This window comes from Stenella coeruleoalba, assembly GCF_951394435.1.
Source record: "Stenella coeruleoalba genome assembly, chromosome: 7".
In the NCBI taxonomy this organism is placed as follows: Eukaryota; Metazoa; Chordata; class Mammalia; order Artiodactyla; family Delphinidae; genus Stenella; species Stenella coeruleoalba.
The window spans coordinates 76,588,258-76,732,436 of record NC_137153.1 but is presented as its reverse complement, the minus strand read 5'-3'; the positions used below and the strand labels follow the sequence as shown (position 1 = coordinate 76,732,436).

General features: G+C 37.5%; 2 protein-coding genes across 3 annotated transcripts; both read right to left on the bottom strand.

Moving 5' to 3' along the window:
- Positions 1-30,067: 30,067 nt before the first annotated feature.
- Positions 30,068-47,859, bottom strand: ANXA1 (annexin A1). Of its 2 annotated transcripts, none has more exons than XM_079926963.1 (13): positions 47,711-47,859; positions 40,970-41,046; positions 40,767-40,875; positions 40,156-40,250; positions 39,197-39,310; positions 38,691-38,781; positions 37,031-37,110; positions 36,783-36,839; positions 35,126-35,219; positions 34,162-34,257; positions 32,974-33,032; positions 31,444-31,566; positions 30,068-30,417 (listed from the first exon to the last, which is right to left on the bottom strand). In XM_079926963.1, exons 2-13 carry the CDS (start codon positions 41,033-41,035, stop codon positions 30,361-30,363), a joined length of 1,041 nt encoding a protein of 346 aa, XP_079783089.1. In that variant the 5' UTR covers positions 41,036-41,046; positions 47,711-47,859; the 3' UTR covers positions 30,068-30,360. The 2 variants fall into 2 exon arrangements, with proteins under 2 accessions (XP_079783089.1, XP_079783090.1); XM_079926964.1 differs by having other exon boundaries at positions 40,970-41,048; positions 47,714-47,839.
- A 14,527-nt stretch (positions 47,860-62,386) lies between these two features.
- Positions 62,387-142,786, bottom strand: LOC307188706 (cytochrome P450 1A4-like; the record flags this gene model as incomplete). Its single annotated transcript, XM_079926190.1, is given in 20 exon segments — positions 62,387-62,852; positions 70,514-70,596; positions 77,605-77,663; positions 80,396-80,524; positions 92,922-93,016; positions 99,779-99,984; positions 108,781-108,822; positions 110,356-110,457; positions 118,991-119,092; positions 120,301-120,388; positions 128,359-128,568; positions 128,571-128,641; positions 131,447-131,533; positions 134,532-134,652; positions 134,745-134,834; positions 139,770-139,893; positions 141,430-141,575; positions 141,886-142,149; positions 142,152-142,262; positions 142,477-142,786. Coding segments are annotated over 12 exon segments (1,632 nt in total). The 3' UTR covers positions 62,387-62,852; positions 70,514-70,596; positions 77,605-77,663; positions 80,396-80,524; positions 92,922-93,016; positions 99,779-99,984; positions 108,781-108,822; positions 110,356-110,457; positions 118,991-119,082.
- Between the last annotated feature and the right edge of the window lie 1,393 nt (positions 142,787-144,179).

The window sequence follows — 144,179 nt, the reverse complement described above, 5'->3', positions numbered from 1 at the left end:
GTAATGACTGGTGGAGAAGCACGCAGCTTCCATTCACTTCTAACAGGCTGCCAGATGAAATCATACCTCGTTTCAAGCAATCATAGATTGAATAATATCAGTACTTTACTTTAAAATACGCACACACACCCACCACCACCATAAAATAATATCCTAAATTACAATAAAATAGAAATCTAATCAGAAAGGAGAAGGAACCTTTAGAGCAAATTGTGAAATGACCCTCAAATTAAGCATCTTATAAGGTTAAACAAAGCAGGATATGTTGGGGACCTGAGGGCAACCTCATTCTCATTCAAGTTTGCTGTCAATCGCAATTCTTAAAATGCCAGAACCTGAGAGACATAACATCAATAAAAAAATGTTGTAGTGATATTAAAAACAGGACAATCCTCTTACCACTTTCTCTAGACCAGTACAACTTCTCACCTCTCAATATGGATCAGTTGGGGTGTGGGTGTGTTTTACGTATATGTGAATAGACTACCCAATCTAGCTCCTACCACCCGTTCCCTCACAATAACATAGTTGCCAGCATCTCAGATCTCAGCACACTGGACTTAAATAATATACTAATTGCCTCGCCACATCATTTTGCCAACTGATAGGAAAAAACCCCATCAGTAAGCAGCTGATTGTTTTTATTATTCCTCTGTCTGTGCTGTGTGACTGCAGTATGGTACAGCCATGAATTCATGAGATGCTGTCACCTCTTTCTTCCTCCGTTTTCTGTACTTAGGACTAAAATGGATTTGGCTATTTGTCCTAATTTGAGTCTATATTGCCAGTGCCCTTCCTGAAGATAAAGTTCCTTCTGCTCTCTGTTCCCTCCTTCTGAAGAATTCCATGCAAGTTTGAGACAATACTTTCTCAGTCCCAGAAATATACATCTTATCTAGTTCCCCAATTTAAGGCAGTTTTATAATTATGTATGCATGGATGTACAAGTGAATGTACAGATATATGTCTCAGTTTGGGTTCCTCCAGAACCTTGAAATAAGGATTGAGCACAAATAGTTGGTTTGGAACATTATCCCAGGAAATATTAGTGAAGGAGGGCAGTCATAGGTTGTGTTAATTCTCCTTTCACTTTGCAAGAGGGCAGACCTGGCTCCAACTATCAAAAACCTGCTGGGCAAAGACAAGCAGAGTGTGGCATGTAGAAGTCAGAACTCTATGCATTACATGGTAAAGCCCTGAGGAATATAACCGGGCACCAGCAGCATTTGCTTCCGGATAGATATAACCCCCAAATGGGATAATAATATAGAACACACATGTCAGGGTGCTGTTAGGATAAAATCAACACATATGTATAGACCACTAGGGTCTGTGTGTGATAACTATTCAATAGGCATGTTAAGCCTATGATTATGATTATGATATTATTTTATCAATTTGTCATGTCTTCATTTTTAGTCCGTTAGTTATAATTCATCTCTGTGCTTTTTTATATATTTCTTGCCTATTCCAGAAGTTATTTTAATGACTTACAATTATAAATTGTAAAAAATTTTAAATGTGACAAATAGAGAGATACAGTTGGAAATATAGACTGGAGCAATGAATGGGACTAAAAACACATATCACAGTGACCGACACATTTGCCATGACAGATATATTACATATATAAGCATATAGATATTTCCTTATAAGCCATTTAAAAGACAAAATCAGCAAGATTGCAAGCCAGAGCTAGTTTCTTATTAAATCTGAGCAAAGAGGCCAAGAAAGGATTGAGAATCTCTTCTGAAGTCAAGGGGGCTGGTTCAAGGTCCAAAGGTAACATAAGGAAAATATTGGCCACATAATCCATAAAAGTTGTATTCTTTTACCAGAGACATAGAACACATCAACATTTGATATGTTTGCCATTTATACAGAAATGCAGTGTGTGGATAGTCATGTGACATGTGTCCTGCTTCTGAAATCCCAAATAACTTTAGTCTGACGAAGGTAGGTCTGTTCTAATAGACTCATACAACCCATAGATGTTACCCATGGAAAAACTGCTCTCATCAGGTCACACACAAATATTAAAAGAAGAGGTAGTTAGTGGTTCTCAAACTTTCTTGGTTCATGACACTGTTAATGTTTCATAATACTTCTTTGGCACCGAGACCAGAATTAATACTACACAGTTCCATGTATTAAGTAGTTAGCTCCAAGCAATTGAAAAAGTAGTTATGGTTTTAACAATGTAGTGATCATTTAAAAATACACATAAATTGGGCTTCCCTGGTGGCGCAGTGGTTGAGAGTCCGCCTGCCGATGCAGGGGACACGAGTTCGTGCCCCGGTCTGGGAGGATCCCACATGCCGCGGAGCGGCTGAGCCCGTGAGCCATGGCCGCTGAGCCTGTGTGTCCAGAGCCTGTGCTCCGCAATGGGAAAGGCCACAACCGTGAGAGGCCTGCGTACCACAAAAAAAAAAAAAAAAAAAAAAAAAAATACACATAAATTTAAATAAAAAATAATATTTTTATTTATCTCTTACCTAATACTTATAATGGAATCTACTTTCTGTTGGACACTGCATGCTAACCCTATTTGCAAATTCCAATCTTGCATTCCTTCAGCTAAGAATAATCTCTGGCTTCGGAGCCCGTGTTTCTTACCTGTGATGGCAAGTGAGAAGTCCCAGGGAATCAGCGTCCCACAAGTGCATTCCCAACCACCCAGTGGTAAGAGTTGGTGTATAAATACTCCAGTTCCCTTAGCTATGAAGGGGCGTAACTCTGAGGTGTTTGTTCTAGTCTGTCTCCCTGAATTCCCTTAGGGCATTAAGCTTCAAGTTACCTACAGTGGGAGTTTGCATGATAATGTACCCTTTTAATGGCTGCCTTCCCTTCTGTTTTTCTAGTGTTTCCTGGAATCACCTCCTAATCAATACCCTTCTATACTCAAACCCTTCCTCGGGGTCTTTTCCTGGAGGAAATCAAACTAACATGAATTAATGACTCATCAGCCTTACACCACGTGCTAACAATTCTTTCCTTATAAAGTTTCTCACTTCTTTCCTTTGCTTTTTATCACAGATGTTAACCTGAAGTGTTATGTATATGACAGGCACAGTTAATCATTATATTCTCACAGTGCCTAATCCCACCAATATTCACTCAACTGAAATACATCAAGCACCCATGTTTTATATACTGTGCTCAGTGCTGGAAATACCAATATAAATAAACATAAATAGGACATACAATTCCTGCCTTCAAAAGTTTATAGTCTCCGGAGAAGAAAAACTTATGAACTGATGACTACTAATATTAAGTAAATGCTTGAAAACCCTTAATAAATAGTTCCTGAATACTTGAATAGACATCCTTCATGTCCCCATAATTTTCTTTATTTTAACTGTTGTCTTCTTCTTTATCTCTTCATACAGCATTGTCAGAAAAGAGTAAAAGCAGTGGGTATAGGTCATAAAGTCACATGTTAGGAAAATCCCCCTTTTTTGTTTCTGCAGTCAATGTAGGGTCTATTTGGTCCATTTGTTTAGACTAATGCATTGTGAGACCAAGATTATAAATCTCACTTTGGGCAGACATATGGAAAAGAAATCATGAAATAATTAACACCAATCCATCACCACTGCTAAAGAAGCAGCTTAAAAATCACTCATGGTGGGATGATAGCATCATGCTTATTAGTAAAGGAGACTGAGTCATGAAAAAATCACGTGGAAATCTTCCCCCTTTCCCAAATTATCTCCACTCATTAATAATAAAGGTCCCTTGGGAAAGTCCTCTTCAGTGATCAGAGATCAGTAAAGTGCTACCTAGGTCCATATACATTAAGTTGAGCAGTCCTTTGCCAGATTACCCATGATTCCTCATATGGAATTAAGTTAAACATCTAGCTAGCTAGCTAGACATAAAGATATATATTGAAGGATATTATGAATTCTTAATTCCTTGCTCCCCATCAACAACAAAGATAAAATAAAATGACTTTAAAATAATTAGGAGTGGGCTTCCCTGGTGGCGCAGCAGTTGAGAGTCCACCTGCCGATGCAGGGGACGCGGGTTTGTGCCCCGGTCCGGGAAGATCCCACATGCCGCGGAGCGGCTGGGCCCGTGAGCCATGGCCACTGAGCCTGCGCGTCCGGAGCCTGTGCTCCGCAACGGGAGAGGCCACAACAGTGAAAAAAAATAAAAATAATAATAAAAAATAATAATAATTAGGAGTTATTTTCAATTTAGCTATATTTTCACCAAAGGTCTAGATAGGTCTTGTTAGGGGAGTAGAAGGAAAATAAATATACTATTACATACAATATCATAAGGGAAGTTATATAGTGACCATGATCTCAACTAGTGATCACAATTTGAAGCCATCGAATATCAGGAGTTGGTAAAAGAGAGCAAAGAGGCTGCCGCAATGAGGGCTTGAAAGGAAGGCCATACTTCCCTTGAACAATGTAATACTCTGTTGGTCTGATACAGCCTGCAATTTATGCCCTGGAATTAGGCATTGAAGGAAGGGAGACTTGAAACTCAACTCAGAGGTTTCTCGAATGAATCATTGATAAGGAGATACTGTGTTTATATGGTTGTGGTTGCCATGTTGCTATGGCTGCCCTGTCTAAACAAGGGACAAGGTAAACAGGAAGCTTTTCATTGCCCTTCCATCTCCTTCAGCTTCAGACAGCAAGGAAATTGAGTTATCTACACCCATGAAAGCTTTCACACAGACACATACACAGCACACACACACAGAGGCAAGAACATTTTAAACCCCTATAGTACCTATGTCCCTGACACTTTTCAAAGGCTGTCACTGGTTAAATACCACAGATTAACAAGTGGAGATGAAATTTGTATTACATCATATTCAATAACTATGCATCATTGCCAAGGACAAAAGGACAGGAATCTTTTTAGAAAAATACACTTTAATTTTTTTCTTAATTATTTGTAATGACCTTTTAGAAAATAGTAGTAAATTAACTGTCCCTTTCACCTCTTTGTTAGAATCAATATCCCAAACTCAGAAACACTACACATCTTACATTTTGTAGTATCTTCTGGTAGTACTTCTAAAAGGAAAGAGGTTTCGGGTTTTCTGTGTTTGTATAATTTGGGGGATTTTAAATGGGTGCATTGAAGCAGGGAGAATAAATAATAGGTTTAGCAAACCCTCCCTATTTTGAACTAACTAAAAGGGAACGTCCTGAATTAATGACTATATTGAAGTCAATGCTATCTTTTTCCCTCCTGAGTATGTTCAGTACCTCACACTAGGCTAATAAAATGTTGCCTAGAAGCAGTCATTAGAGAAACTACTTTATTAAATAAGAATGTAAATAAGGATAAGTCACAATTTGTAGTGTATCGATTGTTTTAAGGGAATATTCCGAAGTACAATTTACATAAACCAATTAAAGGCAACCCTAACAAACTAGTTTACATGATAAAATCAATCCATGGGCTCTTATAACTAGAGAACTAATAGTCCAAGTGTTGTTAGACATTTACATAGCAAGCCTAATACAAATGTTTCATTTCAATAAACACTATTCATCTACAATCTTGGTATTACACCCATTTTACTTATATTGGCCAAAGAAAAGGAGCACTGACAATTCTCCATACACAGATATATACATATACCCATCCTTTGTTGATATTTAGCACAGGAGAAATAAAAACCTCATGCATATTTTGCTCTTGTTATCTAGGGCCTATAAGAATACCATAAAGGGTGAAAAGTAGAACATCTAGGGAAAAAACCTAACATACTGATCACAAATAAATGGCCCCTCTGGAAACAAAACAAAGATAAATAACAAAAATAGTCTTTTATCTCCCAGGGAATAATTTAAAATACATTTTTAAGATGTAAAAATCATGATATCAAAGACCAAACCAAAAAAAAAAAAAAAGAAAAAACTGTTGCAATTGATAGTTATGGTCAAATGCTGATGAATCAATTCAAGGTAAAGTAGAAATGAGAAGACAATTAAGACAGCATCTTTAAAAACACGATTCTACTAATCACACTAGGAGGCCAGACAACAGGCAAATGCCAAGAAATACGGGTCTGATGTCTGCTCTTTCCCGGACATTTGTGTTCAAGAGTAATGTAATTTTTTAAATGTGAGAGATAACAGTGCCTAGTCAAAGAAAACAATACATTTTAGGTGTGTAAGGAAGACTTTTCCTTGATAGACAAGGATAGCAAACACTGTTACTGGACTGATTCAGGATAACTTACCACCAATTCTATAAAAAAGATAATTTTTAAAATCATACAAAAATATATAGTTCTTTATTTTAGTTTCAGCCAATCTCTATTCTCAGTTATCAATAAGGAAAACACATGAATTATTTTTGTCATTAGAAAACACTTAAATTTCCTCCACTGCTCCTTTTACTGTTTTTTTTTTTTTTTTTTTTTTTCCGGCGGTACGCGGGCCTCTCACTGTTGTGGCCTCTCCCGTTGCGGAGCACACGCTCCGGACGCGCAGGCTCAGCGGCCATGGCTCACGGGCTCAGCCGCTCCGCGGCATGTGGGATCCTCCCAGACCGGGGCACGAACTCGTGTCCCCTGCATCGGCAGGCGGACTCTCAACCACTGCGCCACCAGGGAAGTCCCCCTTTACTGTTTTAATTGGAATTTCAGAGGATCGTATGCAGCCTCCAAGCCAACATCAAAGATGCAAGAGGTGAAATGATTTGCTCGTCTCATAAATATTTGGCAACAGGGCTTCAACTAGAATTAGCTATCTTGATTGTATCTCTAAGAGAACTTAGTGGAGTGCATGTTTCTTTGGTGCAGAGATAGAACAACAGCTGACAGAGACAATAGCAGCTCATGTTTCCTTCTTCTCACCAATGTCACAGAATCATCAAGAGTTAAGTATCCTGACACAAACCACATTACAACAATCAGCTGCCCAACATGATGGGTCTTCTACTAAAATGGAGAGAGTCTGAAGAGAGTACATCTTGAGCCTTTCAGAGTAGTTAGTCCTTGGCTTCTCTGCTAGGATGGTAAAGGAGAGTCAGGCTTCATTAATGTCAACTCTGATAAAATTGCTGGGGACATGGGGACTTCAACTGTAGAGAAGTGGAGTAAGTCTACCAATTCTTTTCAAACCAACATCTAACAAAAACCAACATCTAATTTCTGAAAATATCACATATGGCATGTATCAACCTATGACGTGGCCAATAACAACAGATATAAATTTAACTTGGGAAATTAGATATGAAAGGCATACTAACTCATTAATAATGTGCATTATTCAACTCTAGAGACAATACATGAGTAATTAGGCATGACACAGTCAGTGGACAGTTTCGACCACCAGTGCTGTCATGATCAGGGGTGCAATGCAGGAATTTACCGTGGGGGAGATGGAGGTGTACCTTTTGAGTTGCTGGGGATGTGTTTGGCAAAGGTTTTCCAAGAGACTTGATAGTGAGAGGAGCCGCCTTGCCTACATGTCAAGATTACACAGGAATTAGGAGGCTGTAGCAGGGAAGAAATAGAGCTTTATTACTGTTGAGAGATATATTTTCATTGGAAGGGAAGTCAACAGTGGATAAATAATATTGTTTAAGAAGTAATAATGTTGTCACCTACTAGAACTGGTTATCATCCGTGGGCAATGCCCAGCACTGGGTAACATAGAGAGAATGATAGAAATGACAATTATAGTCCTTCCATCAAGAAACTTACAGGGCTTCCCTGGTGGCGCAGTGGTTGAGAGTCCACCTGCCGATGCAGGGGACACGGGTTCGTGCCCTGGTCCGGGAAGATCCCACGTGCTGCAGAGCGGCTGGGCCCGTGAGCCATGGCCGTTGAGCCTGCGGGTCCGGAGCCTGTGCTCCGCAACGGGAGACGCCACAACAGTGAGAGGCCCACGTACTGCCAAAAAAAAAAAAAAAAAGAAAAAAGAAACTTACATTAGACACTCTTATATTAGAGATATCTGCAAACTAAAAGAGACGATAAGAATGCATAGCAGTATGCATAAGATACAGTTACCAAAAAATGTGCTGAAGATAATTATTGTTTAAAAAGGAAGTTTAGCATTCATAAGAGACAAGTCAAGAAAGGCTATAAGGAATTAAAATAAGAGCGGGCCAATTGAATTTCAAAGTGAAAAAGGAAAGACATGCATGCAAGGAGTGAGGTAAAAGTAGGTGTAGGTAGTAATGATCACACTCTTTCAGGAGGATGTTGAGTAAACAGATTGGACTGAAGCATTGGATTCTAGATTGTGGACTTCTTGACTGTCATGCTGAAAATGACATTATGTTCTAGAACAGTGGTATACGATAGAACTTTCTGTGATGAGAGACATGCTTTATATTGGTGCCGTCTGATGTTGTAGGAGTATGTGGCTATAGAACACTTGAAATGTGGCTAGTGTAACTGAGAAATGGAATCTTAATTTTATTTAATTTTAATTAATTAAAATTTAAATTTAAGTGGCCACATGAGGCTAGTGGTGTCAGTGTTAAACAGCACAGCTCTAGAGAGTAGGGAATCACTGCAGGTTTTAATGTAGGTTTTAAGCAGGGAATGACAAGATAAATATATTTTAGGCAGATTAATTTGGCAGCAGTGTTTAGGAAAGTCAGGGGAAGAATTAGTAGTTCTTCTGAGATTGCACTAAATTTATAAATCAATCTGGGAGAATTGACATCTTTAAAATATGTCTTTCAATCATGAACATGATGTATTCTTCCATTTATTTCGGTTTTTCAATTTCTAAATGTCTCTTAACAGGTTTTATAAACTTATGGGAACACAGTGCATAATAACAAGTGTGGAAACGACTCAAATGTTCATCAAAATATAATATGTGAGTAAAATATAACGTAATAGTCTACTGCAATAAAAATTAAAGAGCTATAGCTATATGCCACATTATGAATAATATTAGATAAATGAAGAGACAAAATGATATATATAGTATTACTCCATTCAAAAAGGGCACACTAACAGGCAAAGCAAAATATTATTTATATGCATAATAAAATCATAGAGAAAAACAAAGAAATGATCTACTATAAAAGTCAGAATAATGATTTCTTTGACATGGAAGGGATGCAGTTGCAACATAGGGAATCTCTAGGGTTATTATTAAACCGGTTATTTCTCAATCAAGGTGGTTTGTGTAATAGGGCAGTTGCATTGTATACATTTAGAGATAAGTAAAGACATAGTAGCCATACAGATGAAGTTATTATTTACAACAAAAACAAACGTTGCTCAAATGCTTTGCTGTTACTATCCACAAATTTTCTAGTTTTCTTTAATTTTATTACTTATACTGACATCAAAGCTATAAATACCTTGTTTATGCATTAAAAATCATAGAGTTAAAAAAATTTTGCTGCATATTGATTATAATTTGTCCCACTTGACAGTCTTCCATTGTCCTATTTCACACTTGTATAAGTTCATATTGATGATGAATCTACTCTTATTGACTGGTATTAAAACTTCCAATAGTGATAAGATTCTGAAATCTGCTGAGCTGGCTGAGGCAAAAATAATGATAATCACAGAATACTTGACTATTAATTTTTTTAAAAATTCACTTCTCCCCTTCAAAACAAAACAAAACAAAATTAAGCCTTCAAAATAAGTATACATATTAAAAAATAAATAGAATGTTGATTTGAGTCAGTGTCCAGAGTTCCCTGTATTTTATAAATTTCTAAAGGATATAATCCACATGAAACTAACATTGGCATATGTCACCTGGATGGTTTAGGAAACAGTATAGCAAATGAAAGAGAGATTAAGATTTTTAAGGGTTATAGAATTTGAATACAATAATCTCAGGGGTAGAGGATTTAGAAGAGAAATCTTGCTTGCACTCGCTGAAATTTTCCTCTATTTGTTATTTAGTCACTTGCTGATTCCTTTAATAGCTTTTCAGTGGAAGAATTAAAAGAGAAGACTAGAGGATTGTTAGGGGAGTGACCAGAATGAGGGGGTGGGGTAGCTGCAGCGTCTTGGGAGAGAGGAGAGGATTCTGAAGAGGTGGGAAGAGAGTTATTAGACCCAACTATGGAAAGAAAATAAAAACATTCTGAATCCCGGAGGCCCGAGCAAAGGAAACCTTGGGGAGATTTTCTGGACCTGAAAAGGGATAGGGGCTGAGAAGCAAAGGCCGGGTGCAATTTCCTGACATGGAGGAAAATTGCAATAAGAGCCCACAAAACAATTAATCCTGAATGCTGAGAAATAGGTACACCAGAGGACTTGTCTTTGCTTTATTCTAGATTCTAGATGTGAGTTCATGGTCAGCAAAAGCATCTTTCTCCTCAGCCAGTAACAGCACACAGCTAACATATTTAACTCTTCTGTTTATATAGCTATAAATAGTTACATATATCTTTATATAGTTTCAAAAAACCTTACCTTTATTTCAAATGATGTTTTCACAAGAATCCACATTGTCTCCTGATTAACTCCTCTGCCACCATTAAGAAAAAAAAGTTATACCTATGAAGACTTCATGGTGTAAAATTTAAGTGGTGTGAAAAGAAAGTGGTGTAGATCGGCCCCTTTTGAAAGCTTCTCTCTCTCCTTTTTTTTTTTTTGCCTTCATTAATGGGTTTAACATCATTAAATTGCAAAAGGCAGGACAGAAAGGTGATGTTTTGACAAAATGAGCTCGGTTGTTTGGAAGCGGCCCCTGAAGCAGTAGCTCTGAACTGGGGGCCTTGTGGATTTCTTCATAATGCAGAGAAAACTTCATGATATATTTAAATCCTTTTCCGCAAACATTTCCCTGATTTGTTGCCAAGCTGTCACTGAATTTAGTAATCCAGACAGATTACCAGAGGTTCTATTTTTAGGGTCCTTCTGTTACTGCGGCAGTTGCAGCTGATCGGATTACAGCTACATCCTACCCATGTAAAATGCATTGATGCTACAAGAGAAACCTGCACTCCACTCCCGTAATTACAATTACGGCTCATTGCTGGTTATTTCTCTGAGTTTATTTTGTAGCTGCATTGTGGCCAATCCATTATCAACTCATGAGATGGTGTGTTTTCTTTTAGTTTTGTTCTGTGCCTTTCAATACTAGCTTACTATTGTGTGTATGTGTGTTTTGTGGGGGGAGGGTGGGTGATGGAAAATGCATGCTGTGGGTCACAGAGGACATGTATAATTTCTGATTCTGAGGGCAGGAAAATGTGTAACGCAGACATTACTCTCTCCTATAGATGACAATATCTCCATCTAGTGGTCAAAATGAGCTTAACCATCATATTATCTTCATTGTCAGAGGAGGAAAGAGGCAAATTTGCCTCAGAAAGTGATTTGTATTTTACCTTTACCTAGAATATAAAATTTTTATTAAGAAGAATAGATGTTCATTAAGCCAAATTGGACCACTTCCTGCAGTCTTTGCAAGGGAAAAATAATTCCATTTACTTCAGGGAAAGTTTGGCCTCCAGAAACGACTCTCAATATCCAGGTGTACAAAGTTGTCAATAATCTCTTTCATGACTTTTTACAAGGCTTTGGAAGGGAGACGGTTACAAAGTGTAATGAAATAACAAGTTGAATTAATGTCACATGGAGTCTTGTATTTGGTCTAATAAGTAAGTTATCCAACAAATTTCTCATCTCCCCATATAACTATCTTTTATTAATTTCATAATATTTACACTCCAGTGAATTACTGTATATTATAAATATATAAGCAAGTAAATTACATTATTTTCTTGGAGGCATAAATGCTAAAGAAGAATGTTAAGATTTTCCCGTTCTGTAAGTTATTGCAACCTCAATTAAAAATCTCTTGTAATATAAAGTCAATAATTTAAGGCTGTCTTTTACAAATGTTCTTGATTATGTTATTGTTATTCACTTTTGCAATCTCAGGATTGCTTTTAATTAATCTTCCAACTCCTATGAAGTTACACAGCTTTTAGTAACAAATTCATTTACTTAAGTATAGTCCTCAGAGAACCAAGATGGTGAAGACGGCCGCTGAGCTTGCAGCAGAGCTCCACCAGGTGGCAGCACTCGTGTGGACATGTTTCAAATCCTGGTCTTTGTACTCAAATTCCCCTTTTTCGTGTGCCACAGGAAGTTGATCTCTCTAGAAATACTGAGTAGGGTAACCCAATGCAAAACCGTCAGATCTTTCAAGTCAGAATGCCAATTGATTTGTGTAAAATTGAGGATATTCCTTTCCTGAGTCTGTAATATCAGAGTACACAGATCAGAGACAGTTATGAAAATAAATACAAATACATGGGCATGTACATATGTCTGTTTTCTAGTTCTGTGTGCTGAGCAGCCATAAAAACAATCACTCCAGTAGCTATGCACATCTAGTGACCAGATCTTGGTTCCTAAAATCATTCTCCTTAAAAAGAAACGAGAAATGGAGAAATGAGTGATTCCAGAGCTCATTTAGGGAAGTGTAAGATGAGCCTAGAGCATATTTTTTAACCAGAAAATATGGAAGTTCTCAGATAATGATAAGGACATGTCAAAATGACAGAGTCCAGACTGAAGAGGCTCCCATGGTCCAACATCAGACAATATGTACATCAAAATAAATTATAGTATTAATAGATTATAAGAAATCAAGGTTATGAATGTCAAAGATAAACTGAGGAACTCTTCCAGAGCAAAGAAAACTAAAGAGACAGGACAACTAAACACAACGTGTGATTCTAGGTTGCACCTTGGACCAGATATTGGGTGTTGGGGGGAGGATGGCTATAAAAGACATTAGTGGGACAATTGCAAAATATAAAATAGGTCTGAAGATTAGACAGGAATATTGAATGTTAATTTCCTGATTTTGATACTTATGGTTTTGTGAGAAAATATTCTTGTTTTCAGGAAACATATGCTGAGATATTTAGTGGTAAAGCCTAAAAGTTGCTTTCAAATGAATCAGAAAAAAGTGTGTGTGTGTGTGTGTGTGTGTAAAGAGAGAGGACAGAAATGAGGTAAAATGTTATAACTGTGGGGACTGAGTAAAGTGTATATGTAAATTATTTGTACTATCCTTACAACTTTTCTATAAGTCTGACATTTTTCAAAATAAAGCAATTAAAAAATTTAGTGTCTAGAAAAATAATATTAACACAGTTCCTGGCACATAAAATCTTCATAAGTGTCAAGCTTAGAATTCATTATTTCCATAGAACACTGTGAATTAATCATGCAGTATGATGAAATAAAGTAATATGTCCCTGTCATTCAACATTTAATAATTCACAAGGTGAAAAATAAAGTATCCATATATTATGTTTAAGTTAGAGGAGATACTTCTAAATGATGCTTACAGACTGTTAGTTTAAAAAACTGAAATGAGGGCAGTATTTTTCCTTCCTTCCTTATGATCTCCCTGAAATAATAGTAAATATACACAAGAAGAATAAATCACAGTGGTAAAAGAAAGAAAAGATGTCATCAACCAGCCACATAAAATGTTGCATTTCTGTAATACAGAAAACTGGTAAAATCCTATTGATGGATATATTAGAATAGAGAAAACGACTCAAAACATGTGCAGGGGAAACCTGAAAAAAGATAGGAACAATTTCTAATGAATCCCAAAGTGGCCAAGCTCAGCATTATCAAAAATGGGGAATGTAGGGGTGCAGAATTTGTCAGAGGAATTAGTAAAAGGCTGAGTATAGAATGGCTGAGCCTCTGTATGGTCGTGCTATAAACCCCCAAACAATGGCACAAAAGGAAAAGGTAATCTTGTGGATACCCTCTTGGGTGCAAATGAGTGAGAATGTCAACCATAGGGGAGAAGGCCAAGAGATTGCAGAGTTGTTGCCAGTTAACACCTCTTGGCCAACCCTGGGGCCATATACCTCTAGGCTTTTTGTTATGAGCAGAAAATAAATTCTTAATTTTTTAAGCCATAATACATCAGGCTTTCTTTTATCTGGAGCCAAAAACATGCCAAAATTTATCCAACATTTAAATGTGCCAATGTAATCATTAGAAAAACTCACAATAATAATATATGTAATTGACAAGCATTTGAGGGAGTAGGTGGGGCTGGGAAGATGGAGTAAGAAAGATATCTTCATGTTTCGCAGGAGATGTTAACAGATACTTTCTAAAGTTTATAAATTAAGAAATAGATGTATAGGTTTGTAATACAAATTACTGAGTTAAAACATATTAAAAGATAAATATTCAAATGGATTTACCCATAGAAAGTGGCGCATTCTCAAACAATAGAACAAATTAGGAGAAAAGACTTGACTCAAATGCCATCGTTTCAAATAAAAGCAAACAAAATTTTATATGTTAAGAATATGAGATGAGAGAAGATACCATATAAGGTGATATATCATTTTCTTGATTTAATAATGTAAGGTCGGATCTTAACAAATGGCACCGCAAAACAGAGGAAAGCTTCAAGTGAGGTTTATTAGGGAGCGCTCCCGGGCGACGTTCACTGGTCCGAGAGAAAGGGGCCAGAGAAGTCGCACCCGGGCGAGGGTTGGGCAAGATTTTATAGGGGAAGAAGGGAAAGGGGTGTGGCGAATCTGAGAGGGCGCAGGGTATTCCTTATTTGGTGGTCTTTTCGTGTATCCTGGGGGACTGTTAGTCCCGCCCCTCGAAAGGGGAGAAGGCTGGGCCGGGTGCAAAGCCCCCAGGTCAGTTTCTGGAACTGGGTGGTCTGGAGAGTTTCGGTCTGATGCAACCTGTGAATCTGATTGTGTTCCCCTGCCTCGGGCCAGTTGGCCTTACATCCCGACATCTTTGGTGTAATGGGGCGGGGCGGCGTTCTGATCTCTGGCTACTTCATGCAGAATGGGGGCGTTGAAAGGGGAGTCGGGCGACCAGAGGTACGAGGCTTAGGGGAGACCAGTGGGGGGTTCTGTAGGAAGCAAGGTGTAAGGACCGAGGAGCATTTGGTTTGTGGCCACCCGAGAGACTTCCTCCATGCGCCTGCGAAGGAACCTAAGAAAACAGGGAGCAAGCATGCTACGAAGAGGGTGCGGTCCGGGTTTGAAAGAGGGGTGTCAAAGAGACCCTCTCTCGGCGGGCTGAGGGCCTCTACGACTTGGGGTCAGGAGTGGGAAGGGGAGGTCCCGGTATCGGAGATAGGCAAGAGGGAGGCCGGGTTTAGGCGGGGGGAGAGGTCGAGGGAGATAGCAGGGTTTTCAAAGAACAGTAGGTGGAACTCCTGGATGCGGGAGGGAACCAGGAGGGAGAGAGACTTGTGGCCTAGGAGGTCGACCAGCCGGTGGGAGGAAAACATGGTTAGCGGGTGGGCCAGAGTCAGTTTGAGTGTTTGTTTGGTCAGTTCGGCTGCCGCTGCTAGGGCCCGAAGGCATGGTTGCCATCCCCGAATGGTTGGGTCTAGCTGTTTGGAGATGTAAGCCACGGGGCGGTAGGAAGGCCCTACAGGCTAGGCAAGGAGTCCCGTGGCTATTCCGGCCCGTTCATCCACAAAAAGGTGAAAAGGTTGGTTTGGGTTGGGCAGAGAAAGCGGAGAAGATATCAGAGCGTTACGGAGGCTGAGAAAGGCCTGTCAAACGGCGGAAGGAGAGGTGAGAGGTACTTGAGGGGTTTCTTTAGCGGCTAGATATAAGGGTTTAGCGAGGAGAGCAAAGTTAGGGATCCAGACTACTGGGTGGAGAGGAATTATGGCCTCATTGATTAGTCGGAGGTCCTGGACCAGGCGATAATCCCCAGAGGCCTTGGGGACAGGCAGGATGGGGGTGTTGCAGGGAAAGTCAGTGGGGATAAGGAGTCCCTGGTTTAGGAGTCTGGTGATAATAGGTTGTAGGCCCGTAAGGTGAGTCTCAGAGATGGGAAATTGGGGCCTTGATGGAAATTTGGAGGGGTCCTTTAGGCGGATGAGAACGGGGGAATGGTGTGTTGCTATTATGTGCTTAGAAGTATTCCGGACTTGGGGATTGATTGGGTTCGGTGTGATTGGAAGAGGGGGATAGGAGGGGGAGGGTTCTAGAGACAGGCCGAGAAGAGGAAGCAGGAGTTGGGAGGAGGGGACCTTAGGGTCAAGTCTAACCAGCTGGAGGGAGGCCCCTAAGTGGAAAAGGACATCTCGGCCTAGCAAGGGAACTGGGCAGGATGGTATGAGTAAGAAGGAATGAGTAAAAGGGAGTCTTTCGATATGACACGGGAGTGGAGCGGTCTGGAGTGGGAAGGATGGTTTGCCATCAATACCCATGACCGAGATCTGGGAAGGAGAAACTGGCCCGGAATAAGTAGGCAGGACCGAATAGGTAGCCCCCGTGTCCACCAGAAATGAGATGGACTTACCCGCTACCTGTAGCGTTACCCTGGGCTTGGCGAGGGTGATGGGGGTCTTCGAGTCCGGGCGCCGTCAGTCGTCAGCCAGTCCCAGCAGTTCGAGTGGTAATGCTGTTGGGTCGGCCTGCCCCCGCGTGGAGACGCTGAGGGAGGGCCAGTCGTAGGGCAGTCACTCTTCCAGTGGCCCGTTAGCCCGCAGCTGGGACAAGGCTTAGAAGGAGGTCGGGGATTGGGACATTGGCGAGCCCAGTGGCCTTCTTTTCCGCATTTGAAGCAGGCCCCCGGCGGGGTTGCATTTTGCGGACCCCGTGGCTGCTGTGATCCATGGGAGATGGCCGGCCTTAGGGCGGCTACAAGAGCTTGGGTTTGGAGGGCCACCTTCTGGTGCATCCGAGCCTGTCGGCTGGATTCTGCCAAATCCTCACGGCCATTGTAGACTTTAAAGGCCATCTTTACCAGATCTCGAATAGGGGTTTGAGGGCCGTCTTCTGCCCGTTTTAATTTCTTTCGGATGTCCGGGGCTTATTGGGTAATAAAATGGGTGGCTAAGACCGTTGCCCCTGCTGGGGTGTCGGGATCCAGCCGGGTGTAGAGAGTTAAGGCCTCTGTAAGGCGATTGAGAAAGATAGCTGGATTTTCGTTAGGTTCTTGGGTTATCTCTTTTAGTTTTTCAAAATTGACTACCTTATGAGCGGCGGCCTGCATGCCAGCCAGGCGGCATTGGATCATGAAGTCGCGTTTACGGCGGCCATCTTGGCCATCCTGATAAGTCCAGCCTGGATCGGTGCCAGGTACGGCAGTCCCTCCGACAGGCATGGAGTTGTCAGTAAGGTGAACCTGATCTGCAAGGTTTCGGGCAGCAGTTTGAATTCTTTCCCTCTCGTCGGGGGTCAGAGTAGAAGATAGGACTAATCCTTCCGCTCCCGCTACCTCCCTCAGAGGGCAGAGGAGATTTGGATCTTGGGAGTCGTGAGGGCGTGTAAGCAAGGGGCGTGGGTGGAGAAACCGTTGAGGGAGGCGGGGGAGCGGTGGGAGGGGCCGGAGCGGGTTCGGGAGGAGGAGGGACCTCTTCACGGTAGGGTGGAGGTTGGAGGGGAGTTCTGAAGGGGGGAGTGGTAAGAGATTCGGGAGGGTCGGTTAGTGGGGAGGAATCCAAGGGGATTGAGGTTTTGGATGGAGGAGATGTTTGTTTGGCAAGGAGGATTTGAGAGGTAGAACGATTGACGCAAAGGGAGGGGAGGGAGCGCAAATACCAAAAAACCTGGACATAGGGGACCTCAGACCATTTGCCCGTCCTGCGGCAGTAATTATCTAGATCACGGAGGATGTTAAAATCGAAAGTCCCTTCAGGAAAATAGCGAGGGCTGTAAAATTGGCTAAGAGACACCCCAGGGGCGTCTTCGGATCTGGTTTCGATTGTGAGGTTCCCATGACCCCCACTCTGTCCCTGAGTGAATGGAGAGGGAGAGAGGCGTCCCTGGTCTCAGTCTCCAATTCACGGCAGGTCGGAGGGCGGTCAGGCGATGGGACGTCTCCACAGTTGCCCGAGGCCCGGAGAGAGGACGGAGGAGTCTCTGACGCGGCCGCGATTAAGGACAGGGAGTCCGGTGGGCAGGGACTCTGGGGGTCGGAGGGAACGAGGGGGACTTACCCCGCTTTCTGCCGGATCCGGTGGATGAGTAGAGGTCCCCTGGTTGTCTCCTGGGGGAGGCGAGGAGCGGCCCGTGCGGTAACCCGCGGGGCTTGGTACCCCTCCCGGGTTTCAGCACCAAATGTAAGGTCGGATCTTAACAAGCGGCACCGCGAAACAGAGGAAAGCTTCAAGTGAGCTTTATTAGAGAGCGCTTCCGGGCGAGGTTCACTGGTCCAAGAGAAAGGGGCCAGAGAAGTTGCACCTGGGCGAGGGGGTTGGGCAAGATTTTATAGGGGAATAAGGGAAAGGGGTGTGGTGAATGTGGGAGGGCGCAGGGTATTCCTTATTTGGTGGTCTTTTCATGTATCCTGGGGGACCGTTAGTCCCGCCCCTCGAAAGGCGGTAAGGCTGGGCCGGGTGCAAAGTCCCCAGGTCAGTTTCTGGAACTGGGTGGTCCCGAATGTCTCCAGGTCAGTTTCTGGAACTGGGTGGTCCGGAGAGTTTCGGTCTGATGCAACCTGTGAATCTGATTGTGTCCCCTTGCCTCGGCCAGTTGGCCTTACAAATAACATGTGAATATTTATTTGTATAAGTTAAAAAGTACGTAAGTACGTACAATGATTATTTCCCATGTGTCTGTTTTGCAATTTTTTTCTCAAGAATGGACAAAAGAAAGTGAAAATATTTTTTTTTCCCCTCTGCACAGTTGAGAAAGAATAAAATGTTCACAGTGTAAGGAAAATAATTTACTCAGTCTTTGAGAATCGATTTTAAAGATCCCTGGAAAGAAGTAATTGAATGATTATCTGATTTCATATGCTGTCAATGGGTGCTTTTTTCTTCTCCCTCACATTTCCATTTTCAGTACTCTCTTTTCATTACTTCTCATTGTGTCAGGTACATACCCTCCGTTTGATGCTAATGGTCTTAAACATCTGAAAATCTTCCTTTAGAGTGTGACCTGACTTTAGGCAATCTACAGTAAATCCAAGAGTCCATTGACACAGCACCGAGAACAAGAAGCAAAGAGTATTTAAAAGCAACATCATTCATCCAAGGAACAGGAATGCTTTCTGCCAGCCTTCCGTTTTCAGATTACTAAATTCTAAATGGAGTTATTCATTCTTATGTGACAGTTTATGATGTTAATAGCCAGCAAAGTGCTTCTGCGAGTAAACATCACTGTTTTCTCTTGTGTGTTTGTTTCCTCCCTAGTAATAAGCATTGGCAGCAATCAGTGCCCTCACTACGTTTCTATTTGTTACCAGCACTGATGACTCTGGCAAAAGGTTGCTGTACCTTATCCCTTCTCTTGCAGACCCATTCACTTCTTTATCAGGACTAAAATTCACTTTCAGGTTGAAAGTGTGGAACTTTAGTTCCCCAGGGAACATCCAAGTGTTCAACAGGTCACTAGATGTGCAAGAGTAGATCTCTGGAGAATCAATCCCTAACACGTTAGACTTAAAGTTCATCAAAATACGAGTGAAGGATAAAAACATACATGTGGATGACATCGTGTGACCATTAGTGAGCCAAGTATACCACCTTGGGTAATACCAATGCTGCAGACTGAATGTTTGTGTCCCCCTCCCCCCGCCAAATTCCTACATCGAAAAGTAATCCCCACGGTGATGATATTAAGAGGTGGGGCCTTTGGGATGTGCTTAGGTTGTAAGGGCAGAGCCTTCATGAATGTGATTTAGTGTTCTTATAAAAGAGACCCCAGAGAGACCCTTTGCGCCTTCTGCCATGTGAGGTTACAGCAAAAAAGAGGACCTTAAAGGAACTAAGAAGAAGGTTCTCACCAGACACTAAATCTAGACTTCCCACTTCCAGAACTGTGAAAGATAAATTACTGTTGTGTATATAACCCTCCTAGTCTATGGTGTTTTGTTATAGAGGCCCAAGGGACTAGGACAACCAATAGCACTTAAAGAGTAGGCAGAGGGCTTCCCTGGTGGCGCAGTGGTTGAGAGTCCGCCTGCTGATGCTGAGAGTCCGCCGCCTGACACGGGTTCGTGCCCCGGTCCGGGAAGATCCCACATGCCGCGGAGCGGCTGGTCCCGTGAGCCATGGCCGCTGGGCCTGCGCGTCCGGAACCTGTGCTCCACAACGGGAGAGGCCACAACAGTGAGAGGCCCGCGTACCGCAAAAAAAAAAAAAAAAAAAAAAAGAGTAGGCAGAGGAAGAGGAACCCATGGAAGAGGAGGGATGGACAGAGAACCAGAAGGGACCAGAGGATTGAAGTCATGGGAGGAGGGGAAAGCATACAAGAGCGTGTCAAATGCAGCAAAGGAGCCCAGGAAAATAAGGACTAAAAATGGTTATTGTATTTATTGACAAAGTCACTGCTGGTGGGCCAGGGTCATTTCAGCAGAGTACTGAGGAATAAATGAGCAGGAAGCAGCACTACCAGCCGCCCAGGTGAACTCTTCTATGTAGTCTGGACAAGAAGGATTTATGTGATTTTTAAAAATTTCCACTCTATTAATCAAGTGCCATGTACAACTGACTTAGGGAAAATGGATAAGTTAGCTTTCTAACCCTTTACTTCAAATAAAAATATCAAACGTAATATACAAAATCACTACTGCTTCCCTGGTACACATATAGCTTTTTCCCACCGTTGATAATTCTTTTATATTCTTTGAAAAGTGATTTTCCATATTTTCCATGCCTGCAGCTTATGTCTCCTGGCTAGACTATAAATCCTGTGGAGAAATAGAACATGCTTTCTAGTTCTTTTACTTTTTTTTTTTAACAGCTCTTTGTATATACAATCGGAGGGAAGTTTATAAAGTTGATCACTAGATGGCGGAAAAGATCAAAAGTTGAATGAAACCGGGGCAGAAAACTTCCAAGAGTAATAATTTTGAAATAAATTATGAATTTGCACATTTGAAATCAATTTAAAAGTTATATTGCCAAATACAATAGCTAATACATATCTGAAAAAGTATGCTGACATACTCTCTGTGCTTAAAAAGAGGGTTATCTTCGGGAAAACAATAGAATTATTGAAACCAAATTATTAAAAAACAGAACCTAGTAATGACATGCCTGTTTGTATGACAACTACGCCTCTACAACTCCCCAGAGACAAACTTACAAGCTTTTTACATTATATGAGAATCACGTCTAAAATATTAAAGCACAATTCTGTGCCTTCTGTCAGAAAACATGCATTCCCCAACGAGTAATTTCTTCATTTAGTATTTCAGCATTCTTCATTCCAATATTTTCTTCATTTTTCAGGAAAAATTGGAAAATACAAAAAATACAAAATAATATTAGGATGAAGCACAATAATTCTCACTATATTTAATTGCACTTTTGAAAAAAAATTAAAATAATTTCACAGTTCCTAATTTTTGTGCCAGCGTTTTATTTTAGAAAAGGTATAGAGACTTCCCTGGTGGTCCAGTGGTTAAGACTCCTCGCTTCCACTGCAGGGGGCATGGGTTCAACTCCTGGTTGGGGAAACAAGATCTTGCATGTCGGGTGGCATGGCCACAAAAAATAAATAAATAAAAAAGGTATGGTATTTGTTGCTATCTTTAAGCATAATTATCATTTTGCTTCTTTGCTTAATGTGAAGAGTTATGATAAAAACATTTTAGTTATATAGCCTTTGCCCTTGAAACAGCACCATTTTTGTCCTTTGATCAGAGATCAAGGGAGCCTTGACAACTACATGGACAGATTCACCTCCAAGAAAGATCACACAAGTAGAATGGTTTAGTGAATTGCCCAATGGATCAGAAAGGTCTCCTCTCAGCTCTGTTTTGATGTCATTTTTCACTAAACAGTCCCTGCAATGAGTCACCTATGACTTAATTAGAGTGGGTGGCTTATGCTTATGGTGGCACCAGGTGCCAGGGACATATACTGGACCAGACACTATTTTTGTTTTTATTTTGTTTTAAGATAAAAGAGTCTTGACTCTTTTAAGTGAAGGTAGGAAAGAATCAATAAAGGGAAAGATTTAAAATACAAATAAACAAAAATCAGCCTCATGAAGTATAAATGCTTACCCACTGGGTACAAGAGGAAACAATGGGTTAACTGTATCCATAAAAAAAAAAAAAAAAAAAAAAAAAAAAACTTTACTGATTTTGCTGCAGGGTTCTTTTAAACAGGCAGTCGAATTTGTGATTTTATATAAAAGTGGGGGTTTTGTGGTTTGATTTTTTTTTTTTTTTAGAAAAAGATACGAAACTCACTCCAAACATAAATTAATATTTACTTGTACATTTTAAAAGAAAATCTTAGAAAAACTATCATACATGACTAGGTCATAAATTTCATGTGTCCTAGCTTACATGTAGAGCAGACGTACAAACCTCTTATTTTGTCTTTGGTTAATTGGGTCTTTCTCCCATGCTCTCAAAGAGTGGAAGAAAAAATTAATTTTGAGCCCTATCGTGTTTAAAATCCAATAATAACTGTGCCTCTACGAACATATGGCTAGTATGTCACATCCTAAGTTAACCTCCAATGTCAAGTTCCACCCGGGTAGGCAAGAGATATGAACCAGCAAACAGAAGGGCCAGGAGACACTGAGCCAGAGACCTCAATCCTTCCCTCGACAATGAAACCCTTCCCCATGGTACACTCCAAAAATTCTTAGAGAGTAGCCAAGGGAAGAAGAAGTGGAAGAGAAACTAAGAAAATATGCTCTTTTTTCTAGACAGAGGAAGATCTAAAAATAGATTATTAAATCAGAGCAAAATTCACACCAGATGGCACTAAAAGTTCATTTTTTTCTTCCTTAAACTGAGTATGAAGGTTTTTGAAGAAGAATAGATTTATTTTTAGACAACATAAAAGAGTTACATTCAGGGTTGGCTTCACGGATACACAACCTGTGCAGTCACATAGGGCCCTGCTCAGAAGACCCTACATTTGGTTCAATGGTCTGCTCTCAGTGTCTTGAAATTCTTAATAATTTTTGACAAGGACTCTTACATTTTCATTTTGCCATGTAGCCATGCTTGGTTATATTTTCTCTGCTCCTTCATATTATGATGCAACTTTAATTTTTTTTATCCCACTAGAGACAAACCAATAAGGATTTTTTCTTTCTTTTATTTGAAAATTAATGGAAAACTTGGTTTTTCTAGGACTATATAGAGAAGTCTTACGTGTGCTTTTCTGATGTTTTTCTTCTATGGTAATACATTTAGAAAGACTAAAGTAGAGATCTGAATATGGAGAATTAAAAAAAATGGTATACATGCTAGATACACCAGGATAAACATATTTAAAGTATAAAAGTTGAGACATTTGAAATTAATAGTTGGTTTGCATGCTGACAACACAAAATTTCCAGTGGTCACGATCTTCATGAAAATGGAACAGCAATAATTGCTTCCACTCAGAAGCAAGAGACTTGAAGTTTATTTCCGTTAGATTAGCCAAAACGAAACAGACTTCTTTCCAGATGGGCTCTTTGGTAGATGACTCAGCTTGGGACTAAGCCTGAATTTCTATGGACTCCTGTGGTGGGCCCAAAAAAAAGAAGAAAAGAAAAACTCCACCCACACAGTGAAATTTTTTTTTTTTTTTTTTTTTGCGGTACACGGACCTCTCACTGTTGTGGCCTCTCCCGTTGCGGAGCACAGGCTCCGGACGCGCAGGCTCAGTGGCCATGGCTCACGGGCCCAGCCGCCGCTCCGCGGCATGTGGGATCTTCCCGGACAGGGGCACGAACCTGTGTCCCCTGCATCGGCAGGCGGACTCTCAACCATTGCGCCACCAGGGAAGCCCCACAGTGAAATTCTTGATGTACAGATATGTTCAAGCCGTTTTCCTTTCTTTTCCTTTCCTTTCTCTCATACTAAGTCTTTTCCTTCTACTCCTGCTCCGTTTTCACAGGTATTTTTCCTCCTTTTACCTTGGACCCATTTGTAGTTCCATAGTCACAGAAAAAGAGAGGCAATAAATAAGCCTTCCATTGCTTGAAAGGCTGACACTATTGAACTTAATAATCTACAGTGAGGCGAGAATATAATCCATAACTTAGTTCACTCCATGCAAGAAATCTCATTTCATTTCTCTTTGCAATAGCTAGCTAGAAATGATCTGATATTTCTGATAGGATAGAGCATTTTATAATGCATTCTCATATTAAAGGAAGCTTTCTGTGGCAGAAATGCATGGTAAGCCCCTCATAGTAGCAGCAGCTACTGTGTATTAATATTTATTGGGTTACGTGGGCGCGATGCTGATTATCTCGTTTAGTTTTTATCACAACCATCAATATTCTCATTTTACAGATGAGCAAACTGAGACACAGGGAAGGTAGGAAACTTAGCCAGGCCTCACAGTCAGTGAGTGGTAGGGCTAGATTTGAATCAAGAAGCCTGATTAATTCTGAGTTATGATTGTGAAGACACTGACCTCCTGTGAATCAGTCTTCAGAGCCAAAAAAGCAAACAGTGATTATAATTGCAAAAGGATGCATTGTTTATACATCAAAGCTAAAGAAAGGATTTGGAAGGTGGGTCACTTTGGCTATTGAGTCAATATCCCAAGTTTCTACCACTGAAACTAAAGAAAGGTTCATTTCCACATGACTGCATTTTAGGTTTCCAGACACTGAAAAGGCATTTCTTTTCGTGTATTTCTGGCTCGGCCTGAAGCAGGTACACAAACCTCAGTACAAGGATATCTTTTCAGGCCATTCAATTTTTAAAAGTCATTTCAGTTTGGAGCTAAGAATTAGCTTAATCCTACTTTAATCACAACAAGATCTGTATCATACATAGCAAAAGAAATGGATGAAAAATAAACACCATTCAATCATATTGACTGTTTGGCCTATCATTACCAATCACTTTAGTATTTGAAAGCATTGATTTTTTTTCCACTTTCTCTTAGGTGGTTTAATGGTAGCTGTCCCTCCAATTTCTTATGTACCTATTAAGTGTCAGTCACTTTAACTCCATTACGTCTAATCCATATAGCAATTCTGTGAGGCAGGAAGTAGCAGCAGCAGTATTAGTAGTAGCAGTACTTTTTTTTAACCGATGAAAAACTATAGCTTAGAAAAAGTAATTACTATTCTCAGGGTCACTTAATAAGTGGTAGAAATTTGATTAGAATTCGGATCCTTCTGGCTCCAAAGTCATTACCCTCTGTACCACTCTGCTGTCATATTATAATAAACCCTTAGCAAATATCCACAAATATCTTTTCTTGTCTCTCTTCTTTGCTAGTACTATTCCATGACTTTCACAAAGGAAAAAAAATCATTATTAATCTTTTGAACTATGAGGTAGTATGCCAATAAATTGAACATGCCTTGTAAACACCCCACAAAAATGTTTCCCAAAGTGGTTATCTATTTCTTGTATTAAAATAATCAGAACAGGAGAATCATGACTTTCTTTTTTAAAGCAATGACAACTTGTGAATCTGCATAGCCACTCCGTGGAGGAATTTTGCAAATGATGTTACATGGAATGCAATGACATGCTATTGTCCTACATGTGGCATATTTTCTTTCCCCAAAATGGCTGTCACAATATCTCTATTCTTCCCCCAAATCATCTGGGACCTTGCCACTTCCCCTTTTAAGAGATGAAGTGTAATTACTCTTCACTTGAATCTGAGCAGGCTTGTGACTCCTTGTAACCAAAATAATGTGGCAGGAGTAACGTGTGACTTCTGAGGCTAGGTTGTAGAAGATGTTGTAGCTTCTGCCTTGGTAGCTGGAACACTTTTGTTGGAGCCCTGAGCTGCCGTGTCAGTCGGCTTACTTTTCTAAGGATACCATGCTGTAAGGAAACTCAATCTAGTCTACTTGGAGAAGCTCTGAGATAAAGAGAGAGATGCCTGGCTAGCCCTCAGTTTTCCAGTTCCAGCTGACTACAACTGCAAGAGTTTCCTCTAGCCAGAACTGCCTAGCTAGGAAGAGAGAGGTTTGAAGGTAATTCCCTGCAGAGGTCTTCGTGAGAGCAGAGTAGTGGTCTCCTGATTAGGGTGTAGGAATACTAAGAAGGTTGCTGTACATTTTCCCTCCTGCTTTTCATCCCATCGTGGTTCCCAATTTTCTTGCCTATTTCTAAACCTGGACTCCCAGCCTGTTACCCATTCTCAGTCCCTTACTCCAACACACTCATCCTTTTATAAATTCCTCTTTCATAGGTTAGCCAATTATTTTATCTTGCTTTCAACCAAAGACCTAACTGATACTCCTATCATTCAAGCTCATTGGAGGCCTATTGCTTTATATTATCACATATACACATAATCATCCAGTTTTGTTTCTAAGCAAAAGAATTACTTTAGGGAACCTATGTGGTTCCCAAACATGATGAGCCTAGACATGATGTCTGGATCTCTAGTAGCCATTTTGAGACCATGAGATAACCAACATAAGGAACATTCCAAATGATCACAGGATTTCCTGGTATCATTCAGTCTCTGGCCCAATGCCAGCAGCAGTCATCTCCTGGATTTCTTGTGAAAAAAAATTCTGTTTATTTAGCCATTATTAGTCATCTTCTCTGTTAATTACAGAGGATCACAAAATTAATTGATACATACATAGAAACTATCCCTGTACATTCCATATGAGGCATATAGAAGAAGAGAGAAAGAAAAGAAGAGAGAAAGAACCGCAAAAAAACAAAACAAAACAAACAAAAATTGATGAACCAATATTGACACCTTATTATTATCTAAAATCTATACTTAGGGTTCACTCTTTGTATGATAGAGCTCTATAGGTTTGACAAATGCATAATGCGTGTTTCCACCATTACAGTATTATACTCAATAGTTTTTGTTTGTTTGTTTGTTTTTGCGGTAGGCGGGTCTCTCACTGTTGTGGCCTCTCCCGTTGCGGAGCACAGGCTCCGGACGCGCAGGCTCAGCGGCCACGGCTCACGGGCCCAGCCACTCCTTGGCATGTGGGATCTTCCCGGACCGGGGCACGAACCCGTGTCCCCTGCATCGGCAGGCGGACTCTCAACCACTGTGCCGCCAGGGAAGCCCCCTATACTCAATAGTTTAATTAACCTGAAAACGTCCTGTGCTTCACCTATTCATCTCTCCCTCCTTCTCCCTAACCTTTGACAACCACTCATCTTTTTAATATCTTCATAGTTTTGCCTTTTCCAGAACATCATATAGTTGGAATCATACAGCCAGTTTTCAGATTGTCTTCTTTCATTCAGCAATATGTGGTTAAGATTAATACATACCTTTTCCTCCATGTCTTGATAGCTCTTTTCTTTTTATGGCTGAATAATATTCCACTGTGTATATGCTAGTTATCCATTAATCTTTTGAAAGACATCTTAGTTGCATCCAAATTTTGTAAAGTATGAATAAAGCTGCTATAAGCATTTGTGCGCAAGTTTTTGTGCAGACATAACTTTTCAACTCATTTGGGTAAATACCTAGCGGTGTGATTGCTAAATTGTATAAGACTATCTTTAGCTTGTAAGAAACTGCCAAACTGTCTTCCAAAATGGCTGTACTATTTTGCATTCTTTTTTTTTTTTTGCGGTATGCGGGCCTCTCCCGTTGCGGAGCACAGGCTCCGGAAGGCAGACTCAGCGGCCATGGCTCACGGGCCCAGCCGCTCCACGGTACGTGGGATCTTCCCGGACCGGGGCACGAACCCGTGTCCCCTGCATCGGCAGGCAGACTCTCAACCACTGCGCCACCAGGGAAGCCCTATTTTGCATTCTTATGAGCAATGAATGAGATTTTTCTGTTACTCCACTTGGAATGGATTTTGGCCATTCAAATAAATGTGTAGTGGTATTTCATTATTTTAATTTTCCATTCACTAATGACATATGATGCTGAGTGTCTTTTCATATGCTTATTTAGCATCTGTGTATCTTCTCTGGTGAAGTGCCTGTTGAGATCTTTTGCTCATTTTTAAATTAGGCTGTTTTCTTATGTTGAGTTTTAAGAGTTCTTTTGTGTGTTGTGGAGAGCAGTCTTTTATCAGATACTGTTTTTTCAAAGATTTTCTCCCAGTCTGTGGCTTGTTTTCTCATTTTCTTAACAGTATCTTTTACAGAGCAGAAGTTTTTAATTTTAATGAAGTCTAATCCATTTTTTCTTTCATGGATCATAGAGAGCTATATATTTTTATCTTCTAAAATGTTTTTTTATATCTCTACTTACTACATACTCTCCTATTCAAGTGTGTATCCACTTACCTATTCTAGAGCCTAGAATTTAGTCAGGAGCCTCTCAAGTAGTTTTGACAAAATAATTAGGCTAGCTAGCACCTTTGGAAAGTATCATCATACAGAGTCCTAGCTGGAAATGGCTGGCACACCAAGCTGGGAGTTTTGTGATAGTTTTAAATAAGGGACTATTTACAGAGGTGGGAGAAGGTTAAAGGAACCAACATGGAATGTTGCAGCACCCAAGGGTCAGCACCAGCAGGAATTCCAGGACCCAAGTGACAAGAAAGCAAAGTGTTGAGAGCTTGGCCAACCAAAAGATGTTATAATTGTAGAAGAACACACATTAATAAATCTGTGTAGAATCAGGGAGGAGAGCAGAAGGATATCTCCTCCTGATCTCCCATCTTCTACCAGCTCCCCCAAAGGGCTAAATTCAGCCAGAAGTCAGAAGGTAAGAGAGCCTGCAGGGTAAAGTGTTCAGAAGTCATCTTCCAGAGGACAGCAGAAAAGAGCAGATAATGGACAGGGATGGTTAAGATAGGCAAAGAAGAATAACTAGGTGAGGCAGTTTCTTTAAAATTAATTTGGAAGAGGAAGAGTGTGTATGCAGTCTTAACTGGCAGAAATATTTGTACCACCTTGACCTTGTTTAGAACAGTGATAACAAACATACCTGGATAAATCCATCCTGTCTCAATGAACCAGTCTCAGGTTCCCTCTCAGGTACTTCTCCTTCTCAATCCAGCACACAAGGAAGGTGTCATGTATAATAACAAAAGAACTAAAAAAATCAGTGCTGTAATAAGCAGCATATCTCAGTTTGGCCAGCCTCAGTTTGGCTAATACGTTATGGGCCAAGTCATCATGGTTGTTCCATAAGATGCGTGGGACAGGTGTCCATGGAGGAAAGTGAAGGACAGTAATTAAGGAAAATAAAGCTACAGTCAGGTGAATGAAGGTGAGAATAGTCAGAAATTCAAATACCCAACTCAATTCTTTTGGGAATGGATAAATTAAATTACCACCTATGTGGTAAGAATACTCTGAGAGGAAAATAACTGATTTTTTTTTTTTTTACGAATGTGCAAAAGCAATTTAATGGAAGAAAAACTACCTTTTCAACAAACGGTATGAGAGCAACTGGATAGTCATAAGCAAAAAAAAAAAAAAAAAATTTTGACCAAGGTATGATCTCACACTTTACATAAAAATTAATTCAAAATGGATCACAAACTGAAATGTAAAATGGAAAACTATAAAACTTTTAGGAAAGACAGAAGAAAATCTTCAGGACCAAAGGTTAGGCAAAGAGTCTGTAGATGTGACACCAAAAGCAAAATCAATGAAAGGAAAAATTGAAAAATAGAATCTCATTAAAACTTGAAATGTTTCCTCTGAGAAAGTCTTTCTCTATTAAGAAGATAAGAATACAAGCTATAGACTGAGAAAATATTTGCAAACCACATATTTGACAAAGGACTAATATGTAGAATACATAAGGAATTCTCAAAAGTCAACAATAAAAAATAAACAATGCCAAAATACAAAATAGTGACAATATCAAATGCTAGTGAGATTGTGGAGAGGAGAAACTAGATTACTCATACATTTATGATGGGAAAGTAAAATGGTACAGCCACTCTGGAAAGCAGTTTGATCGTCTCTTAGAAAGTATGCAACTACCATTTTTTAAAAAGTGAGGAATTTTTATTGCTGTTGCTATTTCATCTTTATACTGGTTCATGAAATATAGCAGAATATCCAATTGTTACAATGCTGATGCAATAAATCCATTATTATACAAAGATACTCTCTCAATAATCTGTACCCAAATGGTAAAATGTATGAAGTTCATTTTCTAACTCTGTGAATACTTTATGTTGTTTAATATGTAAAATCTATTTCATTAGAGGATTATAATTTAGAATTCAGGCTCCTGTCCCTTGATATCAAATTAAACAACTGCATTACACACAAAGGAAAATCAGAATAGAAGAACCAATGACACACCAATTGTCCTGTAAAACCATTTTAATTTCTGTGACATAAACATCTTTCTCAAGCAATGTTACTAGAACAACCTCTTTATGGGGTTTTATAGTTTGGAGTAAATATATTTTTAAAAAACTTATCTCTATTATATAGAATTGAAATAAAAAATGATTTATAGGCTATACTTTTTAGGAAGGAGTTACTAGACTATATTCCTGTTGAAGAAACTTTCCTATTTAAATCTATGATATGGAATGGAAAGATATGGTTAATAAGTCTTCTGATCAAAAAGCTTGAGATCATCAAAGGAATGTTTAGTCTCCTGCACAGAGAGACACCAGGATTTTTTCATAATCTCCCTTGGTTTCATCCTGTTGATAAAAAATAAAGTATACTTAATGCTACCTGAAACCATAATCAATAGAAGGTATTTTTAAATTGTAGAATAATTACTGTATTAGACTTAACAGTTGTAGAACGTACATCACAGTACATCTATTTTCTAGGATCTTGGATAAGAATATCACTTATTTAATTAAATAATATAATTCATATAGCAGATAACTGATATTTTAATTATTATATGAAAAGCAATGGCTTTCAAAATTCAGATTGCAAACTTCTCTGAATTGATCATGTTATATATTAGAGCCATTATTTTCCAAGAATGAAATATCACACAGAATTAAGTATAACACAATATAATTTCATATCACCTCTGGCTTGCTCAACCAGAGTGAAAGTTATAAGCCCATGATATTCTCACTTTTTCTTGGTAGATTTTAGTTATCCAATATAAATGCCAAATTGAATTTAAACAGTCACTTATCTTTCATTAAGTTCAAAACCCCTTGACTTGTCTTTTTTTACTTCTTAACTTGAACATGTATTTTATATATTTCACATATGACAAAATTAAGGAAAAAGTTAGAATAAAATGTTTCAAATCCTCTGATCAGTATTCATTGATCATAAATCATTATATAAATCATAATATCTCTCTACTAAAATATTTTGATTGCTAAATGTATGTATGGGAAACTGTTTCCATGACTATTGAAAAATTTGCAGAGTCTTTCATTATAGAACTCACTAGTAGATTTTACCAGTGATAGTTCAGCTTACTTTAAATTATGTATCTTTTTTTAAAATTTTTATATTTTGGCTGTACCACATGGCATGCAGGATCTTAGTTCCCTGACCAGGGATCGAACCCGCACCCCCTGCAGAAGTGCGGAGTCTTAGCCACTGGACCGCCAGGGAAGTCCCTGTATCTTAATATAACAAATAAATCTTACATGCGAAATTTACAGATACAATAAGTCAGCCTTTCTCTTTGAAGAAGCTGCAAAAGTATTGTCATTTGTGGGGTTAGCATTATGAAAATCACAACATACCAGGATGGCTTGGCAGAGAGAGATGCCATACAACTTCTGATAGCATGCTTTGATGTCATTCATGTCGATTTCAGAACGGGAAACCATAATCCTGATCAGTGTCTTATGACGAGTTCCAATACCCTGTCCAAAACAAATGATGGTAAGTGTCCCTCATGTTCAGAGCATACTCTTAATAAGGGAGGATGTGGGTTTGAATGTGAAGCTCTTTTGCTCACCTGTATAGTTTCTATGGAGAAACTATCACCACATTAAAATACACACACACACTTTACACAAGTGGTAATAAAATGACACAAACCAAACTGTGATATCTGCAGCATATATACGAGCTTTCATAACCTCCTAATTGGTCTTCTACCACCCAGTCTTTCCTCTGTCTAAACTATTCAATAATTACAAATGAAGTAAACTTTCTAAATTATAAATCTAATCTTCCCATTCATCTATTTAAAACCCTTCAATGGCCTTCTGCTGCTTTTAGGATGAAAACCAATCATTTTATCTGGGCTTACCATGCCCTGCCTAATTCTACAACTTCTTCCACCATGCACCATCACTCTAATTATGTTTACTATCCTGAAAGAGACATGATATCTCCTCCTCCTGGACCAGTCTTGCTTTATCCCTTCATCTCATCCACTTCTGCTCTCCTCTGGCTATTTCCTTTTCAAATACCAGGTCTTAGTTTAGCTGACAGCAAGGCTACATTGATTTCCAAAGTCTGGGGCACAGGCCCCTCTTCTGCTCTTTTACAATACCAGGTTTTCATTGTTACCCATCTAATTACCTCACTAGATAACAGCAGGCATGGGGTCACAGACTGTACTGCCTACTACTGATACCTAGTAGCACAATGCCTATCACTTCATAGGGACTCTTTCCTATTAATTGAATAGTTAGATCGCTCTCCGAAGACTTCCTTATTTTGGAGTGGCAAAGGAAAAAAAAAGACAATTTCATAACTTGTCACAATACAAGCATGGAGGTGACATCCTATATAATAAGATGCATGCTAAATGATAAAGTGAAGTGATTAAGGTATCTCAAATACATCTTAATAACACCTTCCACTTCAGTGATCTTAGAACAAAATTTAAAAATCTTAGAATGACATATAAAGCAATGGCATGGAAGACAGAATAATAAAAAAGATAAATGAAGCTTAGAAAGGGGGAGATTGTGCAACTTACAACCTTAGCAGAAGTAGGTTACTAAAATCATACATTAAATGAGGAAGTATATCACCCTTCCTCTGCCAACTGAAGTTTTATTTAAATCATGAGTAATCTACAAATTACATTCAAGCTCACCTTACTATCTTACCTATAAAAGAACATAAAAAATCTAACAGAGAATTTTATTCTAATAAGGAAGTATATTACCTCTTGCATTGGATGGAAAAGTAATTCTTTTTAATGGAAAGATCTCAAAATAAGTGTAATTTTCAAACAATATGAGGTTTTCTGTTCTTCTTTCCATACACCATAATTTTTTTTCCCTAAGCCAATCACATATGTTTAAAGTTACCTTCATGGCCTGATGAAGCTTCTCAGCAAAGAACATTGATTTGCTTGTGGCACACTTCACTGCAAGAGAGGTATATTTTAGTTGACATATTTACCACCAAAAAAAGAAAGACGCATGTGACAGAAGCAAGAATACAGAGTTTTGCAAGTAAGATTCTATTCTCCATCCCTGTTCCTTACCCCTCCTACCAATATGGGATATTTGGCTTATAAGAAGCTATTCTCTAGATGGTGACTTTGAATATTCTGTCCTCTGACAACATCACTTTTTTCCTATTATCTTAAATCTACCCAATAGCAACTTCAGTATTTCATGCTATCCTGAGTATACTCTTCATGGAAACAGGGAAGCTAGTAGGTGTTAAAGGTCATGCTGGCATGGAAGAAATAGTTCTGCATGTTGTAATAAGAAAAAAATTTTAAGTGGAACAAGACAGTCTTAAAATATAAGGCAGCTGCCAAATATAAAATACTAACAGATGTGTCAGTTGGTATGATTCTCTACCTTGACACTCAAAGTGTGGTCTATGGACCAAAAGAATTGGCATCAACTAAGAGCTTGTTAGAAATGCAGAATCCAGGCCCCACCCCAGACCTACTGAATTAGAATCTGCATTTTAACAATCTTCCCAAGGGATTCATATGCACATTAATGTTTGAGAAGCACTGCTTTAAAATGCAGGTTTCCAAACCTTGACTGGTCATCTGAATAAAATGGGAAACCTTTAAAATCCTTTTCTCCTGAAGACCTTTTCAGAAGCCACCAGGGACCTACTGAATCAAATCCTTTGGACTTGCCCAAGATTACTCAGTTAGCAAGTGACAGACCAGAATGTGGATCTGCATTTATTTAATTCCAAATCCTATGCTCTTAATGACCATTTTGAATTTCCTTTGTGCCATGCCCGGCCTGGTGTATTGCATGGTAGTATAAGTAAGGTGCTCAGTAAGTACTGTCCACCTGCCCATCTTTCTAAAAAAGGAAATAATATCTGTTACTACTAACAAGGCCATTGTATAACATTAGCTAAATATTTATTGCCGTTATCTTACATGTTGCCTCTATTTGAAATATAAATTACATCTGAGTTTTTGTTTTGTTTTGTTATATTTTATTTTGTAAATTATGGGACAGCATTGACAATGCAATTTCAAGTTAGAAAACTCTTCCCCCTCCAGGACTACATACCAATAACTGTGAGGCATTTCTCGATGTCACCTTTCAGCTCCAGGTCCAGAACTTTGTTCATGTCATGCTTACTGAACTTGGAGTACTTCTGAAACACTGAATATTAAATTTAAACTAAGAGATGTACAAAACATCCTATTCTTTAGCAAACTTGAGCAAAATCAGGGCAACTGAGTCAAAGTATTCCTTAGGAGGACTGAACTTCAAAAAACACATTTTAAAGCTAATTATTCAACGGAGCATATTTTGGATACTTCATCTTCTCTGAGGAATGTAACTTCCATGGCTATTTTGGTGCCTCTGTATATTTTGGGGAAATTTTTGCAAATGTTGACATTTATTAGAAGTGGCATGTGATTGACATCCATAACACTACATCAGAGACAAGTGCCATAACAAATGGATCTTTCCTTATATAAAGATCTGTGTAGTAGATTTCTCTTAATTGTAACATTAGAAATCGGAGTGCTGTTATAAAAATAATAAACTTTAGGTAATCGTCATGACCTTCCCTTCGCCTTGACTTCCAGAAGTCAAGAGGTAAATCCTGTGATCAAAGGCAAGAACTCTTTTTTTGGTTTTTGTTTCTGCAGCATCTAGATACTCTTTTCTTCACTCAGCCATGAGTGAAGTTGTTGTTTTTCTTCATTGTACTTTCATTTGTTCTGTTGTATGTGTATATGTTGTCAGACCTATTCCAAATATTTTAGGGAAAGGAAATAGCAAAAATAACAAACTAATGTTCTACATGCCAAAGTCATAAAATGTGTTTCAAATACTATAAAATGGTGGTGGTACAAAGCTGGACAAATGCACAAATAGCAAGAAGGGGTCAGGAACACTGCATCCATTTGGTATCAGAGTGACAATGATTAAGATTTCTCTCTTTTCTTTCTCTTATTTGCCCTAAAAACCCCCTGCATCTTCTATAAACAATCGCAGGAAACATTTGTTTTATTCTTACCTCTGCGAAGATGGCAAGTGCTTCTGGTGGTAAGAATGGTGGTGAACACATTAACATCTGTCCCTTTTCTTTTTTCTCCTGCTTCATATAAGGCCTGTCAAGAAACACAAAAATAAATACTTGACTATCTGCTAACTTGCTATCTGCACAAGAATGTTAGATCTCTTCAAAGATTCTGGAGGCAGCAGCTGCTTTGTGTCCAATACAATCAGAGTAGGCAATGCTAAGATTATAAGTTCCTTAAAGATGGAAACCCTATTTTGTCAAGTATTTTCCACAGTATCTCTCAAGGTGCCTTGCGAACCCTAGAGACTGAATATATGTTTGCAGAATAAATGTTTGTTAAATAAAATTGCTTTAAGATTGCACTCTGTATCAAGGCAACTCCAAGGAACTAATTTTTAATTTTACTTTTAATTGTTCAAAGTAGTTTTCAGCAAATGGTACTGGTAAGTCAATAATTCAACCATTACCTAGATCTTGAATTTTGATGTTAGAATTTCTGTATTCAAATTCTGACTGTGCCACTTCATAGCTCTGCAATCTTAGATAAATAGTTTCACCTTATTAAACTACAGATTTTCCTCTTTTGCAAATGAAAAAGATAGTCCCTGCCTTATTGTCACAAACATGCTCTATTAACTTTGAAATGTTAATTACCATCCTCTTCCTGGGTCACACTAATCCATGTAGCTGCCATAAATATACATCTAAGAGCCCTGATAGCCTTAAAATGGAAAGCAAATTCAGAAATATCACAAGCAAATAAGAGTAATTTCTTACTATGGGCAACTATTCAAATGCTAACTTTGGTTCTTTGGTATGACTGCACAATTTCTATTAAAATGGTCAAATTTCCAACGGGCATAAGAAGTTATTCTGGACTTTCCAAGCAAAGATCTGATATATATGCATTCATTCAACAAAAGTTAATAAATGCTTATTATGTGCAGGATAATGTACTGGTACAGTGAGTGGAGGTGATCAAATAAGTTTCCATTCTTACTAATTCACTGTGATGAATTTGTAGAGAATACTATCTCATGAGGAAGGCATATGTAAATAATAGCTGTCTTTTTTTTTTTTTAACAAAAATTCCAGGCCCTAAAATGACACAGTTTTTCTAATGTTGCCAATGGATTGATGTATAAATAAAAAGCAACCTCGCTGAAACTATATATAACAATATGCTTGAAAGTATATAAATGTTATAATTTTTATAATTTTAATGTCATTACAATAATACTTTTACAATATAAACTTACACCTCTAAACCAATGTTCACTGTTAAAAGAATATTAGATGTGCTTATTCTTTCCACTTTACTTTCTTATACCTGGTAAAATGAAAATTCTGTTTTCTCAACAAAACAATTCTTGGGAATAACAAATCAAATTCTCCTTGTTCTCTCTCATTCCTCTCCAGCTTCATGAATAGTGCAATCTACTGAAAACATAAAGACAACATTTCCTCTCTTTGATCGCTTGAATGCAGGAAGGTAGGCATCATTCAGGGAATGGACATTAGGTACTATTGTCCTTTTGGAGGATTTCAGACTTGCTTTCACGTGGAGGCCCTCAAGTGGTACCTCACCTCAGGTAGGACCTATTTGAAGAAGGAAAGTGGATTCTAGGAGTATTTGTGTGTACTTGCTTACCCTGGCATCCGTATCAGCCAAGTCATCATCCACGGCAAGATCCTCACATCGTTCACCCTGAAAAATATCCCATTCTTTTGTAAGTGGTTTTCTAGCATGTAATCACATGATTTACTTAATTCCCTTAAAATCAGATGAGTAATATTCTTTGTGGGAAAAGGAATGAATTGCTCATTTCTAGAGAGATGAAATCTAAGATTTTACTTTTCATAAAAGAAGAGGCATTTCCTGAACTATCTGAGTTATACCTTAGCAAGAGAAAGCAAAGCCTTCCGATACTCTCCAGATGTGTCTGAGGTGATGTCTTTAGCCAGATCTCTCTTCAGTTCTGAGAAATAAGAAAAGTATATTTTGTATTAAACTAGTGATAAGTAATGGTGATAATAATAATACCTGACATCTCTATATTGGCTCACAATTTGCAATGCCAAGTGTTCAATGACTTTTGGGACACATTTCAAATATTATCATTTTTTAATAAAAATAGAGGAATCAGAGCAAGCAAAATTTTTGATCATCAAATTTATTGCCTATAAGGCAACTAAAACAATTTGGATAATACTGTGAAAAGCTATAGCCCTAAAGCTTTTGCTAACGAGAATAAATTGCATAGGTGTACATTATTAAATAACCAATTCTGAAATAAAACATACCAGAATTTAAGCAATGAGATGAATAGAACAGTTATTTAAAAGAATAAACCAGAGGAACTTGCTTGAACACAGAGTATTTATTTACTTAAAAAATATCTTATACGTAATATATTTTAGTTATGCGTGTATATGTGTATGTATACCCGTCTACCTTAGATATAGATGTAAAACTTTTCTTTGTTAAACACCCATACTTAACTTGCAAAATTATGCCGTATTGGCAAAAAGTTAACTGAATTTATAATTCACTAGAAGACAGAACAATTTAATAAGCTGTCATTGAACTATACATTGGGAATAATTTATGGATAATTACCTTTGTAAACTATGTTTTATCAAAGAAAAAAACTAATAATAATGCCCCTCTTGATGGTTTTCACTGATAAATGGATTTAAGATAAATATTGATAATGAGATATGAATTGCAGAAAATGAGGTTAAAAGCTTCCTTATTCTGGTTCCTTTATTAGATTGCTGTGAAAATAATACACAAGGGCTATTGTATTCTCTATGTTTGGTATTAAAATCAAGCAGAAATATCCTCCGTGGTGCTACATATTAAGCTGGGAAAACAAAAAAGCTGGGGACTTAGGAAACTAGAAAAGGAAAATAGTAAAGGCCCAGCACTGCCCAGGACCCACTTGCAGATACTCTTTATAGTGTTGAGCATACCACTGAAATGAGATGTTTCACTGAATAGATAACATGAGCCACTGCTGGTCTTTCATCCCCATGGATCTATCTGGACATTGAAGGTAAGTGAGTCATTTATACTCATAATGGTAAAGTTAGTTTCCATCAGAGAATTATAAGCACCAAGCTCTGTACTTTTTCAAGGACAAATGTTTGGGGTGTTTTGTTGTTATCTTTTCAAAATGGAAGACAACGGGACATTTTTATGAAATAAACCTCAGAAAGATAAGAAATGTTTTTAGGAAATTCTTTAAATTCAGTTCTTTGAATTGAGTTTTCCACTGCAATAATATGTGGCCATTTGTCCCAAAGGGACATTTTTTATTAAAGTGCAAACTTGATGAGGGCTGAGACAATTGTGTCCCTTATCTGAACCCCAGCAGCTCTAATGTGTCTGGTAACAGTATGTGCGTGTGGTAGACATGTGGTAAACAATGAAGAAATATGTCAATATGTAGTTTCCAAAGTCCCCATAATTAACATCCACACTCAATTATTTTTTGAAGTATATCAGATTTCCTTTCCGACTAAGGCACTTGGGTTGTTGGACATTAAAACTTACCTTCTTTATAGACTCTGTTAATTTCTTTGATTTCTTTGTTAGTTCTTGATGCCAAAATTTCATTCAGAGTGTCTTCATCAGTTCCAGCGCCCTGAATTGAAAAAGAAGAATAAAATGTAGAAAAATCTTCATTCAAGAATATCAACTAGTTTTTGCGTCCCAAAATTTGTTTGAATCTGACATTTAGTAAATTTCTCACAGTGTTTAGTAAATATCCACAATATTTAATAATTACAATAAGGTCTATCTATTATAGTGCTCTAAAACCAAAATGGGTTTAAAGCAAATATTTTGGGCAAAAACGTAAAAAGAGAGATCTATGATATACAATAACATCATGAAGGTAGTGGAAATAACATAGTTGTTAACACCAACATTTATTTATTTATTCATTTTGTAACCACTGATTGATAGCCCTATAATAGTTGTTGAGAATACAGTAAGAGGCATCAGTGGATTAGACATTCTCTTGAGGAAAGGAGTTTTGCTTAAATTAGATGATTTACCCGCATGGCAGCACGGAGCTCATCAGCATCGAACTGGGCTGGAGTTTTCAACAGAGCCAAAGCAACTGTCTCAAGGTGACCTGTGAGGGCTTTCTTCAGAGCTTCATCCAGGGGCTATAACAAGGAGATGTTATAACCTTCTAGTAAATAACATGCAGGGTGATAACAGTAATGTGGTGTTAACCTGATCTTTAGATAGTCTTACTGAGTCCTAAACCCAACCATTTTTTAGAGCTCCTTCCCTTTACATAGAAAAGGGTACTTGATATTTAATATCTTAGTCTTTTAGATCTAGAGTGATTAGAATGAAATTTACTGAATTCATTGATAAGTTTTTAAAGGACAGGGTTCTCAATCCTTTATACAGGGAAGAAATCACAAAGCTCAAAAGATAGGGGTTGTGTATTAACAGAAAGAGTAGTAAGAATACTTTAAAAATAATGTATTAATAACTTTTCCAACCATTTGGATTTGCACTGTTCAAATAAGCACTATAATCAGACATCAAATAGTTTTCTAACTGTACTCCTTAAAAAAATTGCCCATTTTTTGTATAAAAATATAAAGCTTACTTTTAAAATAGAATTATATGTATAAACTTTACATTCAGACATTAAACAGTTCAGTTTAAGTTTTAGCAGAAGACACATTTCAATCAGAACCTATTTCTTATTGCCAATAGTAATCTTGATGTCTGTTATGTTCAAGTTAAAGGCTTGTCTCCAATACAGAACACCACATGACATGTGCAAAGAATCAAGATGACAAAACAATATATAAAACCAGGAAATTTGCTAAAATTGATTACATTGCAACCAAGAGGATAAATACAGTAATCTTAGTTGTAATGGAAAAACAGTGGTTAGAGACTGACAGAACTAGGCAACTGTGCTTCAAAATCTATACTTAAACATAAATATGACTGAAATTAATTATCTCAATTAACCACTCCAACCTACCTTTCCTTTTTCCTGGAGATAGGCTGCTTTGATCTGCTGACGCTGGGCATTGTTTCTCTTAGTCAGAATTTCAATGATGGTTGCTTCATCCACACCTGGAAATAAAGGGCCCCTAGACTTCTAAAATCAATTTTCTTCATCATCAACAACCGACATAAAATGGTTCATTATCAAGATGCTTCAAAGGGAGTTCTTAACAAAACTAAGAAGTACAAATTTTACCAGACTGGGATATGGATGCGATACTGCATATCAAATGGAAGCACTTGGGATGACATTCCATTCACTTGAATGAGAAAGGAGGAAGAAATTGTTCCTGGCCCTCAGTGTTGCAGTGTTTGTTTCCTAGATTAAACCCTAAATGTGAGCAGAGGTGTTGACTTCAGCATTGAGCCTGTTAGAAATGAGCTTTGTGAGCATATCTGTCGTAGAAGTAGATATTCTACCGATTTGACCAAAATTTCCCAAGCGCTGAGAAAGGAAATATATCTTCATTGACACGGAAATCTTTTTATCTTCAAAACAAAAGACTCTTTAAATTGCACAGGTCTGTTTTTTAGTAGCCATTCTGAAATGTCTAGGAGGGAACTGTTTTGGGGAGACAGAATTACCTTTAGCTGTGATTGCTTTATGCAAGGCCTCAACATCTGAGGATGGATTAAAGCTAGGGTAGGGGCTCACTGATGACCCAGGACCACCTTTGGATCCTTTCACAGTTTTCTGTGGATGAGAGAGAAATAAATTACTGTCCATTCACTTACTTTAGTTTCTATTTTAATATTTAACTAAGTTCTTTTATTGTCACTTGACTTACAATGTATTCCTGCTCGTCATTGTCAATAAACCAGGCCTGCTTGAGAAATTCATTTACCATTGCCATTTTTGAAGGATCTGAAAAGAAAACAGGTCGATGCGTTTACAAACCACAAACCCACCACATATACACACCACTCCACCCCTTTACATACACAAGACGTAGAGCAGCCTTGCCTTTACTTTCCAGGATTATCTTTGGAGCATCATAAAATGCTAGATTTGGGTTTTTTTAAAAGAGAGTCTACTAGCCTTGAACAGAAACCCATAGCCTCAGAAACGTAGCTCTTCCTCAGCATATTCAGAACTCACTTTAGGGATCAGATGACTTCTATAAGTAAGCATATAGGCTGAAGAGAGGAGCTGGTGTTTCACTTCACTGCTCTAAATTTACAGACCACCCACTGTATGCCAAGCACTGAGGGTGCAAAAAACATTGAAATATCCCTTGGCTCAAAGAACTTGAAGCCAGTGTGTGCTCTCCCTAAGAAAATTCAAAAGCCAAGAACAATTCTGAGAGGAAGTTCTTGGTGACCGGAGCCTCTCTTGAGAATAGTTGAGATTAGCAGAAAAGTTAAAGAGAACAAAACAGAGAGAAACTTGTCACATTTGGGAAGTTGAAAGAAGTTTACTAGAGCAAGAAATGTTAACAGAAGCCCAAATTTAAAAGTTTAAATATATTTCCAAAGGTTTGGATAAACATTAATGGATTTTTTAAAGAGAAAGTTATATTTCAGAAAGGTCATCCTGTATCCTAGAGAATGGCTAGGAGATGTGCAAGAGGGAAGATTAGAGACCATTTAGTAAGTTGTGGGAGAATCTATGTAGGATTAATGAGGACTTAAAAGTAATGGGTAGAGAAGTAGCATAATACTGACATTTATAAGGTAAAATAATCTATGACTAATCTGTGGGAGTGGATTCAGACTCAAAACTCTATAGAAAGATAGTCAGGTGATATTTCTCCCTGAAATAATTCAGTTTTCTTTTCCATTCCGTGGTATAAAATTATTTCAGTACCTGGAGTAATCACTACATTCACATTTCTTCCTATTTGAGCTGTCTAAATACTAGTCCTACATGTGTTTTTTTAACCCAACATGAAAAACCCAGAAAAGGATTATTTTATAGCAGGTGCCTTGCTCTAACAGGATTCATTAGAGTGAAATTGCACCATGCATGCCCTCTTTTGGAAAACTCTATCTTAAAGAAAATTGCCTGACTTGCTGTCGTGGTTCAGCAATATTTTTATTTAATAAAACATGTATATTTTTAAAACCTGAAGTACGTTAAAAATTAATGCATTCTCTGAGTTATCTACAAAAGAAGCCATCAATGACCCTTTTTGTCTAGGGATTTTTTTTTTAGGAGCTCAAGCTCCAGGTCTACACTGATCTATCTCTCCATACCCTTTTGTTTATTTCTCTGGAGACAGCTATCATGAGTACATCTGAAGGAGGTTGGAAGGATAATCTTAGCAGTTTTAAATTCTTGCTATGAAGCTAAATGACTCATGAGGAGTAAAACCCATAACCTGATTCCTTAATGGCATGTTCAGACAAATTTCAGTCCACACCTGCTGAAAAATGGCTGTAGTTGCAAGTAATGAGATTAAATACGTGAGAGAATTAATATCCAAAGCAGAAACTATCTCCACTTAATTATCATGGGGATTGTTCAAATTACTGTTGTGTCATCTGTGAGAAGAACCAATATATTGCGCACTCACTTAATCTCTTCCCCTCAAGCAACTGATAAATTTAAAGTTATTTCCTGAGGTAAAGTCATGGTGTACAATTTTGCACAAGGTTTTAGTTCCTATTATACTATAATCTGGTGCAACTGCTGTTGGCACATGGAGTGTCATTTTCTTTTTGCTTAATTGGCATATCCAAAACTTCTTGCAATTTCTGGCAAGGTTTCAGGTATTTAAAATGTCCATTTTTATCATCTCATCCATGCCCTTTATGAAGTAGAATCCTCAAAATGAGTGATATGATCGGTCACTTAGCAAAGTACTTTTCCCTCAATTATAGAAATATGTGTTCCAATATTTCCACTCTTTTCAATTAGAAAAGAAAAACTTCAAAAGAAATCAAAGAAGAGATTAAGAATCTTGTCAAAAGTAATTTAAAAAATGAGCCTCACAACTTCAAAATAAATTTTATGGAAACTTTACTTCACAATTTTTTCACTTAAAAATGCTTACATAGGGCTTCCCTGGTGGCGCAGTGGTTGGGGGTCCGCCTGCCGATGCAGGGGACGCGGGTTCGTGCCCCGGTCTGGGAGGATCCCGCGTGCCGCGGAGCGGCTGGGCCCGAGGGGCGGCTGGGCCCGAGGGGCGTGGCCGCTGAGCCTGCGTGTCCGGAGCCTGTGCTCCGCGGCGGCAGAGGCCGCGGCGGTGAGAGGCTCGCGTACCGCAAAAAAAAAAAAAAAAAAATTAAAAAATGCTTACATAATGCATCAGTTTCTTAAAAAAAAAACTTGAGAAAGCCTAGAAAATGATATTGCTCTATTAATTACTTGATACAAAATAACAAAAACAACGGGGTTGAATAATTTGTTTGACACAAGAGTATCCATAGAGGAGACAGCTTTGTGACATAGCCTCTGTGTTCCTCGATTTTAGTCTGAAGCCATTTGGATGGCCTGAAGGTATGATCTGGAATATGGTCAAGCAACCTGAATAGAACCTACTCAGGAAAGCAATTAGAGGAAAACGGAATCTAAATTCAGCCAAACAAGATCCACTAGCTCTCAGCAAAGCTTAAAGACACAAGGATTGTGGCAGGAGGTACAAACCCTCAAGGAAGTAGTTTCGATCATGTACTGCTACTTAAGTGCTCAAACGCAGCTACATGTTTTAACAGAACGTTGAATAGTTGCAACACACCTTACAAATACCACAGCAAAAATATTTTGCTCAGATTGTATTGCTAAACCATTCTGTGTGTTCAATACCTAACCTCTGTATGAAAACCAGCATTTTGTACTTGATTAAACCCATTCAGTAATTTGAAGGTAAGATCTCTTAACTATAAATAAATCACAAACATGCAAACATGTTTTATAGATTGCCACATGCTATACAAATATTTGTCATATATTTTTACTATTCAGAGAATGATCTAGTCTATGAAGTAAAATTGTACAGTAAAAAAAGAATTTAATAACCCTCTGAGTTCACAACAGGTTTTATTTTTTCCATCTTTCTTTTAAGTTGCAATGTTTAGAACATGTACTAGGTACTTAAGAGCTTATTTTATTAATTTTCCTTGGCTCAATATATATTTAATCTGGCTACCAATGAGCTCTGAAACCAAGTTTATCTCAGTCTTTAACATCATCTAATTTGAAGATGAAATTGACCATTTATACATAGGCTGACCTATATGGAAATTAATAATATTCCAGAGTTCTTCTAATTAATCATCTGTGAACATGCACTGCCTACCAATCTCATTTATCTATGAAAAAATGTGTAACTTTTTAGGGATTAACATTTTTTTGTATGTGTCATAAAAGAGCTCTCTTCCTCTCATTCAGCAATAAATTAAAGAAGGTAAATATGCACAAAAAGATGCTAGACAGAGAGGGAGCCATGCTTACTAAATGTAAGAGAAAGGTATTCCAGAAATGGTACATTAGCAATTGTACCAACTGGACAGTTTGAGAAAACTATGGCTTATTGTATGAAAGTTAATTTCCTGATTTTTTTAAACTGCACTATGGTTGAAGTATCTAGAGACATGGGGACATCATATCTGCAGTGTTCTTTCAAATGATACAGAAAAGAAAAACTGTATAGAGGGTGGAAGGGGGAAAAGGAAGAATTAATGAGAAAGCAAATGTGGTGAAAGGTTAACACTTGGGGAACCTGGGTAATAAGTATATGGTGATTCTGCGCAGTTTTCTTGCAACTCTTCTGAAGGTTTGAAATTATTACAGAAGAACAGTTTTTAATAACTTTAAAAACCACAATTTCTGTCTTTGTCAGCTTCATGAAAGGCTACTTCCAGAATTTCTGACAGAGGAAACTGAGTTTTGTGGTCTATCATGCCTTCCTTGAGACAAGTGGGAAAGATCAGAGTTCTGCAAAGACAGCAGCAGAAATTTGATCCTTGCAGAGGACAGCATCATTATTCCCATTTTCTACCTGGGTAAACAAAGTGTAATTTCTTCTGGCAGTTTTCTAGATACTACTGGCAAGCATCAAGGCATACATAAATCCATGCCTTCTAATTCCAAAATATTGTATATGCTTTTAAACTAGTGACCAAAAAGATGATGACAAGATCAATGTTATTTTTAATAGCTTACACTTAAGAATCAAATTCATTCACAGTTAACCCATGAAGACTGTGGCAGGTTTCACCCCAGCCCGAGGGAGTTTATTCTTCAATACTTTGGCCTGTGCATAGTTTTTTCCCTCGAATATATATTTCACAAGTCTTTCCCACACCTACTCGTTTGAGAAAACGCAATTAGTCTGTACAACGGCATGACTTACGAAGAGCCACTTTATGAAAGGTAGTCTCATGAATGTTTTGCTTCTAGACTTTTGAGTAAGGTGTTCCCTTTGCCTGGAATGCTGTTTCATCCTCCATGTCCAATTCCCTTTGCCTAAATGATGCTTCTTGGTGAGGACTCAGCCTACACCTCATGATATCCTCCAAGAGGCCTTCCTTGGTCCAGCACTGAGGTGAGTGACTGACCTTCTGTGTGCTCCCGAAGCATCCTGCCTTTACTCCTACACTTGTCCCTATTGTTCTGCATTATCACTTTCTATTTACTTATCTATATTTACAGCAGCATTCCATGGGGGCAGTGATAACCTACCATTCATTATGAACCTCTAATCCCTGGCAGAATGCTTTGTACTTAGTATGCTAATAAGCATTATTGAATGAACAAATATTGTATCAGTGCTAATTATTCAGGAAAAATATCTATACTAATTTAACAAATATTTTCTACCCACAACTATAGGATGTAAAAATAAGAATTGAGGAGCTCTGAGCCCTACTTTGACTCTCTTTAGCTGGCTGTTTGCCCTCAAGAAAACATTTAACTTCTCGGCAGTGGCGGAGAGGGCCTCCATTTATAAAAATAAGAGTGTTGAAATACACAGTAGCTAAGATTCATTATAGCTCTGAAGTGCCAGTCTTAAATTTCACCTCAAGCAGATGGAGGTGGAGAAAATTAGCATAATGAATGAAGGTATTATATAAATTGTATCTGTTCTGATCTTTCTGATAAAAATCTCTCCCATTTTAAGGAAAGAGGAAATCATTTACTGAAAAAACGGCTTTTGGTTTATCACTGAAAAATAATACGTCCATGGCTTTAAATATGTCATCAATTAATGGGTCTAGAGAGGATTAAAAACCAGCTCAGCAAGCTAACATCAATAGAAACCAATCTTTGCAGATCATTTGACTGAAAAAGTATTTAATAACCATGAAACTCTAGCTGGTTTCTTAATAATATTATTATTAACAGTTTTGTCAACATCCATCAAATGTCAGATATCTGCCAGATGTGGTTGAGCCTGGGGCTACAGGGTGGTTAACATAACTTCTGGAGAAGAGGCCACTTGGAAATTATGAAACCAGCATTTGACCACATTTGAATCGTTTTGCAATGTGCCTACCAAAATACATTCCTGCAAGCAGGGGAGAATATTACTTTTTCAAGGTCCATACATAATTTTAGACACAAACAAGGCAAGAAAAAGCACACCTTTTTTGATTAACTAGCACTAAAAATCATATGTTACGTCATTTAACTTAATATTCGGAATGAGCTAAGAAAAAATTCTTGAAGGAACATTTGTAATAAACAATAGCCAAATATATGGTGAGGATTCAAAATCTCTCACTTTTGCACATATATCCAACACCAGTAAAAACTCTACTTTAGATCTGCTTTTTGCTTTTCTAAGGAGTTTTATGGCCATTAGCTCATTCAGCAATCAAGATGCTACTAAGTGGAATATTTTTAGAGGGCCCTACAGGCATTCCCAAGAGATAACTTATCTGACACCACCCAGGAGGAAATACTTCCTTTCCCCTTAGGTTTTCAAATCAGGACTTGAAAAGCCTGTCTAAAACACAGAGACTACAGGAAAAAGAATGTGGCCACACCCTCTCTAAATGAAATGATTAGTAAGTGGATCCTCTAATTTACTTACACCGCATGAGTGAACATAACATTAATTTCAAAATGTTAATTACAAAAGCCATAATTGCCACTATGAGGTCTGAATCTATTTTTTTGTTTTGCTTTGTTTTGTTTTACAAAAGAAAAAATAAATTATTTAAGTCCTGCTATTTTGAGATAGCTCCCTGAAACCTATGTCTGGGTTCTTCTGGCCTGGCTCCCCACAGACACCACCATCCTTCATGATTTCCTTGTAAAGCATACACAGCTCGTGGAGACTCATAACTTGTAGGAAAAAACACATTCTTTCCTTCTTTTCCATGGTAACTCACCAACAGTACAATAAGCCAGTATTAAGCAAAGTTTCCTTGTTTTTAAAATTGTATTTCTTAACTAAGTAAAAATAAAACATTACAATTTCTGATTCCTAAAATATAAATAGCCAGTGTAATTTTACATAAAGACTTATCAAAGGTGTAAGTGCAGCTAGCCATAAATTACACAGAAGTAACATTAAACACTGTAATGGGAAAAGTTTTCAAAACAGCCAAAACTACCTAAATGTAAAACCAAGACTTACCTTTTTTTTTTTTGCCTCCGTCCAAAGACCTAAAGAGAGATTCTTCTCTGAACGGCTCACGCTGGAAGTGGAACCTTGGGCTTCTGATTTTATAGAATTTGAAAGGAGACCACACCTAGCAACCAGAAGTTAGTAACGGGCTGCCTTTTGTTTGAAATACTGGGTTCAGTCTTGCTCAAAACAAAGTGAAGCAAGCCTTGCAAAATTACTCACTAAACCAACTCAGAGCTGACAGCACAAAAGAAAAAAAAAAAGAAGTACAGATTTTTTTCCCTCTTCAGTTTGCACTGTTTTTTTTACAGGGGAGTAGAACGCAAGAGATTTTCAAGTATGCAGTACTATCCGCCTCAATCCTGATACCAATGATTGGCATACTTTTTTAGTCAAATGAATTGTGAGATGAAAAATCATAAACTTTAAAACAAAATAAAACCCCCTTTGGTTAAGTCCCAGCTTCATCACTAATTACTATGTGATCTTGGGGACATATTTAACTTCCCTGAATTTGTTTCAACTTTTGTGAAATAGGGATAATATCTTCTAGGCTGCCTACTTACTAGAATTCTTATGACAATAAGAAATAATAATTAAGAAATTAAGAAATAATAGGGACTTCCCTAGTGGTAGAGTGGTTAAGAATCATCCTGCCAATGCAGGGACACGGGTTCGAGCCCTGGTCCGGGAAGATCCCACATGCCACGGAGCAACTAAGCTCCTGTACCACAACTACTGAGCCTGCACTCTAGAGCCCGCGAGCCACAACTACTGAAGCCCACAAGCCCTAGAGCCCGTGCTCCGCAACAAGAGAAGCCACCGCAATGAGAAGCCCGCGCACCGCAACAAAGAGTAGCCCTGCTCACCGCAACTAGAGAAAAGCCTGCAAGCAGCAAAGAAGACCCAACACAGCCAAAAATAAATACGTTTATTTTTAAAAATACAGTATATATTTGTAAATTTTAATGTTATGCAGTATTGGATAATCTTCTATTTCACCAGCATTTTTGCTGCCTTCAAAATAAAAGATGTTTTGTGCTTGCAGACATCTTGTTGATATAAATAAGAAATATAAAAGAAGTAAAGCTCCAGGTTGTCTCAAAATTTCAAACAAAGTTAACCCTAGAAGTATGATCATTATGACATTCACAGAAAATATTGGCATTAGAGGAAGGCTTATGTACATTAATTTTTTATAGAATGTTATATATAAGCTTTAATACAAATAGCTACTTGATATTCTAGAGGATTTTTTTTTTTTGCGGTACGTGGGCCTCTCACTGTTGTGGCCTTTCCCGTTGCGGAGCACAGGCTTCGGACGCGCAGGCTCAGCGGCCACGGCTCACGGGCCCAGCCGCTCCGCGGCATGTGGGATCTTCGCGGACCGGGGCACGAACCCGCGTCCCCGGCATCGGTAGGTGGACTCTCAACCACTGCGCCACCAGGGAAGCCCCCCTCTCCCTTATTCTCGCTCGCCCTTCTGTCGGTGCTTACCCCTGTGGGAGCACTTACCAAAGCAATTTAAAACTCTCCGTTTACTTGTATGTGCCCCCTCTAGACAGGCAGCTCCTTAAAAGTGGGAGCAGAGTCCCTCTGTCTGCATCCTCAGAGCCAAGCCAGAGAAGTGTCCGGCCCACAGCAGCTGCTCGATAAATATTTATTAAATGAAAGCAGTAATTAATTAGCCGCATCCAACTATAGTGGAAAGAGATGGACCCCTCAAAGCATCAAATACAGAAAAGCACCTATCACCATAATCAGGCACAGAGTGGGTGTTCAACACAAATGTGTTAAATGGATCAGTTAGATATTTCATTAGCATGTATACAACCCATCGTCTTGTATTTCTGATACACACAGATTAAATGGGCTTTTGTGGTCTGGACGTCAGCCTCAGCTCTTAATAGGAAAAAGCCTTTCACGTTCCAAATAGCTTAAGAAGAAACCCCTGGAAGAGAACCTGTTGGTAAGCAGGGGCTGAGAGTACAACAGTGAAACACTGTTCATCAAATTTAGCTTCTACTAATCTAATTTCTTTTTGCTAAACCCGTAAGTGGATATCTACTTGTCTCTTTAATAAAATTACAAATATTTTCCCTCATTATTTTCTTCCTGTATTCTATCCTTCTTTCCTTTATCTTCATTTTTTTCTCTCAACTAAATGGATTCAATGTTTTAAGAGCTATTATAATACAATAAAGAGATGAACAGAATCATTGACCAAATAATTAGGACAAGGTAAAAAGCAAAGCAGTATATAGCATAAATAGAAACAATCCATATTTTTAAAATAAGATCCTAAACAATTGGGCTCTGTGCCCTTGGAACTACTTCATGCTGAGTTCTAGAACATACACTAAAAGTGATCAGGATGCAAGTTGGATTTAAGGGGGCTACCATTTCCAGCAACATGTTAAATAACCTGCATGTGAGATTCTGACCCTTACAGCACCCTAAGGGGAGCATTTGACTCTCCATACTCAAAAATTACCCACCTAATACACCAGGAATACAGACAGGCATATGCAAACACTTAAGGTCACTTCAGAGACACTGCATCTGTCATAGCCAAAAAAGCCAAAAGACAAACTAAGAAAACTGTGGTCTGCAGGTATGATGTTCAGTCAAGTCCATCCTCAACAGTAAAGCTTTTGTCACTTTCTGGAAGATGACTATGTAGGACAGTTTTTATTTCGGGAGGGGAGGGTTTTGAGGGTTTTCTTAAACAGCTTTGTACAGATATAATTCACATGACATATAATTCACCGATTTTAAGTGTGCAATTCAATGGTTTAAAGAGCTATGCAGCCATCACCACAATTTTAGAACATCTTCCCCCAATTTCTCCACATCCTCACTAACACTTGTTATTACCTGTCTTTTTTTTTTAATTCAAACAGAAAGTCACAAAAATTATAATCATCCTCATCAGTTCACTCAGTCCCATGTAATTAATTTTTTTATCTTGATCTTTTGTTAGCACTTTTATGAATTCATCAATTTTCCATTAGAGTTCTGAAATGCTTATTCATTCAGTTCAGCAGTATAGTCAGTTACCAGAAACCTGTACTTGTCAGAGTCTTTTCCATGAATTCCTTGAAGATGAAACCCTTTTATAGGAACATTTTTGCAAAAGCATCACAGTACACCCAGAACTGTCTGTAAATGACAAAAGACTTAAAAATGACAACGGTTAAAGATTTGATGAAAGTTCATAATAATGCAATTGACAAGGAAATTTAGTTATTTCTGAGATATACATTTTAAAGTAATAACTAGAATTATAACTTATAACATTATGCCAGAACATATAATATTTTTAGAAATTTCATGTAACGTCTGAAACATTTATATTAACATATTTCCATACAAAAAACCCAAAGAAAATTTAGTATTAGTTGTTTTGTTTGTTTGTTTGTTTTATTATAATGCAGGTTCTTATTACTCATCAATTTTATACGCATCAGTGTATACATGTCAATACCAATCACCCAATTCAGCACACCACCATCCCCACCCCACTGCGGTTTTACCCCCTTGGGTCCACAGGTCTGTTCTCTACATCTGTGTCTCAACTTCTGCCCTACAAACCGGTTCATCTGTACCATTTTTCTAGGTTCCACTACATGCGTTAATATACGATATTTGTTTTTCTCTTTCTGACTTACTTCACTCTGTATAACAGTCTCTAGATCCAACCACGTCTCAACAAGTGACTCAATTTCGTTCATTTTTATGGCTGAGTGATATTCCACTGTATATATGTACCAAATCTTCTTTATCTATTCGTCTGTCGATGGGCATTTAGGTTGCTTCCATGACCTGGATATTGTAAATAGTGCTGCAATGACCACTGAGGTGCATGTGTCTTTTTTTTTTGGTACGCAGGCCTCTCACTGTTGTTGCCTCTCCCGATGCGGAGCACAGGCTCCAGACGCGCAGGCTCAGCGGCCATGGCTCACGGGCCCAGCTGCTCCACAGCATGTGGGATCTTCCCGGACAAGGGCACGAACCCATGTCCCCTGCATTGGCAGGCGGACTCTCAACCACTGCATCACCAGGGAAGCCCGCATGTGTCTTTTTGAATTGTGGTTTTCTCTGGGTATATGCCCAGTAGTGGGATTGCTGGATCATATGGTAATTCTATTTTTAGTTTTTTAAGAAACCTTCACATTGTTCTCCATAGTGGCTGTATCAGTTTACATTCCCACCAACAATGCAAGAGGGTTCCCTTTTCTCCACACCCTCTCCAGCATTTGCTGTTTGTAGATTTTGTGATGATGCCCATTCTAACTGGTGTGAGGTGATACCCCATTGTAGTTTTGATTTCCATTTCTCTAATAATTAGTGATGTTGAGCAGCTTTTCATGTGCTTCTTGGCCATCTGTATATCTTCTTTGGAGAACTGTCTATTTAGGTCTTCTGACCATTTTTCAATTGGGTTGTTTTTTTAATATTGAGCTACATGAGCTGTTTATATTTTTTGGAGATTATTCCTTTGTCCGTTGATTCGTTTGCAAATGTTTTCCCCCATTCTGAGGGTTGTGTTTTCGTCTTGTTTATGGTTTCCTTTGCTGTTCAAAAGCTTTGAAGTTTCATTAGGTCCCATTTGTTTATTTTCCTTTTTATTTCCATTACTCTAGGAGGTGGATCAAACAATATCTTGCTGTGATTTATGTCAAAGAGTGTTCTTCTTATGTTTTCCTCTAAGTTTTATAGTGTCCTGTCTTACATTTCGATCTTGAATCCATTTTGAGTTTATTTTTGTGTATGGTGTTAGGGAGTGTTCTAATTTCATTCTTTTCCATGTAGCTGTCCAGTTTTCCCAGCACCACTTATTGAAGAGACTGTCTTTTCTCCATTGTATACCTTTGCCTCCTTTGTCATAGATTAGTTGACCACAGGTGTGTGGGTTTATCTCTGGGCTTTCTATCTTGTTCCATTGATCTATGTTTCTGTTTCTGTGCCAGTACCATATTGTCTTGATTACTGTACCTCTGCAGTTTAGTCTGAAGTCAGGGAATCTGATTCCTCCAGCTCCGTCTTTTTCCCTCAAGACTGCTTTGGCTATTCGGGGTCTTTTTTGTCTCCATACAAATTTTAAGATGATTTGTTCTAGTTCCATAAAAAATGCCACTGGTAATTTGATAGGGATTGCATTGAATCTGTAGATTGCTTTGGGTAGTATAGTCATTTTCACAATATTGATTCTTCCAATCCAAGAACATGGGATATCTCTCCATCTGTTGGTATCATCTTTAATTTCTTTCAACAGTGTCTTATAGTTTTCTGCATACAGGTATTTTGTCTCCCTAGGTAGGTTTATTCCTATGTATTTTACTCTTTTTGTTGCAGTGGTAAATGGGAGTGTTTCCATAATTTCTCTTTCAAATTTTTCATCATGAGTGTATAGGAATGCCAGAGATTTCTGTGCATTAATTTTGTATCCTGCAACTTTACCAAATTCATTGATTAGCTATAGTAGTTTTCTGGTGGCATTTTTAGGATTCTCTAGATATAGTATCATGTCATCTGCAAAGAGTGACAGTTTTACTTCTTCTTTTCCAATTTGTATTCCTTTTATTTCTTTTTCTTGTCTGATTGCCGTGGCTAGGACTTCCAAAACTGCGTTGAATAATAGTGGTGAGAGTGGACACCCTTGTCTCATTCCTGATCTTAGAGGAAATGCTTTCAGTTTTTCACCATTGAGAATGATGTTTGCTGTGGGTTTGTCATATATGGCTTTTATTATGTTGAGGTAGGTTCCCTCTATGCCCACTTTCTGGAGAGTTTTTATCATAAATCGGTGTTGAATTTTGTCAAAAGCTTTTTCTGCATCTATTGAGATGATCATATGGTTTTTATTCTTCAATTTGTTAATATGGTGTATCACATTGATTGATTTGTGTATATTGAAGAATCCTTGCATCCCTGGGATAAATCCCACTTAATCATGGTGTATGATCCTTTTAATGTGTTGTTGGATTCTGTTTGACAGTATTTTGTTGAGGAATTTTGCATCTATATTCATCAGTGATATTGGTCTGTAATTTTCTTTTTTTTGTAGTATCTTTGTGTGGTTTTGGTATCAGGGTGATGGTGGCCTCATAGAATGAGTTTGGAAGTGTTCCTTCCTCTGCAATTTTTGGAAGAGTTTGAGAAGGATGGGTGTTAGCTCTTCTCTAAATGTTTGATAGAATTCGCCTGTGAAGCCATCTGGTCCTGGACTTTTGTTTGTTGGAAGATTATCAATTACAGTTTCAATTTCATTACCTGTGATTGTTCTGTTCATAATTTCTGTTTCTTCCTGGTTCAGTCTTGGAAGGTTATACCTTTCTAAGAATTGGTCCACCTCTTCCAGGTTGTCCATTTTATTGGCATAGAGTTACTTGTAGTAGTCTCTTAGGATGCTTTCTATTTCTGCGATGTCTGTTGTAACTTCTCCTTTTTCATTTCTAATTTTATTGATTTGAGTCCTCTCCCTCTTTTTCTTAATGAGTCTGGCTAATGGTTTATCAATTTTGTTTATCTTCTCAAAGAACCAGCTTTTAGTTTTATTAACCTTTGCTATTGTTTTCTTTGTTTCCATTTTATTTATTTCTGCTCTGATCTTTATGATTTCTTTCCTTCTGCTAAGTTTGGGTTTTGTTTGTTCTTCTTTCTCTAATTGCTTTAGGTGTAAGGTTAGATTGTTTACTTGAGATTTTTCTTGTTTCTTGAGGTAGACCTGTATAGCTATAAACTTCTCTCTTAGAACTGCTTTTGCTGCATCCCATAGGTTTTGGATCGTCATGTTTTCATTGTCATTTGTCTCTAGGTATTTTTTGATTTCCTCTTTGATTTCTTCAGTGATCTCTTGGTTATTTAGTAACGTATTGTTTAGCCTCCATGTGTTTGTGTTTTTTACGTTTTTTTTCCCTGTAATTCATTTCTAATCTCATAGTGTTGTGGTCAGAAAAGATGCTTGATATGATTTCAATTTTCTTAAATTTACTGAGGCTTGATTTGTGACCCAAGGTGTGATCTATCCTGGAGAATGTTCCTTGCACACTTGAGAAGAAAGTGTAATCTGCTGTTTTTGGATGGAATGTCTTATAAATATCAATGAAATCTATTTGGTCTATTGTGTCATTTAAAGCTTCTGTTTCCTTATTTATTTTCATTTTGGATGATCTGTCCATTGATGTAAATGAGGTGTTAAAGTCCCCCACTATTATTGTATTACTGTCGATTTCCTCTTTTATAGCTGTTAGCAGTTGCCTTATGTATTGAGGTGGTCCTATGTTGGGTGCATATATATTTATAATTGTTATATCTACTTCTTGGATTGATCCCTTGATCATTATGTAGTGTCCTTCCTTGTCTCTTGTAACATTCTTTATTTTAAAGTCTATTTTATCTGATATGAGTATAGCTACTCCAGCTTTCTTTTGATTTCCATTTTCATGGGATATCTTTTTCCATCCCCTCACTTTCAGTCTGTATGTGCCCCTAGGTCTGAAGTGGGTCTCTTGTAGACAGCATATAGATGGGTCTTGTTTTTGTACCCATTCAGCAAGCCTGTGTCTTTTGGTTGGAGCATTTAATCCATTCACGTTTAAGGTAATTAGGTATATGTATGTTCCTATGACTATTTTCTTAATTGTTTTGGGTTTGTTTTTGTAGGTCCTTTTCTTCTGTTGTGTTTCCCACTTAGAAAAGTTCCTTTGGCATTTGTTGTAGAGCTGGTTTGGCGGTGCTGAATTCTCTTAGCTTTTGCTTGTCTGTAAAGGTTTTGATTCCTCGGAGATCCTTGCCAAGTAATCTTGGTTGTAGGTTCTTCCCTTTCATCACTTTAATTATATCATGCCACTCCCTTCTGGCTTGTAGAGTTTCTGCTGAGAAATCTGCTGTTAACCTTATGAGAGTTCCCTTTTATGTTATTTTTCGTTTTTCCCTTGCTGCTTTTAATAATTTTTCTTTGTCTTTAATTTTTTCCAATTTGATTACTATGTGTCTCAGCCTGTTTCTCCTTGGATTTATCCTGTATGGGACTCACTGCACTTCCTGGACTTGGGTGGCTATTTCCTTTCCCATGTTAGGGAACTTTTTGACTATAATCTCTTCCAATATTTTCTTGGGTCCTTTCTCTCTCTCTTCTCCTTCTGGGACCCCTATAATGCAAATGTTGTTGCATTTAATGTTGTCCCAGAGGTCTCTTATGCTGTCTTCATTTCTTTTCATTCTTTTTTCTTTAATCTGTCCCACAGCAGTGAATTCCACCGTTCTGTCTTCCAGGTCACTTATCCGTTCTTCTGCCTCAGTTATTCTGCTATTGATTCATTCTACTGTAGTTTTCATTTCAGTTATTGAATTGTTCATGTCTGTTTGTTCTTTAATTCTTCTAGGTCTTTGCTAAACATTTCTTGCATCTTCTTGATCTTTGCCTCCATTCTTTTTCCGACGTCCTGGATCATCTTCACTATCATTATTCTGAATTCTTTTTCTGGAAGGTTGCCTATCTCCACTTCATTTAGTCGTTTTTCTGCAGTTTTATCTTGTTCCTTCATCTGGTACATAGACCTCTGCCTTTTCATCTTGTCTATCTTTCTGTGAATGTGGTTTTTGTTCCACAGGCTGCAGGATTGTAGTTCTTCTTGTTTCTGCTGTCTGCCTTCTGGTGGATAAGGCTATCTAAGAGGCTTGTGTAAGTTTCCTGATGGGAAGGATTGGTGGTGGTTAGAGCTGACTGTTGCTCTGGTGGGCAGAGCTCAGTAAAACGTTAATCTGCTTGACTGTTGATGGGTGGGGCTGGGTTCCTTCCCTGTTGGTTGTTTGGCCTGAGGCAACAGAACACTGGAGCCTACCTGTGCTCTTTGGTGGGGCTAATGACAGACTCTGGGAGGACTCACGCCAAAGAGTACTTCCCAAAACTTCTGCTGCCAGTGTCCTTGTCCCCACAGTGAGCCACAGCCACCCCCCACCTCTTCAGTAGAGCCTCCAACACTAGCTGGTAGCTCTGGTTCAATCTCCCCTGGGGTCACTCCTCCTTTCCCTGGGTCCTGATGCGCACACTACTTTGTGTGTGCCCTCCAAGAGTGGAGTCTCTGTTTCCCCAAGTCCTGTCGAAGTCCTGCAATCAATTCCCACTAGGCTTCAAAGTCTGATTCTCTAGGAATTCCTCCTTCCATTGCTGGCTCCCCAGGTTGGGAAGCCTGACATGGGGCTCAGAACCTTCCCTCCAGTGGGTGGACTTCTGTGGTAGAAGTGTCCTCCATTCTGTGAGTCACCCTGTGAGTGACTCACTCTGTGAGTCACTTCTTTCTTAGGCTCCAGTTCAAGTTTTTGGTCCATTTTTCTAATGGGTCATCTGCCTATTTCTCACTGATTTGTAGGAATTATTTATATATTCAGGTTCTTTACACAATGTTCACAAACAGGCAAAGCTTATCTATTTTAGTTTTTCAAAAATATTTTAAATTGAAATAAATTTACTTATACACACACACACACACACACACACACACACACACACACACACACACCCCACCACCACCACCACCACCACCACCACCACCACCACCACCACATGCACAGAGTAATTGGTCTGACCTAAAGAGGTGGTTGCAATTCTCAGTCCTGGGAGGAACACGAGAGCTTTGGGTCTTCTAGGCCATACAGTGTGCTTGAATCTGCTCAGATGCCTCCATGTTAGCGTGGTCACTGAAGGGCATGACTTTCAGGGGCTGACTGCATAGGACATGGAAGAAGTCAGCACCAATTGCCATGGTCTCATGGCCTTACAGCAGGTCCCCACTATTGACCTGGTCATCAGCAATTGAGATCATTGGAATCAAGAACAATGTGGTGCCCATTCTCATTTCACGTGGAATTTCGGGTTTTCTAATGCCAGCTTAATTACAAAACATTTTGTATACAAATTCTCCTATAAACTTTAGTAATTTGTGCTATCATAATGATTTTTCTTTTATTCAATATGTCAACCTACTTGCAGCAAAACTTTCTAATGGAAAAGAAAAAATATATAAACTCATTGCATGATGATATTAGTTTGAGTAATAGATATTTATTCAAAAATCCAATTGGCAGGAACACTTATTCACTGCTGGTAGGAATACAAAATGGCACTGCCCTTTGGAAGATAGCCTGACAGTTTCTTACAAAATTAAACATCGTCTTAGGATACAATTCAGTGATCACACTCCTAGATACTTACTCTAATGAACTGGGAAAATTATTTTACCACAAAAATATGCACACAAATGATTGTAGCAGCTTTATTCATAATTGCCAAAAATTGATAGCAACCAAGATATTCTTTAAGAGCTGAATGGATAAACTGACCATTATACAACCATACAATAGAATTTTACTCAACAATAAAAAGAAATGTGTTCTCAAACCAGGAAATGACATGGAGGAATCTAAAATGTGTATTGTTAAATTAAATAAGGCAGTATGAAAAGGCAGTACACCGTATGATTTCAACTATATGACATTCTGTAAAGGCAAACTCTAGAGAGTGCAAAAACATCAGTGGTTGCCAGGAGTTTGGGGGAAGGGTAAGAGAATGAGTGGGTGGAGTGCAGGGGATTTTTAGGGCAGGGAAAATTTTCTGTACTATCATAATGTTATATACAAGGTATTTTGCATTTGGCAAAATCCATAGAACTGTACAGCATGAAGAGTGAGCCCTAATGTAAACTCTGGCATTAGTTAATAATAATGTATCAATAGTGGTTCACCAGTTATAATAAATGTACCACACCAATGCAAGATATTAATAATAGAGGAAACTGAGGCCAGGGGAAGAGGAATTTTATGGGAACTCTACACTTTCTGCTCAATTTTTCAGTAAACCTTAAACTGCACTAAAAACTAAATTCTATTAATTAAAAAGAAAAGCTCAGTTGACTATATAACAATAGAGTCACATCCTTAAATTGAGTAATGATGTTATTTTCAACTTCTATTTGAACTCAATAGATTAAACAAGTAATTTAAAACAATTCTTCAAATGGAAACAATTAGAAAAACTGGATCCCCATTTCATACCATATTAAAAAATAATGTCCAGAGGGGTCTAAGATTTAAATGGAAGTAAATATACAAATAACATACATAATCTTTGGGTTGGCAAACTGTTATCTATGCATGGAAATCTAATATGATTAACAGAGGGAGATTTTTAATACACACACATAAAAATGCACATGTGGAAAAATATAAACAAAATCAGTAGGTTCTCACTAAAAGTTCAAATTTTGTTTTCATGTATTAACAAGACATATCTATATTATACCAGGAGCTCTTATAAATTGTTGAGGAAAAAAGACAAGCAACCTGAAAAACAACAAAAATGAAGGGAAAATATGAATATTCAGAGAAGCAAATCCAAATAGCCAAACAGGAAAAGTTGTTCAAATGCACAGTAGTGAAGGAAATACTGTTTAAAAAACCGATGAATATCTATCTATCTATAGATATCCATTAGACTGAAGATGGTTTAAAACTTTCTATAACATCTTAACTAGCGAGACTATTTGAAAAGGGATATACCCTCACACATTGCTGGTGCTCATTTGTTTGGAGAGCAATTTGACAATAACTATCAAAATAAAATAAATACAGAAGACGATATGTCAGAGTAGCAGGAAGCAAATGAAGAGAAAGTAATCTGGAAGAAACAACAGCAAGAGGAGAAATTATCAGGAAGGAAGATGTGGGTAATATTGCCAAAGCTACAGAATGGTCATTTTGAAGGAGGATTAAAAATGGGCCTTAAATTTGGTAATTAAGAGAGATGATGGCCTTCAGGATAAGAGTTTCAGAAGCAGAGTAGAGAGAAAGTGGTCTGAAAAGAGCATAGAAGCTGAGAATGTGAAGTGTAGGCAACTCTTAGACCTCACACTTTCATAAAATGGTGGGAAAATGAGAAGCAGCAACGTACTCATTGTGATGTATTTTTAAGTGGAATAGTAAATTATTAAATTAAAGAAAGTTGAAGACTAATTATTAAAGAAAGAGAGTTGAAGATTAAAACCAAAACCAAAACCGAAAACAGGCTAGTTATTGTAATAAGCTTTCACAAGATTTGGGAGGACAGAAGAACCTGTACAGCAAAAGAATTACTACTCTTAGGGATGAGGGATAACCCTTCCACTAAGGATATTTTCATAAGGATATTTTCATATTTCCTCCTTTCTAGTTGAAGATTTGATGGGAGGAAAGAGAACACCTAGTCCTCGGGTGGGACAACTAATTAGGAGGGGCAGAGATGGAAAATCAGTGGCAAGAAACCTCACCGATGTTCAAAGGGAAGAAAATATGAATACAAAAAAAAAGAATGCAGCCACCTACAAGCCAAGGAAAGCAGCCCGGAACAGGTTCTTCCCTGATGGCCCTTAGAAGGAACCATCCCTGCCAACACCTTGGTCTCAGGCTTCTAGTCTCCAGAAATGTGAGAAATTAAATATCTGCTGGCTAAACCACCCAGTCTATTTGGTACTTTGTCACAGCAGTCCTAGCAAACTATTACAGATTTATTATTTATCTAAGGACATCCTTGGTTAGATGGCCCACTAACAGTCCCCATATAATTAATAGTTTTTCCTCGTAGAGAATTAAATGAATTAGTCAATTTTGAGTGTTGATTATTGTTGTTTTTTTTTTTTTTTTTTATAGCTCCCACTAAATCTGTAGGCCCAGCTTTCAGAGATAATTTACACATATATTATAATGGAGAGAAGACGTAATGTACGATGGATTTGTGTGTGAAATCTCTCTTTGTTCAAAAGGTATTCCTTCTTTCCTCCTCCTTATTCCTCTCCATTGACCTGGTCTGGATGATGTGGCAGAACTGGGACTAGATGTTCCCGTGGTTGTAGGAGAGGCAGTGGCTGGGTCCCAATGCCTCCCCCCACGGGTTGCCCTGTCATCCCTGCAGAACTGTGGCTAAAGAGTACCAACAAATCCCTTGGTGTGCACCCCGCAGAAAGTGCAGGTCCTGCACTGCTTGCAGTTGAAAAGGAAATTGATCTCACCAGTGGAGAGTAAAAAACAAATTTTCTTTGCACAGTTTTGGATAGCGGTGGACATTAGAATAGCCTTTGACTGTTGTCTCTTAGTGTCCTGAAGTACTGATTATTATGAAGAATTTAAAAGCCATTTTGTCTAGAGTATATGGTTATCTGATTTCAACAAGGTCCTAAAGCAATTTTACTTTCCTCTTTCACTTTGCTATTGCAAGACAGATGTTACCGTAGTTTAACAGTAGAGTTTTGCCACGACATACCACATTTTTTTGACATGCATAACAGTGGCAGGGGATTTAAGACCAATTTTAATAACTGAAGGATTCAAAAATGTCTTTCAATGCCATAATTGTACAAAAATATTGGATGTGACCCCTGTGAAGCTAGCTGGTATATAAAAATCATTTTTTAAATTTTTATAAAAGATATTTTATAGTTTTTATACATCCCTACTACAAAAGGTTGTGAAATTGCCATAAAATAAGTATCAAAATATAAGGTAAAAAAGAGAGGAAAAGCTGCACACTTTTTATAACCAAGATCATCTTTAAGCTCAAAGCCAAACATGCAAATTCTAACATTTTCCCTAAATCTGCTACATAACCAGGAGTCTTTTGGAGAGACTAAAAATAAGCAAAATGTGAAAAAGAAACAATTCTAAATTCCATGCGTGATAGCCAGGTTCAGAAGAACCCCAAGAAATTTAAATTCAGCTAATGGGTTTATAGTAAGCAATCCAGAGAATTAAAGATCCTTAGGCAGCTCTTCCTTCCATTTGAAACTATATCCTGTTGCCTGGTTAAGGTTTTGCATTTTTTAGAGGCTGTGGCAGGTGCTTGCAATGTGCACATTTCAGTTTAATTTCCATCTGGGTGAACAAGAAGTCAGCTGCCTGGAGCTGAGGCATATTTACCGTGGACACAGGTAAATTTGCTCAAACTGCTCTAAGTGTAAAGAGAATAAAGGCTTAGTTGAGTAAAGAGAGAGCACAAAAACTCACTGGGATTAGAAATGATGGGTTAGACAAATATTCTTTGTAGCATTTGATATTTGCAATACGGAAATGAAATGCAGATCAGAAGAACTGACTCTTGGACCTCTTAAAATGCAGTGTCTCCTAAAGTTCCTTTAAACAAAAACATCTAAGTTACATTTCTATGTAGCTTGAGTGTACTAAGTTTACTATCACTATAAGGTATTTTTTAAAACTCTGTAGATGGGGTTTTGTGAAAACTAGTACCGCATTGAAGAGAACTATTGTATCGTGAATGTCACTACCATACAAGAGATTTGCTGAGAAGAATTAATGAAGAATCCATTTTGTGAACAAACCTGTTTTGCAGAAGGAGTCAGCGCAGTTCAGAATGTCTAACTGTGGTCTGATGAATCATGACTTTAAAATTTGCCACAGGGTGAGGAAGAGGGGGAGGGAGACTTGCCGGGGATTGCACGATACTGCCGAAACTTAAGTAAGGAAAAGAAAATGCCTTTCCTTTCCTTGAATTACTTGTATTTTTCTTTACGAGGCAATTCGAGTTTAATGTGACACATGCTTCAAACTGAAACATAAACTCTTAAAAATAAAAACAGAAGAAGTTTTTTTCAAGTTACTCATTTCACTTTAAGGAAAAATGGTAGAAAGGCCACATTTTTTTCCATGGGAGGGCACTCGGAAGTGCTTAAATACTTGTGTCTTGAAGAAGCTGCAGTGCTTAACAAATTACAGTAAAGTTATTTCAGCTACTGAAACATACTATTCTTTATTTCTGCTGGTCTCATGAAGGCTCAGAAAAGATTTTAAGACTGATTTCTAGGGCAAGGCATTCTCTGCCTTTGAGCTTCTCTCTGCGGAAATTCTATTCATATTTTAAGACACAGCTCAAAAGCCAATCCTCTATAGCATAACTTCAAATCTCTACAGAAAGGAGTGTTACTTCTCAAGAAAGCAAACAGCACATTGGTTGGATCTTGAATACAGAATCATTTCACTTGAATGTTTAGCGTACCTATTTTTATATTGTTGCTCTCCCCTACTAGATCAAGTTTCTGCAGGATGCACTCTTATTCGTTCTCTAATTGTCCACAGGGCTGTGCAAGTTGTAGGGGCACACACACTGAAAAGCAAACATTTATTCAATTATTTAGCAAAATAATTCAGCTCTACAGTCACTATGTGTGAGCTCTCCAACAAATGTTAGCAATCACATGTACTAGGTCCTCTTCCAAGCACTGGGGACTTGGTGGAAAACAAGACAAAAATCTACGACCCTCACAGAACTTACATTTTAATGACACAAGTTGTATTATGTCAGAGAACCCACTCCAAAAAAAACACAAAAAACTTACACTTTTTGTCCCTATGGAATTTTTAAATAATCTACTCATTAGAGTGTAGACTTTGAAATTGCACTTTTGCCTTATGAGGTAATTGCAGCCAATAGATCATAAATGGAAGATTGTCTGATAGTTTAGGTCATTCTCTTATAATCATAGCCAATATCTTTGATTAAAAAAAAAGAAGAAGAACCAGAGTAAGTTGATAACATAAGGCAGTAAAAATTTAACCTTTGAAAGCATCTAAATTCAATTCTCTGCCCCTTGTGGACATACTGTGAAGAAATCCCATCTATCCCTCCATAATATGGATCAGAAAGGGTTGTGAGAAAAAAGAACCTTGAAAAATCCAGGATTGGCATTGTGTCCAAAAGTGAAAGTCAAATTCAGGAGGAATAGCTTATCCCACATTGGCCAATAGAAGCAGGAACACACAGAGGAGGATCAGAAGACAAATCTACTCCAATAAAAATTAATTAAAAAAAAAAAAAGACAAATCAACTAAAGCTAACTGTAGTAGCTCTCAACAGTAGAGGGGCAAAAGGCCAGACTGTTCAAAGTCTATGTAAAGGGCCAGAACAGGTCGGATGGTATTAAGGAATTACTAATACTTACTGAGCTTTTGCAGTGGGCTAGGTAATGGCAAGTAGGCTTTACTAGGGAGGAGGGTAGAGGACTAGATTCAAGACACAGAGAGAAGGTTTTGGCAAGTTAAGCCTTGTGGGAGTCTCAGCAACTCACCCGGGGAAGATAGCATTAGAAGTAAGGGAAGCTTTTCAACTAGCTTGTCATCATTTTACAAGTAAATTAACCTCTTCTTAATGTAAATAGTATCTGTGGTATTGTTGATTTGTGCTGTCAAATGTAAGTTCCCTGGATTAGTCAGGATTGCTAATGCAGAAACTGAACTCCAACAAGCTCAGTCAGAAAGGGGGAAATAGAGGAGAACAGGACTCTATAGAGGTCTTTTTTGTAACTCAAGTACAGATCTAGCCCTCAGACTCTTAGAGCTAGGAATTTGCATGTTGTTTGAAGTTTCTGTCTCTTTCTCTTATCTCTGCATTAATCAGACTAGTTTTTCTCCTAATGGTGGGAAACTTAACAGACAAAATTCTTGTCCTTCACACTTCTCATCACTTCTCTATCAGAGGAGCATTGCTCCTTCCCCTGTCTGGGAAAAAAAAAATCCTGGAAGGGTTCCAATTGTCCTAGCTTGGCTGATACCTTATACCTTAAACCATCCACTGGGGACAGAGAGCTGATGTATTATGACTGGAGGACTTTACCAGAAATGGTTGGTTGGTTTTACACAAAAGAAGGTAGGGTTATTCTTAACATCAATAAGAATGTTTCTCAGAACAAGCAACAAACGTCTGCAACATTCTTTCAGGGACGGAATCCACTGTCTTCCTTAGTATCTCCACTTTTATTGCCTGGAAAGGTTTAAAATCCTTAACTTTCAGCCTACAATGCATTGCCTTTATTTTCCCCTTGGTATAGCTGGAAAAAAGTCATCTACATTCTATACAGTGATTTATGGATAATAGGAAATTTTAAAAGTAAGGAAAGGCTCGACTCTCCCAGACTACCAGGAATTCGGCCCACTGTTCTGGCAGCAACCCTTCCCTCTAATAAATTCTATCTTTACATTAAAAAAAAAAAAAAAAAAGTAAGGAAAATTTTTGTACATTGCTTCCATCATGAACAACAGGCAAAGAATAAATTCTCCCTTTGGTACTGACTTAATGTGAAAAAACAATCAAATCCTACTTTCCGTATAAGTAGCATCAAAGTTAATCGGTTTAATTATTTATGCATTTGCTGTTTTTGCAAATGTGTTATAAATTTGTAAGCACTTGCCATGAACAGATAAGGCCTACTTTCTTTTTACAATTGTCACAGAACCTCATTTCATCTATTCTTTATCGTAGTGAAATATTGTGAAGGTGGGGAAAATATAGTCCTTATCAATGTACAACCACCAACATGATCTTTTTGTTGTTTTTTCATTTTTGCTACTCTGATCACAAGCCTTTAGTTTATACAGTACATCACTATTTGCAAAGTCCCGTTATATGATTCTCTCATTTTATCGTGGTTGACTGCCATGTTCTTTCTTGGCTCAGCCCATTCCAATGTAACATAAAAAAGCCTTTGGGCTAGAGATTGACTGACTTTGAATAAGATGTGCATTGTCATTTAGGTATAGACAGAAATAAGATGAAGAGTAGAACTGAATTTGCATGACTTTTCATAAGATGTACATTCAACTGGATAGCCCTCAAAGGTAGCAAATTTGAGGTAATGAGAGCTTATTAAAAGTATGTTTTTTGTTGGGAATTTCATGACTGGTTTGTAAGGCTCCCAATTGCTGCCAGTTTACTGCTTAGCTAAGAGGTCCATTTGTAGTCAGGAGGACAAGAAGTATCCAATTAAGGTTTACAGTCTACCCCAAATTCTAGAAGATTCATTCTAAAGATGGAGACAAAGAGTACTTAGGAATGTCCACCATTTTGCACTTAGGAAAAGCACAACTTTTCATGTGGAATGTGAGATTTAGGTTCAGATCAGTTCTTAGAATACACACTAAGTCAAGGGTGAATTTCCCAAAGGTACTAATTCAAATCATTTTGTAGTTATAACTCTAAATAATGTATATGTCATTGATAGCTCCAGAAGAATGTTTGATTCAGGTTCTGGAGAATAGAAAGCAAATGCCCAAAGCCTTGGAAGATTGGTGTGCAATATAACATTTAAATTTCCTTTAAAAGAAAAAGTCTAAATCAAAAATATTTATTTTACTAAAAAAAGAAAGCAATCTTTTTATAAAGATTGGCACCTTGCTTTTCTTTTTTTATATATATTATTGAGAACATTAACCAACATCTCTCATTTTTAATCTTCTTTTTCTCCTAATGGTTGATATTTTCATGTTGCTTTTTTGATGCCTGAAGGTAATGATCTACTTTCATATACATTCAGAGATTATAATTGCACTATTATAAAGGAAAATGATGATTTCAGGTAGAACTCTGTGGAAGAAAATAGATGTGTGTATATATATATATATAATATATATTCTGATATATGTATTCCATCAATGCTGAGAATACATATAAAATTATGTGAAGTGAAATAATACAATAATTTATATTTCTAATTGACAAGTTTAAACAACTGCCATGTTCATTAAGAGCCTGTTGTTGCCCTGGTTCTGTACCTGTCCTTCAAATGAAATCTTAGTTCACAGGCTCAGGGAGAAACTCTTTCCCTCAATATCATTTCTCGAGAAAAACACAGAACATGTTTTATAAAGTAAAAATGTAAGAGTTTCATCTCTGCTTTAATCTCTAAAAATACCTAAAAATGGGAAGATAATGCAATGGCTAAATATTATTTTTGTTTGCTTTATTTTATTTTGTTTCTTACCTTCTCCTCTGCAGTCAAGAGCTAAACCCTGAGGGCTTGCCTCTTCCTCTCCCATTCTATGTCCTCAGCTTCACATGTACCCTCAACCAAACAAGACTAATTTCTCTACCATTTCCCAAATAGTCTCTGTTCCCACTTGCGCACATTTGCTCATCCTGTTCCCAGTAAAGACACTCCCTTTTTTTCCCATAAATCTTTGCATTCTTTAAAGTGCAGCTGCAACCTACAGTATGTACTCCTGAACTTTCCAATTCATTCCTTTGAGTAATCAAATTCTTGTTTACATTAGTACTTAATAGTTCCATAGTCTTAGAAACTTCTTTAGAGCACCCACTGAGTTTTTAATGCTTCTTTAATTTAAACCTTAAAAAGATCCTGTTAGAAATTGCTACCATCTCCATTTTTCTGTTGATAAAAATGAGGTGAGGTTCACAGAATTTCAGATTATTTTTTTCTCCTAAAGGAAAAGTGAATTAAGTGACAATATTTGAACTCAGGTCAGTTTGTTTAGGACTACAAATGACATTCTTGTCTACCACATAGAGCAGAGCTCAAAATATAGTAGGTGTTTGGATTAATTGTTTTTCATACATTCCCTTTCAGGATTAGAAGGAAACAATTAGTCTAATTATGACTTAAGAGGAACTGAACTCCTTTTTAATGAATTTGATGTGAATATATAGTTCCTTGTGTAGTTTTCTATGTAGTTATGTGTTTGATATCTATTTCCCCCAACAGACTATAAGTTCTTTGATTTATTTCTTATTAGTTCCATTCCCTAGCACAGTGCCTGAAACATAGTAGGCACTTAGTACTTGTTAAATGAATAATGAATGATTAGATATCTCTATATTAGAATGAGATCATTTGTCTGAGGAATTCTTTAATAATAAGGAATCAAATAGAACAATCTGGTTTACTTTCCATGACTGGGAAGCCGATATTCTTTTTTTTTTTTTTTTTTTTTTTTTTTGCGGTACGCGGCCTCTCACTGTTGTGGCCTCTCCCGTTGCGGAGCACAGGCTCCGGACGCGCAGGCTCAGTGGCCATAGCTCACGGACCCAGCCGCTCCGCAGCATGTGGGATCTTCCCGGACCGGGGCACGAACCCGTGTCCCCTGCATCGGCAGGCAGACTCTCAACCACTGTGCCAGCTGGGAAGCCCCCCGATAATATTCTTTTTTTTTTTTTAAGAAGATGTTGGGGATAGGAATTTTTATTAATTAATTAATTTATTTTTGCTGTATTGAGTCTTCGTTTCTGTGCGAGGGCTTTCTCTAGTTGTGGCAAGCTGGAGCCACTCTTCATTGCCGTGCGCGGGCCTCTCACTATCGCAGCCTCTCTTGTTGCGGAGCACAGGCTCCAGACACGCAGGCTCGGCAGCTGTGGCTCACGGGCCTAGTTGCTCCGCAGCATGTGGGATCTTCCCAGACTGGGGCTCGAACCCGTGTCCCCTGCATTGGCAGGCAGACTCTCAACCACTGTGCCACCAGGGAAGCCCTCGATAATCTTCTTTTAGGCTCAAAGGAAATCTACTAGCAGTGCTTGGACAGAATAAAGGTGAGCCAATACTGGCTGTTACATAATACAACACAGGTCCTGTGATTGAGCAACAGATATGGAAAATTTATATCTGTGAAATCAATTCTAGTTTCAGTTTCTGCATTATAACATTCTTTTTTCTCCCTTTCTTCATTTTAAAATGAAATTCTTTAGTTAATTAATGATATGATGACAGTAATGAAAAATGGCTTTCTTGTTTAATAACCCATTGTGGACACATTATTAACTAACAAAATTTGGAGTGACCAGAATGGGATTTAGAAGAATATCATTGTAAGGAAAAAAATATTTGGATATAATTTTTAAAAACAGGACTGGGAGGTAGAGGAGAGTGGAGAGGAACATTTTAAGGGTGAAACTAACTGAGAGAAGCGAGGATAAAAGAAGCACTGTTAATACCTGCCTGACTTGGATAAGTTCCCGAGTAAATAAATCCTTTACATGGGACCAGTGCAGAGTTATTTGAAACTGAGTAAGGAGGCAATTCAATCCATCATGGTAAACCTGAATTAAGACTCTTTGTTTTTTTAATGCTCTAGCTACTGCTGATATAAAGTACATCTCCAGCCAATCAACAGGATTTATCTACCCATGATTCTGAACTCTGAAACAGAAAGCTTTACAGGGCATTGTGCCTGGGTGAGCAGGTGGGAAGGTAATGATGCAACTGTTTATTTATGGTTAACTAGCTGATTCTTTGTGGTTTAAGACTGAAACTCAACAGATTCCACCCTGTAGGACACACTCAGGCACATATTTGAGATTCTGGAGACAAGCTTAAGCTTTCCTCAAAAGAGCAAATGCAAACCAAGGAGTGTGGAGAGGGGTGTTGCAGCCCCAGTAGAAATGTTTTACCTCCTATAGCAATGCTTTATCATTTAAATTATAAAACTGAATTGGTTCTGTTCTGCTGTAATACAAATGTGTGTGTGTGTGTCTGCCTGTGTGTGCAACATTTACTCAATGTCAAGGTTCCTGAATTGCAGTAACTTAAATTTTCTCAATATTTTTGAACAGGTGATAATGGACAACATTTCATTTGGAAAAGTTTAAACACACTAGGAAAGTGGACTCTGCTATAGAATCTGACTCAAAGGGGACCACAGTCATCACGTTATATTCATCTTACTCTGATTCCTGCATAGAAGCTTCATTGGCACTTTGCTGAACAACATTGCGTAGATTTTTCCAAGAATAATAAGGCAAATATTGATTCAGAAAGGTACGTTTACTCATGGTCATTTTTCAATTTAAGGCCATTTTATTTAGAAAAATACATTAGAACTGTACTTACTAAGACCAGAAACATTAATAATTCACTATATTTATAAGACATCTCAGATAGAGTGCTTCAAACCACTTTATTGGTTTGAGTGGAATATTTAAAATACTTATAAATATGTATACTTTATATTATGTATACATTATATACTTATATATATAATGTTTGCTTATTTTTGAGTATAGATGATAAAGTTGTCTTCTTGCCAATAATCATGTTACTGTTCGAACGAAGTATATGATTGATCACCTGGAATTTTATCTTCTGACTGCCTGATTCTTGACAAAACCACCGTGCAGTCAGGGACATTAAAAAGTGGCTAGTGGGCTTCCCTGGTGGCGCAGTGGTTGAGAGTCTGCCTGCCGATGCAGGGGACATGGGTTCGTGCCCCGGTCCGGGAAGATCCCCCATGCCGCGAAGTGGCTGGGCCCGTGAGCCATGGCCGCTGAGCCTGCGTGTCCGGAGCCTGTGCTCCGCAACGGGAGAGGCCACAACAGTGAGAGGCCCGTGTACCGCAAAAAAAAAAAAAAAAAAGTGCCTAGTGTTTTCTTCTCAAATATGTAACTACAAAGTCTTTAAAATGAGAGATAGAAGTGAAGTCCTATCTGCTACATTCATGAGGGGTGAAACTTTCTATTGGTTTTACACTTTAGGGCTTACAAAACTTTTGTCACATGTATTTATTCCATCCTCACAATTATATTGTGGGAAAGGTAGGGCAGGTGATATTATCATTGTACATATTTCAAAACTGAAATGCACTGAAGTTGAGATTTAGTTAAAGTGAGTAATCAGTAAATAGGAGAGTGAGGAATCTAGACCTTATACTTTCTTGAGTGCAGACCATGGTGCCCCCTTTAACTTAGACATTTGGAGGCATAAAATTATCTAAAGTTCTAAATTACAGATTGACATAAATTATAGAAAGAAAATTATTGCTTGAGGGTAAAATCAAAACATAAGACCAGAATGTGAGGTTTGTAGTGACTACAAACCTACACATACACTTACCATTTAATACTGATAGAACCACAGGCATCCATTTTGTTTCCCCTCTTTAGGAGGGTGTGGGAACCTCAAAAGCACACCCATATTTCTAACTACTACATCATTATTTAATTTCCTGTACGATTCTTGAAAAACCAGGTCTTTGGGAGTTAGCACTCACCGTGTGTTCATACTCTTCAAAGTTTTCTTTCTTTTTGAAACTTGTTCTTCTCAGTCATTTTTCATGCTTGACACGAGACAAAGCTAGGTGATGAAATAATGAGATGGTTTGATTAATTCATTGTCTTTATAATGAATGGAATGCAATGCAAAGGCATCATGCATGCCTAGTTTTTGTCCGCTCAAAACCTTTTCTCTGGGTTGATTGCTCTTGAACTCTACTGTTTTTCATGATTTTCTTTGACTTAGTCTCTGAAGTTCTTTTATCCTTGAATTACCTCTTACCTTTCAGTTTTTATGTTGAAATCTTCTTTCATTATGTCTTTCCTTCTATTCCCTGAAATCACTGAAATACTTAGGTTCCAATTTTCTTAGAGTTCTTTAGAAAATAAATAGTTGACTCTCCAGACAACCTTATTTGTATTTTTGATTTCAAATAACTTATAATCCCTATAAAATTGCCAAGAATAAGTTTTATTGATTACAGGAAATGTAATACAAAATACCATTATTCCACCTTCAAAACAAACCAACTAGAAAACTACCAAAGCATGAACTAAGTCAAATACATAGATATCATGGTTTATTTTGATCTCACGTGTTGAAGAACAATCCAATTAAATAAACTTCAAAATACTCTGCCACTTTGTATGTGTGATGTATTTAAATAATTGATGGTACTATTGACTGGAATTCTTGTTTTATTCATCTTTCTAGAAATTTAGAAAATTTTATGATGTAAAGTATTCCGCTTCCATCAATGACATGAATGATATAATTTGGGAGAAGTATTAAAAATTTCAACTTAAAGACCTTGCTAATTATTGAAGAGCAAAAGATAAATTATATCATTTTCATCATTCTCAAACTACCCATCTTAGATTTTAAAAAATATCATCAAGATGATGACTTTCCCACCCTCACCCCCCAAGAAAACCTTACACTTTCTACAGATTCTGGGCTACAAATATAGGAATGATTTTTAAGAAAACAAGTTTAGGAAACCTTGTATTTCTTCTTAAGGAAATAAATTTGGGAAAGAAAAAAATCAACCAGTCTACCATGAGTTCATCACTTTCAAATGAGAGGAGATTTGGAAACTTTTGATGGGACATCAGTAGATATTTTTCCCCTAACACTGTGGCCATTGGCTAATATTTCAGCACAATTTTGGGTAGAGGAGCAATGCAATTAAGAAATGTTCCAGGAAATATTCTGTGCTATTTCACATGATACATAGTTGATGCTAGGATGACATTACTTCTCTGAGAATATGACAAGACATATGAAAGACAGGGAGTATCAATCTAAAAGTACCTCTTGAAGGTATTTGGATTATGGATGGTTACCTCAGGTGTCAGGTACACAGAAAGCTACTTCGGTGAGCAAGAGGCAGAATGTATTCTACGTACAAATGCTGAGGCTTGCTACAACTGGTTCATCAGGGTGGGGCCATAAGAGTCAACCAAGGAAAAAACTACATCACACACAAAATGCAAACATCAAGCCAGTTGTTGGCCAGAGTCCTGACAGAGCCCTTAGTAAGATTATTAAGAAATAGATACCTTGGCTCACCACAGAGTATACAATGTGAATCACAAATGCTCATCAGGATAGCTAATTTTTATGGACACTTTGTGGGTCATTTATTACTGATAGAGTTCCAAGTATAAAGGCTATTCTATTTTTTACTATTTTCTTAATGGGATTGGAAAAACTCACACATCCAGTAACTAACTTTACCTGAAATCCAGTGTGATGAAACATTGAGTTATGAAGGTCTTTTAATTAAACTATTTTATTTAAGCTATAATTTAAAACATTAGATAAAAACTAGAAATAGTAAGGAAAACAAAAAGAATCTTTCACAAAAATAAAACCATAATCCAGTTTTACAGAATCAGTCATTACAAAGTAAATCTACACGTTACAGAATAAAGCAGTGGCATTAGGTGAAGCTTTAAAGCTAGAATTAATTAAACTACTTCCAATCATACCCATTTATTTTTCACTCTGTATTCCCTATATGTCTTATATGTAGAATCTGAACATTTTCCACAGAGAAATCCTCTTTTCCATCCAAAATCATCTTTCATCTTTTTCCTGCCTTCCAATTTTGCTTCAGCCCATCTTTTAAAGGCAAAAGATAATATTTATTGCACACATACACGCTGTAGAGCATTATGCAAAAACTTTGTACCATGTATTACCGGAGATAATTCTTGTAACAGTCAGTGAACCAGATACCATTATTATCCTTACCTTACAAGAGGCCTCACATTGGTTAGATAACTTGCCCACAGTCTATATGTGAGAGAACTTGAACTTAAACAGGGGGCAATTATTCTCTAAAGACCAGGCTCTGAAAAGCTATACCACAAGCAATCCAAGTGCAAGCCTCTTTCTTATAGAACTTTAATTTTAATTTGAATACAGTTTAGTGTTACATGAACTTCGAAAGTTATGAGAAAATGAACTAAGCCAGAGGAGTAAAACTTCGTTTCACACACACACACACACACATTTTTTTTTGGTTTGCTTATTTGTTTTTTACCATTCTTAAAGAAGTTTTTGGAGGGAGTGACTTTATGTCATTTCTCTCATCTATAAAAGCGAGATGGTGTCAATGTCATTTATTTTTTTGTATCCATGGACGTGATGTGAAAAAATGGTGATGTATAGTTAAGAATGGAGGCGAGAGTATACAGTGGAGAAAAGACAGTTTCTTCAATAAGTGGTGCTGGGAAAACTGGACAGCTACATGTAAAAGAATGAATCTAGAACACTCCCTAACTCCATACACAAAAGTAAACTCAAAATGGATTAAAGACCTAAATGTAAGGCCAGACACTATAAAACTCTTAGAGGAAAACATAGGCAGAACACTCTATGACATACATCACAGCGAGATCCTTTTGACCCACCTCCTAGAGAAATGAAAACAAAACCCAAAATAAACAAATGGGACCTAATGAAACTTAAAAGCTTTTGAACAGCAAAGGAAACCATAAACAAGATGGAAAGACAACCCTCAGAATGGGAGAAAATTTTTGCTGACAAAGCAAATGACAAAGGATTAATCTCTAAAATGTACAAGCAGCTCATGTAGCTCAATATCAAAAAACAAACAACCCAATGCAAAAATGGGAAAAAGACCTAAGACATTTCTCCAAAGAAGATACACAGACTGCCAACAAACACATGAAAGAATGCTCAACATCATTAATCATTAGAGAAATGCAAATCAAAACTACAATGAGATATCATCTCACACCAGTTAGAAAGGCCATCATCAAAAAATCTACAAACAATAAATGCTGGAGAGGGTGTGGAGAGAAGGGAACCCTCCTGCACTGTTGGTGAGAATGTAAATTGATACAGCCACTAAGGAGAACAGTATAGACGTTCCTTAAAAAACTAAAAATAGAACTACCATATGACCCAGCAATCCCACTACTGGGCATATACCCTGAGAAAACCACAATTCAAAAAGAGTCATGTACCAAAATATTCATTGCAGCTCCATTTACAATAGCCAGGACATGGAAGCAACCTAAGTGTCCATCAACAGATAAATGGAGAAAGAAGATGTGGCACATATACAATGGAATATTACTCAGCTATAAAAAGGAACGAAACTGAGTTATCTGTAGTGAGGTGGATGGACCTAGAGACTGTCCTACAGAGTGAAGTAAGTCAGAAAGAGAAAAACAAATACCATATGCTAACACATATATATGGAATCTGAAAAAAAAAATGGTCATGAAGAACCTAGGAGCAAGACGGGAATAAAGATGCAGACCTACTAGAGAATGGACTTGTGGATACGGGGAGGGGGAAGGGTAAGCTGGGACAAAGTGAGAGAGTGGCATAGACATACATACACTACCAAACGTAAAATAGATAGCTAGTGGGAAGTAACCACATAGCATAGGGAGATCAGCTTGGTGCTTTGTGACCACCTAGAGGGGTGGGATAGGGAGGGTGGGAGGGAGGGAGATGTAAGAGGGAAGAGTTATGGGGACATATGTATAACTGATTCACTTTGTTATAAAGCAGAAACTAACACACCATTGTAAAGCGATTATACTCCAATAAAGATGTTAAAAACAAAACAAAACAAAACTACAATGAGGTATCACCTCACACCAGTCAGAATGGCCATCATCAAAAAAATCTACAAACAGGGCTTCCCTGGTGGCGCAGTGGTTGAGAGTCCGCCTGCCGATGCAGGGAATACGGGTTCTTGCCCCGGTCCTGGAAGATCCCACATGCCGCAGAGCGGCTGGTCCCGTGAGCCATGGCTGCTGAGACTGCGCGTCCGGAGCCTGTGCTCCGCAACGGGAGAGGCCACAACAGTGAGAGGCCCAAGTACTGCAAAAAAAAAAAAAAAATCTACAAACAGTAAATGCTGCAGAGGGTGTGGAGAAAATGTAGCCCTCTTGCACTGTTGGTGGGAATGTAAACTGATACAGCCAGTATGCAGAACAGTATGGAGGTTCCTTAAAAAACTAAAAATAGAACTACCATATGACCCAGCAATCCTACTACTGGGCATATACCCTGAGAAAACCATAATTCAAAAAGAGTCATGTACCAAAATGTTCATTGCAGCACTCTTGACAATTGCGAGGACATGGAAGCGACTTAAGTGTCCATCGACAGATGAATGGAGAAAGAAGATGTGGCACATATATACAATGGAATATTGGTCGCCATAAAAAGAAACGAAATTGAGGTATTTGTAGTGAGGTGGCTGGACCTAGAGTCTGTCATACAGAGTGAAGTAAGTCAGAAAGAGAAAAACAAATACCGTATTCTAACACATATATATAGAATCTAAAAAAAAAAAAAATGGTTCTGATGAACCTAGGGGCAGGACAGGAATAAAGATGCAGATGTAGAGAATGGACTTGGGGACACGGGGAGGGGGAACGGTAAGCTGGGATGAAGTGAGAGAGTAGCATTGACATATATACACTACCAAATGTAAAACAGCTAGCTAGTGGGAAGCAGCCACATAGCACAGGGAGATCAGCTCCGTGCTTTGTGACCACATAGAGGGGTGGGATAAGGAGGGAGACACAAAAGGGAGGGGATATGGGGATATGTGTATAAGTATAGCTGATTCACTTTGTTATACAGCAGAAACTAACAAAGCATTATAAAGCAATTACACTCCAATAAAGATGTTAAAAAAAAAAAAGAGGGTAAGATGATGAGAAACTTTGTAACATGAGAGCTAACAGCAGAGATTCTGGAATCTAATTATAGCAGAACAAATTTGATTTGCTACTGACTAGCTATATAACTTTTTAAAAGTTTCTTAATCTTTCTGTGCCTCAATTTCCCATCTGTAAAATATACATAACAATTAGTATTCCATATAGTTGCTAGTTGATTATATGAGGAAAATCTCTGTAGAAATCTTAGCACAGTATGTGATACATAGACATTTCTCAATAAAGATTTATTTTGTTCCTCACAACAAATAAACTAAAGACTAGACCATAAAAATAAGAACAAAGCTGGTCCCTAATTAGGGAAGATAATTTTCCAAGATAAAATGGAGTTTTAAAATAAGACAAGTTTAGGTTTTCTTTTGTAAATAGTTGTTTTACCATTCTGCATTTTTTCGGGATAAAAGTGAAGTTATTTTGCAGAATGAATTCATTTTTTGTACTTTTTTGATGTTCTCTGAACTTCTGTGTTTTTAAAGACACATGATCCAATTTTCCTAAGAGTTCATCACTTAAGGAAAATAGATTAGAAGAGATCTTAAAAAGCTGAAAGAAAACAGGTGAATTATTGATGATTGCATTTCTCCTGACTGTGTTTATGAGCTTCCATTCAGAACAAACAAAATGTTTATCATTTTATTATCAGAATACTACATGTCATAAAACAGGAATGAGGGGAGTTTTATAAGCGATTTAATGAAAAGCTCTGAAGAAAAAGAAGCAGCATGTTAGAAAAAGATGCCAATGATGCTGTAGGAGCAGAAATATTACTGATACTAGAAACCAAGGAGGAGAGAAAGACATGGGCTTCTGAAGCTGTAATGTTTAATACTGGAAACTCAAGGAGATACAAAGCCCTATGGCCGAGTGCTAAGCCTGTCACAGCATGTTCTTCTTTTGAGTCTGTGGCTGTCAAGGCACTTCCTTAGCTGGTTGCTATAGAAATAATTATAGTACAGGACGTTGAGAATTCAAAGCAGATGGATGTTAAAGTAGAAATGCTGTCATCTTTGTGTGTTTGCTCTAATACCCTTAGGATTAAAAAGGAAATAAAATTAAAAGCAAAAATCATCATTGCTTGAATTGAAAATTAAGAAATATGGGTTTCATAGCTTAATGAAGTATTTCATTTCAGCACAAAACAGTTAAGTGCGAGGTACTGGATGAAGTCCTCAGAGTAATCAACAAAAGCTAACAAAAATGGGAACCAAGGGCTTCTGTCAAGTGGAAGAATATCTGATTTAATCAAGAAACTGAGGATAAGTATATTTTTGAAAGGATTATATCATCCTGTAAATGGTCTCTTTTTTAAGTTTGTGGTTATATGCTGGGATGTGACTACCTTGAAAAAAATACTCAAAAACTCAAAGCTCTTTTTTTGCTATCACCATATTAACTTTGAATCCTTCTTTCTTTTTAAATTTTTTCTTGTGAGATTTATCATATATAAAGAAGATTTTATAAGCTATAAATGTGTGCATGTGTATATTTGTGTGTGCATCTATAAAAGTAGATAGATAGATAGATGATAGGCAGATAGATAGATAGATAGGTATTATTTCTATTCCTATCTATCTATCTTTTAGTCTTTCTCTTAACCAGTACCACAGTATCTTAATTTCTAAAATTGCATAACAAGTTTTGATATTGAATAGAGTGGTCCCAGCATCTTCTTCAAGTCTCTCTGGGCGAAGACACTTTGATAATTTTCAGCATTTAGGAAACAGTCACATTTCCCATTTTGGCACGATAATTTATGGAAGGATACAATGATAGCGATTGTGGCTTTGTAGTCAATATGAAGTAATAGATGACAGAGTTATAAAAGGGCCTAAATTGTAAGACCACGTACCTGTTCTACAGCGGCTATTATTTCCTTTGACTCATCTGATGTTGAAAACATAATTCCAGCTTGAAAAAAAAAAAACCCTGAATTTAATCTACCTGAATACCCAGGTTAATCATTCCATATTAAATACTCCTATTTAAGTTTATCTCCAGGATTTCAAGTAATTCTGCCAATTAAGAATCTAAGATAAATGTATGGATGTAATAATATTTGCATTCTTATAAGCAGTGATAAACAGCTCCATTTCTAGTTCAAAGAATGAAAGGGATTAAAATGCTAAATGGAAAATTCTAATTAAGATTTTGTTAAGCAAGAGAGCACTGTAATAAGTACTGGCATATAAGATTGATCCTGTTTGCAAGGGTCTAAGAATCGAGTTGGAAAAATGGACTTTTCTTTCTTTTTCTCTTTTTGGTTGTGCTGCGCTGCTGGCGGGATCTTAGTTCCCTGACTAGGGATTGAATCCACGCTCTCGGCAGTGAAAGCACAGAGTCCTAACCACTCGATCGCCAGGGAATTCCCAGGACTTTTCTGTACATATAAAAATTTCAACAACTAATCAAGGCTGAATATAGTAAATATTAAATGAACAGGATAGCTGTTTAGAGGAAGGGGAGACTACCAAGACATGGAGGTCATTGAGAGAGACTTTACTGAAGACTTAAAACAGGGTAGCACTCACACAGAGAAGGTGCAAAAGTGTATTCCGGACACGAGAGGCGTCATTAGCCAGTATAAAGAGACTAGAATGTACATAGTGGACTTGCTGACTAATTTCAAATTAGAAGTGAATTATATGCAAAATATGACAAATTAAATCGCAGAAAAGTCTACAGTATATACTTGTGGCATTGTAGGGCCCTTCTGTGGGTGTGAGGACTGGCTCAGTTTTTAAACTGGATGAGGAAGTGGTATTCCATGGGCACTGATGAAATCAGCCTTATGCCATCCAATTCTAATAATTTTTCATTATGTATATCGAGCCATGCTCTTGTCATCTGTCCATCTATTTTTCCTTTAGCAACATCTTGGCATATTAGCCATCGCCATAGATCCCTAGTGGTTGAGTATTGCCACTTGACCTCTGCTATTCTGGAATCATATCATTCCCACTGACAGCAGGGAACCTGGTTCTCTAATAATATTGCCTATCATCAACCCTGGTGCAGTCACCACTGAGCTTGCCAGACATGCCAGTACCTCCATCACTAGCTTATTCTTCATAAGCTTAGTGATGAGAGCATTTTCTGGCCCTTCCAAAGAATGGTTAGCCAGCTGATGGGTTCTTAACCGTTATACAATAGAGCCATTCTAACAAGCTTACTTCCCTGAGCCTTTTGATTTCTTCCTCAAATCTCTGCCAGGGGAATTCTGTCATTTGCCCTTAATTTAATAGGAGCCTTTTGTCCCCGCAAGCCTCCAGTAACCATCCCAACAATATTTTAGGACCATTTCCAGGTGTTCTTGCCAGGGAGTTTTCAGTCATGGGAGAATGCTCCCTTATTGGACAGTTCTCCCTTACGGAGCTTATCTTTCACCATCCCTAACCCCTACCCAAATCCAATGCTATCAAGATCTACTTCCTGGCCTGCTCTCTCCCACCCCCACCCCGGATTTCTTTTGCTACAATTAATCGTGTCCTGAAGTTCCTTAGGTAAATAATTCCTTTTTGCCTCTAGCAAGGAAGTACTTCCCTAGTTGGCCCATGCTGAGACTTGTTAAAGAACTAGAGGACAAGGAGGGGGAGTGGGGTCAGATCTTGAAGAGAACAATTACTATCCTCCAAAGCATCCAACTCAGTTGAGGTTTTGGTATGGTCTTCAGGCAAGAGAAGGCTGCTATTCTTCAGCAAAACAAAGTAGGCTGTGCTTGCAGGCCCAGGGGTTCAGAGGAATCAGGGGTCCCATGTTCTGAACACATCTACCCATATGTCTCCATTCAATGTCTTAGAACCCCACTCCTTTCCTATCAGGGCTTTGATTTTAGCATAAAAAACTTGCCAAGGCTGTGGATTCAGTAATCATTACTTGTCTACTATTTTTACAATAAAAAAGTGCTTATGAAATAATAGAAAATTTATATATTGTCTTCTGCCCCCAGTTCTTGGCACAGAGTTCCTAAAGCCTTGTAATTTCCTGAGTGAGAAGAGTATTAGGGATATCTTTTGTTCTAATATTTGGCTTTTGACCCTTGTTCCTGACGTGGAACTCCTAAATCCCTTGGAATTTACTGGGTGATAGTAGTGTCCTTTGTTCTAATGAGGTGACCCTTGGTGGGCTCTTTGATGGGGGCTGGTCACCAAAAAGAACAAGCCATGATGAGAACCTTGGAATTTTTTAGCCCCACTACCCATTCTCCAGAGAGGGGAGAAGGGCTAGAAATGGAGTTTATGATCAATCATGCCTATACGATGAAGCCTCCATAAAGATCCCTATAGTATGGGGTTTGGAGAGCTTCCCAGCGGTCAAACACATGGAGTTGCTGGGAGAGTAACGTGATGTACCCAGAGAAGGCATGGAAGCTCTGCACTCCTTCCCATATACCTTGTCCTACACGTTTTTCATCTAGATGTTCATCTGCACCTTTTATCATATTCTTTATTATATAATAAACTATTAAGTATAAGTGTTTCCCTATGTTCTGTGAACTGCTTTGTGAGCAAATTATCAAATCCAAGGGGGAGGAGGCCATGGGAAGCTCTGATTTAGAGCCTAGTCAAATGGAAGTTGTGGGCAACTACTATGTGTGATTGGCATCTGAAGTGGGGAGAAGTCTTGTGGGACTGAACACTTACCTTGTAGGATCTGACGCCATCTCCAGGTAAACAGTGTCAGAACTGAGATAAATTGTATCACATCCAGCTGGTGTCAGAATTTCCTGGTGTGGAAAAACACCCACACATCTGGTGTTGGAAGTGTTGTGACTATGGTAGTAGTGTGAGAACAAAAGAGACACAGAGGAGGAAGAGTGAGTTTTTTCCATGTAGTTCATCATCCAATCTTCAGTTCCATCTGCTTTCTAGCTACAGAAATAGCGGATCTCTTTAAATGCTTCCATGGAGGCTTTCTAACTTTCTTTCACACAGTACACCAGGTTGGTAATTGACAAATCCCTCCATATTTCTCAAATGCTTAGTATTGTGCAAGTCATTGCATCTCTTCTCACCTGTATCCCATCCCAACTCACCACTGGTGAAAATTATAGCAGTTATAATGCTAGAGTGAGTAGGAGGTTTTTAACACAGTTTATCTCTTACAATGGGATCTTTATTGCTATACAGCGGGCAAGTGATCTAATTCCAAAATCACATCCAAGAGTATGTTATCTGGGACCACTTCTGAAATTACTTATTTTCAGTTGGGTTTCTGCATTGGTTTCCTAGGGCTACCATAACAAAGTCTCACAAAGTTTGTGGCATAAAACAACAGAAATTTGTTGTCTTATACTTCCAGAGTTTAGAAATCCAAAACGAAAGTGTTGGCGGGGTTGGTTCCTTCTAGGCACTCTGAGGGAGAATCTGTTCCGTGCCTCTCTCTTGGCTTCTGGTGATTAATTAGAAATTTTTGGCATTCCTTGGTTTATAGATACATCACTCCAACCTCTACATCTGTCTTCACAGGCTGTTCTCTCCTTTTATTTCTGTGATCACATGACATTCTCCCTGTGTGTCTCTGTCTCTCTGTTCAAGTTTCCCTCTTCTTATAAGGACACCAGTCATATTGGATTTAGGACTAATACTGGACAGTATGGCATCGTCTTGACTTAAGCACACCTACAAAGACCCTATTTCCAAATAAGGTCACATTTACACATTAGGATTTCAACATATCTTTGGGGGAGTCACAATTCAATTCATAACAGTCCCAAAGACAAAGAAAAATCCTGTCATGGGAATTTGTGTGTAAGTGATTTATTAGGATATATTCCCAAGAAAATACCGTAGGCGGGTGAGGAAATGGGAATGGTAAGGGAAGAAGACCAGTCAAGGATACGTTAATTAAGCCGCATTCAACTGAGGATAACTTTTGCTCACTCCAGTCATGGAGTTCTGGGGACAGTGTAGGCCACAACTCTGAATTGGTCCTCAGAGGCAAAGAAGTTAGATTATTCTCACCTCTGTACCCATTGGTTCAGAGCAATGGCTGGGGGAACATAAATTCCCAGGCATATTTCATTCCTGCTTGTATGGCAAAAGTGATTGTAACAGACTGAAGATAACTGTTATGGACTGAATTATGTCCCCCAAGACTCATATGTTTAAGTCTTAACACCCAGTAGCTCAGAATGTGACTGTATTTGAAGATAGGGTCTTTAAGGAGGTAATTAAGGTAAAATGAGATCATATGGGTAGACACTAATCCATTATGACCGATGTCCTTATAAGAAGAGATTAGTACACAGACAACACACAGAGGGACGACCATGCGAGGACACAGAAAGAAAGTGACCATCTACCAGGCAAGGAGAGAGGCCTCAGAAGAAGCCAAACCTGTCAACACCTTGGTCTTGGAGTTCTAGCCTCCAGAACTGTGAGAAGATTAATTTCTGTTGTTTAAGCCACCCAGTCTGTGGTATTTTGTTATGGCAGCCTCAGAAAAGTAATACAGTAGCCATTGACAAACATACAGGTGCTGGTTTGCGAAAGTTGAGCTCACACTGGGGGCACGTGTGCATGGAGTGGAAGAAGAATCTGAGGGGATGTGGGAAGAGCACTCATGGTGTCTGCTCTGACCTTAACCCTTGAAACTCCCAGTAAACCATTTCAGGAATGTGTGCTTCTTGTCTCCACAATGTCAATCTGCTCTATTAGACATTCTGGTTTCCAGAAAGGATGTAATAAGGGTTCTACTGAAACCTGAAACTCAAACCTTGTCAGTGTAGGCTCTGAACAATTACCCAGGCTTGTTTTTATACAATGGAGACAGAAACAAGTATATATATGGACCTCAGGAGATTCCTTTAGATGCATCTTGATATTTCTACACCTGATGATAAAAATGAGCGGGTTAATGCAGCAACTGCAGTCGGATGAGTGCAAGGTACCGAGAGAGCATGGGCCATTCAAGGTTGAGGAAACGGGTCACTCCACAAAGTGATCAACCTAGACCAGGTACAATTTTAACCAAGCATGGGAACATCTTGAATACTTAATGGAGGAGTGAAAAGAGCCCTTAGTTGATTGGTTGGTATTGAAAACTCTGCTTAGTTCAGTATATCTAAATTCTATTTTCATATCTGCATACACAAGGGACTTACATCACAGTCCCAAAAAGTACAGTTCATAGCCAAGTTTGAGGAATTGGTGTATGCGGTTGGGGAAATATAGTAAACAATCGCACAAATGGCAGAACCTCTTTGCTTCTATAAAGGACTAGGTCTAAGACTCATGTTATCATCCATTAGGTTAAATCTGTTTTTGTATGCTTTTATGTTTCCAAATCTAATCAGTATAATGTCTAATTGAAATGGCATTCTACAATATAATGCAATATTAAGGTTGATCTTACTTTAGTCATTCCTAATCATAACTGTATTGTTTGCATAATTTTTATCTTTAGTTGGAGTTATAATTTTTTGTATTCATTTTCTACAGAAATAATTTACTGTGGATCTGTAACTCAAAAATTAGTATTTCAAATATTTTTCTTGTTACGTATTTAAAGAAAAAAATCACAATAATGATAATTCAACTCTCAAACATTTAAGAATAAAATGTAGAGATGCAGTTCTTATTTTAGAAAAAGGAGCAACATGATAAATGTGATATTACGATTTTTTTTCCAATTAGGAATATTTTGTGTAATATATACATGTCAGGTTATTATAATTTTGATTCTGTCAAGCATAACAATGAATGTGAAATCACTTAGTAGAATTTTTAATAATGTAAATTAAAATTTTTGCATGTGACTCTAAGTGATATAAGAAAATTATAGGTTAACTGCAGGGATGAATCCATTTAGTCATTGTTTATAGTCATAGAATGGAAAATATTCCAAAAACAATTCAACCTATGATAGAATAATCTTCAACATTTTTCTCAGAGCTAAAATAAACATCTAAATAAATCTTGCATTATGTTCTATACGAATAATTATTTTGATATTAGTTTCACAAATGTTATTTTCACACCCAGTGTTAATTAACTTTTAAATCTACTAATTAAAACAGCAGAATCTGGGCTTCCCTGGTGGCGCAGTGGTTGAGAGTCCGCCTGACGATGCAGGGGACACGGGTTTGTGCCCCAGTCCGGGAAGATCCCACATGCCGCTGAGCGGCTAGGCCCGTGAGCCATGGCCGCTGAGCCTGCGCGTCCGGAGCCTGTGCTCCACAATGGGAGAGGCCACAACAGTGAGAGGCCCGTGTACCGCAAACAAAAAACAAAAAAACCCAGCAGAATCTCATGTTCTAATACAAATGGGGACAATTTTCTTCCCAGGGAACCAAGTTAAGTCAGTATTCAAACTTAGAAACAGAATATAGACAAAAATATTAACCTTCCATTTCAGCCAACCTCTAATTAACACATGCATGAAAAAGTAGATTAAACAAAATTCTTAAAACTGAATAACTCCATGCTTACAGATCATCAGATCATGATGAAAAACAAAACAAAAATTGCTTAATTCTTGCATAATTGGACAAGTTAGGAACCAATGGTGGAAACATTTTATGAAAACACAAATCAGTACACATTCTAATATTATCTCAATTAAACCTACACTTACTCATGTCTCTACCATCCTCCTTGTTTCCTCTAACCTGCAGAACCTCTTCCTTATTCATCATCCCTTGCCCAGTGACTGAGAATAGTTAGCTGGAGGATATCCTACCTGCCTTCTCATCTCAACCAATATCAATCAAGCCAGGCAATATTTTAGGGACTGAAGATACAGGAGCGATCAGAAGTCCATATACCTGTCTTCATCAAGGTTATATTTTTACTCAAGTGATAGACATAAATGAATTAAAAATAAATAAGTAATGATCTTAAATCCTGAATCTTACTGTGCAAACTTGAGTTAGTTATTTAACCAGTTATTTAATCTACTAAGCCTCAGACTTTTTTTAACCTATAAAATGGGGATGATAATACTGCTTACCAGTGGCTGTGTGTGTATGAACATATATACAAGAGAATATATATAAAATATATATATATATATTTATCTGCCTTAAGATAAAATTAGCTTTCTTTAAAAGAGAATTATAAATCCCAATCAGATTGAGCAAGGATCCTTGTGTAGACAGAAATCAAGCTCATGGAAGTAAGCATATACTTTAATCAGATCTTGTGCTATAAACTGCCTTTGTTGACATGATGGAATATAAAGAAAGATATAAATTATGGATGATCCAGTGAGCAAAGAACCTTGTTATTTGACTACTTGAGCTGAGGCATGAAGCCCAGAAAAGTGAGAAAGTTAAACATCAAATACAAATAATATTTTACTATAAGGCTGCTTTCTTAACCAGAGGAGTGCTGACTTAATTTGTGATATGATCTCTTCAGAACAAAAGAGATCACCCTGCCTCAAAATAACTTCCAGTGCCCAATATTCTACCAGTAGAAAGCCAATAGAAGTGATTTTCTTAGTTCTCTTAATGGTTTTAGGTCAGTTTAGGTTTCAAGATACACACAGTTACTAAATAAAGTTGCTTTTTAGGTTACTGGACATGAAAGAGACAAGGAAGGGTCAAATGTCACTGAAGGTGGAGACGGAACGGTACAGAAGATGTACTGCCTACACTGAACTTTTGAAATAGATGATCCTGTTTTAGTATCTGGCAGTGACCTAATTTTTCAGTGGAATGTGTCATAACTTGCCCAACATGAGGCAGATTACCCGCAAGTTCCAAGAACCTGCCAGAGGGGCAGTCAGAGGGTATAGCTGAATCTCTACATAATTTGAAGGAGTACAAGAGCAGGCAAGAGTCGATTTGAAGCTGGGAGTGGCAGAACCAGGAAATAGAAGATGGGACTTGAGCAATGCATGTTGCCTCACCCATACAAATCAGACCTGCTGAGTCAAACCAGACTTGAGCAGTTATATGGTACCCTGGGAAAATGAAGAAAAGCCAGGGAAACAATTATGTTGAGGTAGGAAGAGAGAGTCACTAAAGCAGGCTGGAAAGGGAAACAACCCATGTCAAACCAGGAGAAATACTGATGGTCGCACAGTGGCAAAGAAAATGCATGAATAGGATCCACATGATCTTGTGTTAGACACCGCATTGCTCCATCCCACTCATATTCTTGCTTATTCCATACATAAAGGTCTTTAGCATACCTTCTGGAATTTTTGTAATTATGACATATTATTCATGCTGCCCTGATATCCCAGAGTTCACTGACCTAAGTAAGACCACAGGGAAAAGAATTAAGTAGTTCTTTCTTTGTATTCCTAAATCATGATGGCAACAGTCCCCTCATTTGATTGGTAGAACGTAATGACCACGAAAGTGTAATGTCATCTAAGGTGTCTCACACGCTTCCCAAGTCAGTTTTCAGCTACCATCAGGATACAGGGTCTGTGGCCATTGCTGTGCTGGAAGGGTGACCATGAGCTCACAAGAGCCAGCTGTGCACATTTCTCCCAAATCCATGTTTAGTGAATTTATGTTGATAGCTTTCAATTGGCTATGATGGAAAAGACTATAAACCAGGGCTTTTTAATCCTCCCTGGAGAGCTGGTTGTCAAATATTACCAGCACACCACCAGGTTTGCTCTGGTCTTTCTTTCCAACAGCTCTCATTTGTGGCTTAATTCCACTGCTCATGAAGCCATTTGGAAAAGCCCCACCATTGCCACCGCTTACCGTGAGTTCAATAGTAATGTCAATAGTATTGTTGCCAGATGCATCAAAGGCTTCCAATCTTGGGATTGCCAGAACATTCGTGGATTCCATGCAAAGATGGGAAGAAGAATCTCCTACCTCAACTCTTCATTTTTGTCACCTAGGTTCTAAAAACTCTTAGTATTCCCATGGTTTCTTGGTCTATTTTATTGACTTCTCTGTGGTGTCTCAAAATGAATCCAACAAACAGTGTAGGAGATGGATGGTATTCCAACCCTTCTCTGATTTGTTTTACCCCTTAAGGGCCTCATGCCAACTACCAAAATGTGGTTCTTCTTCCCCAAAGGCATATATATATATATGAAACTATGGGAAAGGAGAGAGAAGTAATGTTGTCTGATGACAGGAGGGGCAGATGGAGTCCAACTTAGCCAAAAAGTAAGCATGCCATTTAAACTTATTTTTTAAAGTCATGCACCAATTGTGCTATACATATCTCTTTTGCTCCATTTCCCAGATTAACTCTTCATGCTTTTTCACTCTGCTCTTTGTTGTGGGAAATTAATACATAGGGACTACCTCACTGGTTCCCTTTCCTCCTCACCTCCTGTTGAGTTTGGCCAAAGGAAGACACTAGCAGGAGATCTGAAGCTTGGATGGTCTTTTCTATATAGCTGCTCTCCCTAGGTTCTCATAACTGTTCTCTCCTGTGTCCCTTGTTCTAGGGTTAGAAACAGCTCCCTGCTGTTGCTAGTGTCAGGATACAGCACCATCCCTCACTGTTTTCCTAAAACCTCACCCTGTACCTTTTAAAAAAAATCCTTTCTATTAAAATCTCATCAATTATCCAGTTTGAGTATGCCATTCCTTATTCTGCTGGGATCCTGGCTGCTATGCCAATTAAACTGTCATAGCCCATGGAGTTTAATGTTCTTCTCACTAAAAGTATTTCTATTTGGTATATTAATAAATCATATACTTATGTTGTTTCAACTATAAAAAAACAAGAAACCTAAGAATCATTCTGCGAAAAGTAGTGGTTTACTTGACCTTAATTATTGTACATCTATCTCACCTATAATTTTATGAAATCTTGTCAGAGTTCAGTAATTTTTTTCTGAATGCATAATTTCACTTGACATACAAAGAGAAAAATCAAAGATAATGGAGGAACATTGAGGACACTGTAATATATGTAAAAATATTTTTGATGCATATTGGTGTAAGAAGAATACAGCAATTTTATCAGGGTATTAAATATACAGTGATGAATTGAAACAAATAGGTTCCACTCCACAAACACTCTTTCTAGGTTCAGTTACATTACGGTGAATATCTGGTGACATAATTTTGGTTTAAAGTAGGGAGGTGTTAGAAAATCTACTCTCATGTTAGCAGGATCTTGAGTTTCACATTATTTGGCTGAAGAGTTTCTGGAAAAATATTTCCCTACTCACTTATTCTCAGAAAACCAACAATTGGAATAATTCCAATCAGGAATTAACCAGGAAACATTTCAGACTCTAACCCTCTATGCTCCGGACCATCCTGAGTCAGTCATCCAGCTACAGTGCCTGCTCCAAGGCCAACACAGTCTTGAGAGTGAGAAAGAGGACATCCTTGCCCAGACTTGCAACCAGAGACTAGGAGAAAGGTCATGTGACATGCCTGACTTGTGAAAATGGGGGAAGGAAATACTGGGTCATTTCATTGTTTCCCAATGACTGTATAGTTTGTACAGCCTATGTATTCAACTGGGTAAGCGTTATATTTCCTCTCCTTATGATATAATTTCTACTATCTTACCTAATGACTCTAAAAATGTGATCTTGTAGCTCCATATTTAAATTTAGTTAAAAAATAATGTGATTAAAATGGGGAATAAACCCAAATAAGAACAAAAAAGATAAAAAAGCAAGGCAGAAGACATTTCCAATCCAACTGCATTATTCAGGATGGGATAGGCTATATCGTATTAATAAAATGACCCCTGAAACCTCACCAGCTTAATATATAAAAGTGTATGTCTTGTTTACCCAAAGTCAGCTATAGTTTGATAGTTCTCCAGAGCAGTGCCCTTCCCAGTAGTCCCACAGATACCCAGGCTCTTTTCATCTTCTGGGGCCACCATCAGAAATTCTCGTTTTCCAGGGTGGCTATGTTGGGGGAAAAGAGAGCTGAGGATTGTCTAGACTCTCACTGCTGAGACTTAAAAGTCGCATGTGTTCTAAGGCACAGACCATAAAACTCATCAAATATTCCATGTGCTCTCTTACATCTTCCAGTCTCTATATAGTTAGTTCTGGACAATAAGACTACTTCCAGCCAACAGGCTATGAGCGGAAATGGCATGTCATCTCTGGAATGAGGCACTTAAGTTCTTCAAGCTTTCTCTCCCCCTGCCATGTGACTGCAGTTCCAAATGGTAGAGCTACAAGATTTAAAAGGAAAAAGAAAAAAAAAAAAAGAACCTGATCCCTAAGTCACTGTTTAGAAGGGAGCTGCCCTAGAGAGCTACTGGACCTACAGATGGCTTTGTGTAGGCAAGAGCAGAGTAAAGTTGTATGTGCTAAGCCTTAAGATTTGGAATTGCTTTCACAACATAACCCAGCCTATCTTTACTGATACCCCAGTGAAGATGAATACTTCAGAACTCAGCTCTTCAGTGGAGAAAGTTATAATGAGCCCGGTTTCCTAGAATCCTACTACTGTTGAAAGATGAATATTACAACTCAAAGTTAACAGCATTGCATGAACAGGAATAAAGTTATATGGCAAGAAATGCATCTATCCAGTTTAGAAGCAGTGATATATTTTAAATATAACAGCTAGTTCTCCCAAGAACAGATTTTATCTTACCCCTAACCATTTTTTTTTTCACTTTCTTTTCAGAATCTAAAATAATCTGACTAAGGGTTTTTTAACTGACGGCCAACAAATGTTTTCATAACAGACCTGAGTGACCATTTCCTCACAGTAAAGGATAATAAATTTTCAGGCATCCAGTTCTCTTATTAAAATAGGTCTTCCCAATTGCCTTTTCTCACCTATCAAAAATAATTTCAAGTATTTTTTAATTGAGCATGATATAGATTACAGAAACTGTAGACTCATAATCTCACTCCCTATATAAAAGATACTATTAATATTTTTAATGTGTTGGCTTCAGATTTTTTTTTTATATTTGGAAGTAGAAAGGGCCTGACCCTCTCTAAAATTGGAAACAATTCATGTTAGATGGTCCTAAGAGAAACAAGGCTATAAAATTATTTTTACTAACTTTGCAGATTTTAGTTTAAATATAAGTTGTACATAGTTTGAAATTACTTAATGGGAAACAGACATCCTTGCCTCTTGGTTGGGCCAAACCTCATGACTGGGAAATGTACAGCCAGAGAAACCATGAAAGTACATTTTAAATTTTGCTTTGAGTTTTGAATCCTTTGGTTTCAGTCAAGGTATATGAAGTCAGGTTTATGACTAAGAAAGCCACTTCTTCCCTCTCATGCAATGAATCGGAGGCAATAGGCAGTTAGCTAGAGCTCAGCATATCAGAGAGAGAATTGCTAAGCGGTCAAATACTCTTTTTTTTTTTTTTTACATCTTTATTGGAGTATAATTACTTTACAATGGTGTGTAAGTTTCTGCTTTATAACAAAGTGAATCAGTTATACATATACATATGTTCCCATATCTCTTCTCTCTTTTAAAGACAATAGCAGGAAACAAAATGTCCAAGTACTACTTTAAATTTATAGAACTATTATAAACCTAGGAATTTTTTTTAACACTCAAAACAACATAAAAAAGAAGTCTTAAAGATATCTCTTATAGAAGAAATGGAAAATCAGTCATGTTATGAAGTGATTAGTAATAAAAAATTTCTCCCCTTGCTTATAGTATTTCTTTAATAATTGATTTTATATATATTATTCTTTTAAACATGTCACCCTTTGTTATGGTACAGGAAAAAAAATTACAGGTGAATTTTCAGAATCTCTTGTATCTCTCACATACCAGGAGGATTTTTTTTTCTTTGTTTCCATAATCTGGGGCTTTGTTGGGCAGCCTGGAATAGGGGGTGAAGGACGAGACAGTAAGAACAGTAAACAGACCTAGAGTCTGTCATTCAGAGTGAAGTAAGTCAGAAAGAGAAAGACAAATACCGTATGCTAACACATATATATGGAATTTAAGAAAAAAAAAAACGTCATGAAGAACCTAGGGGTAAGACAGGAATAAAGACACAAACCTACTAGAGAATGGACTTGAGGATTTAGGGAGGGGGAAGGGTGAGCTGTGACAAAGCAAGAGAGAGGCATGGACATATATACACTACCAAACGTAAAGTAGATAGCTAGTGGGAAGCAGCCGCATAGCACAGGGAGATCAGCTCGGTGCTTTGTGACCACCTAGAGGGGTGGGATAGGGAGGGTGGGAGGGAGGGAGCCGCAAGAGGGAAGAGTTACGGGAACATATGTATATGTATAACTGATTCACTTTGTTATAAAGCAGAAACTAACACACCATTGTAAAGCAATTATACCCCAATAAAGATGCTCAAAAAAAAAAGAACAGTAAGCTGAAACCCATTCGATTGATCTTCACTGCTCAGGGCTGGGAGTTATTCTTTTGTAAAGAAAGAGTGAAAGGGCAGAGACAGGAGTGACAAGAGGTTGGGTTAAAGGAAAATTTTTAAAGACTTTAGAAATAGAGGGAGAAGATTGGGATTAAGTTGCCATACTGTGATGAGTGGGTCTTTGGGGTGATTGAAAGATAGATGAAGAGGATTTTTATGTTGGGTTTTGTGTTATGAATGGAAATCTTCTTTTCCAGAGGATTCAGTAAAAATTAAAGAATCTCTTTCCCAATTAGAGATGATTTTTCTCAATAAAATGCTGAAATGGGCCAAAGAGTGACCAGCTTCATAGGTTGTTCTGACTTTTAACAAGGTATTTTAATTATCTAGAAAAAAAAAGTTAACCAGACATCATTTTGCTATACAAAGCCAATAAGAAAACAACAAATAATGATTGATCAATGTGGTCAATCACTTAAAGAAAATTCTCAAAATAACAGACTGGGATCAGAACATATATTTCAGCGAGGAATGCTTCCACTTAGAAGTATCAGAAAGCATGTCTAACAGGAGCTTAACAATGGTGGGATGCTTTTCTTACATCACAAGAAATCTGAAAATAAGCCTCTGTTGGCATTTGTTCAGCAGCTCTATGATGGCAGACCTAACACCTCTGTTACTTTCTTTACTTTTCAAGATTGAAATGTGTCTGCCACTTAACAGTGGCAGGTCCTTGAGATGAGAGAAAAACTGGTTTGATCCTTCTAGCTTATGGCAAAGAAAGAGGATGACATAGGAAGTAGAGTGGCCCCAAAAAGGAGGCTTGGGGAAGACAGCAGAAAGGCTTTTGTGTAGTTCAGTGTTACCTACTTCAAGTTTGATTTCTAGGGGTGTCCCACAGAGAGCAATATTTTTGTTTTTTAATGATTCTCCTGTGACTATCCTCACTATTCAGATATTTCCAATTAGTCTGGTTAATACCAGATTGAAACCAGAGTCAGGAAATAAGGATGTATCTGGGCTCTGAGGCATAACTTACTCCTTCTATCCACCGTCTTCCTGAAGTAAAAATCGTTTCACAAAGCAGTATCGATATAAGCAATTTGGCATATATTTGTACCACTAAAAATCTCAGGTTCTTTAATTCTAAAAATGAGCTGCCTTTTGGATAGTAACAGAGGGGAAAGTTGTATCATCAAGGACTCTATTGGCTGTATGAAGTAGCTGGTATATTTTATAATCTTAAAATCTCTAACAACGTAAAGAAAAGGAAGGTTTTCTGTTTGTTTGTTTGGCTTTTTTTTTTGCGGTACGCGGGCCTCTCACTGTTGTGGCCTCTCCCGTTGCGGAGCACAGGCTCCGGACGCGCAGGCTCAGCGGCCATGGCTCCCGGGCCCAGCCACTCCGCGGAATGTGGGATTTTCGCGGACCGGGGCACGAACCCGTGTCCCCTGCATCGGCAGGCGGACTCTCAACCACTGCACCACCAGGGAAGCCCCGAAAAGGAAGTTTTGTAGGGAAAGCTAGAGTTTAATGTGGGTCATGACTCAAAACTTTTACATTTCCACCTGGATGGAGATTTGAAAACTTGACAGATTTCCATCAGAATAAAGTCAACATAACTTATGCCACCTACTTAAATGTGCCTTCAAGCATGTTTGAAATAATGCAATAGAGTATAGCTTCCAGCATCCCTCATTTTGTGCAGCACCACCTTTATGTGCTGTTTTGGTGGCTGGAGTGGCTCTAGTCAGCCCCTGTTCAATGAATATGAGCATCTTTTCTCTGAGACATTACAACCCTGGGCCATAATGAGGAAGTATTCATTAGAAGTGTTTTTATTTTCCTTACTGTGTGGGATTTATTACTGATCTCTCATTTAGGGTTGGTCTGAGAGTAGACTTTGATCACTTCCAGATACCTTCCCATGAACGTTTTTCACCTGAGTTTACTTGTCTCTTTTGAAGTTGAAGAGCTGGGAGTGCCCTGGATGGATAGATTTGGCATCAACAAAAAGCTGTTTTTTCAGGTGGCGCACTGTAAGGAAAGAAAAGAATACAACTGTGGAAAAAGGTATTTTGTTATACAATATGCAAATATTTATATTACCTTGTAGAACAGGTTTGATAAAACACACCCCAAACCAAGAAGAATAACATACACATAGCCTATTCTTCCTACTAATTCTAGCACCATAAAGAATGTGTTTCCATTTCCTTATCATTACAGAGGGTAAAAAAAAGTTTTTGGTGCTATACTGATAAAATTGAAAGATGACAAGAATTGCTATAATCCAAAAATGGTAAGAATAGGAATAAATCATATACAAAGAGGTGTTCTAATATATTAAGCCAACAGAATATAATGTTTTCCAAAAATGTATATATTCTTTTATTTATTATTGATAATGATGAGGATGAAGGTAATAATAATAGCTACTTTTTATTAAATGGCTTAATAAATATCTAATGACATGAATTTTATTTATTTTTTAAAACCACTTTATTTAGGTATGATCGTCATACAAAAAGCTGTAGATATTTAATGCATACAACTTGATGAGTTTGGGAATAAGTTTTCACTTGTGAAAACATCACCACAATCTATGCCATAAACATATCCATCACTATCCAAAGTTTCCTCATATAAATTTCAATTTTACATTAGCCCATTTAATCCCCACACCAACTTTAAGACATAGGCATTTCTTTTACTCTGAAAGGAGTGATAGTTTGCCTCAGGTCAAACTCATTGAATGTTGTAGAACTAGGAATGAAACTCAGGTTTTCAATACTTCAAAGTATAATTATTTAACACCTATTTTTTTTTTGTCTCTCAAACTTTAGAATGTATCCAAAGAAAATACTTAAAAAAAGAACAAATATGCATATATACCTGCATTTATATGTATATATATGCAGGCATATTTCAGCATTATTCATAATAGAAAAAATTTTGAAGTCATTAAAATTAATGAAGCGTGTATCAGTAAGTAAAAATGCTTATAGTAGGATGATGAATTTTAAAAGCTCATTGTAAAAAAGATAGGTGATCCACAGCAATAAACAATAACTCTACTTCTGTGGATAGAGATTTAGAGATGTATAAATAAAAGAAAAACATTTATGAGGGTGAAGTATATACAAGGCATTTTAAGATATCACACAGGGCTTTCACTGTTTTATATGTGGACAATGGATCAAAAATAGATATAAAGGCTAATTGTCTTCTTTTTCTTAGATGGACTGATTTATTTTTATTTATTTATTAAAATTTTATACAATTTTTAAAAGTTACTTTCCATTTACAGTTATTACCAAATATTGGCTACATTCTCTGTGTTGTACAATACAACCTGGAGCCTATCTTACACCCAGTAGTTTGTACTTCCCACTCCCCCACCCCTATATTGCCCCTCCTCCCTCCCCACTGATAACCACTAGTTTGTCTCTGTATCTGTGAGTTTGCTTCTTTTTTGTTAAATTCACTAGTTTGTTGTATTTTTTTAGATTCTACATATAAGCAATATCATAGAGTATTTATCTTTCTCTGACTTATTTCACTCAGCATAATGTCCTCCAAGTCCATCCATGTTGCTGCAAATGGCAAAATTTTCTTCTTTTTTATGGCTGAGTAGTATTCCATTGTGTGTGTGTGTGTGTGTGTGTGTGTGTGTGTGTGTGTGTATGTCTGTGTGTGTGCATGTACCACAGCTTTTTTATCCATTCATCTGTTGATGGACACTTAGGTTGCTTCCATGCCTTGGCAATTGTAAACAATGCTGCTATGAACATTGGGGTGCATATATCTTTTTGAATTAGTGCTTTTGTTCTTTTTCAGCTATATACCCAGGAGTAGGATTGTTGGGTTATATGGTAGTTCCATTTTTAGTTTTTTGAGAAACCTCCATACTGTTTTTCACAGTGGCTGCACCGATTTACATTCCCACCAACAGTGTATGACGGTGCCCTTTTCTCCACATCCGCCCCAGTATTTGCTATTTATGTTCTTTTTGACAATAGCCATTCTGACAGATGTGAGGTGACATCTCATTGTGGTTGTGATTTGCATTTCCCTGATGATTAGCGATGTTGAGTATCTTTTCATGTGCCTGTTGGCCATCTGCACTTCCTGTTTGGAAAAATGTCTATTCAGTTCTTCTGCCTGTTTTTTAATCAGGTTGTTTGTTTTTTTGATGTTGAATTATAAATTATATTTAAAATTTCCAAGTTAGTTTAAATATTTTCATTTCTTATATATTATGAGACTAATAAAAATATTATGACATATCTTATAAATTATCATATTGAAGATCTCTGATTGTAGATAACAATGAATTCTTTGCTTTGTATTACATTGTGAGAGAATATATTAAACGAAGTTGATGATGTAATCATTAATACTAAAAATAGAAATAAAATATTTTCTCAGTGCTAAGGTAGCTTTTTCTCTTTCACATTTTAACTTTTTTGAAATTGGGATGCACCTTGTAATCTATGCAAATATTTAGTGCAGGTTATGAGACATAATTTTTTATAACATATGAAATATTATATCAAGTAAACCTTTGGTATATGTTAGACACTGTACTTGACTTAAAAATGGTATGAAGTGAGGCAAAGATCATCGGGTTTAGAGACATAACAAATTTCTACAACTAGACACATTAGTAACTAAGACTAAAAAGCAAAACCTTGAACTAGCTAATAACTTTTTTTATAAACAGGAATTTTGGGGAGGCTATAATTATAGCACATTGGTATGAGTAAAAACTCAAGGCAGGAATCTTTGTCTGGTTCATGGATATAGCCCTCAAATCTAGTGTAGCAGCTGGCATGACTCAAAGTGTAAATGTTGAGTGAATATTTGAGCTTCTCAGAATTTTACAAAGTTCTAAATATTTAAGTCAAATTAGGTAACAATGGCAAGTACAGGTATATATCTTTTGTACCAGGCCAAGTTCTAGGTGCCCTTCTCATATGAACTCACTTATACTTGTCAACCTTATAAAGTAGGTGTTGTTTTTATTCCCATTTGATAGGTGAGGAACCAGAGGCTTTAAGCAACCTGCCCAAGGTCACACAGCTAGTAAATGTTGGAACTGGGATTTGAACTCAAGCCAGATATCTCAGCTCTGTGCTCTTCAACAGTGCACTACACTGCCTCTGTAGGATTTTAAGGATTATCTAATCTATATTCAAACCTCACCTGAGGTCTCAAGCATTACTGACACAATCTGTTAGATCAGATCTTTATTCTTTCAATTCCCAGTCTCATATTTCTGCCTACTACGTCAAAGGCGAGGCCGACAATCCAAGCATGGGGATTGGTGGTGGTGGTGGTCTTTGTGATTAAAGGTTAGGTGTTTTGCAGTTTTAAACAAATAATAAAATTACTATAATAGTATTTAACTATTTTTTGCTGCCCTGCGAGGCTTGAGGGATCTTAGTTCCCCAACCAGGGTCAAACCCGTATACCCTGCAGTGGAAGTGCAGGGTCTTAACCACTGGACTGCCAGGGAAGTCCCTGTTTGACATGATATGGCTCAGGTTAAGCAAAAGTTGTTGAACAAAAATCTTAGTATTGATTTGGAGGTTACATGGTAAAATTAGGACAAGATCCCACCTATAATAAACAAAATCAAAGTGTAGGAGTTGCCAATAATATTAATAATATCTTTAAGATAAGTTCATTATCATAGAATGAGTTTTTAGCAAATAATTATATCAATACACATACAAAAAACTTATGAATAATGACTCCATTTAAACAGAGCTTATGCTTCTGTTACATGTTTCTTATTAAAATGTATTTTGCATGCAATTTTAAAGAATTAAATGAAATTATTCAATAACTCACCTTCCTTTTTGATAGCAGAGTGTTAGCAAATAAGACCCAACTTAGCTTTTAAACAACGTATACTGCTGGTTATCTTGATTAATAAAAGGTTTAGGTTTAAGGCATCTTTCTTTATACCTCAAAATGCAATTATAAGGCACTATAATTGTGTCAGACATCGTAGTAAATGCAGAATCGATATCAAAGCCACAGCGGGGATATGTGGACAGATTCTGTTTATTCCCCAGTCAGCTTCTTAATGATTCAACCTCTTAATCTCTGTGCGTTTCCTGATATTCTAGACAGGTGACAAGACCACTACCTAAGGCTCCCAGAACATTCTGCTGTAGGCCAGGCCCAACCAGGTCAGAGAAGAATGGCAGGCTCTTCTTAACATAAAAATAACAGATTCTTTGAATGACATCAGCGCCTTTAGCATATGGTGAAATTAGGCAAGATTTTGTTCTCAAGTGCAGACCATGAGAATGAGGAAAAGGAAACTTATCTCTGAGAAGAGAATAATCCCACGTACTTGGCGGATACCAGCCACTGGGCAAACAGCTGATTGGAGGAGTAGTTTAGGAGAAGAGAAAATTACACGGGAATTAGAGTCAAAAACTTGGGTTCAAATGTCAAATTAACCACCTTTTAGTAGTGTGAGCCTGAAGAAGTCTCCCATCTTCCCCAGGTAATGATTCCTACACCAGTAAAATTTGATTAATAAAACCAACTGTGAAGATAATTTTTGAGAATTAAATAAGAATATGTCTAAGTGTTTAATATAGGGCCTGTATGTAGTAGATGATAAAAATTTTTAGATGAATCCTGAAAACATCATGTTAAATTTTTAAAAGTTGGTTTATATGTCATATAGGCCTTTCTTCTCCTACTTTTTAATTTTTCCATTTTTCTCTCAATTTTTGCAGATGACAAAGGATGTGCACCAAATGCAACATAAAGACAAATAATCAAACAAATGGGGCTTAGGAGAAAAGAAGAGAAGATGAAGGATGTACACATTTTCTATCATAGCTATGCTATGGTACGTAAGTGCTAATAATCTACCATTGACCTAATTTATTTTCTTGCATTATAACCCATTTTCTGTTAAAAAATTATAATAATATGCACTATCACATGTCTTATGGTACTCTTTCTTAGGTATTAATTTATCTGATTGATGTACTGACATCTTTAGCAATCAAAATCTATAGTTTTTATTTTGAGAAAAGATACCACTGATGTACAGGTCCTCACAGAAAATGAATTTGCCTTTGCACCCTCATGCTGCAGAGGCAGGTGACAGCTCCCCCTACTGACCAACAGTGAAGAGGAAACTATGCACATCTGGTCATATGTGCATATGCTAAAAGCTACTAAGAACTTAATTTATGGGTCTATAGGTGGGAAGACATCTAGACAAATACACACACACATATGCATGCAAGCACACACACAAAAACGCTATCTGCATGCACGCACACACACAAAATTCACGTTTTCACTCCTGTCCCATATGCATAGGCTTGACAAACGCTGAGCATATGGAGAACCAGTTGACAGAATTGAACGGCGTCTTCTTTTTGTGCATAGCAGGAGTGCAATCCAGGTGGACTAATGTAGGCATTTAATAACAGCTATGTAAACCTGCATCCCAGGCACCAAGACATTATTTATTTATAAGTCATTTATGTTTAATGGCTCAGAGTCTGAATGCACAAACCATCTACCATTACAGAAGTACTGGTGGGCAATAAAATGCATTAGAGCTATGTACAATGCACAGTTTAGTATCAAAACCTTTCTACACTGTAGAGTTTTACAAAACTATTAATGACATCAAACACTAAGCACTTAAGACACCATTTTTTTTTTCTGCTACCACATTAGGAACATCAATGGACAGTCCATTTCAACTTGCATCATCCATCCATTTCTAGTATGAAATTAATTTTCTGCTTATACAATAAAGTTTATCTCCACAGTTCTCTTGATTTTGATCCACAGCAGCAAAGGCATGTACATCAGCAGATCAGTACATCAGACAGTATTTTAATTTCATCCAGTTATGAGGTACTCAGGAATCAATGATGCCTGCATTAAGTTTAACTATTTTTTTCATGTTCTTTTATTAGTTTCTAACTGTGTCAGACTCTTTTTAATTTATTGAACTATTCAATCAATGTTCATTAGACGTCGACTCTGGGCCAGGCAGTATGCTAAGTGCTGGGTATGCAGCAATGAGCCAACCAAACAAAATCTCTTCCTTCATGGAGATTACATTCTAGTGGGGAGAAATGAATGTCCTCAGTAATTCACACTCAGTCTCTGTCTTCAGTGTATAAAATGTTTCATATAAGTAACAGTGAGTATTCATCATTCCCTTAATGAAGTTTGGAAATGTGAGTTTTGATTGTCTTATGATGGCCTAGACACTATAGTCGACCTGTTCTTTAATAAACTTCTGGCTCTATTTCTAGTTTGTTGCTGATGTTTTTAAATGGGCCCCAAAATGCTAATAGATGGACACCTTGTGAAAATCAGATATTGTGAAATAAAAAATGTGAAATCAGTGGTGCTTACGATATGGAACTCAGTGGGAGATGTGCGTGCATAAAAGAACTTACTACTATTTCTTTAAGACCTCGATCTTTTTCCAGTGTCCCAAAATATAAGCCATCTCTATCACTAAATTTATCATTCTTCTCATTTACAGGGAGTTACAGAAACGCTAAATAAAGCATGATTTGCAAAATCCCCATAAGCTTTGAAAGAGCAGGAAAGATCATCAAAACAAAAATGCCTGTGTACAGACCTGAGTGGGGTTCACGTTTAAGGTTACCTTCTGTTAAAGCTCTGTTTTTAAGCTACTCAGATTAGCTTGTTGAAGCCAAAAGGTAACCTTTCAGGACTGATACGTTTATTAAATCAAGACTTGGCCACAGAAGACAGTTGCGTTACCTTTTAGCTCCAGGCTGGTGTTGATTATCACTGGGCTGAAAAGTGACTTGCTAACCATGCCCAAGTGCAGGGGAAGCATGTGATCCAGAGTTCCCAGCTACTCTTCTTGTTCCTAATACCAGCACAGTGCGAGGTGGGTGGCCTTGACCATTACTGTCTCTCTCTACAGTAAGGGGTTTGTTGAGGTTTTATCCTGTAGAATGTGCCTGAGTAGTAAGGAGAAGAGATTACATTTAGTTAATGCACTTTTACGGATTCTTTCTCATGTCTCTATAGAATGACCATGAGAGGAAAATAAAGATACCAAAGAAATATTTGAATCAGGTCATGACCAAGTAGTACAGAAGAACAAACACTGGTAAGGTCCAGTGAAGGTAATGTCGGAATGTAAACTGTTCCCTAGAAATGTAATTCTATATAAAATACTAAATAGACCTATAGAGATAATTCTAGCTAGTACTGGAGAGCAAACAGCTCCTTTTTAATATTAAACATCTTTCCTGCTATTATCCACACATTTCTTCTCTTCTTCCTTCTGCTGTTTGTATTCTTGGTTGGTAGAACGGAAATGGTTCAAAACTAGTTGCAGCCATCTTCTTTAAGTAAGGTAAAATGCAATGGATAAATTGCGCTAAAGAATAATGATTGGCCTGCAGTTACTCCACTTTTTTTTTTGTTTGCAGAAAACTACTGCAATCATGTATTTAATCATGTGTTTACATTTTTAAAAGTCTGAAATGGAGTTGTAGATAATTTGTAGAATTCTGTATCCTTTCAAGTGTCAACGTTGATATTTGGTCCCTTGGAAGAGGAAACAGAGCTTTCACAGCCCCAACTCACTTTGGAAACTTCTTCACACTCTGAGACTTAGGACACACCATGAGAAACACGAGGGGAAAATTAGAAGGTTGGACCTCGGGGAATCGGCTGACTAGTTCTTGGTTTTCTCACCTGAGTCAGTACAAGAAGTTTTTCTCCTTAACTGTAATCTTAATTTAAAATGTTTCTCATACAATTACAAAATTAACAGTGTACTTGACTAAAAAGCAAAGTTATTTTTCTCTTGAGTTGCTTTTGAAACTTCAGTTTTGGGGAGTGAAGACTGTATTCATTTGCTATTGTAGTTTTAACAAATAACCACAAATTTAGTGGCTTAAAAATACACAAATTTATTACCTTATTCTGCTGGTCACAGGTCCCAAACAGCTCTCACTGGGCTAAAATAGAGGTGGGTAAGCTCTAGGGGAAAATTCATTTCCTGCTTTTTCCAGCTTCTAAAGCTGCCCGTATTGCTTGGTTTGTGCTTCTTCCGCCAACTTTTTTTTCTTTTGTCACCAAGTGTAAGCCTTTTATTTTAAATTTAGTATATGACAGGGATTCATTTTCTCTCCAGAAATGTGATGCTAAATATTGACCATTTAAAACCTAATAAGGGCTTCGCTGGTGGCGCAGTGGTTGAGAGTCCGCCTGCTGATGCAGGGGACACGGGTTCGTGCCCCGGTCTGGGAGGATCCCACATGCCGCGGAGCGGCTGGGCCCGTGAGCCATGGCCGCTGAGCCTGCGCGTCCGGAGCCTGTGCTCCGCAACGGGAGAGGCCACAACAGTGAGAGGCCCACGTACCGCAAAAAAAAAATAATAATAATGTTTTAAATCTTTATTTGTGGGACTTCCCTGGTGGCACAGTGGTTAAGAATCCCCCTGCATTGGCACGGGGTTTGATCCCTGGTCTGGGAAGATCAAACCATGGGTTTGATCCCTGGTCTGGGAAGATCCCACATGCCGCGGAGCAACTAAGCCCGTGAGCCACAACTACTGAGCCTGTGCTCTAGAGCCCATGTGCCACAACTACTGAAGCCCACATTCCTACAGCCCGTGCTCTGCAACAAGAGAAGCCACCGCAATGAGAAGCCCGCACACCACAAGGAAGAGTAGCCCCTGCTCGTCACTACTAGAGAAAGCCCACTCAGCAACGAAGACCCAACGTGGTCAAAAATAAATAAAATTAAAAATAAATAAAAATTTTTAAATGTTTTGAATTCAGAACACAATGATAAAGAAAAATTTATTTTAAAAAATCTTAAAAAAACAAACTCTTGTGATGGCATTAGACCCACACAGATAGTCCAGGAAAATCTCTTTAATTTAAGCAACTGATCAGCAACCTTAATTTTATCTGCAACTTTAGTTCTCCTTTGCCTTGAAACCTAACATATTCACAGGTCTGGGGGATTAGGACATCCAATGGGAGGACATCTTTCAGATGCCACTATTCTGCCTACCACAGAGACAGTAGGTGAGAAGTATTTAGTTTCATAATAAAAAGTCAGTTGATAAACACATATAGTGAAACTTGAATTAAAACTTTCAACCTCACCTCCAGATTATGGGGTGATTTAATAGCTTACTTTGGTCACCTACTAACTGACCAAATACTACAGCTGAATGGATCATCTCTCTGTTAATTCACTCAATTTATATTCTAGCATTCAGACATAATTTTAATAATATTCTCTAGAAATTCACTTAAAAATTTTTGAGACTATAACTGATTTTGAAGTATCTTTTTTTTGTCTCAAAAACAATCATATATAAAGATAACAATGTTTAAATAATGGAAAATCCATTGTTCTGCCCTTCTCCTTTTAGCTTCTTCCAACGTATATAGGCTCTGATGAAGAAAAATGACAAATTTATGGAAAGAAAGAACATTTCCTTCAGCAAGCAAAGAAAATGGAAAAATAGGAGAGAGAAAAGGTAGGTTGAACAAGTGTACTTTACCATTCATAGTTTGGGCCTGATGGAGTTTCAGTTCGAAGCTTTTATTGTATCCTTGCTCTGTCATGGCTCAAAGTTTCATTTGCAGTTTTTGTGAATAATAACCCATCAGTTTTTCAATCACAATTTATGAAGCAAAGTGCTAGATTCTAGGATTGTAAAGAGGAACGAGACAGGGTGAAGGCATAAAGACATACAGTTTCAGTGCAGTAAGGGAAGTATGTTAAGAGAGATATTTGTGGATTATTTAAGGGAGCACTAAGAAAGTGTATCTAACACATCCTGGAGAAGAAAAACAAAGACAGATTCAGGAATAACTTCCAAGCAGATAAATGCCTGCACTGAGTACTAAAGCATACAGGGTAGTAGTGGAGCACACATTCCACGCTCAAGGAAAACCATGAAAAGAAATGTGAGGAAGCCCCTAGTGTAGCAGGAACTCTAAGCGTCTCCTTGTCACCATGGTCAACTTCTTTCCACTCTTCAAGATACACTTCACAAACCATCCCCTCTGAGAAATCATCCCTAACCAGCCTTATGTAATCAAAACTCATTACCATAGCTCCCTATTTACTTCTTTATTGGTATTTAATACAGTCTTTAATGATGTTAATGCATGTGTTTAGCATTTTGCTTCTTTTCTCCCTCACTAGAATGTATAATAAACTCTACCAGACACTATCTCATCAGTGCATTTTTCTAAAGTTTTTCATTAATGAAATATCTGCAGTGATTTTAATGATAATTTCTTGTAAGTTTCTTCCTTATTCTTCCTCTTTCTTCAGCTGCCCATGAATTGCAAGAAATCAGAGTGGAGCTGGGAAAAAGTCCAGAAAAATCTGAAACTTGCACATGGCCATCCAAATGCAACAGTGTCCCCAGGGAAGATGATTTCCTGGGATTTGGATGTAGACACAGAACAAGAGAGTATAAACAAGCTTGGAAATGTAATCCTTTCTCACGGCTTTAGAATAACTAAAATAATTTTTAACAACATTAATTTGGTGACCTTCAAGTAAATATCCTTCCGATATTTAAATTTGTAATGCAAGACAGTGTATAAAAAAATTGAAAACATCATGTTGCTTGACATCCAGAAGGAATACATTTGAAGGCATTTATTTCATGGATACCCAAATGTATATATGCCATTTTCTTTTAGACGTCTACTTTTTTTTTTCTCTCAAAAGACTTTTAAAAAATCACAACGTCATGTTGAGAGGTAGGTTCTGGCTTTTAGGTAAAGTGCATTATCTAGCTAAGTGACTAAATTCATACTGTACCACAGTTGAGAATCTTCAAAACTATATCTTTAAAAGTGAAGATTTATTCTTTCTGACTTTTGTAGGAAACAGCCAGATGTGTATCTTTTAATTTAGAGTTCTAACAAATCACTGGTTATCTACCAAATCACAGGTTATAACTAAGACACACACACACACACACACACACACACTACACACTACACGCTCATGTCTTCCTAGGCTGGAAATAAGGATTTAGTTGTCTAAGATTATAGTTTTCATTTTCCTTTCTTTCCAGCATCTGGTAGCTTAGAGTCAGACACACAGCAGTTACATAAGGCAGACTCCCACTAGGCTCACAACCACAGCATCTAAATTATTTTTCAGGTAGAACAAGAATTTTCCTATACCTAAGTTCACATGAGAGATGTTTTCTTTTCACTTTTTTATTTAGAAAAAAATTGGTAAAATTTACATATAAGTAAGAAGCATATATCTCAAACAGACCTTCTTAGGATTAAAAGGAAAAGAAAAAAAAACCCTTTTAGCTTACTAAGATACTTTTGTTGAAAAACAGAACACTGCCTTAGGTCTAAGAAAGAAATAAAAATAAACACACAATTATGTTTATTCCCGGTTGCACTGGACAAAATCAGAATGATAGAGCCAGCCAAGCCAGAGACAGTAATCTTCTTAATCAAGATTATTCTTTAAGACTACAGAAAAACTGGGAAGACAGTTCATTTGCATTCTTTTCTTTTTTCCCCCCCACAATGACTGGTGTTAAAATTGATCTTCAATTACTAATGTAATTATTCATTTTCAGTGGTGAAATGTAATCATTAGTTGTCTCACAAATTGCTATTAGTTCCCTTGCTATATTTAAATTTTTAAATTCATTTCAATATAATGAATATTTATTTTATTCTTACTATCACAAACATTTCAGATTTACTTCCTTGTCTACAATATTCCCATCTGTAAGCAACATCCTAGTTATAACCTTAACTGTTAAGAATGTTTATCCTGGAACTGTACATACTTATCTCTGATACAAGAGAGAACATGAAAAGAACTTTAAAAGAGGTAGAAGTTTTATAAAGTAATCACATTATAACTGAATAGTGTTTCCAAAAATATATATAGTATCCCACAAACGCATCTTCAAATAAATTAAATATTTCTCTGCTTTTTTAAACTTTATAGCACCTGATAAATCACCGTGGATTCCATAGGAAATATTTCAAGATGACTTGAAAATTAATGAGTTAGTAAGCTAGGTTCAAAGCTCAAGAAACCCAAGAAAATGTTGAGGAACACTTAACTTTTGACTTTGCAAGCCTTGGAAGAGAATTTTATGACAAAAATTAAACTAAAATAGTATGCAATTATAAACATGAGTTTTAATTTAACTTATTTTTATCACCTCAAACTCATACTCTCATTCCACACTTCTTTAAAGCACTGATATTTCATGCCATCATAGCAAATTAAACAAGAGGATAGTTGGCTGAGATCATTTGAACTTAATGGTAACAAAATATCAACTGTAAATATAAATTTTGACTTAGAGGATATGTAAAAATCTGACTCCCACTGGCTATAACATTAATTGCTGAAAAACTAGAACTTTTTAAGAGTTTATACAACTAAAATTTATAGTGATATACCCTTAACATTTAGACCATTATTTAAAATAATTAATTACGTGTTCTTTATGGGAGAATGACTTTATTTCCAGAAGACAAATGGATAACTCAGTGGTAGATATGGTGTATATTTTTCTTTCATGATAATTGTGGATAGTCAAGATCCAGGGAAAGAATATAGTGGAAAAGTATCTTAGAATTATGATTGAAAATACAAAATTTTTAAAGACATTTTTAAGCTATAAAACACTACACATGATTACATATCCATTCATTCCACATTTATTTATTAAGTTAATGTTGGCTATCCTCTAGAGATACTTCAGTTAATAAAATGTTCTTTTTATACTTACCCATTCTGTTTCTTGCCCGTTTAGAGTACAGGTAGAAACTTTCTGTGAAACATATTTACAAATAGCCTTTAAAAGTCTGGTATTAAAAAAAACAAAACAAAAAAACAAATAGCCTTTAAAAGTCTGGTATTGAGTTTTATAAGTTATTCTTTTTTGTGTGTGTGTGGTACGCGGGCCTCTCACTGTTGTGGCCTCTCCCGTTGCGGAGCACAGGCTCCGGACGCGCAGGCTCAGCGACCATGGCTCACGGGCCCAGCCGCTCCGCGGCATGTGGGATCTTCCCGGACCGGGCACGAACCCTCGTCCCCTGCATCGGCAGGCGGACTCTCAACCACTGCGCCACCAGGGAAGCCCTATAAGTTATTCTTAGAGCTGTTTTTCTCCACTCAAGTAAGCAGTCAGTTACTTGAAAAGACTTAACTGCAACAGCAACAAACCCCTTAATTTATACAGTTTTAAACAATTTCCCACAAATTTCTGGAACATTAAAAAAAATATTTTCAAAACACATATCTCAAAATTTAAAGTATATGTTATTTCATACAGGATTCTTTGCTTTTTATAAGTACATTTTATTGCTGCTTTTTAGCACATGATGACATAATACTGTTTGCTAATATATTCTATTTATTTGAAAGGATGCTCAGTAATGTGGTAAAAGGTAACATGGTGGTATTTTAATATAGACTTTTTCTTGTGCTGTTTACCATCATCAAGACTGTAGTTTATGTCTGTAGAGCAGTTGATTAGAACATTGGGTTAACCATAGGTTTGATTTCTATGTGGGCTGCATGGTATAAATCCCTCACAACCTGGAAGAAATGGACAAATTCTTAGAAAGGTATAACCTTCCAAGACTGAACCAGGAAGAAACAGAAATTATGAACAGACCAATCACAGGTAATGAAATTGAAACTGTGATTGATAATCTTGTTTGTTCTTTAATTCTTCTAGGTCTTTGCTAAACATTTCTTGCATATTCTCAATCCTTGCCTCCATTGTTTTTCCGAGGTCCTGGATCATCTTCACTCTCATTATTCTGAGTTCTTTTTCTGGAAGGTTGACTGTCTCCACTTCATTTAGTTGTTTTTCTGGGGTTTTATCTTGTTCCTTCATCTGGTACATAGCCTTCTGCCTTTTCATCTTGTCTATCTTTCTATGAATGTGGTTTTTGTTCCACAGGCTGCAGGATTGTAGTTCTTCTTGCTTCTGCTGTCTGCCCTCTGGTGGATGAGGCTATCCAAGAGGCTTGTGCAAGTTTCCTGATGGGAGGGACTCTTAGCATCTTTATTGGAGTATAATTGCTTTACAATGGTGTGTTATTTTCTGCTTTATAACAAAGTGAATCAGTTTTACATATACATATATCCCCATATCTCTTCTTTCTTGTCATTGACCTTTAATTGAAGCACCTAATTAGCTTTCAAATGCTAAAGGCAAGAAAATGTTGATGTATTGGTATCTTAAACCTTGAAAGCCTAGTAAAAACTGATGCTGGAGTTATGATGGTCACTATCAACTTTATATATAAAGTATTTATAAAGTATCCTATTATTAATATGAATGTCTTAATAAACATTTAAATGTCACAATTCTGTTTTAAATTTTATGCCTGTTTTTCTTTTGTTTCCTTTTTTTCTTGTCAGTGGTTAAAGCTGCACAGTTTAATGCCAGGTTAATGATCAACTTTGTTCTCAGAGTTAGTATTTATAAATAATTATCTGAGTACAGGAGTGGTGAGGTATATAGCCTGAATAATTTAAATGGTCGAAGCTTAGAGAACATCCATAGACAAAATGACACTTAATGGAAAATCTCAACAATAGGGCATACCTTAATATAAAACAATTGAATGATTTGTTAAAGGATAATACGTCTATATGTAATTTCAAAAATTATCCATTAAGTCGTAACAGAGAAAGCAGGCAGTTTTAGTACACAATACAAACTTTTACAGCCTTGAAAAAAGAAAACATAAAATTGGAGAAAAGGTTTTGAGTATTCACAAAATGTGAATAATATTTTGCTCAAAAAAGTCATGGAAATAAAAATTGTGTTACAACAGTGCAGAACTATATTGAAACAAAACACAGCGGTTCCCTCAAGTTACACGGGGTGAGTTACAAAAAAGACTTGGTGTTCCTATAACACATAGACATGCAAAAACCATTGTGTTGCACTAAACACACACAGTCCCAGCTCACTTGTTTGAATTTTGGGGGAGAGAATAAAAATGCATCAGTAAAGTCGCAGAATCATAGAATCTTGGAGCCATAATGAACTTCAAATGACATCTGATCCATTGACCCTCCTGATTCTTGAATCCTTCTCATAACTTCCCAGCCTATTGCCCATTTAAACTTTGTCCACGTGTCTGTTATGGTGGAAGAGAATAGTTGAATAGTGCTAAAGAGAAAGTTTAAAGTCTCTGTCAAAAAATGATCATATCTATTTTTATCAGGTCCATGTTATATACTGTGATATCCTAGCTGCATAGCAAAGAATCCACTACCTGCTCATGTACACAAAAAATGATCCTTAGATTTTTTTTTTTTTTTTTTTTTTTTGCGGTACGCGGGCCTCTCACCGTTGTGGCCTCTCCCGTTGCGGAGCACAGGCTACGGACGCGCAGGCTCAGTGGCCATGGCTCACAGGCCCAGCCGCTCCGCGGCATGCGGGATCTTCCCGGACCAGGGCACGAATCCGCGTCCCCTGCATCGGCAGGCGGACTCTCAACCACTGCGCCACCAGGGAAGCCCGATCCTTAGATGTTTGAGCACAAGAAAACAGATCATTGCATATGGGCGACGAACACCTGGTACCATAAAGCATTTGGAAGGATGTACCAGAGGATCTCGAAAGGTACTTTGAGATCTTATGAATTTATGAGACATATTCTTGGATTTTATTTTTTATATCAACCATTAGTTAATAAAATCACTGCTTTCAATGTGGAGTCATAGCTTTTAACCAATCCTACCTTATTGGAGATTTGGATAAAGAATACCACCTCATGAAACACCTGAAAGCAAAGCAAGGAGAAGAAAAATAGTTTGAGACCTCAGTTATATTCCTCTGCCTTTTAATATGCATTGCCAAATTTCCTACAAAATATCTTACTATATCTGTTTTGTTTCTATGTGAATATTAACTTTCTCAATGTTGTGATTTATTTTTTAAAATCTATCATTTTAAACTCATGCCTAGTAAAAGAATCACCCTATCTTAATATGTCTAAAGACATGAAAGCATTGTATTATTTCCTAAGGAATAATGGGACCCCCAATTTTTTAAGCCATTTTACTTAACACAATATGCTACTGTTATTCAGGCTGCATTAATTCCAGTATCAAAATGTATTGTTGTAATTCTCAATGTTTTTATGACTTTCTAAACTGTGTAGTTGATCAATTTATGACAAATCTTTTCAGAAATCTTATGATGAACAAAACTCATGTGAATCCTCAAGACCTAAAGAAAGTAACACTGGATTGCTCTGAAATGACAAACTTCTCAAATTATTTATTACAAATAACTCACCATTGCAGACAGGTGAGATTAATAACTAGTGACATTCGTGCACTTTCAAAACCCATACTGTTATATCTGTTTACACACTGGCCCATATGGGCTATTATGGAAAATAATTTTTTCCTAAATTTGCAAATTATTTAAAGAATAAAATTGCCCTTAAGTAAAGTTTTATCCATTCACAAATATGTATTGAATGTTTTACTATGACCAGATGCTATTTTCATTAATCAGCCTTATTGTGGTATAATTTCACTGAAATGAACTCTTCACTAAAATGAACTCAATAAGTGTATACTTAGTGAGTTTTAACAAATGTATATACCTGTGTAAGCAATCCATGATCAGGATATAAACATTTCATCACTCTAAAATGTTCCTTATCCCCATTTCCTCAAATCGGCAGCCTTTGATCTTTCTACCATACATCAGTCTTGCCTATTCTAGAATTTTATATAAGTGGAATTGTTCAGTAGGTACTGTTTTATATCCAGCTTTTTCATTTTTACTCAGCATAATGTTTTTGAGAATCACCCATGTTTTTGTATTTCAGTAGTGCATTCCTTACTGTTGCTGAGTACTCCTACTGTATGGATAGGCCAGAATTTGTTTCCCTATTTACCTGTTGTTAGACTGTTTTGCCTGTTTCTAGTTTTAAGCTATTATGAACAAAGTGTTATGAATATTTATGACTATATCTTTATATGGACATACATTTTTATTTCTCTTGGGTAAATACATACAAGTAGAATTGCTAACTTGTGTTTAACTTCCAAATGTTGTTTTAAGCTCCAAAAATGCAGCCGTGGTGAAAAAAAATAGTCAAGATTTAATTCTCTCATCAAACTTATGTGCAGACTTAACTGGATTTACATAAAAATCATACAGCTTTGATATTTTAAAACTGAATTGAAATACAAGGTATATTAATTTTCTATTGCTTTAAAACAAGTTACCACAAACTCAATTGGTTAAAACAACATATACTATCTCAGTTTCTGTGAGCCATGAGTCTAGATACAACTTAGCTTGGTCATCTGCTCAGGATCCCACAAAGTTGTAATTAAGATGTTGGTCAGGCTGTGTTTCTTTCTGGAGCTTGGAGTCCTCTTCTAAGTTCATGTGACTGTTGGCAGAAATTAGTTCCATGTGGTGTTAGGACTGAAGTCCCCATTTTCTTGCTGGCTGTTAGCCAGGAACCGAGCTCAACTATTAGAGGCTGCTTGCAGTTCCTTGCCATGTGGCCCTCTCACAGACCTCTCATAATAAAAATAAATCCAAATATATTAGTAATGAAAATACTTGTATATAAACTAAAATGGTTATGGTCATTCCCATTGCATTTGAGAGAAGAGCAAAACTTGTGTGACTTTATATTACTGGTGGCATTGTTAAATGCGACACACTTTGGTAGAAGGAAATTTGGCAAATTGACACAGCAATTTGACAACCACTCTGATAGTTTTTTAATAGAAAAATCAGAGAAAGCCATGATTGCAATGCATTATTTAAAATTCTAGAAAGGTGGGGAGGGAGGAAGTGAGGGAAGGAGGGAGGGAGGGAGAAGAGAAAAGAAGAAAGAAAGAAAGGCAAACAATTTAATGCTCAGAAATATAGGGGGATGTTAACATAAATTATGATATGGTCATTTGCTAAAATACTTTGCAAGCATTTGATACCTAAGAGACTATGTAACACTATGGCAAAAATTACAATCAAATAACAGAACTGTTTTATGAACACTATGATTACAATATATACAATATATGCATAGGAAAAAAATTTAAAACTATGTAAATGATTGTTTGGAGCCACGTAAATATGGGTGACTTTATAGTATTCCTTCCAAACTGTCTACAATGTAATTTAAATTTAAAGAAAGGGTTTCTTATTTCATAAATTGCCTCAGTGTAGTATACCTCAGAATCTTTCTGAAGATACATATTAGATGGTCTCTGTGTTTTTAGATTTGCTCAGGTATACATTTCACAAGTGGCCATCTAAAAATATCACAACTACATTTTAGGCTAACTTATAAACCTTTGCTCCCACACTGCATTTTATTTTGTTCCTATCATGGAGAGGCTAAAGTACACAAAAGTCTGATCTGCCATTTCCACCAACTCTTCTGGAATAAACTCTTAATACTGCTTCATCTATTGTTATGATCTTGGGCAGAATACTTCGCTTTCTCTCTTTCTCTCTCTCTCTTTCTCTGTGTGTGTGTGTGTTTAATTAAATATGGGTAGAGGGTTGGCTATATGACCTCTGATCTCTTGGCTCTAATTATCTATAATTCCATCTCACTTGTTCCTTTCATTTTAGAATAGAGGCAAACAGAATGAATGCCAGTATAAATGCTGAATTATTCTATTTCAACCCTAATTTATATGGCTGGCAGAATCCTAGTGAGGATAACAGAGCTGAAAGAAACTTTAGACACGGTATAGCCCACCCTTCTCTCAAGGAAACTAAGCTCTAGTGCTCAAATTTTACTTAGAAAGTTAATAATAAAACTGAGAGTAAAATCAAGATTCTTGACCCTCTGTCTAGGAAATAAAATAATATCTACAAGGTGATTAGCAGAGTGGTTGGCTCATAGCCATGGTAATAATGTGTTTTTTTCCTGCTATACTACGCACAGTAGATATTCTGCTATGTATTCAGACAGGAAAAAGTGATTAAATGTTTTCAAATAGCTTTCTAAAGAAAAACATTAGAATTTCAAGGATGGGAACAGTATCACTATTTGCAAACAATTTCATGTTTTCCAGATAGTTAATTCAAAAAGCATTTACTAAGTTTCTACCATGTATAAGCCCCCTGCTATGCACTCTAAGCTGATAGAGATGAATGAAAATATGGACTCTGTCTTCAGAAAGGTAATAATAATGGAAAATCTTTTTTGCACATTTGCCGCATGAGAAGATGCCCTGTCAGAGAGTTTGTGTGCATACACATCATTCAGTTCTCACAGCATTGCTCTGAGTTATGTATTATTAGCATAATACATATGCTTTTTTTTCCAAGTGAGAAAATAGAGATTTGGGGCGGTTGTGCAGCCTCACAGCTAGTTAGTGGAAAAGTCGGGATTCAAAGGAGTCTAGGCATAGAAATGCTAAATATTAATGTTAATATTTAATATATAAAATAATGCCTTTCTGAATCTAATTTGCCATTAGTTATCACTTTAAGGTAAAGACCTGGCAAGAACCTTTTCTTTCCTCATCTTCAATCTGTCCACATGTCGTAAAAGTATTTGTTTGAGAAAACTGCGTATGAGAATTATATTGAAAAAGAATATTTCTAATAGGTAGAAGGAAATAAAGAACATTGAATACAGAAGCAACAGGAAATAAAAAGGTAGGGAGGAGAAAAAGCAAGAAAATGAAAGTTTGGGGAAAGAATCAGATTTGGGGGTTTAGTTTTTTGTAATTTGGGGCACTGCAAACTAATGCCCAGTAGGTGGTGCTAGAGTATATATATTCTAACATCCAGACAGGCTGGCTGGGTCCCTTGCCTCCCACATACAAAAAGAAAACAAAACAGAAAAGCACACAACCAATCAAACATTGGGAATTGAGATTTGACTATTTGTTAGTGATGCCAACTTTAAATAAAATTATATTTTCAGTCATATAATGAAACAGGAGACTATTGGAAATGTGGTGCTGTTATGAAGAAGTGCTGGCACACCAACACACATGGCCATCCTTTATTCAGCGCTTTTCCTGTGAGGTTTTCTTCTGGTTTTCACAGATGTCTTCCGTGGCCCCTTCATAAGTACAAAGTCACTGGAACTTTAGAGATTCCCAGTTCCACACAGTAAATGTGATGTAAAAGGATATTTACAGAATGCTTACTTCCCTGACCTATTTCTCACACTGAAATAATGAGTGAGAAGAGTAAAATGTCAATATAATACGATTTTAGTTAAGAACACACTGACAGGTTAAAAAAGCAATCACAAAAATCCAACTTTTAAATTTCTCAATCAATTAACACATCCCCAAGAAACTAAAGCTAACAATCGTTCATTCCTGGCCCAGGTCAGCCTCCTACAAACACATGTTCATTGAAGTGTCATCTGTCTGTGAGCCCTTATGCTCCAAGATAGCTTTCTAGTATGTTGAGGAATGATTACTCCTCATTTTCAGTGCAACAATATCTTTAATTTAATTATAAATGAATATTTGACAAGCCTTTTATAAAAAGGAAACATATTTCCATTGGTCTCTTACCAAAAGCAACATTCATCTATTATTCCTGGCAAAGTCTTTCCACCTCAGTCTCATCTGCCCATGGGCAGTCAAGAGATGATTCCATTTCTTTAATGTCCTGAAGGGTACAGCTAGTGTAAAGCGTTTAGATAAACTGCAAGAGAATATAATGCATCCGCATATGTAGAATGACATAACTTTTAAATAAATGAGTGGTGACATTTTTAATTTAAGTTTCCTTCCTCCTTCTGGTTTCAGATCTCAGGAATAAAAAAATGGTGAGTGTAATCAGATTATAAAGGCTAGGCTACTGATGGAGGTTTAGGGCACTCCTTCAAACACTCACAAATTGAACTGCATGTTAGTGATGGGCCTTGCCTTCTTTTATCAGGTATTTCAGGTTATGAGGGGAGGGTACTCCTGCAAAAGTTGTGAGACAGTATAATTGATTGAGATATTAACTTGTGCTTTTTCCTTGATGCACTTTTTCCCACTCCCATCCACTCCAAGAAGGTAGTCAGTCCTTTCATGCTTTCTTGGCTTATACGAGGTTTTGCTGTAGGAATCAAAGGATAATTGTCTTCCTAGTACTTGAAAGGATTATGCCCAGGAAGGGAAAGGGAGCCAAGTATCTCCTGGAAAAGAGGAGGAAGAAGAGGATGTGCCCTCCAGAAGTTGAGGATGTGAAGGGAGATCTGGAAGTTCTCAATTGGAATCTGCAGCTGGCTTCCTCCCAGTATCCCAGGAAGTGAGAAGAGTTTTTGGTTAGGTGGGAATGGGATGGCTGCATGGTATGCTTGAGAGGCTGGAGTCTGGGCTCAGGTTCATAGCCTCTGCAAAATTTGCTGGGCTTCCAGATGGGACAGAAACCCAAGGCTCTCAGATTTCAGTAGCCTATATGAGCTAAGACAAGGCATCTAGAGGTAACCAAATGGGCACGAGACCAAAGGACTTCCCCCAATTGCTTTGCTTTTCATCAGATGGATGTGAGTGAGAGAGCACCTAAGTAGGTTCAAATTGAATTATTATGGGAGTGGAGCTCAGAGAAAGGTCCAAGTTTATTTTAAAAATACATGCTCTTTCTGAGATTTTGGACTAAGACATTTACAATTTAGTTCAAGTTTAGTTTCTCATTCTGAGAATTTTTTTTCCCCAGGAAATATCATTTTAACTAACTGTCCATCTCAGCCAAGGAAAATAGTGTTGGTTTCAAAGAAAATAAAAAATGTGAGGAGAGAGGAGGAAATTACTTGAGAACAACTTTTTCGTTTTTTAATGTTTTTGCCTGGGTAAATACATTGACTGGAGGATCAAATGACAAAATAAAAACTCAAGTAAATATCATTATAATGTAAGAAATCAATTCTTGTGATATGGGGATCAGAACGGTGGAATCTGTAGATTTTAATAGCCGGTTACCTGCATGTGTACACTGCAACAAAAGAATCGTGTTTGGGCTTTCATAATGTGAATCAAGAGATACCCTCATGGCTGAGTTATCTAATGAAATTGAGAAGTTATCATTGGCAACATTAGGGTAACAAGGAGGTGACAGACATGAAACTAGCCAAGAGTTCATTCCGTTGTCTTTAAACCTGCCTTTTTCCAGTTCCTCAAACAAACAAGGTGTGTGCTAGCTTGTGGTTAGAATTCTCAGGGATAATTTTTCTTCTTTTATCCTACCTCAACTAGAGCTAAGACGAAAGAAGGCAAATACTTTCACCATTTCCATGTAATGGAAAGCAGCTTTTTCCCGCGAGATTTTGCCCTTTGAAGAATCCCAGCTTATGCCAGGGGTCCTACCTCCTACTCAGCTCTGGTCCCAAGCTTCATTTCCTGTCCCAAGGGCACATCTAGTACTCACTCACCCCCTCTTCATGGCTTTCTTTTCATTTCAGGTCTCTGCTTTCCCACCAAGCTTTAAAAAAGTGATAGTTAAATTGTATTGAAATTTTTCAATGTGCTTTACCAAAAAAGATTTTTCTGAATATCAAATCAGCTATCTTGACCCCATTTTCTATTAAATATATTTGAGTCAATTTTTTGCCCACATCACTACACCAAAACTAATGTTAAAAGATAATTTTCAGAAAAAGGTAAAAATCATGATTTTAACATAGATGAAAAATGGACGTGTGTTAAAGAAATTCTTTTATTCTTATGAATAGAACCAGGCCCATGCTATAACCGGTTCAAAGGAAAACTCAAAACAGTACAAATTCATATGGATTGAAGGAATATTGAAATGAATTGCAAATGGAGACAAAACTGTGGTTTTTCCAAGCCAATCAAGTCACTACCAAACTGGATAGAAAATGTTCATTAAATACTATCAGACAAGTCAGAATTTACTATCAGTTACCCACATTTACAAAGAGTTGCAAAATAGCTCAAAGGCAATGAACTGGGCTCCAATCTGATAACCCAGAAGGGTTGTCAGAAAAAGCATAGTTTCTATTGAAACACAAAATTTTTATCTACACTAATCTTGTCAAGGTCGTTAACGATCTCTACACTGAAAAATTTAACGTCATTTCTCAGAAATTATTTTGCTCTAGCTATTAACAGCTTTTGACATAACTAATGACTTCTTCCTTTTTGAAAAAAATGTTTTTGCTGTCCCCTTTGTCTGTTCCTCTGGATTATTTTCATAAACTCTTCTCCATCTGTACTCATTGCCTAGGTGATTTCATCCAGTTCTGGGGGTTTAAATACCAGCTTTAGACTTAAAATTCCTAATACTATATCTTCAATCTTAACTTCTTCTGGGAAGTCTGGACACACTTTTTAAAAATTCACATTTACTCTCATGTTGCCATCTTAAAACTGTGTTATACAAAATTCTACTTCAATTTCTTTCGATCTATCTTTTTTTAACACATACACACACGCATGCACACACACACACACACGCACGCACACACACACACACACACACACATACACACACACACACACACTGATCCTCATGCAGTTCTAGTTACTCGAGCCAAGTGCATAGAGTCATCCTGGATATCTTCCATTTGTCTCTCCAGATTCATTCTCCACCCTTCCACACCCTGATGCATGACACTGAAAGCTGACCTGTAGGAGCTAAATCAAGGTTCTCCCTTGTCCTTTGTTTTGCAATTGGTTTTAGTCAATGGGAACCTTTGCTCCTGTGGAGGCAGGTCAAAGTACTGATTCCTTCATCTATATCCTCATGGGGCAATTTTGAGCTGGGTGTTTTCCTTAAGGCAAGTCTGTTAAAATTCCGCTTAACACAGGTTTTTATATTCATTCTTCAGGGCATTGTACTATTCCTTGTGTTCCTCTATACCCTGCTCACATCTTTCTAAATAATTCCTTTATTAAACACCTCGCTAGTTATCTTAATTAAATGTGCCATATCTTTTCTGATAGAACATTGATACAAGCCCTCTGTTTCACATCCAGCAAATTCTCTTCATCTATTTTCAAAATGTATCAAATTTGACCATGTCTCACTTAGTGTTCCCTGTCCAAGCACCATCATCTCTCTTCTGTGTTACTGTAATAGCCGCTTCACTGAAAGCCCAGAAGAGGGTGCTATAGAAAATGTGTAACTTTTCTATATAAGAAATGTTATAAGAAAATGTATAATTTTGAAACATAAAATTTATTTTTTCTACACTAATCTTGTCAAGGTCATTAATGACCTCCACGGTGAAAAATTTAATGTCATTTCTTAGCAACCATCTTGCAGGTGTGTAGTAGCTCTTTACACTTGCCCTTCTACAGTCTATTCTCATATACAAACAGAGCAATCTTCTAGAACAAATATCATATCCCTTATGATCAAGCCCCCCTCCACGTGCTGCCTGTTTCTCCTGGATCCTCAGTCTACTCCAGCCGTTTAGATGTTCTTGCTACTTTTTAAATATGCTTAGCATACTTGTGTCTCAGAGTCTCTTAACTTGTCCAAAATGTGCTTTCCTTAGATATCCATTTAGTACTTAACTTCACTACAACTCTTTGCATAAAGGTCACCTTATCAAAGGGAACTTTCCTCACTATCATATGAAAGGGGATCCTCACCCCTCCCCACCTGCATTCTCTATCCTTACTCTACTTCACATTAATTCATAGTACTTACCACCACTTGACATAATTTATATTTTGCTTATAGGTTTATTTGCTCTGTCCTTTTTGGAATCTAAGTTCCATGAGAGCAAGATCTTTGTTTTCCGGTGATGTTTATGCTGTGCCTAGAAAAGTGCCTGGATTATAGTGATACCCACTTAAACATTATGTGGAGTGAAATGAAAGAATGAATAAGTGAATTATCAACTGATACAAAAGTTACGTTTTGAAACCCTGAGTGATAAGTGGTCATTCCAAATCCTATTTGAGCCTCAACTATTTTTCAACAGGAAGCAAAGGAGTTCCCTAAATATAATCTCAGACATGATCAAATATTTGAAAGCTGTTGACTGGCCTCAGTATGACTTTAAAGCTGAAACATAAACAAAATCAGAGTTGTGCGATGGGTTGTAAGGAAGCCAATAATGAAGAAACCAGCTTTCTGGATAAACAGGTGGGCACAAAAGAAACTTCAGAACATCATAGTGGGTTCAAGCTCTATTTTCTTCGAGTAAAAGAACATAATTAGGGCTTCCCTGGTGGCTCAGTGGTTGAGAGTCCACCTGCCGATGCAGGGGACACGGGCTCGTGCCCCGGTCTGGGAGGATCCCACATGCCGCGGAGCGGCTGGGCCCGTAAGCCATGGCTGCTGAACCTGCGCGTCCGGAGCCTGTGCTTCGCAACGGGAGAGGCCACAACAGTGACAGGCCCGCGTACCACACACACACACAAAAGAACATAATTATGCTACTTACAATTAACGTTTGTTTTTTAATTAATAAAAATGCCTTGAATAAAATAATGATTGTCAAATGAAGTTCTAAACTCTCCATTAGAAAGGAAATATTAATGTATCAAATTTATATTGTACAGGCAATAGAAGATAAGTGTCCTTCATCATCCTTTCACACAACTGATTTGCTTTGTTTTTACAGTTTTGTATTTGTAATCCCCCATACTTTTTATTGTATCAGTACCTCTTAAAACTGGGCTCTAAGGAAGCAATCTCAGTTTCATCCTACACATCTCTGGTAACATTTCAACACCTCTCTTAAGTTCAGCTCTACTACCATTAAATTATTTTTTTCCATGACAGTAGTAGAGTGTAACTTGGCAGTTTTCTGAAGATTCCCAGCAACAAAGTCATCTGGAAGAGTCAAGTTCAAATGTCTATACATACCTCATTTGATAAGCAAAGAAAAATAAGACCTACTTAAACTTGCTTAAATCAAATGGAAATAGGGGAAGCTTATTGGCTTGAGTAATTGAAAAGGACAAATGATAATGGTTTCAGATATGGCTTGTTCCAGAAATTCAAATAATAGCTCTAGTACTTACTATGTCTCCACCTCTAGATTCTATTTTCCTTCATGTTGAGTTGTTTCCCAGGTTCCTCATGACAAGATGTTTTTCATTTTGAGTATCTCCTTCTAGCAGCTCCTGAAAAAGTCCCAAGATTAACTCTGACTGGACACTTCATGAGACTCAATAACTTTTTCTCGGTCCTAACAATAATGTTTGAAACTAAAGTGAAAAATAATATACATGTATAATATGGACAAAACAATAAAATTCTTAGACCTAAGTATAGCAAGAATAGTTTAAGACATAAAAATTAAAATTTGAAATGCAAATGCAGGACATAAAACAACCAGAAAAAGAACTGTCATAGAAATGTTGGTATTTCTAAAATTAATACATAAATTTTGCACAACTCAAATTATAATCTCAATGAGCTTTTCTGTGGAACTATATAAAATAATTCTGGAATATGTAATGCAAAAATAAATCTCTAAAAGTAGCCAAGAAATTTATGAATACTGAATAAGAACAAGTAAGGCAAAGTGAGAGAATTTCAGATACTAAGATAACTATAAAGTCACTGTAATCAAAAACATGTAATATTGGCACATAAATATATAAATATATTAGTCAGATATGGTCGAGCATCCACAGAAAGATAAGTATATATGTGGTTTTTATCTAACTTAGTGAGAAAGAGTGCCTAATTTAATAAATGCTGCTGATATGATTGATAATCCAGAATTGGATGCCTACTTTTTTTTTTTTTAAAGAAAAATATTGGAAGGAATGGTAGGAGGCTATTTGTATAAATTTGGGGTGGAGAAGGCTTTCCTAAGTAGGATAGGAATCTCAAAAACCATAAAGAAAAAACTACATATGTTTTCATGGCAAAACTTACCATAACCAAAATGAAGAGGAAATTGAAAGCTAGGTCTGTAAATTAAGTATGGAAAAGGTTCTATTTTTCTTAGAAACTAGTTACTGAAGGATTGTTGCATATAAAATCCATGTGGAATTCATAAGATCACCTACTGTACATACAACAGAAAGAAATTTCAAACTTTCTCAAATTATTGACAGAATTTCACAGTCAAAACTTAAGTTTTATTGCCCAGAAATACCTTTCTAATCAAGGGAGACTTCTAGAAAAATATGAAAAATTACTCCAAGTCTTTATTTTAAAATAGGTAAATAATAGGCAGAATGGTATTAGTTGGATAATAGAGTGAAACAGAGCAAAACAAACACAAGGGCAATGGAAAACAATACGATCTCAAAATGTTCTCTTCTGGATTTTCTTTTCTTGTCAGAGAGACAAAATTTGGAAGGGTCAACAGACTTACACTTCTGACCAAAAAGGAATTCTAGGAATGTGAGTTGATAGAACATCCTGTTTTTTCAGTACCGACTCTTTCAGCGAAAAGTAGAATTCTGAAAAATATAAAAGGCATATGTTACAAAATAAACAGATATAAATAACCACTTCTAGATCACTCTGAAATTATAAACTAAACATAGACATTATAATAACTGAGATACATTTTAAAGGCAGAAATTGTTTTGATTAATGGGGGAAATCCTGTAAAATCTCTTCCCAAAGAAATTGGAAAAAGACAGTCTTGGCAAAAACTGCTTTCTCAGGAGGCCCTGGTAACTGTGAGCTAAGACCATTTGTGTTTGGGGGAGGGGGGCAGTGGCAGGGGGTTGGATGATCATTCACTTTTGAAAGACTTCAGTGGATGAATGCACTCAATCTGTCCTAGATTCATTTCATTAAGAGAGAATGAACTAGCTAACATTGCCAAAATCAAGTTCACGTAAGGTAACAGGCCAGGGATTTATCTGACCATCTGTCTCTTTAATAAGGGTATGTTTGCCATCATTGTGGCTAAACCAAAAATACAGAAAATAAGACAGAAAATATCAACTGTTGAAAAGGATGTGGAACAACCAGAGAACTTTTTCAGCTTGCTGGTGGGGGTATAAATTGGTACAACCATGCTGAAATATTAGTTCGAATTTCTCAATTAAAAAAACAAATGCTTTATGACTCAGCAATTCCAGTCCTACATTTATATTCGCCAACGAAAAAGTTTACATATATTCACCAAAAACTGTGCACAGGAATGTTCATAGCAGCACTCTTCATAACGACCCAAAATAGAAATTACCCAAGTGGCTTCTATCAATAAAATACATTCATAAATTTTGGTATAGTCACCTAATGGAACAATCGATAGCAATGAACAATGAGAATGAATGAAATACAACTACACACAACTTGATTGATCTTTCAAATAGAACATGGATGAATCTTGCAAGCACAATGTGGTACAAAAGAAGTCAAGCACAAAAGGGCACATTTTGTTTCATTCCCTTAATGTACAATTCAAAAACAGACAAATTGAACTATGGCATTGGAAGTCAGGATAAGGGTTATCCTTGAGGCACAGAGATTGGAGACTAAGGAGGAATGAAAGGCTGGGGGGCTGTGGAATGCTGGTGGTGGTCAGTTTGTAAAAATTCACCAAGCTTTAAACTTACATTTTGTGCACTTTTCTGTATGGATACCTTAATAAAAATTTCCTCATCAAACTTGCGTTTGTTGTATAGAGCAAGAAGCAGTGGTGAGGAGAAGTGAGTAACTTAACTTTCTTTAAATGGGGGAAATTGTTTAAAAATCTTAACTAAAAAGCAAACAGCAGCTTTCCATATATAGAGTAACTGGGTTCGAATCTATCTTGCCCCCAAATCTGGGGAAAACACCACCTTTGATTCTTTTTTAAAAAAATTTCATTTATTTATTTATTTTTGGCTGTGTTCGGTCTTCGTTTCTGTTGCGAGGGCTTTTTCTAGTTGCGGCGAGTGGGGGCCACTCTTCACCGCGGTGCACGGGCCTTTCACTATCGCGGCCTCTCCCGTTGCGGAGCACAGGCTTCAGACGCGCAGGCTCAGCAATTGTGGCTCACGGGCTTAGTTGCTCCGCGGCATGTGGGATCCTCCCAGACCAGGGCTCGAACCCGTGTCCCCTGCACTGGCAGGCAGACTCTCAACCACTGTGCCACCGGGGAACCCCCCCACCACCTTTGATTCTTATTTCAAAACCCGAAGCTATTATTGCTCCTGCTCCAAAGAATAGTTTTCATATACTTGGCTTCATTTCCCAAATTTCTGAAACATGTAGAGTAAGAATATTGTTAACCAAAGAGATATCATCCTGTAAATCACTTCACTGCCCACAGCAGTTTTAACTTTGGAGAGCCTTTTCACACAGTACTATTCCCTGGCCCACAGAGGCCCAATGAAGTGCATTGTCAATAAACACTTGAATGGAAGTGATTCCTCTGAATACATGTTGAAGGCCTTTATGTTCCAGACACTAAGCTAAGCAAGCACTGCTAAGATGGTAGGTGACGTTCTGCCCTCCAGCTGTGTTAAACTCTCATCCCAAGGTGCTGAATTTCTAAACCGCTCTGTTCTCACCTACTGTGAGATGGTAAAACCTGTTGGCAATTCTAAATAGATAGATGAAAATCAAAGTGCCAAGCAGAATAGTGAGAGGCATGGTGAAACCCAGTGAGGACCACTGAGTATGGAATGCTAGGAAATAGTATAACATAGGCCAAGCTGGCACAAAGGAATCAAAGAATGAAGACTCCTTAGAAGAGTGACCAGCTGTGCAAAGAGGTAAGTTGGCAGAACCATACGAAGCTCCTTGATCAACAAAGGGCATTCAGCCTGTCAAGGACTCTTCACAAAAAGAGAAAGTTGCAAAGAAATTTTCAAACACACACCCCCATTGAATGCATGAAGAGGGAACGAGAAAGCTTGAATTTTTATGACTAGTCTTAGAAAGAACAATTAAGATATGTACATTTAACTATATCATTGTGTATATATATATATACACACACTTATATGCTATCTATGCACATACACACGCACACACACACACTTATCATTCACCTCTATCTTAAAGAGCTTCTGAAGTTATAGATCATATTTTAGTCATCTTTTATTATGCCTGGCATCTAAAGAGCCTGGCTTAAAGTAGGCACCTAAAAACACACATTAAAAACTAAATAGTTTATCTAGTTATGTAGGTGTGTAGAGCTTCTTAATTGATCAATGAATGATCCCAGACTTTTGAGGTTTTATACTAACAGTGTGTGTCTCTTTCTTTATTCTCAGATGCCAGCTTTTGTTTTAATTTAATTAATGCAAAACTTCTATAACCTGGTGTTTTAATTCACAGTTCATGCATCTAGTCTGAAGATTCATCCCCTCTCTAGACCAAACACATGAATTTTGTGATAGGTACTTGCTACCCTGAAACCTTTCTTCACCCCTATGTGAATTCACAGAAGTAGAGGAAATTTATAATCTCAAATAAATGCAATACTATATTTAGAGCATAAGCTGAAATAGAAAAAAAATCATATTTTTGTTGGCATTCTATTTGCATGTCACATCTTACACTTTCCGTGTGTATATATACACAAAATAATTAATAGTTACATGCAATATTTCACATTAGCTTTTTAAAATATATCACCTCTCCATGCCAATAAATAAACTTCCACAATAATTCAGTAGCTAGAAATATTAACTGTTTGCATGCATGTTTCACACATTATTTAGTTTTAAATTTTAGTTTGGAATCAGAAATGAACAGGTCCAGTAGGCAGAAAATCAGTAAAGACAGTTGAACTTAATTCCACCATCAATCAACTAAATAGTAAGGGACATCTTGTAGACTTCTTCATCCCACAACAGCAGAATGCACATTCTTCTCAAGCTTATATGGAATATTCACAAAGATAGACCACATTCTGGGTCATATTAGAGGAAAATTTAGAACACTGAATACATATATTAGAAAAGAAAAAAGGATCTAAAATCAATAAACTAAGTTTCCACCTTAGAAAACTAGAAAAATAGGAGCAAACTAAATCCAAAGTAAGCCAAAGAAAAGCAATATAAATTAGAGGAGAAATTAATGGAATTGAATACAAGAAATTACTAGAGAGAAAATAAATGACACCAAAAGCTGGTTCTTTGAAAAGATCAATAAAATTGATAAACCTCTAGCTAAGCTAACTAAAAAGAGAAAGAGAGAGAGAGAAAGAAAGCACAAAATACAAAGCCTATGGGAATCTGGGGGCAGGGTAGGTAGAGGATCAGGGAACTGCTCTTGTCCACAGGGAGCAAAGAGAGCAGGGAACTGGTGCAGGATGAGGTGCTAGGAACAATCTAGTCCTAGGCTTAAGCAGTAGGGCATAGGACATAATTTTGTGTGTATGTTTATGTCATTCCTTCCAATATTCCCAAACCTCAAGTAAGCTTTCTTCAGAATTACTCCTAACTCTCAGTTAAGCCATTGAAAAATAAGTAAACTCCAACACCCATCCTTGGGTGTAAACATTACAGGGAGAAAGCAGTGACCCCTTCTCTCCATCAGAGTGTGCAGGAGAAGTGACAGATGCCATTAGACAACAAATGTGTCTGGTGAAGTTAATGAATGGTCAGCTGCCTATCTGTATGCATGTGTGTTGGCAAGATGAAGATGTTGGAGCGGGAGAAACATTGACTTTTCTGGAGCACATTTGAGATGTTACTTTTGGATAGTTTCCTAAGTGCTAGGACACACTTTGACAGTGGTCCTGTGGGGATGGGGGAAGGCTAATGATATCCAGCTGGGATCTGATGTCATAAAAATGTGAGTTAAAAAAAAAAAGAATTAAGGGTGTATTTGATGAGGTCTGGACCTTATAGCTTAAACAGGTGTGAGAGCACTGAACAGATTTTGAGACTGAGGCAACAGGTAGAAATTAAAATAGGAGCAGAGATGCCAGAAATACTACCCATACTAGAAAATCTCGGATACTTCCTTTTGCTACTCCGTTAGATTCATTCATTTAATCATTAATTCATTCCTGCATTCACTGAACAACTAGTTATCGATTGTCTGCTATGTGCCTGAAACAGTGCTGGACACTGGAGGTACAATGGAAGCCAAGCAGACTTGGCCCTGCATTTGTGGAGCTTGCAGGGAGCTGGGGAGGTCAGCATTAAGGTAATGAATGAAGGCAGGTATTGAGGCAGGGATGGAGGATTGATCAGGAGTTCATCAAATGACTATAGCCCAGTGCATTACCCTTAGAAATAAATGTCAATATAAAGTCTGAAAAAGATAAAACTATATTTAGTAAATGCATTTTAAGACATCAGAAAGACAGTAATTAAGATCCATTCAAATGAGCATTTTGGAACTTGGTCATCACACTTAGCTGGAAAATTCATTCATGCAACATGCTTCCATCCACAGGGGTAGAGATAAAGGCAACAGTATTGCCTGTATGTGTGTAGTTTATGGTTGATGGGGCTTGATAGTGATGTTGAATTAAGGTAAACTATTCTCTGTAAATAACTTGAAGGATAGAAAAGACATATAAACTTTTATAATTTTTGTTTTAGCTCTCCTACTGCTAAAAATGTGTGTCATAGAGAATCAGTTGCCTGCATCCTGCTTTTATTCTTATCTGAAGGGGAAGCCAACGGTGCATTCCTCATAGGGTATTTGTTTTTTATAGCCTGTTAAGCTGTAAAACACCTCCCTTTAGCTATTTCTGATTTAAGGTGTACATAGTACTGTGCCTTTTTTGTTGTTTAAAGTATGAACCTTGGATTTTGTGGGGACGTCCTGTGTGAATCTGAAACATCAAATCATGTGTCCACACACTTGGAAGCCTGGATCTGTAGATTTTACAGCCTAATTAATAATTATTTAGAGAGTAAAATCCCCAAAGACCCCTTCTACCTCTCAAAAATGGTTCTGATTTCTTACCCTGTCATGTGGGTTGATATCACATCTGAGGTATAGGTTTAACTGGGAAGGAATTAGAGAATTTCAATGTGGGAATATATAAATGTCTTTATAAATTTTGGTGCAAGTTTTCGTCTCTGAAAAACACTTGGGACCAGACACATTCTGTGCTCACTTGCATCATGCAGTGGAGTTTCTAGTCTGACCTTCATCTTCATGGTGTTACCAAAAGCCCCAGGGGGCTGTAGCTACAAGGGGGGCACAGTGTGGTAAGCATCCATATGTACCTTTGTATAGCAGGATATCTAATATCTATTACTCTTTTTACTTCATGTATAATGGCTTTAAGCACTTCACTTGTCTTGGATTACCACTGATGCAGAAATTGCTCCATCGTCATAATGAATTCTGTGTGTAGTCTCCAGTTGATTATTTAGAGTGTTTATGTTATAAGTTATTTCAATATAAAATGTTGGTACACTGTGTTGCGTCTAATTATATTTCATAAAATAAATTATTTCCAGATAAGTAAATACATATAATTAAAAATAGCTCATCGTTACATATTAAATGAAAATGAAATTAAATGAAAAAGAAAAGTTATTTCTATTTTGCTTTTAAATGTTCTTTTCCCTGTCTTATTCTTATCCATGTTTCTAAAATTACATAAACTGCAAACTTATGAATTATACAAAAAGCCCAACAGTACACTAATCATGCCTTAGGAGCAGAGTTAAAGTGAAAATTAGCATTTTACAATACAATGTGTTAAAATAAATGTATAGAATCTTATTTGCTTACTGTTTAAAAAAAAAACAAAATAAGAGTTTTAGAAAAACACAATTCCTTAAAGAAAATACCAGATAAACAGATAACAATATTCCTATAGTGTTCCTGTCCTCCCCATTATTAGTGCATATACAGAAGATTTGATAGTTTTTTACAGAAAAAAATGTAAGGATAGTTTCAGTTTGACACACTGTCACGTGGATAATACAAATAATTTCAAAAGCTTTTACAAAAAAGGACAGGCAATCCAATTTGTTTATTCCCAAGGATTATGCTGAATTTATTTGTACTTGGAAAGAAAGACAAAGTCCTGACTTTAATCCTCAATGTCTGTCAGTTGTTTAACTTCTCGGCTTCCACTGCAACATCCTGGTCAAGATGGTCATCATCCAGATGGTCTTAGGTCATTATCCCTAAGTGCTCTCTCCATTTGAATTAGACTCCAGACATGCTCTCAACTTCCGCCTGGATTTCAAGCCCTTTATAATGCAACTCCCCTTAAAGCTTCAATCTGAAATTCTTAGTTTTTCACTGTCCATTTTATGTCCTTTATGTGCCTTAGCTCATTAACAAGTTCAATTAAAGAAGCACATACTTAGTGCTGGGTACTATACTGAAAAACTTTTTAATTGCTGTCTTTTTTTTTCTCATAACATGTTATTATGGGCTGAATTGTATCTCCCCCCCACCCTGCCGCAAACTCATATGTTGAAATCCCAAACCCCAGTACCTCAGAATGTAACTGTATTGGGAGATAAGGTCTTTAAAGAGGTATTGGGTTGGCCAAAAAGTTCGTTTGGGTTTTCCAGTAACATCTTATGGAAAAACCCAAACGAACTCTTTGGCCAACCCAATAGTTAAGCTAAAATGAGGCTGTTGGGATGAGGCTTTAATCGAATATAACTGTTGTCCTTACAACAAAAAGGAGAGACACAGGGATGGGTGGCCATTGAGAGAAGGCCATGTGAGGACAGCCCATCTACAAACCCAGGAAAGAGCCTTCAGGAGGAACCAACACTGCTGACACCTTGATCTTACACTTCCAGCCTCCAGAACTGTGAGAAAACAAATTTCTGTTGTTAAAGCCACTCAGGCTGTGGTATTTTGTTATGGCAGCCCTTGCAAACTAATACACACGTATATCTAGTAGGTATCAAAAGGAATTAGTAACATTGTAAAAACACCAATTTGCTCTGAAGTTAAATTCATAATCCAGAAAACATAAGAGCAGACATAAAAATAGATTTTGAAGAAACCCACCCCCGCTTCAAGTCCCATTCCCTGCCTCTCTAAATCTGGCTCAGTCCACCTATTATCACCATGAATGTTCTCTGCTGCTCTGGGTGACTCTAGCTCCCTTCTTTGGACCTCTTGAATACCTAGTACCTAGTCCAGTGGAAAGAAATATATTTAAAGTCAGAACCTTGTTCTTATTCTGAACCCAATATTTAAAACAAATATCAGTACACCTGTCTATTGTAGCTGGCGTTAAGGGAAGGAAGATAGAACTCCTTTTCCTGCTCACTCCATCCAGCAGTCCTCGTTCCCTTCTTCCATATTCACAGTGACACAGTGACACCTGGGACACCATCACGTGAGACATGGGTTTAAAACCCCATACACTCAAAAATTAACTCCTACACTAGGATGGCATACAATGAACTGAACAGCACAGCATAGGGGTATGAATTCTAAATTTCTTGTTAAATGAATTTGAAGCCCATAATTTTTCTGAATTAAACAAGAAACACTCCACCCAGTCTGAGAATCGATGAACAGGAACTACCTGTGCAGCGGGTCTCTACTTGAAGTTGGTATGGTGTTGGCTTCATGGCTAAGCCATACATGGGTGTCAGGTCAAGCTCGGCTTCTGGGCACTTCTCCAGCTTGAGCTGCTGCAGAACTGTGGTGAAGAAAATGAATATCTCATTTCGTGCAACATCTTCTCTGAGACACTTCCGGATTCCCATTCCAAAAGTCAACACCTTCTCAACAAAGTTCTATTCAGTTCCATGTTTTCATATAGAAATCTCTCAGGTCTAAATAAATTGGGATTATCCCAAATAGTTCTGTATAAAATAGACAAAAATAAAAAATTTTAAAGGAATCATTTTATCACTTTTACCTTTGTTGCCAACTTTTCCATAATAATTTTGTTTTGCATAAAGTGTTCTGTTCAAGTTCAGAACATCCTTTATAAATTATATATACATATATGTATATAGTTATGGAGCTATGTAATTATATAATTATTACAGATATATATGTCATTCTTTCCTTTAATATGTTGACAGGTTTAGTTATCATAAAAATTTAATACAGGGCTTTCCTGGTGGTGCAGTGGTTGAGAGTCTGCCTGCTGATGCAGGGGACGTGGGTTCGTGCCCCTGTCCGGGAAGATACCACATGCCGTGGAGCAGCTGGGCCCGTGAGCCATGGCCGCTGAGTCTGCGTGTCCGGAGCCTGTGCTCCACAACGGGAGAGGCAAAAAAAAAAAAATAATAATAAAATTTAATACAATTATTTTTCACTAAAATGACTTCTGGTTCATTAAGTAGTGAATAAAATACATGAAATGTATTTAAATTTTTATCTTAAATGAATAATTCCACAAAATTCTCATTAGAATATTCCAAAATTGTGGCATAAATAAGGTAATAAATATTCAATCTCCTTTGCTTTAAGCAAAATAAGCAGGAATGATGAGACTGACACACACCTCTCACTCTGGTGCTCTCTCACTATGTTTAGGAAATAGCCTTCATACATCATCACAGGAGGAGCCAGGTCTCCTGAAAGCAGCTCTGATTGAGGGGGTTGCCCACAGTTCCCAAATTGTTGTGCATTTGGTTCTCTCTTCTCCCTCCACCTTTTTTTTGTTACAGGCACCACATCTGGCTCGTCTACGACAACTAATGTTTGTGAGTTGCCTACATCTTAAGCCATACATCAGGGACTCACTTGACTTCATAAAGAACTGGGTCTCTTTGCCTATAGATGCCACCCTCTGTCTAGGAGAAAAATTTGTTTTCTCTCTGCCCCAGAGGTCATGGACCTGGGGACTTACAAGTCATACTCAGTCCTCCAAGAAACTTCGTTTTGCTCTCATAATCTTTTAAAAATAGTTAATTGTTGCTGACATTTAAAACTCAGGAGATTCCACATGAAAATCTACATTTTCACGTTCTTTTTTTTTATAACTGAAAGAGCTGATAACAGTGGGACAATGCCCTGCTCGCCAACAGTTTACTGGGTTGAATTAGATGCAGCAGATGACCTCTTGCCACTGCTTCAACAAAGTACAATTCTTTCATTTTTGGTATTTTCCACTGCTCAGTGGGTGCTTGAGTTTGTGACCTTTTAGATTCAACATGAATAATTTTCCCATAATATCAAGTCCTGAATTACATACTCATTTACTTAAACAAGTGCCTCCATACAAATAGTATTTTTTTACCAGCACGTGTGTTAACTGAGTTTGTTTGATCATTACTCAATATTCAATACAATCACAAGTTCTTAGGATACTAGAACACTTGGGATACTTGGGGTTGTACCAACTGAAAATAAATGCCATTCAATTTACACTGACTGTATTTCTTCTTATAATGCATTTAAAAATGCTTAGGTTTATCCAGTATGATCACTGGGTGGAGAATGGATGTATCAATCTCTCTGACAATCAGTGTTCCAGTGGGACGGTCTGTGCAGTGTATTCTACCATTTTGCTAGTTACAGAGATTGTGAAGGTGCTGTTAGGTACACAGGATAATCACCTCCCTCCCTAAGAGCCTGAAGCCTAAGCCATCAGTCAGATGAGATGTTGGGTGAAGACGGAGAAGCTGTACAGAGTACTGTACATACAACCGGCTGAGTGTATAAGAACGCTATCTTGGGAATTCCCTGGCAGTCCAGTGGTTAGGACTTGGTGCTTTCACTGCCAAGGCCCAGGTTTGATCCCTGGTTGGGAACCAAGATCCCGCAAGCCGTGTGGTGGACAAAGGGGGGGAAAAGAAAAGATTGCAATCTTTACCAGTTTACTGGCGACATCAAGCCCTCACCACATGGAGCATATAATTTCCATTAAACAAGATCTACATATTAAACAGGATTTAAACTGGATGTGAGTCCTGCTTCTCTTACCTGCTGAACATGTGATCGTAAGTAATTTGTTCAATCTGGCTGAAAGTTTCTTCATCAGTAAAATTGGGGTCATGCTAGCACCACTATATAGGATTACTGTTGAGGTCAGAGGAGATACATCTGAGCTTTTGTGCCCAGCACACAGTGGGAGTCTATAAAGATTAACTGTGCTCACCGTTATTCCCACCAGTGCCATCACCACTCATCACCCTCACTTTTCACTGCCTGAGGTACCTTAGGCTCAGACTGCCCTTCCGTAGTTGATATGGGCAAGCCTCTAGTTGCATTTTATTCACAAATATTTACTGAGTGCCTACTATGTGCCAGGCACTGATCTAGGTACTGGGGTTGAGGAAAAAGCAAACAAACAAAAAGGGAGAGAAAAAACAAGTCCCTGCTTGGTGGCTTACACTCCAGTGGGGGGTTTCAGGCTGCTTTTCAAATATCAGCTGGTCATACACATGCAGAGGGTGAGCCCACGAAGTCCTTCGCTCACAACTCCCCCAGTGAGCCCACTTTTGAAATCCGATTTACCCTGAATGAATCTGTATTAAGATTTCATCCTTCCTATTATCTGTGAGGAAAGAAAACTGAATTTATTTCCAACTTCTTTCAAGAGAAACAGAGGGAATGAAGTTTGGTTAAGAAGAATGTAAATTTTTCCCAGATTAATAAATAGCAAACAAATAACCAAGCAAATTTTATCTCAGGAAATAATTTTGGTGGCTTCCTCATCATGATTTACTTGATACATGTTAAGAAAGGTGCATGTTTTCCTGGGAATGAAATAACCATTCAGAGTAGTATCTGATGTAGTACTGTAGGAAAGAGAAAGGCAGCATTACAACGCATCCTGTAAATTCAAATAACCCATCCCTAAGCTGCCTCCCATGATGCATGGACTATTTTTTGTTAGTGTTATTTTTTACTGCAATAATGATGTGACATCTTTATAAATCTCCCTTTGTTCATTAATTGATATATCTTCTACCTATTGTCAAATCACTAATTTATTCTTTTTCTTGTATTTGTTAAGCAGGCATTGCTATGAGTTAAAATCTCTAGAAAATTACCTCAGTATTTCTATGACGGAGTTGGTCATAAGTAGACACATTCGAATACAACCAGAAACTATTAAGGACATTATAAAACATTTTCTTTGTACCCCATGTGTTTTTGGCTTCTATTAGTAGATTAGAAAAACAAAACATAACATCATTTAGTACTTGATGGGAGGAACTAGGAATTGGAATGGAATTGGAACTAGGAAATCTGAACTCTAGATACTGGTCTCAGTGAGATGTTGGGCAAATCTCATATCTACTCTATGGTTTCATTTCCTAGCTGTGAAATGATATTGGTTGTATTGGATGGTCTCTAAGCTGCTTCTAGAACAAGTATTCTATTTTTCTAGTCCCATACTCAGACTTCATTATGTATACTGTACATCTTTCCCTTTTATACCTCTGTAATTATGCACAGTTTAGATTAAGCCATGTTATATTTCCATATGGCACTCCCTAACTTCTGAGATGGCCCTCACACTCACTTCTCCCCAGAGAAGCAGTGACATTTCAATGTGATGAGTTTAAGAGCAGTCACTGGACACATTTGTCTTAGCCACTTCTGGGTTCTCTTTTCTGATTAGCCAACCTATAGAGAAGGTAATACATCTCATCTATAGTTATTAATGGGCTGAGCTGAAGAGCAGGTTTCGTGCAGAGGAGACTGCTGTCGTCCAACTTTGCCAGAGTCTGAGTGTAGAAGTATGTCTAATTCAGGTAAAAAGTATAAGTAAGCCTCCTTGGTCTAGCTGTAAGCCAAACTGTGCAAACTAGCTCTGATCATTAAAAAAGTTAATATCTGAAACTCTCTCTGACCTACTTTCATCTTGCAGCTGGTACTGAACTTTGGCAAATAATATGGGTATTCTTCATCGGGTGCCCTCAAAACCCAACAAAGGAGAAGGTCAAAAAAGGGATGGAGCCATTTGTTGGAAGGATTACCAGCTCCTGGTATAGCCACTTGCCTTTCTCAGTACATTCCTGTCCACACTCCCTCTGTGGATTCAGCTGCTCAAATTCTACTCTGCATAAAAACCACATGCTCCCACCCTATGGAAACCTAGCATGTAAAATTTGATTTCACTAATATTAAACTATGAGTGACTATATATTCTAAAGAAGGACTCAATGTATAAATTTATTCATTGTAGGGTCTCTCTTTCTAAATATATACTTCTGAAACTTCATATATAAAAATGCCTTTCCACATAACTTTTAAAGAGCACACATGCAATAAATATTTATTAGGGTACTGTTTGGTCTTTCGTGTATGTGTGTGCATACGTTATATATAATAGCAAAACTTTTGCCCCCTTACCTAAGATTCTTCCATTTATCTTTTTAAAATTCATTTCATTTTAACCATTTTCTGCTCTTTAATCCCTTGTCCTTTTAAATGGAAAATGGTAAACATCCAAGTGGAGAACAGATTAATCCCAAACAACATATCAATATATAAGATGCCTTTTACGTTTGTGCTAAAATTCTTGGTTTATATCACACTACTCTCATTGGCCGATGCCTCTGATCTTTATAGTTGATATATTAGTTTATTTCTTCACTTCTAATAATATAATGAATACCTATTTCCTAAAATATATTTCTCCCTATTAGTGAGGCTCTCAGATGTGTTTTCAGGATCCCAAAGATTATGATCACTTTCATTTCATCCCAAATAATGCCTGTAAACTTGGCAGGTCTCTCTGTTCCTGATTTCTTAGTAAAGCTTGTAGGTCGTACTCTTTTATGAAGCACCCAAAGTCACCCTACAGAAGCCTTTGGGACAGAAGAGCTGCATATTTAAATGTAGGATGCTTTTTATACACTTAAGTTAAAGATGAAGTCTACTTCAACCAGAAAGGGGATCTGAAGAAAAGGGATCACAGTGAATAGATAGCATCATGTGTGAATATGGAGAGCAAATGAGAGAGGCAAAATACAGGGGACTGAGTGGCTCACTGTCTGGGCTTGACTCTGCTCAGCTAGTGGTCTGGCCCTTGGAGATACCTGGGCTGAGGCACTGCATTCTGCTCTGCCGATTACCACATGGCGTGAGAGACATTCCCCCTCCTTCGCTGTATAAAGATGGGAAGAGAAAAAGCACGGAGAATTTAATTTTTTATTTTAGTTGTGTGGAATGGAAACAGTTCAAACCACCAGAACTTTGGTTGTTCACATACATATTTAATAAAGCCTATCTACTTAGTCTATACTTGCATGCATTTGGGATCTGGAGAATCTGGCATAAGGTTCAGTAAACTTTCAAATATCTATAAATGTAGACTCTGTTTAATCTGTTTGTGGCAACTAGCTTCCTCGGTCTACTGTTCAGTAAAATTCTTAGCTACTGAAAATGAAGCCACATCACATTAGCAGGCGGCTAACGCTACTCGTAAGGGGAAGTTAAGTGAGTTTGTACAACGCTTAATAGCCAAACATATATTGTGGTTGGATTACCAATTGTTCCAAATTTCTATATCCTCTCTCCCCTTAATTTTTAAATATAAGATGAAAGTTAATGGCATCATAGTTTAGTTATAAAAAATATTCACAAAATTTGCCTTGCTCTATGTTAAAATTTCATTAAAGGTTTCAAAAGAAAATAAAATGATTTTAAATAATATTAAAATAACATTAACATACTATAGATTTTAAAGCACTTAAAGTATTCAGTCTAATGCCTGAGATTCCTCACTCCTCCCCACACCACCTTTGGGAGAGTTGTTGTCCCAAAGGAGCAGCATATCCTTACCAATGAAGAACAGTAAAAGGAAGAAAGGAGGCATGTCTGAATATTTCATTTATGAAAGCTTCTGTGGAGGGTAAAATTTTCCTGTCTTCAAACCTGGTTGATTTCATCCCAATGTTTCCATCTGGGTAAAAAAAAAGGTTTTTTAAAAAATTTAATTTAAAAATGAAAATATATTCTTATAAGAATTATACTTTTCATCTGAAAGCATGTTACCAATTTCTTCTTGAATTTTGGCTTGAATTTCTGGATAGTGTATCAAATAAAGAAAGCTCCAATATAGACATGTTGATATTGTTTCAAACTCTGAAAGAAAAAAGAGAGAAAAAGTGTCTTGGAAAAAAGTATTAGCAAAATTGGATCCTCAAGTTACTTTGTATTTGAATACTAAGAATCCAGGGAAAATAATCTAAATATGAATACCAATTAATAATACAATTATTATACATTAACGTTTATTTCAAAATATAGGCTTAACCTCTTACCCATTAGAACAGCCACTACCAATAAGCAGAAAACAGCAAATGTTGATGAGAATGTGGAAAAATTGGAACTCTAATGCATTGCTGGTAGAAATGTAAAATGGTGCAGTCACTATGGAAAACAATATAAAGGGTCCTCACAATATTTAAAAAAGAATCACCAAGTGATCCATTAATTCAAAAGAGCTGAAAGCATGGATTTAAAAAGATATATGTACCACCATGTCCATGGTAGCATTATTCACAATAGCCAAGAGGTGGAAACAACCCACATGTACATTGATGAATGAATGGATAAACAAAATGTGGTATATGCATGCAATGGAATATTATACAGCCTTAAAAAGAAGAAGATCCTGTCACTTGCTACAATATGGATGAACCTCAAGGACATTATGCTATACGAAACAAACCAGTCACAAAAGGAAAAATACTGTCTGATTTCATTCATATAAGGTATCTAAAGTAGTCAAAATCGTAAAAACATAAATTAGAAAGGTAGTTGCCTAGGGCTGGGAGTACAGAGGTGGGAAAATTGGGGTTTAATGGGCATAGAGTTATAATTTTTGCAAGATGAAAAAGTTCTAAAGATCTGTTACACAACAATGTGAATATACACAACACTACTGACTTGTACATGTAAAAATGTTTAATGTAGTAAATTTAATGTTACATGTTTGCAACCACAAGAAAAAATAAAATAAAAGTTTTAAATATATAGGTATTATCTATAAGGCAAATGAAAACACTGGAAATATTTCACTACAAAATAAACCATTGTTACAATGATAATGGCTATGATCTATGTATAATAATAATTAATATCATAAATCATACATAGCTATTGAATGCTTTTTCTGTTCTATGCTCATTTTATTGAAGAGAAAACTGTGCTACAAGGACATTATGAACCTTGCTCAAGGTGACAACTCAGAAGAGACAGAGTCAGGACTTAAACTTGGACTTATCTGGCTTCAAGGCCATAAGTTTGTATAAGTGCCTAATGGAAGGTTGAGTACATTCAATTTTTTTAAATACTGATTTTTAGTGTACTTGCTTTGTTTTAAAATTCATCCTTTAAACAACGTATCTTCACTTTTGATATTATCTATACATTGGTAAGATGTTTTTCATTATTGAAAATAAAAGCCAGAAACTCTATGTAAAACTTCATCTTTTTCTCAAGGATAACTTTATACTACATCAAAGAATGTGATCAGGGCTTCCCTGGTGGCGCAGTGGTTGAGAGTCCTCCTGCCGATGCAGGGGACGCGGGTTCATTTGCACCCAAATGTAGCTACAGAGCAAAGTAAAATCCTTCCCAATCATCTCTTCTCAAGACTTGGTTTTACATTTTTTGAATAGGGCAATCTCTTACAGTGAGCCAGTAGATTCAACAGTTCTCATGCCACAAAATTTCTAACATGACTTCACAGTGCAAGGAATTATCCTAAAAGTGAGTTGTCCAAATGCAGTTGCCAACAATGGTGTTTGTAGTAATGTGCAGTATGGTGTGAGAAAATGGACTTCTATTCAGAATATATTGACTCTATTCACTATCAAAAGACAAACGAAACAAGTCATGAATGCTGCACGAAAGACACTGATTTTGCACATTGTAGAGCCATGGACATTATATCCAAGACCTAGGTCTATCTGGATAAATAATAGGATTCATATTTGGATCATCATAAAATTTTCTGTTTATATCAAGGTTTAAGCAACCTATTATTTATCTTGGCAGATTATCTAACAATCGAGCTTATAATAAATTATTTTGGGAGAGACTGACTATAGCCAAAGGAGAAACTAAATTATCCCTATGATCAATTTGAAGAGTCAAATATGGAATATAAATGTTAATAATACAGCAGATCGGATGAAACAGTGTGCTCAAAAATTTTATCCACTAAAATATGTGGTTTAGGGCTTCCCTGGTGGCGCAGTGGTTGAGAGTCTGCCTGCCGATGCAGGGGACACGGATTCATGCCCCGGTCCGGGAAGATCCCACATGCCGTGGAGCGGCTGGGCCCGTGAGCCATGGCCGCTGAGCCTGCGCGTCCGGAGCGTGTGCTCTGCAACGGGAGAGGCCGCAGCAGTGAGAGGCCCGTGTACCGCAAAAAAAAAAAAAAATAAAATAAAATAAAATATGTGGTTTAGCACTCACTATTTTCTTCTAATAAAGTATTCTATCATGTACCACTAGAGCGGAAGCAGACACATGTAGAAGTTTTTAAATTAATTTTCTTTATTACTCTTATTTGAATTCAAAATGAAATTATTTCAGCCAGGTTTGTTGCATTAATAAATGCTTAAATAAATAATGTGTTACACTGAATATTACTTATTTTTCACACATTTTATCTAAACTATGTTTAACTGGATTGTGCACATCTGGTGGCACTCTTCTATATTCTAATCATTTTAGTTATTTGCCGTAATTTTGTATTTGTTGATTACTTCAGGATCTCGGCGTACTGTATATTTCTGAAATAAATTTATTAGATATCTCATGGAATTCCAATGAAAATAAAGCCCACTTGTTGTGTTAATCACACCCATACACACCCAGTCTTTAGTACTCAGTGGTGTTCAGGCTTTAAAAGAATGTCCTCACAAATTCTAACGATAGTATTTAGCATCAGATAGCTGGCAGAAGAAATGCTAAGTACAGCATGATCAAATTCGTATGATAAATAACCCCTGCATCCATCAGATTTAAATCATGATCAAAATAATAAATATATATAAATGTGTGGGGAGGGGGAGCAGAGGGGAGCATGAGGAAAAATAATATAAACCCAAACAAATGCCTCTGTTTGCAAAGAAAATTCAGGAATACAAATACATAGATCCTAGAAAAAAGTGAACCCAATTGCCAATAACTATCGCATAAAGAAGAAATGAAAAAACAAGTCTGAAGAATATTCCACGTAAAATGAAACTACTAAAACACCTTTAGAATTTTGTTGTTACACTAAGGGAATTTTCTTTCTGCAGTCTAATATCTTACAGGAACTATAAGAAATTTGATAGTGTCAACACAAATAAAAAACAATCTATAATAGGTATAGAAGAGAGTTTTATTCAAACTAAACTGAGGACTATAGCCCAGGAGACACAGATTCAAGAAGCACTTGAATTGTGTTTCCCCAGAATACAAAATGGGGAAGGTTTGTATAGGCAAAAACTGCAAAGCTACATAGGTTGTCTGTCAAGAATTATGGTTGGAGCTGGCAAGAAGTAAGTGTGGTTGTTCAACAAGGGTTGGCTGGGGTCTGAAATGGTTGCTTAGTTACAAGGGGAAACCTTCTAACCATAATATTGCAGCTTGCAGCTACTAGCAGATATTGTTTTAAAAATGGCTGGTGTTATCCTTGAGTTTGATACAGCATAGAAAATTCAAGTTCTCAGTGATGCAGGGACGTGTCTGAAATCACATCCACAATGGCCATCCAGCTCCATCATGGTTGCCTGAACCACAGTTTTATATTTTGTCAGAACAAAGAACAAACATCAAACATGACAGGGGTACATTCCTTCAAGGTTTCAAAAAAGACAGGTTAGTATATTTACAGTGAGTCAGCATGACCTTGGTGTCTGAGAAGGAAACTTCATCTTCAAAGGAGTACTAGCATTGGTGTCATAGGAAGGGGGGATGACATATATATTATATCTATCTTCAAAGTAGACATTCCGAACAATCTGATAAATGCATTCTTCTTCTTTTTTTTTTAATGGTTAAGCAGATGTACAGTGCATGTTTGACAGGCCATACTAGTTAGCATAAAGCTCAAGCCAAATCACGTATCCACCATGATGACTTCCCCACACCTCAATATGTGAAAATTTCTTCCATCAATAGGTAAAAGTGATTTAGGAAAAAACTATGAAATGTAAGAATGATAGTAGTGTGGTGGCAGTATAAATTGTCTTTCTGAAAAGGATTTTGGTAATCTGTATGAAAAACTCAAGAATCCTTTTATTAGGTGACCCAGAAATTCTGCTTCTTAACATAAGACCATTAATGAAAAAGGAGGGAAAACTGATGCACAAAGATAGTCATCTTAGCATTGCCAATATCTGCATTACTGAGACAGCAGACTAGTAAAATGTAGGGGGTACTGGCCATGGAGTACTATGCAACCATTAGAAGAAGCAAATTAGAAATACACCTGACAACCATGATTGAACCTTAAAAATAAAGGGCTTCATGAAAAAAGTTAGAAATAAGTTGAGATGTAAATAACAATGGTAATTTACATATATTAAAATTCATGATAATATTAGAATACACGCTAATACATGAAAATATAAAGCCCATTTTATAAGAATACATGAAACAAAAAAACAGCACTTAAACAAATTAAGAGTAAATGTCAATGGGTTGGGAAAGGTACTGGGAGTGGGATGTAGGGATCAAAGTAGTAAATGGCCGATATCAAAAGAGGGAAAGACTCTAAAATGTAAACAGTAGAAAACAGAAAATTGCAATTAATCTTGATTCACCTTAAATATATATATATATATTTTTTGCGGTACGCGGGCCTCTCAATGTTGTGGCCTCTCCCGTTGTGGAGCACAGGCTCCGGACGCACAGGCTCAGCGGCCATGGCTCACGGGCCCAGCCGCTCCGCGGCACGTGGGATCTTCCCAGTCCGGGGCACGAACCCATGTCCCCTCCATCGGCAGGCGGACTCTCAACCACTGCGCCACCAGGGAAGCCCCACCTTAAATATTGATAAATACTTTCACATACCAGCTCCAAAGAGGTCATTCACAGTGCTTATGATTTCATCATCATTTAAGGTGGCTGTTTTGGTAGCAGCATATTTGTTGTGGCATGTATTAATCAGAGCATCAGTGCTATCTTGGATATAGTCCTGAGGATATAAACCTTAACATGATTAGTCATCCCTAACTACATTTTACAGCATATATGACTCTCATGCAAGAAAAGCCTTGAAATGAACTTGAAATGAACCCAATTAGCTTAGGAATATAAAGAATATAGGTAGATCATTTTAAACCTTGCAACCAGTTTTGCTTCTTAATGCTTAATCTTAAGGCAATGTTCAATCTTAAAAGAATGTAGAGGGCTTCCCTGGTGGCACAGTGGTTGAGAGTCCGCCTGCCGATACAGGGGACACGGGTTCATGCCCCGGTCCGGGAAGATCCCACATGCTGCGGAGCGGCTGCGCCCGTGAGCCATGGTCGCTGAGCCTGCGCGTCCGGAGCCTGTGCTCCGCAACGGGAGAGGCCACAACAGTGAGAGGCCGGCATACCTCAAAAAAGAAAAAAAAAAAAGAATGTAGAATAGAAAATCAAGGTACCAAACTCAAATTTCTTCTTAAAAGTTTTTTTCAATCAATAAAGAATATACCTATGTCTGGAAGCACACTTAGAAAAGTCAGAGGTTAACTTATTACAGAGAAATTGCTAAGCAATAAATACAATAAGAGGTTTTCAAACCTATTGTAAGGATTTTACTATAATCACCATGAAGAGGAAGTGGGGCTAGAGTAGGTTAGGGAGTAGGAAGCAAAATTTATGAATTTCACAAACTCTTTTACTTACTGTATCTGATCTAGAATTCCCTGCTGGTACCCTGAGACACATTGTTTTCTGCCTCTTCCTTCTAATCGGAGGGGACTTAAATCCTTAAATCACATCTCTTCATTTGCTCAATTACTCACATTTTCATGGTTTTTTTTTCCCGATGCCCTCCTCTCAGCAAATTGGTCCCCAAGAACTAGGATTCTTTCTAGTACATACATACTTCAAGAGAGAAATTTACTCTTTTGTGGACCATCAAATTGGGCCAAAAACATCTCAATGGCCTCATAAGAAGGTTTGCTTCTGTCACATGGATAACATTTCTACATGTGTTATGACCTCAAAGTTCATTTCTTCATAGGAAAGAAGCTCAAGTAGGATATGAGGGTAAATTGGAAGGTTCCTATAGAATATTCTTTATAATTATTCAAAACACTTTCTGAAAAAAAATATGCTGATAATTTTAAGACCCGATAGTTTCAGATGAAAAATTAGAGAAACAAAATTATTGGGTCATTTCTTCAGGAGGTTCACCTACATGCTAGTCATCATTTATCAGTCAATTACAGATTCATAATTCAAGTATGTGCCTTATCAGCACAATAGGGAAATTTCTGATGTCTCAAAAAATTCAAAGCTCTTCTTATGGTCCCTACATGAGATCTAAGTAATACTGCCCTATAATTGCTCTGATTGGACCTCACATTTACCAATAGTTTGGGTAAGGTTCATTATGGAAAAATTACAGTGAAAGAACCAAAGAAGTACATAAAGTTGTCTGAGTTCTTAATGCATCTCACCCTTTTTTTTTTTTTTTCACTTCTCACCAAATCCCCAGTCCTGGCATGAATTTAAACCCTTACCTTATCATATGTTGTAAGATGATCTTGTACATGTAGCACAATAAACTGATTCAGGGCCTGATAAAACTCCTGGGGAGAATTTATAATTCGCAGTGGAAGGTAGCAGAACCACAGTATGAAATCGGCAGGATTAGCAGCATTGGAGGCTTGAGTAAGTCATCATTCTCTTTTTCTTTTTTTTTTTTTTATAAATTTATTTATTTATTTATTTTTGGCTGTGTTGGGTCTTCATTTCTGTGCGAGGGCTTTCTCTAGTTGTGGCAAGCGGGGGCCACTCTTCATCGAGGTGCGCGGGCCTCTCACTGTCGCGGCCTCTCTTGTTGCGGAGCACAGGCTCCAGATGCGCAGGCTCAGTAGCTGTGGCTCACGGGCTTAGTTGCTCCGCGGCATGTGGGATCCTCCCAGACCAGGGCTCGAACCCGTGTCCCCTGCATGGGCAGGCGGACTCTCAACCACTGCGCCACCAGGGAAGCCCCAAGTCATCATTCTCTTTAACTATTCTAAGAAACTCCTCATCACTGTGGTCACATCTCTTGCCCAAACAAAGGGCACAGACAACGTTGGCCACTGCACACGTAATAGCACCTCTGGGGTCAAAGCTGCCATTCTTGGAAGTCAAGTCTGCAGAGACTTTTACCAGCTCAGAAACTTCCTCAATGACATGTTTCTCAAGTAAGCAAAAGCAAGTGGAGGATTTTGCTTCTGCTTTAGAAAATGTTGTAAAGCATTGGAAGCAGTTTTCTTATGAAGCTTCCAACTCTCTCCATAATTGACTGAAAACCTAAGACTCTTTCCTTCTGCCAGGAAAGAAAATGTATGCATGTTAGGTCGGCCTGAAAAATACTCTCCATCTTTTTTTTTTTTCCAGGTACGTGGGCCTCTCACTGCTGTGGCCTTTCCCATTGCGGAGCACAGGCTCCGGACGCGCAGGCTCAGCGGCCATGGCTCACGGGCCCAAGCTGCCCCGCGGCATGTGGGATCTTCCCGGACTGGGGCACGAACCCGTGTCCCCTGCATCGGCAGGCGTACTCTCAACCACTGTGCCACCAGGGAAGCCCTCTCCAACTTTGAGTAGTACTTGTTTCACCATTTCCATCCCATTCACCACCAGGACAGGCACCATGCCAAGTCTGATGAGAAAGACATTTCCGTATTTCTTCCTCGTCTCCATGAATGTAAGGTAAGGATGGTCTCTAAGCTGAAGAAGATTTCCTATGATGGGGAAGGACCACGGGCCAGGAGGAGATACCCGCTTTCTCCCTTTGCTCCTTAGGGCTCTTACAAAAACAAAAAACATCCCCCAAGTTATGAGAGAAGTGGTCACCTCTCCAGGAGTGATTGCCATGCCGAGTATCATTTTCAGGAATAAAACACTAAAATAGAAATACGTAACTCTTATTTTTGCCATTCTAAGCATAGACTAAGAGTAATCTTTCTCCATGTAAACAGTTAAAAGAAAAGTACAGACCCTTTGTATTTAGTTAAAAGCTATTATTAAACAATGCACCAAGAGGGTAAAATTAAATTCTTGTAAAATGCACTGTACCTTTATCTCAATTCTATTACTTTCATGATTCTAACCACCAGACCAAATCCTTTCATGTCAGTTGTTGACACCCTATGGCGTCAGAAGAAGAGGACAACTCAATGTAGAAAGCAGCCTGGCGGGTAGGAAAGGGATTGAGGCTATGGAAGCTGAGTTCATACTCATTAGCCGCGGGATCTTCAATCTGTCACTTAATCTAAGTGTATGCCAGTTGTCTCATTTAAGTGTCCTACCTAACAGAATTAGTCATACATTCTTTCAGCAAATATTTATTGAACACCCCAGTGTCAGGTACTAAAAATACAAAACAGGGGCTTCCCTGGTGGCGCAGTGGTTGAGAGTCCGCCTGCCGATGCAGGGGACGCAGGTTCGTGCCCCGGCCCGGGAAGATCCCACATGCTGTGGAGCAGCTGGTCCTGTGAGCCATGGCCGCTGAGCCTGCGCGTCCGGAGCCTGTGCTCCGCAACGGGAGAGGCCACAACAGTGAGAGGGCCGCGTACCGAACAACAACCACAACAAAAAATACAAAACAAAATTTCATAGACTAATCAGGAAACTAGATAAACAAAAATAAGATTACAAAGTGAAAAGTGTATAGAGAACTGTGAATAGAGTGGTCTGTCATTGTTTGAGGATGAAATGAAATCATTATTAAAAAGTACTTGGTGAATTACAAGCCATTTAGTGGATATCTAGTTGGCTGACTGCCTAGTCTGTTCTTGAACTTCTCCTTCTGCTTGTAAAAGTGACTTTCTGAAGCAGTTCTACTGTTTTGAAACCTGCCCACATAGTCATGGATGATTGATCCAAGGATAAGCCCTTGACCCAAGATGAACCTTCCTTATGAATATGGAATTAGGGCTGTGAAAGTTCATCTTCTTATTGGGCAGCTAGATCTATAAGATATAAATCTGAAAATATGATTTGGGGACCTTTCACCTACTAGGAGGACCTAAGAAACTGTGAAAGCACGTCTGAAAAATAAATAAAGTAGAAAAGAAAAGAAACAGAGAGAGAGAGACCTCATGACCTTGCATTCACTGTTTCTAGTACCTTCCTGAGATCTTGTCCTTGGATTGAATTCTTTCCTGCTTAAACTAGCTAGAATTGGTTTCTGTTACTTGAAACCAAGGGAGTCCTACCCACCCCTCCTTCCCCCACCCCCGCAAAATAAAGTTTAATACACATGAAGAATATTTTTTGT

Coding starts and splice junctions, on each gene's coding strand:
- ANXA1 (XM_079926963.1), bottom strand. CDS start 41,035: ATGGCAATGGTAAATGAATTTCTCAAGCAGGCCTGGTTTATTGACAAT. Junction 40,876..40,969: donor ATGACGAGCAGGAATACATT/GTAAGTCAAGTG, acceptor TCTCATCCACAG/AAAACTGTGAAAGGATCCAA. Junction 30,418..31,443: donor CTCTCTGCCAAGCCATCCTG/GTATGTTGTGAT, acceptor TTTTATCAACAG/GATGAAACCAAGGGAGATTA.